General features: G+C 54.7%; 8 protein-coding genes across 13 annotated transcripts; 3 read left to right on the top strand and 5 right to left on the bottom strand.

Moving 5' to 3' along the window:
* The first annotated feature begins 2,436 nt into the window (after window positions 1–2,436).
* Window positions 2,437–12,342, top strand: LOC117650454 (tetraspanin-3-like). Of its 3 annotated transcripts, XR_004588037.1 has the most exons (9): window positions 2,437–2,530; window positions 7,877–8,028; window positions 8,107–8,319; window positions 8,396–8,605; window positions 8,706–8,840; window positions 9,952–10,005; window positions 10,968–11,060; window positions 11,155–11,530; window positions 11,634–12,342. XR_004588037.1 is itself a non-coding variant. In XM_034393903.1 (8 exons), exons 2-8 carry the CDS (start codon window positions 7,963–7,965, stop codon window positions 11,299–11,301), a joined length of 918 nt encoding a protein of 305 aa, XP_034249794.1. In that variant the 5' UTR covers window positions 2,437–2,530; window positions 7,877–7,962; the 3' UTR covers window positions 11,302–12,342. The 3 variants fall into 3 exon arrangements, 2 of the variants coding, with proteins under 2 accessions (XP_034249794.1, XP_034249795.1); XM_034393903.1 differs by having other exon boundaries at window positions 11,155–12,342; XM_034393904.1 differs by lacking the exon at window positions 9,952–10,005 and having other exon boundaries at window positions 11,155–12,342.
* A 349-nt stretch (window positions 12,343–12,691) lies between these two features.
* Window positions 12,692–18,411, bottom strand: LOC117650453 (spastin). Of its 2 annotated transcripts, XM_034393900.1 has the most exons (9): window positions 17,869–18,411; window positions 17,613–17,783; window positions 17,171–17,233; window positions 16,780–16,955; window positions 16,421–16,663; window positions 16,085–16,342; window positions 15,798–15,988; window positions 15,525–15,718; window positions 12,692–15,441 (listed from the first exon to the last, which is right to left on the bottom strand). In XM_034393900.1, the coding sequence occupies exons 1-9, from the start codon at window positions 18,314–18,316 to the stop codon at window positions 15,278–15,280; spliced, it is 1,908 nt and encodes a 635-aa protein (XP_034249791.1). In that variant the 5' UTR covers window positions 18,317–18,411; the 3' UTR covers window positions 12,692–15,277. The 2 variants fall into 2 exon arrangements, with proteins under 2 accessions (XP_034249791.1, XP_034249792.1); XM_034393901.1 differs by lacking the exon at window positions 17,171–17,233.
* A 507-nt stretch (window positions 18,412–18,918) lies between these two features.
* LOC117650629 (tyrosine-protein kinase Src64B) lies at window positions 18,919–27,246 on the bottom strand. Of its 2 annotated transcripts, none has more exons than XM_034394185.1 (11): window positions 27,060–27,246; window positions 25,909–26,086; window positions 25,621–25,797; window positions 25,425–25,542; window positions 25,227–25,325; window positions 24,896–25,149; window positions 24,637–24,801; window positions 24,284–24,543; window positions 23,820–23,973; window positions 23,603–23,734; window positions 18,919–23,516 (listed from the first exon to the last, which is right to left on the bottom strand). In XM_034394185.1, exons 2-11 carry the CDS (start codon window positions 25,955–25,957, stop codon window positions 23,305–23,307), a joined length of 1,620 nt encoding a protein of 539 aa, XP_034250076.1. In that variant the 5' UTR covers window positions 25,958–26,086; window positions 27,060–27,246; the 3' UTR covers window positions 18,919–23,304. The 2 variants fall into 2 exon arrangements, with proteins under 2 accessions (XP_034250076.1, XP_034250077.1); XM_034394186.1 differs by lacking the exon at window positions 27,060–27,246 and adding an exon at window positions 26,777–26,795.
* A 533-nt stretch (window positions 27,247–27,779) lies between these two features.
* On the bottom strand, window positions 27,780–38,329 carry LOC117650259 (diphosphoinositol polyphosphate phosphohydrolase 2). 2 transcript variants are annotated; one of them, XM_034393528.1, is made up of 4 exons: window positions 37,804–38,329; window positions 30,575–30,730; window positions 30,360–30,444; window positions 27,780–30,284 (listed from the first exon to the last, which is right to left on the bottom strand). In XM_034393528.1, the coding sequence occupies exons 1-4, from the start codon at window positions 37,897–37,899 to the stop codon at window positions 30,166–30,168; spliced, it is 456 nt and encodes a 151-aa protein (XP_034249419.1). In that variant the 5' UTR covers window positions 37,900–38,329; the 3' UTR covers window positions 27,780–30,165. The 2 variants fall into 2 exon arrangements, with proteins under 2 accessions (XP_034249419.1, XP_034249418.1); XM_034393527.1 differs by having other exon boundaries at window positions 30,569–30,730.
* A 1,117-nt stretch (window positions 38,330–39,446) lies between these two features.
* On the bottom strand, window positions 39,447–43,055 carry LOC117650257 (small RNA degrading nuclease 5). Its single transcript, XM_034393524.1, has 12 exons — window positions 42,812–43,055; window positions 42,629–42,733; window positions 42,449–42,556; window positions 42,228–42,373; window positions 41,787–42,016; window positions 41,256–41,706; window positions 41,020–41,164; window positions 40,728–40,922; window positions 40,459–40,648; window positions 40,176–40,370; window positions 39,805–40,087; window positions 39,447–39,721 (listed from the first exon to the last, which is right to left on the bottom strand). The coding sequence occupies exons 1-12, from the start codon at window positions 42,911–42,913 to the stop codon at window positions 39,562–39,564; spliced, it is 2,310 nt and encodes a 769-aa protein (XP_034249415.1). The 5' UTR covers window positions 42,914–43,055; the 3' UTR covers window positions 39,447–39,561.
* Window positions 43,056–43,099: 44 nt separating this feature from the next.
* LOC117650260 (NHP2-like protein 1 homolog) lies at window positions 43,100–44,326 on the top strand. Its single transcript, XM_034393529.1, has 4 exons — window positions 43,100–43,255; window positions 43,565–43,682; window positions 43,759–43,896; window positions 43,969–44,326. Exons 1-4 carry the CDS (start codon window positions 43,253–43,255, stop codon window positions 44,091–44,093), a joined length of 384 nt encoding a protein of 127 aa, XP_034249420.1. The 5' UTR covers window positions 43,100–43,252; the 3' UTR covers window positions 44,094–44,326.
* Window positions 44,327–44,402: 76 nt separating this feature from the next.
* On the bottom strand, window positions 44,403–47,050 carry LOC117650258 (vegetative cell wall protein gp1-like). Its single transcript, XM_034393525.1, has 3 exons — window positions 46,899–47,050; window positions 45,874–46,303; window positions 44,403–45,804 (listed from the first exon to the last, which is right to left on the bottom strand). Exons 2-3 carry the CDS (start codon window positions 46,267–46,269, stop codon window positions 44,791–44,793), a joined length of 1,410 nt encoding a protein of 469 aa, XP_034249416.1. The 5' UTR covers window positions 46,270–46,303; window positions 46,899–47,050; the 3' UTR covers window positions 44,403–44,790.
* A 1,633-nt stretch (window positions 47,051–48,683) lies between these two features.
* Window positions 48,684–51,138, top strand: LOC117650947 (facilitated trehalose transporter Tret1-like). Its single transcript, XM_034394604.1, has 6 exons — window positions 48,684–49,156; window positions 49,232–49,485; window positions 49,576–49,752; window positions 49,838–50,179; window positions 50,265–50,441; window positions 50,661–51,138. The coding sequence occupies exons 1-6, from the start codon at window positions 48,892–48,894 to the stop codon at window positions 51,003–51,005; spliced, it is 1,560 nt and encodes a 519-aa protein (XP_034250495.1). The 5' UTR covers window positions 48,684–48,891; the 3' UTR covers window positions 51,006–51,138.
* The last annotated feature ends 87,068 nt before the right edge of the window (window positions 51,139–138,206 follow it).

Raw genomic sequence — 138,206 nt, forward strand, 5'->3', positions numbered from 1 at the left:
CACCGCCGCCAAGCTTTCCAGCTCCGCGCTGCAACTACTTAGCGCCCCCCCAACCCCTTTCGCTCCGGATGCCGGACCGGATGCGGGACCGGGCCCGCCCTCCGCGTCTGCTCCCCTCACCTTTCACTGGGGGAAATAAAGTCAGGCAGGGCCCGGCAGGGCGGACGGGCGGCAAAGTCGGCTCGAGCGCCTCGATCGCCCCCCCAGCCCTCAACCCTTCGGACCCCCATCAGCCCATCATCCCTTCAGCGCTTCGCCCTCAGCGAGCGACGCGACAAACAGCGCCATAATTCTCTTCCCCGCCACAGCAGGGGAGCACGGCGGCAGCACGGCAGCACGGCAGCACGGCAGCACGGCAGCACGGCAGTACCGCTTAAGGTTCGCGCTGTGCCGGCTAAGTTGTCATCATGGGTGCCACATCAGACAGACCCGCACTGTTATCCTGCTTTGGCATGATGTTGGCTGGTGTATATTCCCCGGGGCCTCTCCCTCCCTTTCCCAGAATAAAGTCGTATCAGTGAACCGAGGAGTCCTCTGTACTTACGTAACCTTGAGCCACGCAGTAGCTACAAGGAACGCCTTGTCCTTGTCGCGTCCTCCCCCAGTTCTCCAAACATTTGCGTGCCGACGGCACTGCGGCCAGATTCCGGACAGAGCCCACATCGCTCTGTCTCTCTCGCGCCCCTGGGGGCGCCCCATGCCGAGCGCGCGAGAGACAGAGCGACGAAATCCCTGTTCGGTCTCCCTTGCGGTGTCCCGTTCCGTGAAACGCCGCGTGGCTTTGCGACTCGGAGCGGCTGAGTAAATGCACTCTGTCTGTCTGTATGGGACTAGGAGCGTGTTGTTGTGTGGAGATGACACGACGCGCCGCCAAACGACCCTCTTATGGCCTGCCGCGGTATAATTCAACCCTAAATGTGGATCGGATCCAGTGGGAGTGCGAGACGCGACGTCTCTGGGGGCGTGGCTGCATGAACAGTGCAAGATAGCTTGGTGCGACGTCCGTCCAGTGTTCAGTGGCGGATCCAGAGCCGAGGCCGAGGTCAGAGAAGAAAGGGGAGGGGGAGGTACACTTTTTGCCTATTTATCAGGTGGCTGTCTAGAAGCCGGGGAGGGGGAGGGTCGTACTTCCGCTAAAACCGCACTTGCGTTCACTGGAAACCCATGTACTCACTAAGCACTTGAGTTTTCAGTGTGCGCTCAGGTGCACTAAAGGCGGGTCCCCTGGGATGCTCCCTGCGATGCCCCCTGCGATGCCCCCTGGGATTCGCCCCCTGGTTTGCCCCCGGGCCGCCCCCGAGGCCACAAAGCGCCTCTCTGCCGCCAGTGCGCTCCCCAGGGCAGGCGTCCTGGCCGTTCGGGCCGTGCAGGCCGGGAGCGAGCCGAGGGGCGCGGTCGGCGCGGCCTAGCGCGGCCATGGCGCAGTCGCGGCCGGGAATTGTCTCTCGGGGGCGGTTACGTGAGCCGCCCGGGGACGGCCTCTTGGCGGGATGACTTTCCGAGGGTCGCCTTTCTCCTGTTGACGCAATCATGCGACGACTCGGCTCCGCAGTGATTACACAATAAGGCGCCTCGTCCCGTCCACGGCCAGTCCACGCCAGTCCGCGCCAGTCCACGGCGCGGACCGCCCTCGCCGTTCACTCCGGCAGCGTTTGGTTCCTCCGTCGGCGACCCGTGAGTCCAGCTGCCACGCTGCTTGCCCTCTCGCGCACCTCCGCGAATCCGATCCGCGGCATTGGCGGCATGCCTGCCCGGCCACGCAGGCAGGCGGAGCGAGGTTGTGGGTTCGGAGAACTGGACATCGCGAGCGAGGGTGGAGGTGGGACCAGCAAGGACCAGCGAGGACCAGCAGGGACCAGCGAGGACCAGGAAGGACCAGCGAGGACCAGCAAGGACCAGCGAGGACCAGCAAGGACCAGCGAGGACCAGCAAGGACCAGCGAGGACCAGCGAGGACCAGCAAGGACCAGCGAGGACCAAGGACCAGCGAGGACCAGGGAGGAACAGAGAGGAACAGGGAGGTGGGAGAGGTGGGAGGAGGTGCGGCCTCCGGACCACAGCGCCGCGGCCGCGTGCTAGGGGCGGTGGGGCTCGACACGGCGCCCCTTCGCACCCCGACCCACTGGGGCAGCGGGGGGCATGGAAGTGGGGGCGCGGGGGGCGGCGCGCGGGCCACGGGACGGGGGGGCGACCCGGGCTGCTATCCCTGGGAGCGGGCGGTCGAGGGCACGGCGCGGCGCGGTGGAGAGGGGGTGTGGGGGGTGGCGGCGCGGGGTGGGTCCGGGGTGGGGTTTGTCTGCGCGGGGCCTCCGGAGGGGGCGGCGACGGGGTTGCTCCGATCCGCTGCGAGCCGCTCCAGCCAGTTGCACCCCAGCCTGCCACAGACACGCGCCTCAGCCAGGCCGTCGCCACGCAGCGCCACGCAGCGCCACTCCATGGCGGCGCGAGCGTCAGGGCGCCGCGCGCGTGACAGCGTCACGGCGTGACGGCGTGACGGCGTGAACCTTGCGGGACCCGTGCCACTGCACCAGGTAAGTGGGCGCGTCTCGCATTCCTTTGGGCAACCACGTGACGGTGAGAGGTGTGACTGGCTGAAAGTGAGACAGGTGTTGGACCGTGACAGCGTGAAAGCGTGACAAAGTGACGGGGCGTGACGTCACCAAAAGGATGTTGAGACAAAAGCGTGACCGTGTGACAGGGCAAGCGTGAGAGCGCCAAGCAGGGGTCGCCGCGTGACAGTTTGATGGTGTGAGTGTGACAGTGCAAGTGTGACAGAGAAAGTGTGACAGTGTGACAGCAACCAAGGAAGGCGGCACGGCGGTGTGACAGGTCACACGTGCCATTGTGCGAGGGCGTCAGTGTGCCAGCGAGACCGAGAGCGAGACAGGGTGACAGGGCCGGCAGGGCAGTGCAGGGCACAAGCGAGAAAGCGCCTTAGAACAAAAGCACCGTAATTTCAACTACATGCATGGGTACTTCAACTGCAGTGAGGTGTATTTTCCTCTCTCGAAGTTTGTTAGAACGTCATCTCCTGAAACCTCTCTCCGTGAAGGCCACTCCTGTGGCCTGGCCCTGGGCCCCTAATTCAATCAAAGTGATGAGGCTGCCCCTGCCCAACGCTCCAGCCCGAAATGCAGCATGGATGACGATGCGGGTCCTCCTTACAACCTGGTCAGTGTTCCCCGGAGGCTAACTGCTCGCGCAAAATGCCACACTTTTTTGAAAGTTTATTCGCTGATATTTGATTATATTTGTACTCTGCTGCAGCGATGTAGCTGTAAAGATGGGGCCACTTATAAATTTGTCAAAAATTTGTCGCATAGATTAAGTCAAATCAGCCAGCATGTAGAGAAAATTGTAAACCGGACATTTTTTTTCCCTAATTCAATCCTTCTGCTTGATCGATTCGGCAGTTTTCCTCGTGGGACGCATGCGACGCGTGGGAAGGGGAATGGGGTCACAGCTTGCCGCGATGCGTTTGGAGCGGCGACGCGCTGGGCGACGCGCGGCGGCGAGGAAGCAATGTGTGATTAGCCTGCGGGAGGTTGGGCAGCTCATCAGGCGGCAGCGCGGCAGCGCGGCAACGACACAGCGCGCCGCGGGGCGTGGCGTGGCGTGGCGTGGCGTGGCGTGGCGTGGCGTGGCGTGGCGTGGCGTGGCGTGGCGTGGCGTGGCGTGGCGTGGCGTGGCGTGGCGTGGCGTGGCCGCGTGACGTGGCCGCCCGGGGCCGCGGATCCAGTTGTGCTGTAGCTCGAATTCGACACGTGACACGATTGTGGTCCAAAGCAGGCCTCCGAGGATACAACGGCGCGACAGGCCTCGCCCTCCCCCAGCGCCGCGGTGACGGTGGCGGCCCCTCTTCAACTAGTTAAACACGACTCTCCGCTCGCAACATTCAATTACATAAACTGGCGGACCGCCGTGCTGGCGTGCTCCCCACCGGAGCCTGTGCCGCCACGGCACGCCCATTACGGCCTCGGTTTTCACACTGGGGTGCATTGGGGTTGAACAGGCGGGGCCACAATACGCACAGTCAAATCAGCCAATGTTGGAGAAATGGTCAACACGCTGGGAGTGTGTGTGTGTGTGTGTGTGTGTGTGTGCGTGCGCGTGAGTGTGTGCGTGTGTGTGTGTGTGTGCGTGTGTGTGGTGTTTGCGACGGCAAGTCGAGCGGAAGCGCCGGGTGGTCGTCATTGGCATCGTGATATGCTCGTCGCCGACGGGGTCCTCGAGGCCCTCGAGCCACGCTGGCAACTGCATCCGGCTTGATATTGCCCATGGTTGGCTTGCCCCCCCCCCCCCCCGTCAATTCGTTCCGCTCCGGCGCGATATCGACGGTGGGGCGTCGTGAGCGCGTTGGATTGCCACGCAGTGCTGCTTGTATTTTTTGGATTGTCTCGGACCGGGGGGGGGGGGGAGGCGCACGACGCGTCGCACTGCTGAGGTACGCCGACTGGCCACTGAGTCGGTGGAGAGGCAGAGCAGGCAGAGCCCCGCAGGTGAATCGGTCTGATTTCGAGGATGATTCCGATGACTGATCGCAGTGCCCCAGTCGGCGCGGATGGCGGATCAAGTGGCGCCGGCCACCGTTCCGCCGTTGCGGGCACTGGGGGCACCGGGGCCAGGGGCCGGGGGCCGCCTGGCGTCCTCGTGGCCGCTTGTTTCCAATTAGTGTCTGATTCAGTGCTGCCGGCCAGGCACTGCCACAGGGCAGGCAGGGCAGAGCGAGCCCCCCAGGCACAACCAGGCAGAGCTGCGGGCAACGGACAGTCGCGTCGCGGCCAGCCAGCGCACCAACCAACCAACCAACCAACGACTTGGTCGGGCTTGGTGACGAGACAGGGCCAGACAGCAATCAGTCGCAATCAGTCAGTGTTCCGTTCCGCTTTTCTTTGGCTTTTCGTTGTTTCGTTGTTGCCCCACCAGCCCGGCCCCACCCCGACGCACATAAAGTCTATTTGGTGGCCCTCCCGGGAACGACCTGAAAATGAGCCGCACCGCTGGAGCGGAGAATGGGGGCCGACGGGGAGGCGGCGGCGAGGACGCGAGGACGCGGCCAGCCCAGGATGATGAATAGCGAGACCGCGGGGCGGGGCGGGGCGGGGCGGGGCGGGGCGGGGGCAGGGTGAAGACAGCCGCAGCGGCCCCCGGACCCAGACGGGGCGGGCGAGCCGGATGAGGAAGTCGAGCGGCGAAGCAAGTCAAGTCGCAAAATGCGCTGCGCTGCGCCGCGCCGGCCGCACTGCTCGCAGGCCGCTCCCTTTCCACAAAGGGGTCACGTAGTTTGAACAGCGGTCCCTCGGGAGAAAAGCCTCACCGAGTCGGGGCGGGGCGGGGCCTCGTTGTTTGAGCAAAGCAGAAAAGCAGATATTGCCCCCGTCCCAGCATCTCTTCAATCCGATCCCGCCCACCTGGTCCCTGGTCGTGTTGCGAGGAAGACTGTCTTCCGCAAAGACACATTCAAAGGAAAGGAGAGCCCCAGCCCATTACTATCGAACTCGGGTCGAATGGAAATGGTACAAGCACACACCAACATTCACGGCTGACTATCGCTTTGTTTATACCAAGGTGAACAGGCGATAGACGAAAGGCCTGCATCGCCGTCGATACAATTTACAGTAACTCAAAAGTCATGCATTCGAAACGCTAAGGACAAATTTAAATTTAAACAAGGCACGACGGTGTACGCCGGAAAACATCCTAGTGAGCTTAGCTTCATGCATATTTCGCTAATTCTAGGCAAATTCTATGGTTGGTGCCTTCATTTTTTTTCGTAATTATGGAGTCGGTCCTGAAGTTGATAGAGGAGTGTGTAGGAAGTTTTTGCGAGGGGTCGGGCTCAGAATGTCCATGTGATGAACACTCAAAAAGGTTATGTGGCCCAGGGGTTTGGCGGACTTTGAGCCGACAAACGAACGTGCAAGCACTGCAAGAAAACGTTTTCAACAGATGATACCTTGCAGTGGTACTTGCCAGCTTCCCGTTAATCAATTAAAGCTCGAGTCTGGCAACCCAGCAAGCGCAACCCAGCAAGCACCAACAAACTTTCGTGTGTGTGTGTGTGTGTGTGTGTGTGTGTGTGTGTGTTTTTCGCCGAAAGGTCCCGTTTCAAACCAGCAAAGGCAAATACAATCAGAAAAAAAAAGAACCTCATAAAAAACTCACAAGGTGGGTGCACCGAGTGCGCAGCATTCGAGGAAGGGGTCGGTGGTGTCTTTTTCGTCCAGCAAACATTCTCTTCCGAGAAGCCTCGCTGACTTTATATTCCACGCGTTCCGAAGCGCGCTACTCCGTCTGCTTCCAGAGCTGGGTCCTCTGCGAGGCGGGCGCCCAGCAAGCAAGCTGAAAGGGGGAATAAGCGCCACTGAGAATTGAAGAGGTGCTTATCATGGCTGGAATGATGGGCGATGCCTGATGAATTGGCCATGATCATCACCTCCATCTTTTATTCTGAGAGCAGCGGCAAAAACGGCTTCTTGTTTTCCCAGGTAGCCAATTGTAAAGACACAGGCGATTCCCAGGGAGTTCCTTGGCGTTCCTTGGTAGACCAGGAACCGTTTTAACCGTGTGGTGTTGAATCCACTCTCATCCTAGTATTTTCTTTTCTGCTTTCTTTTCGGCGCGCCTCTGCGGTCCGCAGCGGGGAGCCCCTGCCGTCGGGGAGATAGCCTGTCCCGCGAGGCGGCGCGGCGCGGCGTGCTGCCTAGTCTCCCTGCTCTCAGGCGATTGCGATTGCCATTAATGGCTGGACCACAAATGACCGTCTGCCTTTCGGGCCCACCCCGCCATGTCGGCGATTCACCAGCACGTGACGGTTCGTCCCCACTGAGAGGAGTGGTTTTCTCGGACGCCCACAGAATCGCTCTGCGGCCAGCAGTGCGCAGCGCGAGGCGCGCGGCCGCCTCAAGGCAGCACCGCTCCGCACCGCCCCTGCCCGGCCCTCGGCCCGGCCTCAAAGCGACCCCGGCTCGTCGTGGCCGCCCCGACAGCTGTTGCTCCGCAATCTCGTGATGCCGCCAACGCGACGCTGCGCGACGCTGCACCCCGCTGGCACACTGGCAAACCCAGAGCCCAGCTGACGGCCCGACGGCCCGCACGCAGGGGGCGGCCGACTGCTCTGAAGAAAGTTCTCGCGAAAAATAAAATATCGCGTGAAACAATCGTTTGCGCAGGAAATGAAATTGAACAAAAGTGCGGAGCAGGCTGAGGCTTTGGCCCAGGCCCGTGGGACTCGGTGTGCGCGCGAGAGTGTGTTGTTGGGGGGGGGAGGGGGGGGAGGGGGGGACTCTCCACCGTGCCGTAAAGCCAAGTCTGGAGGAGGAGGGGTTGGGTCGGGCCTTGGCCTGCCTGCCTCTGGACCGCGACTCGCCAACTAGGTCGCCAACTGTCAAGCAGGACGGCGTGCATTTGAATTCCTGACACTGTGTGCCGATGCCGGGCAATGTTTGAAGTGGCGTGCCGGGCGGCGCTGACCGGAAGGGCGTTGCGCTCATCGCCTTGCTCATCGCCCGGCCTGTGAGGTGAGGCGAGCCAGGAGGAGGCGCCCAGACGGCGGCATTTGCGAAGCGAGCTTCCGCTCGAATTTCCGCTTGCTAGCTTGCGCGTGTTTGACGTAATCTCCAACCGTAGGCCACAGCGTCGGCTGCGGTGGCCGCGCCCCGGCCGCAAGGCTTGCTTTCTGTGTTCACCCCGAAAGGCTTCCTCATTGCACGGCAGGGCAGAATGGTTCCTGATTTTCTCAGGTAGCGTAGTAAAGACAAAGTCCCTGGGAAAGCCAGGGGCCATTTTCGCCGTGTTACTTGCCGGGAATCGGAGCGGAATCCCTGCAAGATCCGAGGCTTGCGTAACCCCTTCCTTAACGAACTTCTCTGTTGCAGCCCCGGGCAGCAAGGCGGCTGGGCGGCCCGGTTGCAGACCCGGTTGCAGACCCGGTTGCAGAACCGGTTGCAGAACCGGCCCGGCCATGGCGGTGGGCTGCGGGACCAAGTGTGCCAAGAGCATCCTCATCTCCTTCAACATGCTGTTCTGGGTAAGTGCCGACACGACAATGTGACGTCCTGCGCGCGGCCTGCGCCTCTCTCTACGATCCCATCCCTATCCTGCTCAGCTCTCGGGGGGCACCCTGCTGGTGCTCGGCGCGTGGGTCTTCCTGGACCCGGCCAAGGCGCACCTGTTCCACCTGGTGTCCGCGTCGCAGGCCAAGCGTGACGTCATCTACTACCTGGCCTACGCGCTGCTGGCCATCGGGGGCTCCATCTTGGTGATCGGCTTCTGCGGCTGCTGCGGCGCGCTGCACGAGCGACGCTGCATGATCGGCACGGTCAGTGAGGCGACTGGCGACGAACCGCGACGAACGCGGATGCATTTGCGACCCTTGACGTTGACGCTGTTCGCAGTACGTCGTGTTCCTGCTGTTCCTGGTGGCGGTCGAGATGGGCGTCGCCGTGATCACGTTCGTCTTCCGGGAGGAGTTCATGGAGGGGCTGGAGGCGCGCCTCAGCGACCAGCTCGTCAACAAGTACGGCCTGGACATCGCCAACCACTACGAGAGCAACAACGTCGCCAACAAGGACTTCACCACGTCGGTGGACTTCGCTCAGTACCGGGTGAGGGTCCGAAAGCGATGCCAAGGCAGTGCCAAGGCAGTGCCGAGGCAGTGCCGCCCCCGTGACTCGTCCAAAGCCTTGATTGCCTGGTTGGTTGCAGTTCAACTGCTGCGGCATGCGCAACGACTCGGACTACCAGCAGACCAAGTGGTGGGCGCGCGGCCGCGAGAAGGCGGGGCAAGCCGAGCGGCCGAGGAACGTGCCGCTCACCTGCTGCGTGCTCTCCAACTCGGAAGTGAGTCCAAGAGCTTACAAACTTTGCTCATTTTCGGAGAAAGCCCCCACGGCCGGGCTCTTTAGACGAAGGGAAAAAACCGCAGGCAGACTTTTCGTAAGCTTTCCCTGATACACTGATGACGGGGTGACAATTTCACAAATTCCTATAAATTCCGCACTGGCGGAAAATGTTGCAGAGTACTCAAACCACCTCAAATTCGCAGTAGTCTTATTTTAGTCAGTCGGTTTCGCATGTCTGCATGCTGTTAGAATAGGCCTCAAGTAACCTTCTCTGTTAACACTTAGATATTTTTCCCACACACATTTCTACGTCTGCCTACTCACATTATTTTCATTCTAGCCCTGACCGTGCACTCTTTATAGAACGATTCTTTACATAGTGGAGGGAGACCATCAACCATATTGCCTTAGTGGCATGCGAGCGAAATGCATTGTTCTAACGCGGTAAATGCAACTCATGGCTGAAAATCAATTTGGAAGAATCTTCTGGTTTTTGGCTAACCCGGCGGTAGTGGAACTAGCCCAACTTCCTCCATTCTGCCGATTGCATGTGCCATGATAGATGACAGGATCTGCTTCTTGCACTTTACCATTACTTCCAGACAGACACCGCCGCCGCTAAACTAAGCTAAAGACTAAAACTAGCCGTGCTTAGCCGTGACACGGTGGATGTTTCGATGCTGATGAAACTTGGAGGGCAAGCAGAAGCAAGGTAAGAACCCTGCCGGCTGTCGGAAAAGAGAGCCCAGTCGGATGCGAGCCGAACCGCGCCGAACCGCGCCGAGTGGACTGGCCGAGCGGACTGGCCGAGCGGCCGCCGAGTCGAGCGGGTAGGCAAGCCGAGGCGAGCCGAGGCAAGCCGACGCAAGCCGACGCAAGCCCGCACGACGGCGTCGGCCAGACGGGCGGGCCGTCAAAGCCTCAGGGGCGGAGCGCGGAGCGGCGACGCCGACGAGAAGCTGTGTCTGTGGTTGTTCTTTCTTAAATAATTGACTAACTAACTCCTTTCTTTGTGCCATTGCATCGCCTGAAGACCATTCTTCTTAAACCGTTTCCTGTCTGTGGTTCTTGGCCGAATAAGACATGAGTTCCTCTTTGGCCCACAACAGGTGTCACAGACTGGAAGTCCCATTAGCGTAGTTTCGCGGTCTTTCCACGGAACCGTGAGTAAACTTCTTTTTATTGCGTTGTCGGCGCATGCCTGCCTCCGGGCTCGCCTTGGGCGGCCTTGGGCCTTCGGGCGTCACTGCTGTTCATGAGAGTCAAAAGATTGGCAGAAAAGTTAAAGGACGGGCCGATGCTTGAAGAGCTTTCCGCCGCATGGAAACGCATCCACGACAGACGCGTGGACCGGCGCTTTGACTTAATTCGTTCTTCACGCAGTGCTGCACCGCATCTTGACGTGTTTTCGCATGCCTTGTTGTGCACGTCGTCCCGTCTCTGCGTGGTCTAGAGAACATGTTAGTGCATGCCCCAGTATTCATCTTTTTCCCCCATGAGAGCAAGTAATTGGGTGAGGAGTGTGCTGTGTGATTGCCTTGTGTGGCTGGGCCGTGGCTGGGCCGTGGCTGGGCCGTGGCTGGGCCGTGGCTCCAAGCCCAGCGTGTCCATTAGGAGCGCGCCCGATTGCTTTGTCCAATTAGGTGTTTCCTGTTTTCCCATTTCTGTTTCTTTTGTTTTAGTTTTATTTCCTCGTAAAGACCTTTGAGACGGTGCCATGAAACCAAGCGAAACCGCTTCTCTTCTTATTGTGTGCGGCTTGCTCTTCCACCCTCGGAGCATCGGGAGCCACTAGTGCCGCGACTGCCCCGCATAACGCTTTGCAAGTTCTCTGTGTTGGGCAACGCCGAACTGAGCCGGGAACGACGAGAGAGGAAAACAAAGCGTGTGTGCGGGAGCACCTTGACCACCTTGGCTCGGGTTGGGGGCAGGGAAAGGGGGAAGGGGCTTCGTTCACGTGTTCTGAGAGCACGGAAAAAGCGTCAGCAGCGACGCGCGGGCTGTCAGTCGAGACCCCGTCCTACCCACCCCATCCCCCGCATCCCGGACGTCCGGGAAGGGAGTCAAGTAAGTCCGACGACGACGCGGCAGGTCCAGGCGTCTCACCGCACGCGCCTTGTTGCAGACTGAAGAGCCGTGGCAGAGCCCGCAGCCCAAGCAGGAGCAGGCGTGCCAGGACGACAACCCCCGGGTCCACGAGCGCCTCCGCTACAAGCAGGTGAAACTTGGCTGCACACTGCACGGTCCCGCGCCCTGAGAGGCCGCCGCGCCGCCACGCGCTGGGACTGACTGTGCTGCTTGGCTGCTTGCAGGGCTGCCTGCTGGAGCTGGTGCTGTGGTTCCGCCGCGAGAGCACCGTGCTCGTGGCCTGCTGCACGTCCATCGCGGGGCTGCAGCTGCTGGGCGTGGTGCTCTCCCTCTGCCTGTGCCGCAACATCGCCGAGGACGCGTCGGCCTAGCGGATCGCCGCGGACGCCGATGTGGAGCAGTCCCGCCACCAGTACCCGATGCGGCACTTGGGCCCCGACTGAACCATCAACCATCGTGCGTCCGCGCCTTTGTCCGCGCCCTTGTCCGCGCCTCGGCTGGAGCCTGGAGCCTCGAGGGCCGGGGCCGGCCTCCCCGACAGAGACTAGAGACTCCACCATCAAGTGCCAGAATGAGGAAGGGCGCCGTGCGCGCTCCCCTGTAGGCAAGGCGCGTCGGCGCTTTAACCGAACTTATTTTGAGTGTTTAGGGTTTTCAAACTGTTATGTATGGAGACATGACGATCTGCTGTCTTTGTTTTCAGAAATCTTTCTCTGGATTTGGCCCTTTTCTTTTAACGTTTGAGCATCAACAACCGTTTCCTCTCGCCGCCGAGGATAGGCTCAGGTGCGCATCCAGCATCCAGGACTCTTGGTGGCGCTTATTGCCCATTGGCAGGGGCAAACTAGTGCACAGATTTGTGCCTACCTTCAGGCGGTCTGTCCAGTACCCAAGGAGGGGGTAATCACCCCAATGAAAGCTGCCTGGATCCGCGCCTGGACAGGCTTGTCCTCTCATTCTCTTTGGCCCCACAATGATCGCCGTGTCCGCAGCCAACCAGTCCGTCGTCCCGTCGTCTTTGGGAAGTCCTGGGACTGAGAGAAGCTCGCCGTCGTCGAGCCACCTACTCTTTCATCGAGTGTCAACATCATTTTCCTGTGATCTATCATTTAAAAAAAAAACTTTTTTTCGTCCATGTCTCGGTACGTCCTTTGTAGGAGATTCGTGTTAGTGAGTGAAAGAATGAGTGAGTGATTATTGTTAGCATTAAGATTATGAATTTGAATTGAACAATGTGATAGGCAAATAATCAATGATCCAATCTTCTCAGGCTTCACGCCTCTGATGATTATGATCGGACTGCTGCACAAACACCACCCACCAAAACAGTTGGCCCACTAGCACTCTTTGTGGGGTATAGTGGTGCACTCAATGCTAGATTTGTAGACGGAACTTTGTGAGTCGGCGTTGGGCAAGGGTAATTTATTTTGCTACTAGAAAACCAGTTTCCTGATATAAAACCGAAAGTCACAATTAAATCAGGCAGGCAGTGTTGGAAACAAAAAAGAAGTCACAAATAGTGACTTTTGATTTCGTATGGTGGATTAGAGTTTCATTTCATCACAATGACTGTGGGAGAATACTGCAGTTGAGAAGTAGAGCTGTAATAGATTTTAAGTAATTTTGCAATTTACTGGTGAATGAAATTGTAGCTTTAACAATAGTTTCTGGGGACATGTAATGGAGGATTTTGGACTACTTTGTGTCTTAATGTCAACAAATCCATTTCTTTCAAATATGGGTAGTAAATATGACAGCAAATAAGTGCTGATATTGTTTATTTCTCATAAATTTCGATTCCATACTGTGAACCATGACACATTTGTGCAGTAAACCTCACTTAAAGCAGCAGCATGCCAGAGATTGGGACTAGATTCAACAGGGTAGTATCCACACACACTTGAATAGGATTCACAGTAGTGAAAGATTACCCATTTCTTCACTTAGAAAAATAGTGTTCTCAATTAATAGTGAAAGTAAGGAAACCATCTACATTCAAATTTGATTCACTTCTACATCTTCCTGCTACCTGTACAGTAACATCACATAAAAATAAACCATGTTGTAAAATTGTACAATTATGTGCATTGCACTCTGTTAAATAAAATCAAACATGGAAAACAGGTAACAAACGGTTTGTAATGTTACGTGAGTGAACTTCCACATCTTTTCATATGTTCTTCCCCGGCAAAATCAAGCAAAATTGTTGCTAATGAAAAGCTGCACGAAACAAACCTATGATGTGAAATCAATTTTATGTCATCAAGTCACAAAGTAACAACAACCTTCCTGACAAAATAAAGATAAGCCTGGGCAATTCAATGTTTGACAAAATTTCAGCTGGGACATTTCAATGAAATAAACTAACATGGTTGAAACTGATGTAGCCAAGGATCCCACACCAGAAATCTCTGCACATTTTTGTCTGTGTCGCCCACAAAACAACTATTACAACTTCCATGAATAAAGACTAGAATGATGATCTCTGACACCAGAAAGCAAACTTAGGACCTAAGTCACCAATTTCAGTCAGTTAACATTGAAAAAAGAAAAAGAAAAAAACATTCGATTTTTTAGTACCCTTCAATAAAATGGGGGAAATTCATTTCAAAATTATGAAGTATGGTAATATTAATTATTTCTTGTTAGTGTCAGAGAGAAATGCATAGTTGGTCACAACTTAAAGTTACAGCACACTAGCTCCTATTAACATATTTTGAGCATTTCAAAGCTGAAAAACACAAGTATGGTTTGAATGGAATCTTGCCTCTACCATGAACAAAATGTTTGAGTCAGTTTTTACAAGGTACAGTTAAATAAAATTATTCACCATAGAGCAAAATTCCTGGTACAAAAAACTTAAAGGAGCTTTCAGTAGTACAACAAATACCATAAGTAAATTAATACTAGTCAAGTTCTTACATGATAAAATTAGGGGAACACAGCAACCAGTTTGTCAGGTTTAAACACAAGATAATACCTGAAATGTAAGAAATTGTAAAATATTCAGACTGTACAAATGTTTCCAGGATCTGGGGAACTACAGTATTCACTTTGATTCAAAAATCCTAAAATAATAATAGTACAGCAATGTTGCTATCTGAAAACTAACACCTTATAAAGAAAAGAGAAAAATATTGGTGACTGCCAGAACTTTTTCATAAATCTCATTAAAAATTTCTTTAATCAATGAAAAACAATTTACCCCAAACCATTCAAAAAGATGACAGTCTTTGCTTTCATTCAGTTCAAAACAAATGTCAGGACGTGCAGCATTAAAAATTATGTTAACTCTACGCTGTTACTATGTGATAATCATTCCTCCATTGACTGATTAGAAAATTAACACAATGAATAGAACCAGGATGGAAATAAGGAAGCAAACTCATGCCTCTTTCAATGAGGAAAACATTTTTCGATTGAGGCAAAGATTATAACAAAATTCTCAACCTGAAGACCAACTGATGTATACTCAATAATGAACTTAAACAGCACGAGACCTTATAAAGAAAAACCCACAAAGTTAAGAAGAACATGTTAAAATCCGCTTTAGTGATAAAAACTAAAACTGAGTTCAGAAATGCTAAGCAAGCTTACTCTAGAACGAATTTCAAGCTAATATTGACGACATTTATAAACAGAGGAATGTTTTCAATACTCAAAGGGTTAGCAACAAAACATCTTAGAACAGCATTACTTGACAAGAAGAGCAGTTTTATATCCGGTTTCTAGAAGGAATGTTTTCCCTGCTCACATAAATACTCGATAACTTGATAACAATAAATGAGCACGAGCACATACCAGTACCGTGCACTCATTTCAAGGAAGCAACTCTGAAGATTGTGAAACAGAAAACTTCAAAGTATTATTGCAACAAGAAAACAAAATTCCATATTTCTTCCATCCCAAAAATGCGTTTGACTTTAAAGTTTGAAGTATGTAATCAACATGAGCAAATATAAAAAGAATCAACATAAGGCACAGTTAAAATAAAGCACTATGTGCGACTGACTTTACATCCAGATCTCTGACATAAAGTGTAAATTGTTCACAAAAAAATTTAAAGTAATATTTAGGAGACTAACATACCTAATATCACTGAAACTTAAAGACCTATACTACCTTCACTCAAACAAAAAACTACAATAGCACCTAAACAAACAATAACAATTCTGAAATGCAACAAAAAATGACTACCTTGGCACAAAACAAGATGCAGCACAACAATGCAGGGGGCCCAGAACAAAATCAGAAGCAATGCTACTAAAACCACAATTCAACATCAATACAAAACATAGATGTCCTTGGATGAAGGCCTATCGCCAGCATTACAAATTGTGCTTCAGTTTAGATGGTCATGTCCCCATGTTCCTCATTCCACTTTTGATATAAAAGTAAACTGCCAGGAGAAACACTGTGACGTATTCGACGCAGGGATTCTTGAAAGTCTTCATATGAAATACTGCGCACTTTCTTCGGATCCAAATTGCGCACTTGATCTGGATTCAGTTCTGCAAAATAAAGCATTATTTAAAACTGGATAAGTAAAAAAAGAGAGAAAGTGAGGGGAAATATGAAAAATATGGTATCTAACCTCTGATGGGTCCCAATGCAGCATCTTTAGCTAGAGCAGTAAGATCTGATCCTGAATAGCCCTCGGTAAGATCTGCTAACTTTTTAAGCTCTGACCCTGACAAAGGATTATTATGTTTACTCAGCAAGTGCCTTAAAAGTGTTTCTCTGGTTAATGTATCAGGAAGTGATACATAAATTCTCTTTGGAAAACGTCTGCAAAAGACAAGAAATGAGTGAAAGGCAAACAACAAAGCAAACATTTGTTTGTATTCCTACAATACTTCCAGCATACCTCAATGCTGCTTCATCAAGTTCCTGGGGACGATTGGTGGCTGCAATGATTAGAAGCCTTTCTTCACTATTTGTACCAAGACCATCAAACTCCAGTAAAAACTCAGTTTTGAGTCGACGGCTTGCTTCATTTTCTCCTTCTCTTCTTTCAGAAAGAAGTGAATCTACTTCATCCATAAATATAATTGACGGCTACAAACAGCAAATAAGAAAATTAAAAAAAGGCTTAAATTGTTAAAACAATGAAAAATAATTCAATTTTTAAAAAATCTTATTGAGAAATTATACCTGAAGTTCTCTTGCAACAGCAAATAGTGCTCTGACTAGTTTTTCACCTTCGCCAACATATTTAGAAGTGAGGCTAGCAGCACTAATGCAGAAAAAGGTGGCCTTGCACTCTGTGGCAACAGCTCGTGCCAGAAGTGTTTTCCCATTACCTGGAGGGCCAAATAAGAGCAAGCCTCTCGAAGGAGCTCTTAAGCCAGTGAACAGTTCAGGTCTTAAAGATGGAAGTATTACCATTTCTTGTAGAGCTTGTTTAGCAACCTAGGGAACACCAAAATCTAGATTAATACTTTTGTTTTAGAATTTACACGGAAGACACAATATAAGAGAAGCTCTTGCCTTTTGACCAGCAATATCATCCCACTGCACTGGACAGCTACCCTCAACAATTTCATCAAGGATAAGGTTGGCAAGCTTAGAATCAACCCCTTTCAAGACAGGTTGCCGTTTGCCTGGGGCACCAGGTCCCACAGAATTGTTGCCAGCGCCATGCCCACTACCATGCCTGCTGTGGCCTGCATGGCTACTATGGCTTCCCCCACTGCTGCTGCTTGACCTATGGACTGGAGAACTACTAGGGCCCTACAATAAAATAAAAAAAGAACAAAGAAAAAATTTTAAAAAGTTAAAAACTAAAATGAAGTTTTTTTCCCAGTCTTCAATAAAATATTACAGATTTTTAAGAACAGTTGACTGACCGACATCTGGCGTTTCACAGCAGGTGGTGTTGATGAGGGTTTAACAACACGAGCGCTGCTTATATTGCTCCATGATCTTGATCCCATGTTCCGAGGGAGGGTATTGCTTCTATTATGGCCGCTGCCAACTCCTTCTGTAGCTTTCTTCATAGGAAGTTGAAGTTTCCGACCAGATGCTGAAAATATTTGAACATATTTACCAAAAACTTGACAAACAATCAGTTCTTTATTATTAAATTTTGAAAGTTGAGCCACAAAAATATTATTTATTTAAGTATTACCACCCATTTCTAACTTTTCTTTGTTAAAAAAAGCAAAGCAAAACAACAGAAAGCCAGGCTAAAATGCATCTACTTTAAACTCAAGACTAGACAGCATGCCAATACACTACCTATATTTGGGAGGATGCCAAGTTTTTCCATTTCAGTGCATTCCACTGGTGACGTCTGATTTTCTGCGTTAAAAACAAAGGCATTCTAAATTTAAACAAAATATAGTTTATATTTTAAAAAATGCATATTTTTCTACAGGGGGCTGGTAATAAAAGCTTGCCATTTTCACACTAGTTCACACACAACACAAGAACTTTCTGAAAACACTTGCAAACTACTCCTATGATCTACATAATTATTTTTGTGGAGCCAAAAAGTTCATACGATAAGCTGTACAGCTGAATCTTTGCTTTATGTATTTTAAGATCCTAGGAGAGTTTGCCGGTGAACATGGACAGAAAGCAAGTTTCTCAAACGTAATTTTACAAGATTGCTCATTAATACAATTGTATCTACAACGTCAGCACACAGTCGCTAGACTATGAAGATAAAAAAGCATACCTAGGAATGACAGTCTATCCTTAGCCATGCTCAGGTTTGTCTTCATCTTGACGTGAAGTCTCTGTGCACGTTCCCACACTTCTCCCTTGCCGCCAGTGCAGTCAATTGCAATCCCCTTCTCTAATTCAAGTATTCCTTTGCGATAGAGCTCAATTGCCAGATCCTTTTGACCTGAAAGTAGAAACATCACAAAGCATGATTGGCATTCCATACTAGCAAGGAACATCAACACATATAATAAATCATAAATTTTTACCTTCGTTTTCTTCATCAATCTTGAGTGCTTTAGAAATATACTCAAAGGCTTTCCGATGGTGAGCTTTCTGCTTGGCCAGCAGGGGGTCTGCTGGCCCTGGGCCAGATGAGTGTTTTGGACCCAACTTTGTTGACATTTCAGAGATGTGTGGCGGGGCTTCGCACAGAGTGTTTTCATCAGACAGCTCCTGAACATGGGTTGCTGCTCGCCTCCGAAGACGCTGAAGCAAGCCGAACCTCGCAAAGTGGCAGTAGAAATACTTGAAAATGAGGTAGAGGTGATACACCAGGGAGCTGAGTATGTTGAAAACAAATACAACAGGGAAAGACACGAAGTATAGATTTCGCTTGTGAACGGATATGGGTTCGTCTGCTCCCGTCGTAGAATCTTCATCTGATTTTCTTGATTTCTTAGTTGTTTTGGATTTTGAATTTTCCTTAACAACCATTTAGCTACTTTTCTGCCATCCCAGAGGACAGCCTTCAGAATCCACCATCAAGAGGTTACTGCCACTGCTGACTGACAGCTGACAGACGACAGACGACTCACGGCCGATGTGATTCACGAGTTCAGAAGGCACTGACTATGAGAAATTAACAAGGCAGCAATCAACTGACAGACAACTGACTAGAGTCCTAAAGGCCCTAACTCTACAACTGTCTAGAGTCCTTCAACTGTCTAGAGTGGTCTGTACAACTGCCCTACAACTGTCAAGATTCTAGAGGGTCTAGAGTCCTAAACAGAGATATATGCTAATATTTATCGCTGGTCCTAAAGCATGCCTGAAGGCCCTTTAGGACTCTAAGCCAGTCAGGTCAGGACTGGTGCAAAACATATCAAGGGAAGGATTTCCTTTTGAAAATATCTGCTTCGACCTTCAACAAAATTCTCCGACCCCCCCCCCCCCGCCCCGTTTTTTTGTTTTAGTCTGTGTGAGGGGTTGCAGAGAAGGTGGCAGGGGGAAGTCCAGAGTCTTGAAAAACTGAACTAAGTAATTAGGAAGAGTTTTGAGTGTAAGGAAAGGGGAGTCATCACAGGGAAACAAATTGATAATTTGGTAGTGAAATTATATTATGAAATACAGAAGTGACACTACAGTACAAGGCAATAAAATGTAAATTGTACAGAAAGGGCCACATTACCATGAAGGGTTACTGTACTGATAACCTGTTTTCCAGATCCAGGTAAGATTAATGGCAGTATTGGACTGGACACCAGGTACCAACAAACAACACCAGGGATTCATCTCAGGGTGTCCTTTTACATGAGTACAAAGTCTATGACAGTAATAATCATAATAATAATAGTAATTATAATAATATAAATCATTACAGACAAAATTATGATTACATGTTGAGGATCACACAATGGTTTTATTAACATCCTTTCATAATAAAACTGGAGGCGTTAATTGAAAACGCATTAGTTTGTGTAACTCATGGACAGCATGACTAAATGGACTTATTCCAGAAAAACTTTTCTTCACTCAAAAGACTGAATATGTTGACATTTATCAATAACTAAAAGCTGAGGGATTATGATAGTCTTTTGGAGCCCACAGGCAACTGGACATGGGCACAAACAGAGAGTAGGAGAGAAAAAACACAACAAAAACCTCATAGCAACTGATATCAACCAACACAGTTTGAAATGCAATATACAAGGGATTAATACAACAGTATGAAACATATGGATACAAAATGCAATGAGAAGTAAGAAAATTGAGGTATTGTTAATGGACTCAATGTAAGTTTGCAACATCCTTGACACAATTTCAATAAGTCTAAATTACACATCTTAATCCACATTAGCTACAAGCCTACAGCCTACAATTACAGTAGCACATTATAAGCGAGCTTCATTGAGTGTCAAAAGCTTAACATAACGCAAAAATACATTGGTCCCGAGAGAACAACAAGTTTACATGTTCCAGTGTGAACAAGAATAGACCCCAATTAAACATTTTTTGAACCATCACAGTAAAAATCATTATCTTTCCATTTCCTTACAGGCTAGTTATTGGAATGGTATCATGAACCTGCCACACAAAGCATGCACAAATTTTAAAAAAATTGAAACAGAATCATGAGTTGAACATAATAATTCATCGTTTCTTTCGTGTCTGTAATGGAAGATGATACATTAAGGCACAAAATTATTTGAAGTCTTCAAAGTTAAATGCTGAAATCAAAAAAAAAAAAAAAAAAAAAACCTTAATGGGGAAATCCATGCAAAATGTTCACAATGCAAACTGCTGTTCATATTACATGTTAAAAATATGGTATGTAAATTTAAATATTAATGAAGACTTTTAAAACAACTTCTTTGGAGAACAAACACTAGGACTAAAAGCCTTAAGATTTCTAACCAGTGACATGAATTTCAACATGATTTTGATGATGATACTTATGATGCAAACAGTGATTCTACCAATAAAACAAAATAAGCAATGTGATGATGGTATTCGATTGAAAAATATTTTGACAGGTTTACATGCCTTGATGCATACTCAAATGCAGGTCAAGACATTGCAAAAAATTGTGTTATATTTTATGCATGACTAGGGAGTAAAAACACAGCAGTACAACACTCAGTAGATGTTAAAAGAGACTAGTACTGTGCAGGTGTTTTTCTTTTTGAAAAAAAGTCTCTTTTAAAACGCCATTACATGCTTTGTGCTTTACAATACAAATGTACGTTAAGAAATATTTTGAAACCTAGACAAAGGTAGTTAAGTTTCATCATTAAGTGTATCACATCTCCAGTTGTAATCTTGCATAAAACTTTGAGATTACAGTGTGGACATGCAACAATCAGTAAATGGGAAAAATTACAATAAATGAGATCTATTTAAGGGAGTGCCAAACTATTCTTAAGATAGGATTTATATGATATCTATCAAAGAATCCAAACTAGTTATTTCAATAATTACAAACAAACAAAGAAAAGTCAAACATTATGTGTCTAAAAATTCATTGACTAATTACTCACTGCTATATGAAACCTTAACTGTATATGTACAGAACAGCACCAAATAAAAATAACAGTGATACAGTAGAAAAGTTAAGTCAGCATATTATGGAAAAATTGAAAAAGTTGAATAAAGATTCACATAGAGAAATCTTGATTGCACACATACTTAAACTAATTGATTGCTTTTTGGCCTTGAATCTTACTATCGTACATGTACAACAAAATTAATGTTCCTATTCTACCTTAATTTTTATGTTTTGCGTGTCCACTGGCTTTCTCCATCGCATCCCAACAATGAGGGAAAACCATGTCCAAATAACCACCAAGTTTTAAAGAATGAGTTAATTCAAAAAAGGGGAATGGTTTCAATGTATGCCTGAGCATTGAAACCAAGACAAGAAATATGACTCAATAATAAAGATACTTGCTACTGTGGAAACATTCGAGTAATATGTAAATGAGTAGGGGAGGACATAAAAAGGGGGCTAAGAAAATAAGCTGCCAACAGAACAGGACCAGTTCACATCACTACAGAAGCATGAGTAAGGGTACCCTGAACACACACACTGAAGCTTCACATTGGCCAGTAAGGTGGTAGAAATGAAAGCAGCCAAAGAAACAATTGGGAGAATAAAGAAAACAAATCACATTAACTAAATGTTAAATTCATATCACAAAGGATGACTTAATAGGTGTTGGCAGGAACACGCTTTGAAGGCACACCAGGAGCAGACTGGGTGAAGTTACAGCAAATCATACTCGAAGTGAACAACATAAAGACATTAAAAAAGTCAATTAGAAAAAAGGACTGCAACCAAACTACAAAATAAATATAAATTCGATGCTACGACACATGAGATCACTCTGCGTTAAACTTATGAGTTTACCACCTGTAAGGTGCAAAAATATGTCACTCATTGTTGAAATTAAAAACAAAAATGTGTAAAATCAAATATTGACAGTTGCATCCGTTAATAGGACTTAGAGTGTTAGGAAACCAAAAGCTATGCCCACTACTACCAATTGTTAATGCAAAAGAAACATTGCAAGAAAATAGGAAACAAAGACTTAAAAAAAAGGGCAGTCAAACTAAAGGAAATCTACTAGAAAGGAAGATATGATCAAACACACAGTCATATGGCTTCATATGGCAAGAGGCTGTGTAGTCTGACAAAAGTAATTGAACAAAGACACAGAACTTAAACACCATCAGGGTTGAAATGTTGGTATAACTGCGATTTGGCACAATGGATGAAAAAATAATGTAGCGTGAAACATGATCGAAGAGCACGAGTCAAGAACAAATCTCTCACTGTTCATGCACCGTTTGAATTGACATGAATGACGGCAAGGCCACATTTCTACATAGAACACCAGCACAGTGTAAATGTCAAAGCAGTCCACATATTCTACAGCACCATAATTTCCATGCTAGAGAAAACATGCTTTCCACTATTTAACAGCAAAACAGAAAGTTGATGTTGTCACCTAATACTGTCAAAGTTTGCACATGGCTCCACTTGCCACATAAAATGGCAAAAAATCCAAAGGGATAAAAAATGGTTAGTAGTTCTATGTTATCATGACTCAATCTTTGGCATAAAAGAAGAAAGAACAACTCTTCCTAAAAGAAAGAAGTTTATGGCAGTACTAGTAACGTAACTTGTACTGCCCATTTATTTAGAGTCCTATACCCACCCTATAGGACTCAAGTCGTTGTGACTAGTGACACATAAGAAAAACAGACAATAAACATCTAAATCATCTGCAACAATATCTTGTAAAAGGAGGGTGGTGGGACAATGGTGAGTCTAAGCAATAAATTAACAAAAGAAAAGGGGGGGGGGGCGTCAGAGTAAAAAAAATTAAAAGCAATACTGAAAACTTGACTTTGCATTAAGCTTTGGTCAGACCTAAAGAAAACACATTGCTCACTTAGAACGATATGTCAATAGTTTAGGTTGAAGAATATCAGGAAAAACAAATTAAACGTTATTGAAAAAGTGTACTGAAGCTTCAGCATTTCCACACAAAGTGATTCATGACTCAGTCTAACTTCCTAATTTTTAAAATAATCAGGATACTTTCATTCAGCAATCAGTTCATATACCAAAATTACAAATGACAGTCTATCTTTTCAGAAAAAAAGCACAAGTTTTAGAAAAACAAAACAGTGCAAACTCAGTTCATGGTAATGATTCTCTTTTTCTACTAAGCAGTTCAAATAACTCAAAAATTCATACAAAATAATAAATGGTAAACATCACACTTAGCTGTAGTTGACAAATTTCCAACAGCCTATCAATAACTCACGGAAGAGTATCAGTGAAAGTACCCGATACTTCTTCAATAGTATGATTGAATTAACAAACAGTAAGACTCAAAATTACTTAAAAAAAAACAAAAAAAAAACAGTAAAGGCAATTGAGAATTACACAAACAACTATTCAATAAGAAAGGAATTCAGTCAATTACTTCACGGTACGGGAGTTCAGAGGTGACAGTGAAGTCTTCCAAGTAGTGGTTTAGGAATTCAAATGTGGGTCTTTTATCTGGATCAGCATCCCAACACTGCAGCATTAAACGGTAAATAGCATCAGGAATGAAGTGACACGTTGGCTTTGGCATACGGTATCCTCTTTCAACTTGTTCTATCACCTCACGTCCATGCATGCCTTTAACACAAAGACACAAAAAGTTAAACTCGTCAAATGACTGAACAAAATTTTTACATCAAACAGAGTATTATTAAGATACTAACCAGGATATGGTACTTGTCCATATGTGAAAAGCTCCATCAGGAGAATTCCATAAGACCAAACATCAGATTTGATAGAAAATCGGCCATAAACAATAGCTTCAGGAGCAGTCCACTTAACAGGAAAACGAGAGCCTGGAATCAAAACCAAAAGTTCATAAACATACTATGCTGTTACAAACTTCATTGAGCAATTATGCTTGAGGAAAAAGGCAGGTACCTTGACGAGGACAGTATTCATCATCTTCAATAACTCTAGCTAAACCAAAGTCACAAATTTTGGCCATATTATTGTCACCAATAAGAACATTACGAGCAGCAAGATCTCTATGAATCAACTGTTTCACTTCTAAGTACCCCATTCCACTTGCAACCTGCATGACAAAGATTACCAAATTAGTCACTTGAAAGGGACATTTACTGGAAATTGCATTCAAGTGCACAAAATTAAACATCTCAGCATTCAGAATTTTCAGAGCACGACCTGATAATAAACAACAATAGTTGATTTTAACACATACTCTGAATTTTGTCATCAAAGATGTAAAATTTTAAATGTTGGCAATAAGTTTAGAAAAATGTCATCAAAATTGCTTTGAAAATTCAAAACTCATCTAACTGTGTTCTTAACAACCTTTTTGATGCATGAAGGCTAACAGAGTAACAACAAATCTTTTCGCTCACCTGCGCCCCTATATAAAGTAGATCACCAAACTGCAAATCTTTCCCTTCTCCATTTCGAAGGAATTCGAGCAAACTACCACGATTCATATATTCTTGGACAATGTAGATTGGTTCTTCCTTTGAACAAACTGCATAGAGAGCAACTAGACGATCATGGCGGAACTTCTTCATGATTGCTGCTTCTTGCAGAAAAGCTGCAGTTGACATAGTACCAGGTCTTAAGGTCTTCACAGCTACTTCAATGTTGTTATGCCATTTCCCTGATGGAGACAAATGAGAGTTTAAATCCAGCAATATAATGACATCTGCCAAATAGTAAGAGACTGAAAAATGAATTGACAGTTGCTACTCACCATACCATACCTCTCCAAAGTTGCCTTGACCAAGTTTCCGAATAAGCTGAATTTCATTGTGATCTATTTCCCATTGATCTCTCAGCAGAGGTGACAAATCCCATATTTGAGGTTTGGGCTTGGGGCAGGGTCGAGAAAGGACATGGCACAAACCCAAAGCATTTTCTATTTTAATAATAGATAAAAAAAGACAAATAGAAAATTGACATGAGTTACAGGCAAACAAAGGACACAAAGAAATAAAGCTATTATTACTTACTTGTATATGCTAGAACAAGAGCAGGAAGGGTGGCAAATGTTTGATTTGTTGCGATGTAGTATCCTCCATTGTCCAAAGGTTTTATCTTGTAATGTTTTACATGATATCCTCGACTCTCATCCCAATCTTTGACTGAGAGTGAAAATCCATTTGGATTGTGTTCGGAATTACGGATCAAAAATGTTCCTCTCGTATTCTCATCAGCTAAAAGTAGCTTTTCAGCTTCCTTCCGAGATACTTTCCCGAAGTACCAGCTAAATTTTCAGAAAACAATGGGCATGATAAAACAAGCAAAACCTTCCAACTGCTAGGAACAAATTTTGACACTTACTCTTCACTCTCCACTGATTTTTCTTCAGCAACAAAATTCCAGGGAATGAGACCTTCTTCACCAGAGCGAATATGCCTTACTCTCCACCAATCAGACTCACTACAAATATCAAAAGTAGACAAAAGTATGAATCAACAGGATAAAAATGTTAACAGAAAAAGAAAGTACTGTAGAAGAAAAAAATAAGTGCAAGTTTACCTGTCATCTATTACTTCCATTCGATCACCCTTTGCAAATGAAAGATCAGCTGCTTCTCGTGATGTGTAATTATAAACAGCAACAACAATTCGGCCTTTACCAGATGAATTAGGGTGGACTGAGAAATTGAAAAATTAAATTAGACTTTTAAAATATACAAGAGCAAGAAAGTGAATCAAATTTTGAAGGAACTTACAAGGTGTTGTGGGAGTTCTTATTATATCAACACCTTGCTGACGCTTTCCACTTCCCATATTCATCATGATGCGATTTGGTTCTTGAATGTACCTGGGCTCACTTCCCAATGTGCCAACACTGCCCATGTGCACACCAAGATCAGCTGCTTCATTGAGTTTGTACCCATGTTGCAAGACTTCAAATAGGAAAAATTACAAATCACAGATCAGATCCATTACAAACCAAACACACATACTCACACCTCTACAAGAAAACGTTAACAGAAAAACCTTCACAATGATCTTACCTGATTGGCGGCTGGAATCAGAATTGTTTTTGCTACAGCACGCACCCATTTTGAAATCGTAATATCAGAAGGGTGCACACACGGGCAATCTAAATAAAATGAAGGCAGCTACTTTGGGCTGAAATTCATTTCAGGATGAGGAAAGAAAGGAGGCCCTCATGGTCACACAAAATGCACCCTGAGGAAGATCAGAAAAACAGACATTAATTAAAATAGACCTCAACAGAAACTTCCTGTGTGAACCAAGCAAAACAACAAGTGTTGAAATTGACAATAAAAAAAGATTATAAGGGCATTGATAGAACAAATGACTATGGGAACATAGGCACAAACTTAGAAAGGGACTGACCATCCTCCACTCAAGGAAACCCCAATGTTACCTCAACATTTAAAAGTAGAGTCAGTCGAGCCTATGAGACTGACGTACCAACTCAGGTGGGAGCCCTGGCCTCTTGCCAAGGAGCTATTTTCACTAGAGGGACTGAATACATGGAAAACTAAAGTTGAAGAACATCATAACAGTCATTTTCATGACAAATTAAATACAGATGAAGATGATGATTAAGAACGCAGCGGATTCATGAAATCTCCAGAAATTAATAAATTATTGAAAGGAGACAGAACGGTACAAGCAAAGCTCTACAAACCGTACAAAAGTACGGATATTGAAAAACGGTAGACTAGTAAGTCAGTACCTACGAGAGAATTTTGAAAACTTCCTTAACCCCAACTTTCCATTCATCCCCTTATCAATAGTGTCGCGTGCATGAGCTCATACATGAGATACAGAGACACTGTAAAGGAGAGCTATATAAAAATACAACACTTTCACGAAATGTTAGTGCTAAAAATTGTTGAGGCAACACACATGGAGAATAACAATCACGTCCAATAATATCCTGATTGATTACGGCTCCTTTGTGGCCGAATGGGTTATTGGGGTTAATTGGCCCCTGGATTCAAGGAATAGATTTCGCCGGGCACTACATAAACTAACTGGACACCAGACTCGAAACAACTCACGCAAACCATTACAAAGGTCAAAGCAAGGTAATGACCGTATCAAAACACACAATAATGGCAAAAGCAGCACAGCAGACTCGTGAACTAATGCCCCCTTTTCCGTCCGCACAAGAGATAAATGAACCCACCAAGGTAGGAAGAGTATCTCCATGATCAAGGCAGATCTAGGACAGTTCGCCGAATCCGTTAATGTTCCGAAATGAAAATCCTCGCGAACAATACACGCAAGTTTTACAGACGACAAATTGACGGACTGCCTGCCCCTCTACCCGCGGCGGCGCCAGTGCCAGTTTATCAGCGCCGACTCCCACTCCCACTCAATGGATGCGTTCGCGACAACAGCGAACAGCGGGGAGGTGGAGGGAACAACAAAGACACGGGGGGAGAGGAGGGAGCGGGGAAGGATAAACGCACACTTGCACATATTACTCAGAAAGAGTGATAAACTGCCAAATCTGAGAGACGGAAACCCTCGCTTTTTTTTTTTAAGAAGAAAGACCGTTCTTTTAAGATGCGACCGGCCGCGGCTGCCGGCAGTCGGTGGAACGAAGAATAAAGGGCAGTTTTCGGACGTCATCCCTGGCATACACGCCTCAAAAAGATTTAAAAAAAAAAAATAACAAAATCAACATGCATCTAAAATGTTTAAAGTGTCTCGGGCATCGAATCACATTGAGGTGACGTGAGACTTTGATGTTGTTGAGATGAAACATGCTCATTTGATGGTTTGCCTTGCAAATGAATTAGGTGTGTGTTGATTTCTTGTGGAAAACAATCAATCCCAAACCTCTTCAGATATAACAATTATTATACCACTGTGTGGGAAAGGAAAAATTAAATACAGAAAATTTACTCCACCTCTCTCAAATATTTATTGACTTCAACCATGTATCTCCATATGATTAGGTTTGAGAATACAATGAATGTTCTTTAGGGGCATTCCCAAAGTTCACGTTAAACATGCAAACTGGATGAAGCAGTACAATAATTTATGGCACCATCCAATTTCCACGTATTATACAGCACGACACTGGTCAGCAGGCAATCATACTCATCCAAAAACAAAACAAAACTACATTCACATTTTAGAAAACACTACATGTAGTCAAAAAATAGGCATAAAATTGTCAAAGCAAATCAGCAAGTGGAAAAACAGAAGATAAAACAGATTTAGAATAATGAAATGTCACTCCAATGTAAATACGTATATGTGATACATATAGAATATCCAGCAAAAAAATAAATATTGAATACATTGTATCACTTTTTGGTGCATCACTAAAGAAATCAGCTCTCAGGAAAAAGCATAGCTCCTCTGATTATCACAGCTCGGACTACTTTGCAGTATCACAACATAAGAAATTTTTATGACCAAGCACAGAAAGACTTCATTCAAAATTACCGGTAATTATTATTTGCTACAAATCTTACTTGTGATACTACATTAGAACTCCAAACTAAAAAAAAGAATAAAATTTACTCTCTTGAAAATCAAACCTATGGGCTGGATTGTCTGTTCCCCATCTTCTACAATTAGAAAACTCTAATCAATAGCTGGATGGAGAGTACAACTGAACAAACCAGCCGAATGCTTTGCTCTAATTTCATGAAAATTTTTTGCTTGATCTTAACAAGAAAAAAAGCAACAAAAACAAAAAAAATGAAAACAGAATGAACAATTTATGTCGAGACAAGTAAGCATTAGTACATAAATAGTGAAACACAAATAGACACTAAATTACAGGGGATTTGAAAACAGTTGCAATGTGTATTAGCTATGTTAAACCAAAGCTACTTTGTCAAAAGGTATGGTAGTAATTGACTAGCAAGCAACAGTAAGAGTGGCATTGCGACCTACAAATATTGATGAGCGGAAATGAAAAACGATAGGTTTATTAGATGGCAAACTGCTATCGCACAACTGACACCGATGTGTGCTCTTAATCATCCAGTTATGTATCGGATTTCATTAATACATGGAAACCAAACAAGTTACACTCATAAAAGGACATACGAGAGTAAGTACAATTTCTCCATAGAAATTATTAAATGATTACAGCAAGACCTGACTAAGAAAAATTCCTCTGTGCATTCCTTACATAACTATTTTAATTTAAACCAAATAATTATACATATGTATGGTTTATAAGAGTATCCTTCACATGTAAAGTAAATAAAGTTATCTATCCTATCTACATACAAAACCAATCAATGGTTGCACATATGATCAGAACAATGCACCAGAACAGGAAAGGAAATAAACAAACACAGTTGATCACAGTCTTATACAATTCGTGCAGCATTCGAATTACTTCAGATAAAAACAATGCTGTAGAATGTCAAATGGTATCATATGGTATGAAGAGCATACAAGATGTCCAGTTATCAATTTGCTTCACTTGCATTATGTATGCCTTATTTATTATTGATTTTTGGGCTGCTTTGGTCTGTCCAGATGATCCACTTTTGACAACAGCTCAGTCACATTAACATAGGAGAAGATTTATTTTGTAACATTTCTTCCCTCTTGCACAAACTACCCGACAGCTCTCACAGTTACAATGCATGCACACAGAAGAATATGGGTGGTTCTACACAAGACAAAACATCTGAATGGGGACACTGCTAACATAATTGTCAATTCCAATGAATAGGCAACTCAAGGTATAAAGTTATAAAAACATCAACACGTATGTAGAGTATATTGATACATGTGTTCCTAGAACAGTGGTACAAGCAGTCAAAGCCAATTGGCAGATGACAAATATAACAAAAAAAGAAAAAAAAAACCCTATGGGTACATACAAATTACTTTTGAAGCTGGTAGCAAACGCCGAATTTGACACCAAAGAATGACATAGCAAACACTTCCAAAAATCATTTTCACAAAAAAAGAAATTGATCTTAAAACTACTCTCATGAAAATACAGAAAGTTTGCAACTAAAATTGAAATTTACTACAAGGAAAGTAAAAAATACCAGCTTAATATAATTACACTGATAACAAAAGATATCTGCTGAAAAATGATAATGGCTATTGGCAAGTTAAATAATGACAAGATGAATTTTGGATACCGAAAATTTCACAAGATATCTAATCAACACTAATGGATGAAGTTTGCTGTCACTGAGTAGTTGATGTCAGCAAAGCAATTGTCTTCTCTCTCCTAAAACTATGAGTCATTCTTGTGCAGCCTGGGAGCTGGGAGCCATAGTGCAAGTAAGGAAAATGCTTCACGTAACTTTTTCATTACGACATGTTAGAAGAGATTGCAAGTACGTAAGCTGACCAGGTTTGTGAAGGGACAACTGCTGAAGTGCATCCTCCATTGTAAACCATTTTCGCTTGCGACCTGAAAACACAGACAACAGTTAATAGAAGAATGACAATCAAAATGATGAATTTGAACACTGTGTACAGTACTCACCAATGTTACGGGAATCCTCCCACTCAGGCAGCTCTTCTGTCACTGTCATAACGAAAACTTCAGTGCGGTGCTTCTGCTCACAATTCTATAAAACAAAAGGAAAACCATTCGATAAGATACATTCATTTTACCATTCCATACTATTCCCAGCCCTCTGCCCCTCGCTAGTTAATGGAATGAAATCAGTACAGCTACGATGGGATACCTACTATTACCTCGAAGACTCCGAGGCAGCGCCCGAGCTTGCCGACGACCCCGGCCTCCTCCATCACCTCCCTGATGGCGGTGACGCTCGCCTCCTCCTCGGGCTCCACGCCACCGCCGGGGACGATCCAGTGGTCGGGGCGCCGCGACGACGACACCAGCAGCACCTGCAGGCAAAGGCAAAACCCAGTCAGTCATGCACGGCTCAAAATGCCCTCGTCCACGGTTCCAACACCCTCTGCCATCACGTCGACGCGAGCGTGACCACGCCAGGCGTGGCGCCAGGGAAAGGCCAAAAAGTCTTCGGCACGCTGCCCCACAACGCTGCCCCACGCTGTCGGGCCGCCGGCCGGAGCGCCTGCAGGACGCCGGGTAGGCTTCTCCTGCAGACTCGCGTGTCGCGCGAAAACGCGGCTGCCTACCCGCCAGGCGCTCCAGTCGAACGTGAGGGCGCGCGAACCTCAAGTGATTCTGTTCTTTGGCACCCCAGCCCCGCCTCCGATCCCACTGCCCCCTCGGGTCGGTGTCGGCGAAAACAAACTAGCAGGCTGACGAGCTGACGCGTCACTGCGGTCGCGGCGTCGCGGCCCCACCCACCGCAGCGCACCCACACGCACGCACGCACCCACGTGCATTCGTGTGTGTTTGGCAAACGCGAGCAGAGAACCGGATCTTAGAAAAGAAACCGGTTGCGGTGACGGCCGCTCCCGCCAACCAGATAAAACCGGTCTCGCTAAGGGACGGGCACCGTAGACGAACCGAGACGAACTAGGGCGACCCGCAGGCGCCCCCGCGGACCAGAGGCACGCGCGCTGGTTGTTGAGACACCAACGCTTCCTTAGCGCGCATCCTGCATTCCTGTCGTTTTTCTGTATTTTTCGGGGGCAGCGCAGGGAGGGCACTTTGGGTTAAACGAGGCGCGGGGCCGCGGGGTGGCCATACCCCTACCCGGCCCAGCCCTCGACTCCCGGAGCTTCCTGTGCTCCCTCCCCTCCCCGCACGTACGACGTGTCCAGGAGACGCGCGGCGGACACAAACAGGAGCTCCAAGTGACCAGGGAAGGTCAACGCGATACTCAGGCGGCTAAATATAAGTGGAGATAGGGGAGGGGAGCGGGAGACTGTGTTAGTCTATACGCCCAGTGCGACCCAATGCCTCACTGCGACGCGAGCCGGCCGGCCGCATGGCCAGTCGCGCAAACGCATGCCGCCAGTCAATTCGAGCAGCGGGGAACAAAACAAGTCCGTCAAATTTGATACGCGGTGAAAACAGCCAGGAGTGTCATTTGATTAAGCTGCTTCATTTCCAGACGGACTTTTTTTTTTTCAGTTTTTTTCGGACCTTTTCGTGTGCTTTCCAGTGTGGCATTCGCACTTCTCTCGTTGGTTGGTGCCGGTTGGTGCATGCATGCATGCATGCATTGGGTGGAGCCTGCGTCACGCTTTTGACGTCTGTTTCTTTGAACGCCGAGCCATCAAGCCGGCAAAAGGTAAAGGAGAGCAGCAACCGAATTCCTCGCAGGAAGGCTCAATCAGATCGGTTTAAGCGGTCACATCTCAAAAACGCGCGCCAGCTGATAGGGGACCCGCCGTCGCCACACGAACGCAGGCCGGGCCGAAGCGCCGCCGAAGCGCTCAAACTGCAGCTCTTGGCACTGTCACGGGGCGGACTGCTAACCGGTCCTCTAGTGTAGCCCGGCCTCGAAGCCGCTAACCTCTCGACCGCCTCGACCGCAGCGGGCATTATCTCGCGGCAAGGACACTGGCGGGGCCGGCGGCGGCCAGGGCGCAGCAGCATGCCGCACCGGTCCTGCCGCAAACATGCACCGACAACGCCCCGGGGGAAATGTTTATCAGGCACGGCGGCGTGCATTCCACTCGCCAAACACGGCGACGCCCGGCGACGCCGCGACGCCCGGCGCGCAGCCCGCCTATTTCGGTGTCATGCCAGTGCACTGATGAAAGGCTTTGAACTTTGAAGCGCCCAAAATAGAACACAGTAAAGTGCCTGTTGGGAGAGGCGCGCGCCGCCGCCGCGCCCATCAGCACAAGGCAGCGAGGCAGCGACTCGGCCACAATGACGGCGAGGCGGGCGGAGCGGCAGTCCGGGACCAGCCGGGACGCGAACACTGACCTCGACGCCTGCACTGCACGTCCGGCCGTCCGGCGCCGTGCGGCCAGAGCCAGCCAGCCAGCCTCAAGACGCTTCTTATCTGCCGTGCAGATTCAGCCTCCTCTGCGACCCCCATTTTTCAATGACGCTAACCTGACTGCCCCGCCCCGCCCCGCCCCTCCCCACTCCGTTCGCCGCCTTCGCCGGCCGACGAAAAAGAACGCGGCCGAGTCTCGCCAAGGGTGTCCGAGGCTCGGCCCGAGGGTGTCCAAGGGCTGGCCAGCCTCGGCGTCGACGCCGCCAGCGCCGGCGCGGCGCGCAGCCAAATCAAAGGGAGGGTACGTCGCCACGGATGGCCAAGACGGCCGGGACCGCGACCACGGCCCAGCCAGACCGATTCCGAGCGTCCTTTGCAGCGTGCTGTCTCTCTCGCACTCGCGCGCCTTGGGGCGCCTCCCCATGGGTGCGAGAGAGACAGTGTGCTGGACGTGGCGGCGGCAGAGGGGCGCCCCACGGCCCGACGCGCACGTGCCGGTGGCTCAATTACTGACCCAGCGCACGCGCAGACACGCCCCGCGTCACGGAGTCACGTACGCCGTGCACAGCGACCCGGCGACACCGACGGCCCGGCACGCCACTGGCGGACACGTCTCCGAACCCCTCGCGCCGCTCGCGCCTCGCCGGCACGCAACCACCAGCCACCCGCCCTCACGAAGTCACGAGCGGGCCGCTCCCCAAGCCCTCGCGGTGCGAGGACGCGGCCCGGTGAACGCGCGAACACTTGACGAGGCAAACGCCACCGACGTCGGGGATGGCCAGGGCGTGGCACGGCCATGAGCAAGTCGACCACCACGAAGTGACCAGCACCTTTGCAACATGTCGTCGGGCGGCACGTGTTCACAGTGCTGACAAAGCTGACAGGGCAGTCGCAGATTAGCGGCCTTCTATCACACATGGCGAAACCGTCGCGGCGACGTACTGACGTCTACTGTACGCGAGACCGCCCACGGACCACCGCGGACCACCGCGGACTCGGACCCGCTTCCCCTGCAGTTTGGCGCCATGGCCGTGCCGCCATGGCCGTGCCGCCATGCCACACCGCGCGCGAAAACACAGTCCGCCTGCCGAGGGTCATCAAGTGTCGCCAGTTTCATTTTTCATCGTCGCCATGGCGACGCGGTGGCGACGCGGTATTAGCCACTATACGTCGGTCGACGTCACCGAGGCGTTTTCATTCATCCGCCAACGCGATGGAGGCGAAGTGGGGGCGGGGGAAGGAAGTCGGGCGGAGCCAGGGGCGTTGGCCGACGCGGACAGGCGGACTTGCTCCGGCCTGTACACAAGGCGTGGGCAGGGCCAGGGGCCCGAGGGGGGACCCACTGCCCCAAAAAGTGTACAACTGAGTGTAGAATGTGTAGAATGTGTTGAATGTGTGAGAATGTAAAGATTGTAATGGAATGTACTGATTGTAAAGATTGTCTAGAATGTGTGTGAATGTTACAGATTGTAGTGAGAATGTGACAGAATGTGTCAGGAATGTTAGAGATTGTATGAGAATGTGTGAGAATGTAAGAAAAAGTGCGAGAATGTGTGAGAATGTGTGAAGATTGTGTGCTGAATGGGCGTGCGGCCGACGTCTCTACATAGCGCCGTGAAGGTAGGCAACCAATTTCACGCCTGAGGTAGTCAACCGTTCATCATAGTGGTGTTTCTTTGCTTCTATAAATCTTGCTTTGTCGCATGAGGTTGCCAGATTTTGGACAACTCCTTTCATTCCTTAGTCGTGCTCATCCAGGGTGGCTGGCCCCCCTGAGAAACTAGCGGAGGACGGTCAGATTTAGTCACAAACACGCAGAGCGGCTAATGTTCAAGTGACGCACAGTTTAATAAGCATTATCTCAAACTGCCAGTTCCGAACGGTTTTTTTTTGGGGGGGAGGTAGTTTTAAACGACTCTAGTCGTGCTCTGGCTTACGTTATGAAAGGATTCAAATTTAAATGAAAAGAAAACTGAACTTAAGCAAAGGGCAATGTAAATTAACACTTTCAAGTGACAAACCTTATCTATAACCAGTAAACTATATCCTGTCCTCGACCCGGGGCTGGGACTAGGCTGGGGCTTGGCTGACTCGACTTCGACAGAGTTTCGCGCGCTTCCAGGGACGATCCTGACGCGAGCACGGGCCAGCGGCTCCGTTCGGATTCGGGACGGACACGAACTACCGCACTACCGCACTGGAGGGAGGGAAGTACTGCTAGAGCTGAAAGGAACGTAAACCTAAATCGAAGTTATTAGACTAAAATAAATATTTTTAGGGGACTGTCATTGAGAATGTGTAAGGAATGTGCAGAGAATGTGTTAAGAATGTGTCCAGAATGTGACTGAATGTATGAGAATGTATGAGAATGTCAGAGAATGTACAGCGATTGTGTGAGAGTGTTAGGGAATGTTAGCGAATGTGTAAGAGTGTGGTGGATTGTGGCTGATTGTTTTGATTCTATGAGAATGTGTGGAATGTGTCTTGAATGTGAGTGAGTTTTTCGGGAGTTGGGTCTCAGGATGTACAACGAATGTGCCTAGTGGGTCCCCCCTCGCAGGGGCCCAGCCCGGCCCCTCCAAGGGAAAGGGGGCCCGCCCCAACGGGCCCAACAACGGTGTCCTGCTCTACAAGCTCAGGCTCTGCTAATTGGAGTCCACCCGCAGCAGACTGATTCCTCAGAGTCGCTGTCTCTCTCTCCCTGAGAGGGCGACGAAAGCGCCGAGGCGGAATCGCTTAGCGGGCCGCAGCGCGCCCGCGGCTGTGTCGCCAGACAATGCCGAGGACGTGGACACCGGGGTTCGGCGGGGTTGCCTACCCGAGGGGGCGTCAACCTGGTGGGGAACTGGGCAAAGAGACGCGCCGACGCGCCCCGCAGGCCGCAGCAGACTGATTCCGAGAGTCGTTTTCGTCGCTCTGTCTCTCTCGCACCTATAAGGGACGCTCGATGAGTGCGAGAGAGACAGAGCGACGAAAACGACTCTCGGAATCAGTTTGCAGGCCTAGTCAGTCTGTCGGCCCACTGGCACCACCGGTCCCGGCACGCCGCGCGACGCCGCGGCACCACACCAACACCGCGAGTAAGCCAGCAACTTTGGCAGCGGTTCATCCTTCCATCTTACATCAGCATTACGCGGTCCGGCAGCTCGCCGTGCTCGCCGCCTTCAAGTGTGCCGGCAGGGTACTCGCCGGCGCCGTGCGTGCGAGGGCTGCGAGCTCGTTGCAATTTTGGAGGGGCAGCGGGCGCCGGGCGCCCGCCCCGGTGGACAGCCAGTGCCTGTAGAGCGCAAATTTGGTGCCCGCTCCAAAACCGCTTCAAAAATACGCAAAAAAAAGCGCGAAAACGGTACAAAAAAGCACTCTTTTCGCGCTTTCTTTTGCGTATTTTTGAAGCGGTTTTGGAGCGGGCACCAAATTTGCGCTCTACAGGCACTGGCTGTCCACCGGGGCGGGGAAGGCATCATTGCGGTCACGGCGGTCACGGCAGCGACGCCCAGTGGGGTTGGGGTGGGAAGGAGGGGTGGGAAGGAGGGGGCCAACAGAAAAGGGAGCGGGGCTGCTAAGGGTCAAGCAACCCGTCAATACCGGCCTCCACCGTTGATTGAGCTCAATGCGCGCGACCGCCGGGGCCCACGGGCGGCATAGCCGGCAGCTTCGTTCCGCACGGCGCTGTCCTCTCTCTCTCTCGCACTCGTGAGGCGTCCCGAAAGGATGCGAGAGAGACAGAGCGAAGAAGCACTGTTCGGAATCAGACGGCAGGGCAGGCCCAGAGCGCCCAGGGCACGCCGGAGAGGCTCGCAAAAAAGGCCAGCGCTCGCGCCCTCGTCTGCAGCATGACGGAGTGCCTGCCAACCAGTGAGAGTGACGAGGAGAGGAAACGAACGCTGTCAAGGGCCGAAGACTGCCAAGTGGGCTGGCGGGCCTTGGCGGGCCTAGGCGGGCCGGGGGAGAGGGGAAGGGTTTCTACTCTCCTGGCTACAACAGGTGAGGATACTCAGCACGATGGGACAGGGTATGCGGTGGCCCGGGACCAACAATAATTCCACAATCACATTAAAACCATCATCTCCTATTTCGTTTTTAAAGGAAGGAAATGCCACAAAATAAGGTGTGCGTCAAGGACACCCTGATAATTCATTTAAATTAGATTGTTGGCAGAAGAGTCAGAAAAAAGGGTGGTTCTATTCAGCGCAAGGGTTTGAAAAAACCTTGTTATACCATAGGAAGCACCATATGGGAATGCAAGGAAATGTCAACCTACATTTCAAACATTGATAAAAGAACTTCCAGAACAGCATCATGTGATTTTCTCTAAAGCATACGAGAGTGTATGTAGTGTGAAAAAGCATTAGAAGTACCTGTTAACATTTTACTGATTTGATTTTAATGTACCCAATTATTCCATTTTCACACACTAAACGACTCAACAATAAAAATTTACACATACAAAAATTTAATGTAAAATCTTCAGACACTTTTTTGAAAATGTAGAAAAAGTTCATTTGCCCATAAAAATTACCAGATAAACAGGAATTGATTGTGAGGCTGTGTTGGGTTGTAGTTCAAAGAACACTTTTCATGGCACACATCACAACCCTTAACACAGAGGCTCACCTCATACCTTTCGTGCGAGACACCTTTGCAGATCATTGCAATGAAGGCACCGAAACCACAATCAGCCCAGAGCCGCGAGTACAGCGAGTGCTAGACAGGGTAGGCTAGGCCCTTGTGCACCGCGTTCACCGCGCAACGCAACGCAACGCTGCAACGTACGGCGCTGTGCCAAGTCGGACGTGTCAAGTCACTGTCCAAACAACAAGCTGACACGCCAGGGCCGCCAGGGACTTGCTGTCCGTTCCAGGCAGTGTGTTTATCGGCAAGTTCCTGAAGGACGAGGATGAAACGGAAGGAAGCCAAACAGCAGGGGCAGCCAGCAGGGGCCGTGGGAGAGACAGGCGAGACGACGCAGCAGCAGCAATTGGGGGTTGGTTCCCGTTCAAAGCGAACGCTCGGGACCCAGGCTGAGGCCACAAGTGGGAGTCCCACAGTTACTGTCCCAACATCAGCACGTAGCACTTTCCTCGAGCTTACCTCAGACTCATCACCTCGCACGCAGATGCAAGCGGCCCGTCGCCTGAAGCCGTCCTCGTCGTATATCCTCGTCGAATTCGGCTTCTCCTTCACCATTTTCAGTGGATAAATGTAGCACTCACACGACACACGTAAAAAATAGATTGTACAACCAAAAGCCACACTACTACAAGCAAGTATTTTGGCGCACAGGCCGACTAAAACCAATATAAGTAAAAAAATATATAAAATAATATGGGATCCTGGGCTCGGCAAGTCCCACCAAGTCTATCGTTATTTAATAACAGTCGTAGTCAACCGGAGACTGACGTTTAGTGACGAAATTTCTGAACACGAAAACATTTTCGGCGAAATCCCGAGCTCGGATCACTTCACTTCACTTCAAGACTAACGCTTTCAGCACTCGAAACTCCGGCCACGGCACGGCCACAGACTTGAGGCTGTCCACACTCCGACAGCACGCAAGCACACAGCACAGCGGCTGGCGCTGGCTGCGACGTAACATTAGCTGGCGCCATACTGGATTTAGATTGGCTGGTCGCTAGACGCTAGATTGCCCCTTGCAGTTCGCATTGCCGTTCCTTTCGGTTAAGTTCGGGTTCGTTCGGCTTTTTGATCTGACATCTATAATTCTCATATTGTGTGAGGTCAACTGGTCGAATTGCAATATGGATATGCAAGTCTACTTCTGAGTTCCCGACTCCCGTCTGCAGCCTGTCTGCTCGCTCTGTTGCCCTGAAAAGAATCCAAATTGACACTCAAAGAAGTCACTTCAGCATCGAAGCGAAGATGGGTAACCCGTTCAAGGTTGTTTGGGACTACTATGAAAAGTCTGGAGTTCGGAGAGGTTAGTTAAACCACATGACTCCTCTGTACTGTCAAAACTACATGCATTCGAAGGAGTCCTAGCCTATCACTTTCTTTGATTGGTGTCTTTCGAATGTTTCAAAAGCTTTCCCCTCGTGCTCCTTGATCCCCTCGTAACTTTTGTTTCGTTCATATTCTTTCACTGTCAACTGTTTACAATGCTCACTTTATGTTTTCTCATTCCAGATTTGCCTTGGCTTAAAAGAATGATGGTCGAAATTCCCCATGTACCTATTGGAACTGCTGTGATGGTTACCTGCCTTACCCTCACTTATACTTATGTGTTTGGCTTCTATAATGCTGGGATTGGATTTCAGGAGAGGTATACAGGTATGTATGAAAATACTAACTGGCCAGATACTTGTGATCTGCCTGGTTGTGGCTACAACATCAGAGATTCCTTGTTGTTTCACTGTTCCTTCTCTCGTATTGATCAATTTTCTTCAAATTGTTCATACTGCACTCATTTTGTCGCTCTAGTAATCGAACCAAAGCCCCTATCATACGTATTTCATTTGATCAACGCGTAATTTTGGATAATTTATTTCCATTGCAGTCATGAGGCCTGGTGATCCCCGGCTTGCCAAGTATAGAGAAGATGTAATCAACGCTGAAAAAATTTATGGTAAATAAGTTTTTCAGCTTGTTAGAGTATTTACCTTTTTATTAAAATTCTTAAACTCATCTTCATCATGGTACTAATATGAAGACGTGAATTTTTGTTGTTTGTGGCCCACATGTCTGAAAACAATGTTATTAAATAAATTGCAATAAACTGGTTTAACAGTAAGATGTTTCCTTTTTTTATTGTGTCAGTACATAGACGTAAGTAAATATCTTTAGATAACAATGGGATACCAGCTTCTGAGGGTATTTAACAACTAGATGCTGTCATGATGCTGTTGAATCCTTGGGATGAAATTTGATTTTTGGCTTTGGTAACTTGATAAAACACATTCCATTAGATGATTTTTCTCTACCACACAGGACAACTATGGAAAGAGTATTAACTGAAGCAGATTCCTCCATCTGGCTTATGTAGTGATTAATCCTAAACAAAAAGATAACAATATTTCAGGTACCAAAGAAATGAGCTATCAGTAATGGAAGTTGCAATTGGTTTATATTACTTACTCATTGACAATTTTATCCTCTTGACGTAACAACGAATCACTCTCATTTGCTGAGAGTTGGATGTGACCCACTGTTAAAAAGCTGCTACTCGCAGCAGCTTTGTCAACCACTGACAGATTTGAGTCGCCAATAATGCAATTTACCCCACCAGTCTTTGGATTTTCTTCACTAGATCCCTCATCTAAATCACCTTCACTTGAATTGCATTGATCATAGGTGGTGGTTGTTGGATCAAGAAAATCAATATATTTTTCCAATATATCAGGAGTTGATACAATAGTTGCTGGAATGTTGGATTTAAATTTTAATCAATGCACAGAATGAAGGATGTAATGTAAGTGAAAAAAAGAGTGAAAAGAAAAGAAACAAACCATGCAAGCCTGAACGTGAAGTCAAACTAAATAAACTAGTAGCATAATGACATAAATCCTCTTTTATCTTCTTTTTAACCAGTGAAGAGTGCTTCTTTTTACCATGAGTGATATTAGTTGTTGCACTAGTTTCAAAGCCTGTTCGAACCATTGGCTGTGCTTGGTTTTGAAGGACTGCATCTCCAAACTCAATATCTATCAAATACACAGAAAAATACTCAAAAAAATTTACATACACACTCATGCACATAAGGTGGACATACTGTATATACATGCAACATACGATGATTGAGTTTTAGTTGAACCAACTTGAGAGAAGCCAAAGAATCTTCAACAGGACTGTGACCTGCATGGCCCAATTGAATTTGTTCACCCAAAAATCGTTCTGATAGCAATGACAGTTTTGACTTCCTGTAACGATCTCCTGATATGTTAAAAATGACACTGGTGTCAATGCAATATGGGTGTATAATCTATAGAAACAAGAAAAATTATTGAAATGAGGTTATAAAAATTTTGAAGAAAATTGGTGATTCTAATAAGGTTGCTAACCTTTAAAGCTTTTAAGTCGAACTGCAGGGATTGACCAACTAAAATGGCATCAGGCTCCAAATATTCTCTGATGAAATCTTGTACGTCCTCCAATCTTGTGGTAACATTTTTCATCATTTGAGCTGTTATTCCAGAATATTTTGTCAAGAAATTGGTGATTTCATTGTATGGTAAAACTAATGTATCTAGAACAGTCTACAATAAGGTAGAAGCAAGAGTAGAAGTAAATATCATTAATCATTGGATAAAAATAACAGAAAGTTTCATGGAACAATAACTGTTTGGTACACACCTCATGTTTTTCATTCACAATGCCAACTCTTGTGACTTCACTAGCACCAATAGAAGTCATGCACATTTCACAATCCAAACCGTACATGGGTGAATGGTTGTTGACCTCCTTGTATTGCGATTTTGTAAGCACAAAGGTGCTATACCTAAAACGTGTCAAATAATTTAAATTTAACAAACCCATTTACAAAATATTTACTTTTATAAAAAATGAAAATTTTGGCGGATTGAGCATACTTTTCTCTCATCTCATTGTTTAATAGAAGAGGGTAGCCTTCTTCAATCATTTGCCACGCTGAAAGCAATAAAGCTGTCCTTGGAAATTTGTCTGATGGATGCAATTCAAGTGGTTCCTCTGGAATCGCAGGTTGTGTTTCATTACTATCAGAAGGTGCAGATCCATTCACTGAATTGTCTTTTTCATTTTTTGATTGGTCCCTTTCAGAAACAGTATTCTCTGAAGACTTTAAGTGGTCCACTGAATCCTCTTTGGGTTCACTTGATAGAGACAGTTTAGAGCCACTTTTGTCAGATTGATGAATTTCTGATGAAGAAGGTACCTCTTCTCTCAAGTCAATACTAAGATTAGCAGGGGTTTCAGATTTGTCCTCTACAGGAAAAAATGCCCTTAATATTTTGAAAACACCACTATCAGGTTTCTTTAATGCATTATCAATAGAACCATGAGCTGAAACAATTAGAAATTGATTATTTATAAATGTGGTCAACACAATGAAAGCCCCTAAGAGTACATAAACTACAACTTACTTTTAACCTGTCTTTGATACTCCAAGAAAGGCATCGGTACAGCACAGAATTCTTCGACTAGGTCACCACAATATGCAGTGGGCATAATAACTTCGAGGCAAATTGGATAAGATGAGTTGACAAGAGCAGGGAGCTTTTCTTTCGCCAGAAGATAGTCACTTATTCCTGCTCCCTCAATAAAAAGTATACGCACAGACTTCAGTCGACTAACTCTATCTAACTTACACCACCTATTGAAAAAGAAAAGAAAGTAAAGGTTTACAAAAGATTAATTTATTATTACTCCTAGAAGATGTGTTGAATGGTCTGTTGCTGAACACCCAAAATTGCCAAAATGCGCTCACAAGCAACACCCAGCTGGTGATAAGCCATCAAACTGGTGGCAGTCAAAAACTGGGGAAATAAGGCAAGACACATCCATCAGTAAGTGAAAAAAATTACCTTGGTACCAAAGGTGACGCGTTTTTCAGCATGCTTTTCAAGACAAGACTCTGTAAATCTGATAAAAATATTGGAACTCTATCAGAAGTCGGAATGTCAAGCTTGGCTTCTAATCCAGATTCTTTAAGAATCAAAGATGCTGATCTCTGTAAAACAGAATAATCAATAATGTTGACAAACGATGTATTAGAAAACCTGTCAAAAAAGGGTAAAAATCTTACAGTTTTCCAAGTTTCTCTTAGAACAGCGCGAAGTTGAGCATATTCAGCCTCAGAATATTTTCTTTTACTTTCATCAACCAGTTCAGATCCGGCCTCTTGAATGTCATCCTGTTAACAAAACAATTGATGTGAAAAAGAAATGATACTGGAAGTCATAAGCCATACAAATATTGAACTCACACTGTGAGCAGTGCCATTGCTTAATTTTAACTTTTTGCTGTTTGGTTCATCAGAGGTGTCAGGGGGCGGATTAGAATGTTCTTTAACGTTCGAAGTAGAGGCCTCCTGTGGAGAAAAAATATTACTAAACATGGCAAGAAGAGGGCAGATATTTTCCATGGAAGGCAATACTTGCACACTAACCATGCGATCTCGAGCATTAAGTTGGGCTATTTCTACGAGAGCTGCCATTTTGCGCATTTTGTTCTCTCTTCGTGATTGCTTAGTTTTCTTCTCGTGTTCCATTTCCAAAGCCAAATTGTGTTACCAAATTCAGTTCGAAACCGATTAACTTAAAATTTCAATGTATGGACAACAAACACGACAAGACGGAGGTTATGTTGTTCTCGCCATTCTGCTTTTGACCACTGCGACCAACTGCGACCACTGATCGGCATGGAGGTAGGGAACACACCCAGACACGCCGCCGTGGGTTGTGCGTGCAACCGTTCTGTTTGTGGTCACGTTCTGGAGACGTTGAGATTATTTTGTGGATTTCACCCTCAGTGAAGCGATTTTAAGTCGCGGAGAGGTTCTGAATATACTTGTGTGTTCTCTCGAGTTTCTTATTTTCTACTCTTTACCATGGTAAGTTTGTATGTTTCCAGACCGTTTCCCGAGTTTCGGAAAAACTTCCATTTACCCTCGCACACGTGCGAACAGGTTACCGGCGTACCTGTAACGCAATATTATGGCCTGCTTTAGATATTGCTTTTATTTTTATTGTACACAATCTTCTCAAATTGTTCTCACTTTCTTTAAATTTGGTTATTTTTGCTGATGAATAATTATTTGCCAGTGGCCTAAAGCCTTGGCTTACGTTGTAGTATGTTGAATTTTTCACATTGTCACTTAATTTGCTTGTGCCTTTCTTTAATGATGATTTCTTCTTTTCAGACTGAAGAAGTGAACCCCAAGGCCTACCCTTTGGCTGATGCCACCTTGACTGCTAAGATTCTCAACCTTGTGCAGCAAGCCGTTAACTACAAACAGCTTCGTAAAGGAGCTAATGAAGGTACGGCTCCTGCGTTTCAATGTTTTATTGTAATTGCTTTCAGTTGTCTTATTTACTCTAGTCTTTTATTTCACAGCAACTAAGACCCTCAATAGAGGCCTCTCCGAATTCATCATTATGGCAGCTGACGCAGAGCCTTTGGAAATTCTCCTCCATCTCCCTCTGCTGTGTGAAGACAAGAATGTGCCATATGTATTCGTCCGTTCAAAGCAAGGTAAATCCCAAATCTGAGGGTGCTCCAGTTCATGTCATTGTGTCTTGTGTGTTAAACTTGTGTCTTTTTCAGCTTTGGGCCGTGCTTGTGGAGTGTCCAGGCCAACTGTTGCAGTGTCTGTCACTGTAAATGAAGGATCTCAGCTCAAACCTCAGATCACATCCATTCAGCAGGAAATTGAACGGCTTCTTGTGTGATATTATTGTATACTAAGTGCATTTAGTTTAGATAAGGTGACTGAGGTCATCATTATATACTGTGGCTAAATTCAAAACTTGACTTAACAAATTATGTTCAAAAAGAGATTTTGATTTTTTTTGTTTTTATATGAATTGACATATTTTGTTACCAGGAGGGTTTTCTTTGAACACTTTCATTCCAATCTTGTATCTCTAAATGATTGATTCAATATAACAAATTTAGTCCAGTTTTTCAAGTGTTGTTTTTGCTCTACTGCCTTGCTCGGGATCAACTTGGGCATTCTGGTTGACAGAATTACAGAATACTTCAGTGACAAAGTTGCAAGTTTATTAAATCATTTGACAGAATGAACTCCCAAAATGGAAAATGAAGTTGGCATTGGAGAGGACTGTACATACAGGCTAAGCTTAGCATGATGTAAGTTCTTGAAGCGAAGTACAGGACCAACCAATTTATAATTGTAAATGTATCTTGCACTGTGTGTGCAGAGGCTAAATGCTCCTTAGGTTGAGTGCTAAGCAACTCTCACAATTAATGAACAGTAAATGTGGTGCTTCATCGTCATCTCAATACTGCCGGATCAAGCTAAAACAAAATGAATCAATGAAAGAGGCATAAATGAATATCTTCTTATAAAATGCGTGCCTCAGTTTCATCTCAAATAAAACAATATAAATTTAATAATCTTGGGGACTACACCTTGGGGGTGTGTGGTGTGGTTGTGGCTTGCTGCAGTCGGTGGCTCTTGAGGGCGTCTTTGTTTGAGAAGTACTCGCCACAATCCAGACATGTCCTGTTGTAGCACTTGGAGAAGTGCCGCAGGATGTGCCAGTGAGTGTAACTCCCCGTTATTGTCTTGAACACGGTTGTGCAGAAGTAGCACTTGCGGCCGTTCGGGTAGGACGTGGTGTACTTTTTGGCCATTGCGTCAATCCAGCGCGTTGCGGACGGGCTGGCGCCGCTGGCGGACGGGCAGGTCGACGCCGAGGCAGCAAGGGTGGGCGGACAGCGCTTCCGACCCCCGCTGGAGAACTTGGGCTTGGTGGCGGCGGTGCGGGTGCGGCGTGTCCTCGGGGTCTGGGGCACGGCCGGCACAGGGGGCACGGCCGGCACAGGGGGCAGGGCCGGCACAGGGGGCAGGGCCGGCACAGGGGGCAGGGCCGGCACAGGGGGCACGGCCGGCACAGGGGGCAGGGCCGGCACGGGCGGCTCGGGACTCGGTTCAGCCTTCGGCCTCAGACGAGGACCCAGGGCCGACCTAGGGCCAGGTCCTGGGGGTGTTGGCACAGCGCGCACAGCGGCACCGACACTGGGGACACGAGGGTCATCCGCTGGAGCAAGGACCGCGGTGGGGACGCGGATGTCCTCCTTGGCCGTGGTCGTGGGCGCGGCTGTGGCTAGGGCTTTCCTGGACGGCGCCGTCCTTGAAGACGGCGTTCTCGTCGGCCTGAGCCGTGGCGCGGGTCGCCGTCGCGGCCGCTCCGTCTTGATGACGGTCTTGGTGGCCGTCTTGGTGCAGCTGCAGGCCTTCTTGACGGAAGCAGGCCCGGGGCGCGAGCAGCGAGCGCACCGGCCGGCAGGGGCGGCAGGGGCCAGGGGGGCGTCGGCGGCTTTGAGCGGCTCCGGGTCCAGACTGTCACCAAGTAACAACATCAGGGGCAGCGGCTCAGCGGCCACGGCACATTCCATGAGGAGTGGCGGCTGTTTCTGAAAACACGCTAAGTTGAAACCAAACCGTCAGCGCCATGCACACCAAGTGGGCGGTGCGCGACATACCTGGGTCCGGGAGTCGCTTTGGCCAGAGCGTCCCCGTTGCGGTGGCCCTGGCCCTGGCCCTGGCCCTGGCGGGGGAGGGAGGGCGACGTCCTCGTCTTCATCGTCGGTGGCCGTCAAGTCTATAGCCACTACTTTGACGGTGGGGTCGGGGTCTACGTTCTCCAAGTCTTCCTCGGAATCATCGGCCAGGTTTATCTCGATGACGCGGGTCCGCCGGGCGTTCTCGGGCGAGTCGTGCTTGTCGGCGTGCTGCAGGAGGTCCTCGGCTCGCTGGAACACCTCGCCGCACACCATGCAGAGGTAGGAGCGAAGGTGCCCCATCATGTGGCGCACGTTGGCCGTGTGGTTCTCCGCGACCGCGCCGCACATGCGGCACGCGTGGCTGTACCACTCCATGGCACGGCGAAGCACGCCAAGCAAAGCGAGACACCTGCAACACATCCACATGAACCACGTCAACGCTTTCCAAAGTTTCGTAGTGCTGCGCCCGGAACGGCTGACACTCTGGGCACGAGTCGCGACGCGTAGCGACGCGAGGCGGTGGCGCCGTGTCCGCAAGCAACCCATCGAACACAGCCGCACGGCAGCAGGCAGGAGCCCTCGCTCGAAGAGGCAAGGGGAAGGGGGCGAGGCGAATTAAAGCCCCCGCCCCCTCCACCAATGTTAATCTTTGCGGCCGGGTGCTCCTCCGTGCGGAGTAGGAAGCAAATCAGTTCAGCAACAAAGGGAGAGATTTTCTGTACATTCTCGATTGAAAGAAATTACAGGCAAGAGCGAGACGAGTTCCGATACAGAAAGAGCAAATCTTTACAAGAAACTGCGAGCTCAACCGAGCTGACCTGAATCCCACAAAACCTGCGAAATAGCAAAAGCAAAAGCCGGTGGCGAATCGTGGGTCCAGAATTAGGCTCAGTGCCGGCGACACTTTGAGGTTAGGGTGTCCGCACTACACTTTGAAAATCCTTCTATTCGAGCTCTAAATGGCGATGACACCAACCAAACAACGACCGAGGCGTCGCGCTCACCTTTCTTCAACAGGATGGCCTCAGCAGCACAGCGCTCTGCAGCGATACGGCGATGCAAGACGAAATCACAACACGGGGGTACGGCAGTACGGCGGCGGCGCAGTGTTGTGCTTCCGAGGCGGGAGGCGGGGCGGGGGCTGCTGGGGCGGGCAGGGTGGAGGCGGAGGGGGTGGGGGGTGGGGGTGTAGTGGAAGGGAAGGGGTTGGAGTAGGAGGACTGTAGAGCAACTCGTGTCGACGGACGGTGCGGTGATAGCGGGCTGCTTTGCTTGCTCCTCGCTCCGGCAGGAAGGGATCGGTCCGGTTTCCGTATGACTCATCTGCGTCCCGACTCGACAGACTCGACTCGACTGCCCGCGGCCCGGGCGGACCGGGCGGGCGGGGCGGTCGCGGCGGTCGCGGAACGGGGAATACGCAAACCTCGCACTTCCTCGCACGGCCCGTGCGGCCGCCGGTCTACTTACTATCTCTATCTCTCTCGCACGGAAACGAGACCTGCCGTGAGGGCGGGAGGGAGGGACGGTAGGGGTGAGCCTCTCTTTTCCTGACGCAGTTGCGTTGAAACTGAGCCACCCCCAAGGGAAAGGGCAGGGGGGGGGCAGGGTTCGGAAAGTTACTCAAATTTTTGTAACTAGTACCGTTACAGTTACTTGTCCCAAAAGTTTTACTAGTTACTGTTACCGTTACTTTCGTCCGGAAAAGTAACTAGTATCGTTACTGTTACCGAAAAATTTGTAACTAGTTACTTTTACTGTTACTTTTTGGCAGAGTAGAGAAGTTCAATGCATAAAAAAGCCCCCCCTCCCCCGGTCACTTTTCCAAGCTGATCGGGTTCAACAAACGTCGTCTCTTCATTGCTTCTGCGACCAAGGTCAAGTGCACAGCCTCGCCCATTGCGACCGTACTTTCACGCCATCTTTTCATAATTGACCTGCCGCGCCGATTCCCAAACATGTGAGCCCCCGACCTGCCCGTCTCCTGCCTTTGTCTATTCAGGCCAGGCAGTTGCAGTGGGAGAGAGACAGGATGCCGCGCTCCGTCCTTTATGCCATTCTCGGGACCAATAAACCAGGAAGGTTGACCGGCAAGGACTATGGCGTCCGGAACGAATTGTCGCACCCTCTCTCCCTGACAACACACGTGGGGACAAAACAAAGTCAATCCGAGAAAAATATCTCATCAGCGCCGAGTTTTGCCTCACGTGTGCGCGAGAAGAAAAGGGAAAATGGTGGAGCCGGCGAGCGAAATGTAACTGTAACGAACAACTAGTACTTTACCGGCAAATTTGTAACTAGTACCGATACAGTTACCGAGCCTGAGAAAAGTAACTAGTTACTAGTATCGTTACTCAAAAAAGTAACTAGTACCGGTATTGTAACTAGTTACTACCTGTAACTTTCCGAACCCTGGGGGGGGGCGTTGTTTTGAAACATATGTAGACTAGACCCACCGCGTCACTTACTCTGCGGGGGCGGGGGAGTCGGGTTAGTCGTGCGTCCGACTAAGTCTGACAACAGCTGCGCGGCCGCAACGCCCCAAGGTCACCAGAAATGGAGGAGCACCCGACAAAGTGGGCGCGGTGCGGGCCCTGCCCTTTGCCGCGTCGCGCGCCTTCCGCGCTCTATCTCCGCCCGCCTCGGCGCCCGAGATAGTACCCCGCTGATCTACTCAATCCCGCGCGCCTTTGTTTGGCCGCCGACCCCGACTGCCTTGCCTGCGAGCACCTTTTATCGTCTCCGAAAATACAGTACACATGCGGCGTCGCGCACACAGTACACGTGCTTGAGGTGTTGTTGGGGCGGGGGGACGCCCACTGTCTCACTGCAGCGAGTAGAGGCACGAAGTAGAGGCTTCTAAACCAGGAATCTGCTGCAGACGGGGTGAGGGGTGGCCCCGGCCAGGAAAAGCAGGCCCACGGCCCACCAAAAAGGTAAACAGAAAGTCACACTTAGGCTGGCGGCCATTAAAGGCAGGCTGCCAAAGACTTGCCATACATGTGCCATGCATGTGCCATGGCTGCGCTAGCCGCGCTATCAGTGCTCCTCGGCCCGCGCCGTCCGTGCCGTCCCCGCGCGGCTCACGGGACTCTTTCACACTTGCCCGGCCTCCGACGCCTGCTGCAGACGGAGGACGAGGGCCAGCGAGCCATGGCGGAGGAGGCTCCCAGTCCGTACACAGGCTGCGGCAGCGCGGTCGGGTCTGAGGTCGGGCCGGCCGCTCGGGGCCGCGTCCTGGTGCAGCATGCCGGCGCCATGGCAGGTGAGGTCCTCGGTTCGACCCCCAGGTTTGGGACCGCTCAAGTGTTTTGCTGAGTCCGACCTTTGCGGCACGCAGCCGCCAACGCGGGCACCATCGTGGGGCTCGCGCTGGGCTGGAGCTCGGCGGCGGCGGAGGTCCTGGACGGCGCGCAGGGCATGCCCGTGACCCTGGACGAGTGGTCCTGGGTCGTCTCGCTGTTCTGCGTCGGCGCGTCCGTCGGCGCGGCCTCGGTGGGCAGGCTCGTGCACTCGCTGGGCCGCAAGACGGTCATCCTGGCCGTGGGGCCCGTCACCATCGTCGCGTGGGCGCTGCACCTGTGGGCGTCGTCGGTAAGGGCCGCGCCGGGCCGCGGCAACTGGCACTGCAACTGGCACTGACGCCCACTAATGCCCACTGACGCCCACTGCGCGGTGCTGCAGGTGTGGATGCTGTACGCGGGGCGGCTGCTCGTGGGCGCGGCGTGCGGGGCGGCGTGCGTCGCCACGCCCATCTTCGTGTGCGAGATGTCGGAGCCCCGCATCCGCGGCGCCCTGTCCTCCTACTTCGAGATCCTCCTGTGCGTGGGCATCCTCGTGGTCTACGTCTTCGGCAAGCTAGTAAGCATGGCGTTGGCTGCGACTGCGAGCGCGACTGCGACCGCGACCCCCGGCCCCCGGTTCACTGTCTGGCACTCCGTTGCAGCTGCCGGTGTTGTGGCTGAACGTGGCGTGCCTCGCGGTGTCCGTGCTGCACATCCTGGGCTTCATGTGGTTCCCGGACACGCCGCGCTGGTTCCTGCTCCGCGGCCGCGAGGAGGACGCCAAGAAGGCGCTGCTCTTCTACCGCGGCCCGCACTACGACGTGGACGCCGAGCTGGCCCTGCTCAAGGTCGGCGTCAAGGAGAGCGCGGCCACGCCGGCCGGCTGGAAGGCGTTCGGCACGCGCGCCGCCAAGAAGGCCCTGGCCATCACCATGGTGCTCATGATCCTGCAGCAAATCACGGGTGTCAACGCCATCACCTTCTACGCCAGCCAGCTCTTCAAGGTCAGGGGCTGCCTCCCAACCCCTCACTTTTGAAATTTTGATCAGTGTACTTCGGTTTTCCGTACTTTCTGAATCCGTGCCGCAGGAGACTGGCTCGTTCGACGCGTACACTGCCAGCATCGTCGTGGCGGCCGTGGAGGTGGTGTCCGGGGGCGTGTCCATGTTCTTCGTGGACACCCTCGGCCGGCGGGCGCTGCTGACGTTCTCCTCCGTCTGCATGGCGGCCTGCACCGGTCTGATGGGCGGCTACTTCTACTTCAAGGTGGGAGGGGCTGCCTGGGACGTAGGCCACCCAACGCGCTTCAGCGCACGGTGGGCGGTGGAGCCGCGACGCCGCGACGGCGAGGCGCACACGCATTTCCGTATCGTTGCCTTGACTTCTTTTATCAGCCACCACAACCCCATTCTTTGTCTCGGTCTGCCCGAGATGAGTAACCCGGATGCTTGCATTACCCCCACCAATAAGCTTGAATCTCGGCAGGAGTTTCTGGGGCGAGACGTGTCGAGCGTGTCGTGGCTGCCCATCATCCTGGTCTGCGTCTACATGTTCACCTTCACCACCGGCTGGGGCGCTGTGGTCTGGGTGTTCCTCGGCGAGATCTTCCCGGACAACATCAAGGGGGTGGCGACGGCCGCGTGCGCCGCCACGGGCTGGTGCGCGTCCTTCCTCGTCACCAAGTTCTACCCCGGCGTGGCCGCGGAGCTCGGCAACTACGTGTGCTACTGGGGCTTCTTCGCGCTCGGCGTGCTGTCGTGCGTCTTCGTCGTCCTGGCCCTGCCCGAGACCAAGGGCAAGACCCTGGACGAGGTCCAGGCCGAGCTGTAGTTTGGAGGGTGGGAGAGGGGACGAAGCGGGTTCATGGCATTTTGAACTTTCTTGGTTTAAGTCTTGCATGCTGTACATGTTTTGTAATACCAATTTTATAGTAAAAACGTAAAAACTTTTTTTAAAAAGATAAGTAATGGGTGAAACTGTTCAACAACAATGAACGAAGTTCTCGACGGGCCTGCTCTACATTGGTTCCAAAGCCCTTCTTGGTCGGGGGAAGGGGACGAGGGAGAGGGAAAGAGGGGGGGGGGAGGTCGTAGGATCAAGCCACCCGACGAGGGTTCGAAGGGCACGCCAAATTGACCAAGGCATCCGGAAGGGAACCTTGAAGGGGATGGCTGAGGCTGAGGGCGCAGCCCGGCGCAGCCCGGCGCAGCCGCGCCTTGCCGTCCTCGTCCTCCGCGACCGCGACCACCACCGCGACCCTGAACGGCCAGAAGACGCGCCGCGGAGACAAAGGGAGTGAATGAGCCAAAGGGAGCCGAAGGGAGCCAAGGAGAACCAGACCCCACTCGCTTGTCGCCGGGGAAAGAACAAAGTAACCAAATTTATGGAACCAGCAGCGCACCATCTAGCGGTGTACGAACTACGTCAGCATCTGCACTTGTCACGAAATGAGAGATTTGTTTTTTGACAGCAGCGGCCGCAAAGTGGGCGCCCTACCAGTTCCTGCATTTTGATTTCTTCTATTCTCCATCTCACGGCAAGTGAAAGGGTCTATTACCCGACCACGTGGTACCAGCCAAATTAAAAATTAAAAATTAAAATTGAAACGAGAGAGAGAGAGAGAGAGAGAGAGAGAGAGAGAGAGAGAGAGAGAGAGAGAGAGAGAGAGAGAGAGAGAGAAGAGAGAAAGAGAGAGAGAGAGAGAGAGAGAGAGAAGCGGTTGGCGATGTAAATTCATTGCTTCCCCTCGCGTCCCACACACTCTGCGGTGCCGGGTATGCGGGGAGAAGGGAAGGGACGTGGCGGGCGGCAGCTGCTCTGCTCACTGGGGCCCCGCGTCGCCCCGCGTTGTGTTGGCCCAGAAAAAAGTTGAAAGTGGGGAATGCCTAACGCGAATTTGTTATCCGGGATGGAGTGACAGCTAAGCTGGCAGCCCAATGGCGGAGAGGCTCAGCGGGGCGGAGGTCTGGCCCAGGACAGCGGCCACAGCGGCCTGGGGCTGCCTGGGGCTGCCTGGGGCCCATCGTGGTGTGCCAAGACCCGCTTCAGCTGCTCGTTGTTCGCTGCGTCCTCAGCTGCGTCCGCGCCGCCACACGCACGGCGAACGTGCACCTTTTTTTCCCATTTAAATGCGGAGAAGATAAGAAATAATCCGCACTGCCGTCCGGGCGTGGGCCTTGGTCTGGGTCGCGCGAGGAAAATGACGTGTGTGATCGCGATTACAAAACACGGATGGCATGGAAATTGAACGCAAGCAATACGGGTTCCACGCATTCTGCCCGTTCCCCCTTTCATGGCGGCGAAGCGGAGGCGAGGCAGACTACGTTTACCTGGAAAACAACCATCAACATCCTGACTGCCAATACTCATCTCGCACCGAGAGAGTGGCCGAAAAAAAAAACCCGCGCAGTTGGAAACAGTGTTTCGGTCCGCTTTTCTGTTGGCATGGCCACTGGACACAGCCCGCGGGCATACTGAGGGTTGCCCATTCGATGGACACGCCATTCCAGATAACTACGGTTTTTTTCCGATCCCCAGGTTAAAAGTGAGGATTTTCGACCAAAACATCATGAAGTAACTTTGTGATACAAACTATATTGTTATGCGAAGAAATAGTTCCCCCGTACCAACCACGCCAAGAGTTATGGAAATTTCCAACTGTTCACTTTAATATTTGTTTTCCTGCTGGCGGAGATTTTATTCAACGGTTCCTGAGGGTCTCCGTCTGGCAGGAGCTTGGTTTAGCAATCACTGGGGACCGTTGCGCCGCGCGGGCGAGCCCTTTGACGTTTCTTATTCCGCTTCTTCTCGTCCCGAAGGACCTCGGCACCGTCACAGTCCGGCCGCGAGTCCAATGCGGCGTCCCCGGCGGCCCCGGCGGCCCGCCACCAGAGGCAGTGACTGCCCGTCTCGGCCCGTCCCACGCGGAGCGGCATGAGTGAGTGTCCGCGTGCAAAATGCCAAAATGCCCCCGACGTGATTTTTCATATCGCCCGAACCGCGGCAGCCATGGCAGCCAAAGCGGGCCGGAGTGGGTTTTGGAGGGGCGGAGGAGGGGGAAGTTCCGGGTGCTTCCCTGGGTAGGGGAGGGGACAAGGGCCGATGAGGAGGCGACCCAGCGAGGTCCACGACAAGACCATTGTTATTACCGCAGACACCGAGACGCGCAGGGCCGGCGTGAGGGCGGCGCGGGGGCGGCGCGGGGGCGGCGCTGTGGCCGGGGGACCACACGGCGTTATTGCTCTTTTGGCATTCGTCCCCAGCAGGGATACCAGCAGGGCCCAGCACGGCCGGCGCCGCCCTGGGGACCGCCGGGGACCGCACTGCCGAACATTCGAGACGCCCTCCTGCGCGAACGCGCGTTGAGAAATCCAAACTGAAGAAGGAGAGTGCCGCGCGTTTGGAGGGGAATAAATGTCTAGTCGCGCGGTCGCGCGGTCGTCCGTCGCGCAAGCCGTGGGTGGGCGCCTTGCCCCTTGCCGCGCGACCAACGCCACTCCTCCCTCGGGGATTTCTCACTGTTTGTGTTTTGCCCCGATAAGCATCGCACCCGGGCAGGACAGGCAGAGAGGCCGAGCCAGGCCCTGTGTCCGAGAGAGAACGAACACGTCGTATGGACCCCTCCCCTCCGGCCCTCCCCTCCGGCCCTCCCCTCCGGCCCTCCCCTCCGGCCCTCCCCTCCGGCCCTCCCCTCCGGCCCTCCCCCGTCCCACGTAGCACCGCTAAGCCATGCCACGTTGTCTTTTTTGCCTTGGCTATCCCTAGCCACGAACCGACACCCCGCCCCGCCCCGCCCCGCCCCGCCCGGCCCAGCCACGGCCCGGAAGACGACGGCGCTGGAAATTGAATCGCTACTCCGCGACATCTGTTTTTATTTTCCCTGCGCTTTCCGCTCTCTTTATTTTTCCTCTTTCTGTTTGTTGGGCGTCGCTGCCGCAGCCGCCGCCGCCGCAAGGCCCCTTTGCGTTAGGCCGACCCGGAGCGGGGTTTGTCACGTAATTCATAGGCTGCGGAGCTAGTGGATGTCTAGCAGGTACATAACCACTTGGTCGCGTCGCGGATGCTGATAAAGGGAGAGGGGGCGCGGGGCCTGGGCAAGGGGCCAACTTGACTTGGTCAGAACTTGGAATTAAAACTGGGAGAAGAGGAACACCGTCAGTCCGCCAGATAGTTGATCCGAGTAAAAATGCCCCATTCACAACGCCACATATTCGCCGTGAGGTCTCGTCTCGTTTCGTCTCGTCTGACCAGTGAAACCGGGCCTCCAGCCACAACGGGAAGCAGCTTATACGTTCCGAGTGTGGTGGAGGGACGTCGCCACGACGTAGTTTTCCTTCTCTCTCACTCTTACTCACTCTATCCCTCTGCCTGCCCGCCCTCCGTCGCCATGTGAGGCCGCGACTGGCGCCGCGCATGTTGTCTGAGAAGGATCGCAAACTTCGTGGAGCAGGCCGAGCAGAGCAGCCCGCTACCGAGGGCGGCCGGCCGGAGCGCCCGCGGACAGCCGCATAGGCCGCCCGCACCACAGGCGTGTCGACGGGATGCCTCGCTGCATTACCATTACCACTACGGGCTAGACCACAACTGATCGTAGGCTATTGGGCCTAGCAGCGTTGATGATGGCGGTGATGATGATGATGATGATGATGATGATGCTGCTGATGATGATGATGAGGTGGGGGGGGGAGTATCACTTTTTGCCTATTTACAGGGCGGTTAAGTGCTGCTTTTTGTCTACATTTTAGGCGGCTTTCTAGGGCATTTGGAGGGGGGGGGGAAATTGCCCTTTTGCGCCCCCCCCCCTCTTTTTCTGGATTCGCGCTTGACAAGATGTCACGTTCCTTAGAGCATTGTGTCACATTTGTTTGAACGTGATTAAGCTAATTTATGGCTGATTCACGTCCAAACGAATGTGACGCAATGCTCTAAGGAACGTGACATCTTGCCGCGTTCGTCTCAACGTGACGTCACGTTTCTGGAATGAGGGTGGCCTCATTTGAAGAAGTGGGGCGCAAAGCACGCGAAACAAAAATAAAAATCAACCTCTCAAAACAATTGTATGAAACCTGTTATGATATCTCGATTGGTTTCGATCACGGCTCCAGGAAGCCACTTCCATCTTCTCCTGCGGGAGCGGGGCGTCGTGGCTTGATTGCAGCATGATTGTGTCACGGGAAACTGGGTCGCCCTTCCATTCGACTGAAACAGGTGAGAGAGAGTTCTTTTTGAGTTTTTTTTAAGGCGATGTTCTACAGTTATTAGGCGAGGGGATAAGTTAAATTTTTTCACAAAATGTAAATGCAGTGCTTTTTTTTTAAATAGAAAAGAAAATGAAAAATAAAAATTGAAATTGAGAGACAGAGAGAGAGAAAAAAAGGTGGGGGCTGAAGGAAGAAGATGGGGAGAGAGGCAGCGCCCCAACATGGGCCCCGTGCCGCCGTCTTCAGGCCGGTCTGGTCTAGTCCCTTTATGACCGATGTCGTTCGCCACTGCGGGACCGGCACTGTATGGTGTGTCCACAAGGGCGGGCGCTGTTTGCGTGTGCGCGCATAAGAGCCTGTTTGACGTGCGTGTGCGTGTGCGTGCGTGTCTGTGTACATGCGTGGGTGTGTTTTCCGGTAAAGGATTCATGCACGACCATAAAAGCAAATGACAGTGGCGGCAGAGGGACTGCCGGTCGGCACGACACGGTCCGGGGCGTCGCGGGGGAAATGATTTAGAAGTTGTCGCGAATTATTGATCGGAAAGGCGCGGCCAGTCGGGCACGTTTATTACCGGCTCGCTACATGGCACCGGCCGAGGTGGCCGAGGTGGTCGCGGAGGGTCTGGGAGGCCCTCGCGCCGTCCGCTCCGCCAGCCAGGACATGCCAGGCCCACCGGAAACGCTCGCTCCCCGTGGGGCCCGCGTCGGCTCTTCGGACACGTGACGGAACACTTCAGTACACAAAAAATTCGTTTCGGGAACCGAGGAAATTAACTTGCAATGAGTGAATTTATTTGAAAACATTCAAGTGATTTCGCTGCGGCGTTTGTTTACCTGTGGCCGCTTGTGGCTCGGCAGTGCTGTCCGCGGCTGTTGGGCGGCCGGAGGGACGGCGGCGTCCTCGCGCTGTTCGCCTCGCGATGCGATGCGTTCGTCAGCTGCGAGTTTGGGTTGCCCGCCCCGCCGCTCCGGTGAAGAGGCTGCGTTTTTTGGGTGGCCGCCTCGCCTGATGGGTCTTGTCCGGGCACCACGCACCGCGTCCGCCTCTCTCCTGGAACTCGCGAGCGGGGAGCTACCCGCTCTCCAGTGGCTTTCCAGTGGCTTTCCAGTGGCTTTCCAGTGGCTTTCCAGTGGCTTTCCAGTGGCTTTCCAGTGGCTTTCCAGTGGCTTGCCAGTGGCTTGCCAGTGGCTTGCCAGGGCCAGGGGCTCGGGCCAGCCGGGGTGACTTTGGGCCGGCTGCTCCGAGCCGCCGAGCCACAGGTCGTCATTAGATCCCCCTGAAGCTGAAGGCCCCTTATCGTCTTGAAGGGCCTCGAGCCCAGCGCGCCGGCAGAGAGGGCAATGCTCAAACTTGAGGGGGAACTTTAGGCGAAAGACTACTTCCGAAGCAGGTTCACGGCTACGCCGTACGCCACAGCAGAAGACGTCCATGGCGATAAGACCGCCACACCGGCCCCCAGACTGATGCATGAAAGATGCCGGTCCGGGCCCCTCGTCGGCACACCGTCGGCGTCGGCACACCGTCGGCACACCGTCGGCACACCGTCGGCACACCGTCGGCACACCGTCGGCACGTCCATCATTCTGCCAACTTGCCGGCCGCCCGTTGCCACCTTTTTCGCTTTGAGGGCTCTGAGCGAAGCGAGACGGGCAGTGCCATTCCATTCGGCGCTGGTCCGTGGCTGCGCGGCGTGGCTTGGCCTGGACTGGCCTGGCCTCCGCCCCCTCACCGGAGAAACGCGATTTTCCGCGGAACGTGACCCTCTGGAAGGGCCGCGAAGCTGCGAGGGGCGAGCACGGTGGCCGGCGGGGCGGGCCCGCTGGCCCCAAGGCTGGCCCACCCGGGGGCCATCTCGCCCAGTCCGGCAGTCAGGCAGTCAGGTGCCGTAGCAATTTATTTTGGTCGCACTTATCGGGCGCTTCCAGCAAGCTTCCAGGGCCTTCAGAGCTCCCTGCGAGGACGGTCCCGGGGCCGCCTCATCGAAAATCACTACGCCACTGCCAGGACGGCAGTCCTGACTCGGCACAAAGGGACGAGGGTGTCCCGGAAAAGGACGCGGACGCGCTGGCCATCCTTCCGGGCAGCAGAGAGGGCCGCTCGACAATGGGCCGCACGGTCCAGCCGCCCCGCCGTCCCGCCGCCCCGCGCTGCCGGAGCGCCGGAGCTGCCCGGGGCATAGCAGCGCCAGCAGCGCAGCAGCGCGCCCGGCGAGGCCCCCGGAGGGTGGCAACAATGCCGGGGACGCATGCGCGCGGGGTATCGCCGAGGAGGCGGCAGCGGCGGCGAGACCCCGCGCCTCGCTGCGCCGCTAGGCCCACCGGGCGACGGCTTCGGGGGGCACAGTCGTGCCTCGGCCGCCGCGACGCCCCGACCTCTCCCTCCGAGCGACCAGCACGCTAGCAGGCCAGCAGGCCAGCACCGCGAACCAGCAAACCAGCCGCGTGCCGCAGGCGTGCCGCCGCCAAGCCCCCGCGCTGTGCGCCCGGTCGTGTCGCTGCATCTCAGCAGCCGGCCCGCGTGGCCCGCAGCGTTCGCAGCGTTCGCAGCTCAAGGTAAAGGGACTCATCGTCGGGCACGTCACCGCCAGCCCCCTTTCCCCCCCGCCAAGCCACTGCAAGTCTGATTCCGAACAGTGCCTCACCGCTCTGTAAATCTCATTCGCACCCCTACGGTACGCTACCCGAAGAAAGTCGCCTGACAGTTGGGCAAAGAGTTGCACTCATCCGTGAATAGGCCAAAGCAACACTTTGCCCCTGTGCGAAGAGAGGCACTTCCCCCTCCCCTCAAGCTGATTCTGGATCCGCCCTCGGCCTGCTCCCTGCCTTGCCTGTCTGCCTGCCTGGCCTTGCTTTGGCGGGCACCGCGACGCACGTCTGGAATGCGATTTCTCTGCAATTTCCCGCGCCCGCGTGTCAATTTCCCCGGAATTTCCTCACTCCTCCCACTTTTCAGCGCCGCCGCCTGATTATTTTCCCTTGCCACAACACCGATTTCCCCCTCCTAGAATCTCTCCCAGAAAAGTCTCCGCTATCTCCGCGGCGCCAGCGGTCCCCACAGAGTGGGACTCTCGCGGGAGTCTTTGAGATGAGGTCGGGTCGCCGCTGTCTCCGCGGTGAGGGGAATCGAACCTGCGAATGGCTCGTACAGAACCCAGGAGGATCCCCCAAATCCTCCCTCCAGGAATTTGATCTGAAAACAATCATTTTCCGGAGGGGATCATTAAGCTCCGTGTCGGCGACGCACTACGGTGCGCGGCAGCCGCGGCGGAGCGAAGGGCGTTCGATGGGAGACGAGACGCCCGGCTGGCTTCCGGCCAAATCTCCATTATAATTCCCCGCGGCTAGTTTTCGGCCAGGCGAGCCAGGCCCCGCGCCCCGACCCGCCCCACCCCGCCCCGCACTCTCTGGACCGCCTTTCGTAGATTTCAAGCGATGGAAAGTCAACCGAGTCCTCAGGCTATGCCGGAAACGATTCAGCTGATTTCCTCGTCGCGACGCCGCGCCGCCCGGCCCCACCCCGCCCCGCCCCACCCCGCGCTTCCCCGCACCGCACCGCCTCGTAACCATAGCCGGGGGCCCTGCGCCCCGCGGACTCCTCTTGTAGTACTTGGCACCCTACTTCGAGTTGCACGTGTCGGGTGCCCTTGCCCTTTCGTGGAGGTGGACCCAGTCACGCCACGGCGCCGTCGTGCTCCCCCGCCCGGCGGCAGGGAGGCGGTTTATGGCGGGAGTTATTGTTTGTAATTGCGGAGCTGATCTCAATCTGGATTAAAGAAGTAGTATGTCAGGACGAAAGGGATTCCACCGGCGGGTGGGGTGGGTCTCCCGGCCGGGCTGCGGCGACAACTCGCTTTGCCTTGGCCTAGCGCGGTGTAGCAGTGTGGCGCCCAGTGCCGCCGACAGGGCGGGACTGCCCTCCCCGGCCTTCTCCGCCCACAAGCTCCGAGTCGGAAACTTAAAGAAAATTAAGCGTGTCCCTCGGCTGTTTTGCAGATCGCGCTCCCTCCCTCTCGTTGTTGCTCGTTCCGAAGGCAGGGCTCGGCTCGCGGCCCGCCGCCCTCCGCGCCCTCGGCGCCCTGTGGTGACCCTACGTCCCGGCGGACTCCCCTTTCGGTTCATTTGTGTCTTCTCACGTAGAAGGGGTTTGGGGCAGGAAGGGATGCCAGTAGTCCTTCCAAAGGACACCCTGCCAGAAGAGCCCCCTCCGCCGCCGCGGCGCGCCGTCCAAGTCGGTCCTAGTGCTTCCGCGCCGCCCCGCGCCGCTTCCAGGAACGAGAATGGCAACGAAGACTACGCGGCGCGGCCCGCTGTACGACCCCAAGAAGTCCTTTAAGTTGAGTCGCTCCAGCGGTAACTTCTTATTGAGGTGGTCGGGTTTGAGCAGCAGGAGTGAGTCCCGAGAAAAAGACGCTGCCGAGAATGTGGACTTAGGCGACAAGGACGGAGCAAAGGAACTAGCAAGCAGAGCCACAGAGCAGGCACGGCGTCCGCGGTGGTCTGCGCCCCGGTGAGTAGTAGCCAAGCAGCGCAACAGCACTGGAGGCGCCACGCCGCCCCGCCACCACGTGGTCGGTCGATTTTAATAAAGAAAGGTGCTTTCTCGCCGATTATCGCGTCGCTTTTTCACTGCGTCCGCCTTTTCGATTGCGCCAATGCAATGCCGCACTATGATGGCACCACACAAAACCCCAACCTAACCTTAACGAGGGCCCCCCTTTGTGGCACGCCTTCGGCCGTCGCCTATTACATCATGAGGCGGCGGGGGTGGTGCGGTGCGCCAGGGTGCGCGCGCACAACAACGGGGCTCCCTTCGCGCGGCTGGGCGCGCCGCTCGCTGGCGGTGCGGCGCCGTTAATTTGCATTCTACTTGTTGAGCGGCCTGGCCCTGCCTGGCCCTGCCTTGCCCTGCCTCACACGCCGCCCCCGTCAAAGCTCGGCGGCGAACCGTTAAAAAAAAAGCAGCCCGTTCGGCGCACCGCAAAAGCCGTGTGGCGCCGTGTCGCCTGGACCGCGAGCAGAGCGCGCCGTTCTTGGCCGCTTTTGGACTTTCGTCGACGATCGAGTCAAAAAAGTCCATATTCAATGTAAAATTTGAGTTTACTACGCATAACTTTTTTTTTATTTCTGGCCGTTTACTCGATACGGGCTCTCTGAAACTCAACAAATATTAAGTTAGCACGCCCTCGCCGCGAGGTTGCCGCCAGTCCCCACCACTCACCGTCAGGGTGCCGTGCGAGGCCTGCGTAACGGCGTCAAAGAGCGGCGGCCCATAGCACCCACCTCGTGTCGTGTCACTTACCGGGCAACTAGTACCGCTCGACCCGCTCCATAAAGTGTGAGCGCACTGTTTACCCTCGTCCATGGGGGGCGCAGGGGGTCGTGCGTGGAGGCTGTGTGTGTACACTCCAAATCCAGGGTGTCTAGAAACTATACGCCTTTGGCGCATGCCACAGAAATGGAACTGCCTTAAGGCGCCTTGAAACTAGACGCCCAAGGCGTATACCCCATTGAGCACCTTTTGCAGATAGAAGTTAGCATGTGAACACCATTGGTCGAAGGAAAGGTGCGTGCATTGTACACACCCTGGATCATAGGCACTGAGCTCAACAGGACTCAAGGTGCGTTGAATGCAAACACCGCCCTTGGCCGAGGCCATGCCTACCGAGGCCTTAAAGGGTGTTTACATTCTACGCACCTTGAGTCCTGTTGAGCTCAGTGCCTATGATCCAGGGTGTGTACAATGCACGCACCTTTCCTTCGACCAATGGTGCTCACATGCTAACTTCTATCTGCAAAAGGTGCTCAATGGGGTATACGCCTTTGGCGTGTAGAATCAAGGCGCCTTAAGGCAGTTCCATTTCTGTGGCATACGCCTAAGGCGTATAGTTTCTAGACACCCTGGATTTGGAGTGTACGCGCGCGCGCGCGCGCGCGCGTGTGTGTGTGTGTAAAGGCCCTCAGAAAACGGGTAGAACAAGTATGGACTTACTGCCAGAAACAGAAGGGCGCGCGCGGCGCGATGGCGGTGCGATGGCGAACACGCGTGTAAACGCAGTTGCCGTGTCTGAGCGTCTTGCGCAGAGAAAAGCGATTCTCCTTGATCATCGCATCTTTGGTCCCGAGCGCTCAACAAAGGTCTTTTCGTTACGCGCGTGGCGACTGAAAGACTGGAAGTTTGGTTATGCGGTGGAAGTTTTTCGTCAGAATTTCAGCGTGGTACCAGGTACGACGCGGCGGACGCAGCGAGCTGCTCGGCCAGGGCGCCAGCGCCTGCCGGGGTAATTGAGTCAAAGGCAGGGCCAGGGCCCGGGAGACCACCGAGACTAATTTCCAGACCCTCAGCCACCACTGCGAAGGGAGCAGAGCGATTGGCTGTAATCGAATCTTTGTTACCGCGCACTAAGCAACAAAAGTCACGGCGAATGGCTGATCGCTCCTTCCTGTGCGGCTGCGGAGTCTGCAAATCGGTCTCGGCGCTGTCTCCCTGGCCCTGCCCTGCCTTTGACTCGATTACCCCAGCAGTGGTCGGGCCCAAGTGGCGCGTCCGTCCTCCGCGTCGTCCCAGACAAGCGCCCCCCGCCGGCCTTTGAATTGGTGCAGATAAAGGGGGCACGTCGTTCTGGCGGGGCCGGCCGGGCCTTGGCCGGGCCTTGGCCGGGCCTCGGGGGGGCATCTTTTGCCTCGCGAGACGCACCTTGAGGCCCTGACCTTGGGGACGAGGCCGAGGCCGAGCCAAACATCGGCCTGTCGCCGCCCCACTTGGCCCCCCGTCGTCTCAGGAATCTCTCCATTCCGTCGAAGGGCAAGTCACGCGTCACTAGCACACCAATTTTATTTTGTCGTTACAACCTAGACCTCTTTTTTGCCCGCAAGCTGTGAAGTTCTTGAACAGGAATCAGGCCAGACATCATGAAACTTTCCGCAAAATCATAATGCCAAAAAAATCGGAAACAAGGGTAAACTTGGACGGAAAACAATAAAATCATCGGTTGGCGGCAAGCCAACCTCATTTTTTTGTGCAGCGGAGCCGGCGAGATCACGTTCCAGCTCATTTGATGACGCCACCTCCAGCGCGTTCTGTGCCCCTTGCCCCCCCCCCCCCCCCCCGACTTACGTCACATTTTTCCAAAAAAATACAAGAAAACGCGCAAAACAATCAAAACAAACAAACAAACAAACAAACAAACAAACAGCAAAAGACGACGCGGTGCAAAACAGGTAAAATGGTTCAAAATGTAGGACCTCGTTGAGGACTGAGTGGACGTGGACACCAACGAAACAGGCAGTGACGTAACTGGCCGCCGGCCGGGCGTGCGGTCATGCTGGGAGGCGAGCAGAGACGAAAAACTTTTCTTTCGAGCTCAGACTTTCTCAAAAACATTTCCGGGGCTCGCATTTCAATCATGCCCAAAATTATGGGCGATAGTTTTTGCGTTCTGAGTGTAGGCGAGCCCAAATGACGTCTGACTTTCGTCTTTCTGCAACGTTTTCAATTGCTTCATCGTCCACCACAAAAAGGGTGCCGCCCTTTCTCGCGGCCCTTTCTAGCTGTGCGCTGCCAGCCAGCCTCGGTGCGGCGCATCCGGCTCCGGGGCGTCTTCGGTGGGGCCCAGGCCCAGGCCCAGGCCTGTGGCGGCTGGCCCGGCATCTAGCCTGGGGCCTACATGCCCTGGGACGAGATAGGTCCGGGACTAGTCGGACGGGGACGAGTTTGCCCTGCTCCCCGCCAGCCTGGCCGCGTGCAGGGCGGCGCGCCGCGTGGCACTAACGATTCCTCCCCTTAATAGCAGCCCTTGAAGGTGTCGTCCTTTTCCTGCAGCAAGCGGCAGCGGCGCCCCCAGGGCCTGGAGGGAGGGCGTGCCGTGGCGGCAAGCCAATGAGCCGCGGGGCCGTGGGGGCTGTAGGACTAGACGTAGGGCGGGGCCGCGGGGCGTTGGAGGGTGGAGGGGGAGGTATCTGTACCGCCGCCGCTTCCGCTTGCTCTGCCCTAGACAACGGCACAGACACCGACGGCAATCTCGAACCTGCTCTGGCTGGCGCTGCTGGTGCCGCCGTGCCGCCGTGTCACCCGCCCTGCTCTACAGCTTAGCTTATCGCCGGCGGCGGCCTCGCCGGCGGCACAGCATTGTTGCCAGCCCGGTCGGCCGGGCCGGGTCTTTGCCGACGCCGGGGCGACGTCGTCCTGGCCTACGACCTGGCCGACGGCGTTCCGGGCTAGGGTAGGCGTGGTCACGTTCCGGCCGACGTTTGCTGCAGCACCGCACAGCAGGCCGCATCCTAGTCACACAGTCACCGCAAGACAATGGGTGCCAGTCCCAACCCGCCCACCTCGCCACACACCTCAGCGCGGTGTCTCACCAAAGCCCAGGGCCCTGAGGCGTGCTCCGTCCCCGTCGTCCACGGCGTCCTCGTCGACGTCGCCTGCACGCTGGCTGTCTGGCTGGCTGTCTGTTTGGCTGGGCTGTCTGTCTGTCTGTCTGTCTGTCTGTCTGTCTGTCTGTCTGTCTGTCTGTCTGTCTGTCTGTCTGTCTGTCTGTCTGTCTGTCGTCTGTCTGTCTGTCTGTCTGGCTCCAGGCGGCACGGCGCATTAGCCGCGGGGCGCGCAGGGTGCGTCTGACGGGACAGGGCTCTGCGAGGCCCGCCGGGGAATGAGGCCCCGAAGGGCCATAACTACCATGCCGACGTGAAAGACAGTCATGGATCGTCCCCAAAACGACAGTGACTACTCTCTGCCGAAATCAGACAAAACGGGCCGTGGACAGCACCTTTTGACGCCAGCCGAGGGTGAAATGCATTTTCCATTGCCATTCCATTTGCCAGCATGCGTGCTGCCGGTGGCGGCGAGGGACGGCTCCTTTCGGATCCTCACTTGAATGGAGGGCGTCGGGAAAGTGGCGCCTGGCAGTGCAGCTCTTTGGCAAGCTTTGAGCTCAGAGCCCCGTGTGTGCCACACTGTGTGCCACACTGTGTGCAAGCCAGCACTCTGTGACCAGCGAAACACGGCGCCGAGTGTGCAGCTTCCAGAGAGGGCCGAGGCCGAGTGCGCTAGTTTTTTGAGCCGGGAGCCAAGCCTTCCCAAGAAAAATGCCCGCCTGCAAACAAACAGGAAAAAACCTCAGTCGGGCAAACGTTCCAGGCTAATTATTCTCTTTTTGCCTGCTCGCCTCGTTTCGCCGGGCTTGGCAGCTTCTGGCTTTATCTAGAGGGGACGGTCTCAGGCGCGGATCCAGGCGGAAGGGGATGATGGGGGTGTAGGGGGTGTTATCACCCTCTCCTCATGTAGTTGGTCGCCTAAGGAAGGCAATTATTCCTCTTCGTACGCAGGCCAAAAGCGCTATGTCACCCTTTCCTTTCAAAAGTCCGCGATCCGCGCAGGGAGCGTTCACAAATTACGTAAGGGCGATTTGGGGGCTTTTTGACCCCCATGTACCCCCATGCAAGGCGAAGTAAGGTTTTCGAGACCCCCCCATTTACGTAAGGTTTTCGCCAAAAATTCCCCGAAAAAAACTCAAAACGTTTTTTACGTGTTATGCGCATAAGGCGAGATAAGACAGCGGTTTTTGAGGCAGAAATCAATCAGATTTCTGATTTAAGATGGCACTGCTTTTAATGCAAAAGCGTTCATAATTAAAAATCAATAAAAGGGCATTTGGCCACAATAAAGTCAACGCAAACAAAGGCATAACAAAAGAAATTCCCACTTTTAACCCATTTTAGCGCGTTTCAGAAACCTTACATAAGGCCTGCTTTAGACCCCCCACCCCAAGGGGTACCCAAATCAAGATAATCGTTGCACGTCTAGTTGGTAATCAGTGAAATAATCAACATCATCCAATGAAATGACAATCATACTTTCGGGGATTCAATCACTTTTGACCATTTTTGCGAGACCACTGCTCCCAAACTATCAGCGGTCAAAGCCTTCCCGAGGCGGGGCATGAAAGTGTAGGGTCTTCAGAATAGTAAGGCGTCGAGGGAGGCCATTGACCGCAACTTTATTGGATGCAGTGACCGCTCAAAGTCAGCAAAAACGGTGATTTTCTGAAATTCATTAGCTTTTTGACCATTTTTGCGAGACCACTGCTCCCAAACTATTAGCGGTCAAAGCCTTCCCGAGGCAGGGCATGAAAGAGCAGGGTCTTCAGAATAGTAAGGCGTCGAGGGAGGCCTTTGACCGCAACTGTATTGGATGCAGTGACCGCTCAAAGTCAGCAAAAACGGTGATTTTCTGAAATTCATTCACTTTTTGACCATTTTTGCGAGACCACTGCTCCCAAACTATCAGCGGTCAAAGCCTTCCCGAGGCGGGGCATGAAAGAGTGGGGTCTTCAGAATAGTAACGCGTCGAGGAAGGCCTTTGACCGCAACTAAATTTGACGCAGTGGCTGCCCAAAGTCACCAATATTGAATTTCCGACACTTTAACAGCTTTCCGAGGTCGGCGCTCAAGTAATCCCCAATATTTCCCAATAATCAACATAATAATCAGTGATTAATAATAAAATAATCAAAAGAAATCACATGTAATCATACTCTAAATATAATCAGTGTACATGAAAATCTTGAGTTGGTTACGAGGGGGTAACGACTTCGGGAATCCGGCTGACAGCAAAGTGGTAATCCGTAATCCGGATAACCCGAAATTTTGAGGTAATCCGGGGTAATCCGGGAAAATTTTGAGGTAATCCGGGGTAATCCAGGAATTTTTTTGTTGTAATCCGGAGGTAATTTGGGGGTAATCCGGGGTAATCCGGGGTAATCCGTAATCCAGCTGACACGAAATTTACCAGTCGTTACCCCCTCGGTTGGTTACCCCTTGCCCCACCCCCCACATAAGACCCTAGTAACTATTGGCCGACCCCCCTACCCCCTCGAGGCCCTTACGTAATTTGTGAACGCTGAAGAGGGCCGCACTGGAAAGGAGGGAGTGACGTCGTACGGCGGGACAGGAAAAGTGGCGACTGTTGTCTCTCAGCAAACTCTCGAATAAGAATCTCGAGTCGGGCGGCCAAGCGGGGGAACATGCCCGCACTCGAGTACACTCGCTCGCACTCGGTGTGGGGTGGGGTCCATTGGGGGCAATTTTGGGACGCAGGCCAAAATGGGAGAGCTGTCAAGATTTGACGTTTTAGGACTCATGCCGAACCAAACGTTGTTGACTCAGTATATCTGCCGTCCCTGCGCCAGGCCGCGCAGGTGCACCATTCCTCCAAGGCATGCATCTGCCGCGCCACCGCCGCCCACCGCGGCCGCTGGGGACGGCGGACCGCGCTCCCTCGGGTCACAACTTTTCTTTCGAGAGTCGCCTCGCCTCCGGCCAGAGTGGAGTGTGCCCGGGGGCGCCGCGCGTCCGAATACGTGGCCAACTTGGCGCGCGGGCGTTCGGGGAGGGAGGCTTGAAACTCGAAGCAGGAGGCGCAGGCGGCGCGAGCGGCGACTAATGCCCTAATCCAATCGCCGCCAGCTTTGTGTGGGCCGCGGCGTCCCGAGTCGCGCCCCGGGTCGCGTCGCGCCGCCCATGCTTGGCCCCGCCTGGCCCCGCCGCCACGTACGCACTCCTTTCGACGCGCCCCGGCCGACCCCCGCCGACCCCGGCAGCCGGCCCCGGCCCCGAATAGCAGGACCATGTTCTGTCTCGCTCGCACTCACGGGCTGCCACACGAGAGACCGAGACGGCGGAGACTCTGCGGAAGCAGCCTCAGCCAGCGCCCTGAAGGAAAGCGCGCAGCCGCCCCTCGAGGCCCCACCCCACCCCACCCCACCCGGATTTCCGGGAACAGCCTTTCGGGGATGCTGTGCTTGTGCCAATCCCCCTGCAATTGTGACAGGTCTCACTCAATGTGATAATGTTCGAATGGAGGGGAAGCGGAGCCGCGAGCGAAGCGCCTTTGCGGCGCTCAGTGCCTATCCCGGAATCCAGGACGCCAGGCGCGCCTGGCAGGCAGTGCGATTATGCGCTAGCCCCGCCCTGCCGTCTCCCTCACTCTCCCTAGCGTGTAGCGACCGTGTTATGTCAGCCCGCTGCACTCGGTTTGATTGCACCAGACGGCAACCATGTCTCTGTGCTCAATGGCAGGCTCTGGGTCTGTTATCAGGCGGGGCGTGGCGAGGCGGGGCGGGGCGGGGCGCGGCAGTGGAGGCGCGGCGACGAAGGTCTGTCCTTACGCCAGCCTCCTTCAGCCGTCGCGTCGCCGTCGCCGCCCTGCCCTGGTCATGCTGGTCATCTTGATCCAGTCTGACGTGGGGCGGGGGGAGGGGGGGGGGCTGCGCCGAGCACGCCAAAGCGTCTGCTAACTACGTTAGATACGAGCCGCGAGACCCGCGCAGCCCACTGCAGAGGCGACCCAACTTGGTTTTTTCAGATGAGAGAAGGAGAAATGAGAGTTCCCTCCGGGAAAGAGAAAAGGGGGAGGGGGGAGGGGGAAGAGATTATGACGGAGGAGGGGACAACAGAGTTGAAGTGTGTGCGGCTGTCGGCTTTGTCGGCCAGTCGGCCTGTCCGTGCGGAGGACGGAGAGACGGCAGGGAGTGCTCGGTTTCGGAAGGCGGCACGGCTCATTTTCTGGGTGCAAATTAATGGAAAGCTTCTTGATGCAGGACGCAGGAGACTGATTCTGATAGTCATCTTAGTCGTTCATGGATGCGAGAGAGACAGAGCGACGAAAACGCTTCTCGAAAATCAGGCTGCAGACGATGCTTATCGTGAGTGGGAGGGAGAGGCGAGCGGTGCCGCCAGCGGTGCATAGTCACTACACAGTAGGGCCGCACTCGGTGGCAAAACCGACATAACGGCGGGACCCGAGAGCCGCTTGGCGTCCGAGCGGCCGCAGTGCTGCTGCGCGGCACCGACGTCGACGACGGCGGCCACGGGCCAGGTGACCCACTTCCCACTTCGCTATTTGCCTCACATCATTTCCTCATCGGTTTCCATATTGCGTAGCGGGGCCGAGGACGGCCGAGGCAATGCGGGTTTTGGGCGGGCGCTCACCACCCTCGCCACCTCACCGCCGAGACCCCATCCCTCGCAGCGCCAACTGCTGCATCTTCATTTCCTGGCCTTTCCCCACATCCCGCCCCGGCCCGCCCACCGCGACCCTCCGACCCGACCCGCCGGCCGCACCGGCGGAAGGGCCCAGGACCTCGCCCAGGACCAAGCCCAGGACCGGCATCCTCACCTTGCCTTCGCAGGGACGGGGCTCTCCCCCCTCCAATTTGTCAGTTTGTTTATCGGATTCGGCATTCGGCGTCCCTTTCCTCTCGCTGTGATTGAGGCGCCAGCAGCCGAGGCAGCCGAGGCCTTGACCGGCGGATGGAGCGAGACAGGCTGCCAGAGTTATGGACTGTGTGGACCGTCCGGCGGCACCGCCCGGCACCGCCTGCAGGCTGATCCGAGAGCCGTTTTCGCCGCCCTCTCTCCCACCTAAAGGAACGCGCCACGAGTGCGACAGAGGCACAGCGGAATCAGTCTGCTGGCCGCCCACTCGGCCCTTCGATTCGATCTCTTCCGCGCCATACAAGTCCAAGTCCGCCAACTTGGCGGAGGTATTGCCGCGCCACGTGCGGTCTAGTCCCCGCAGTCCCTCCAGCCGTCCGGCCCGGCCCCCCCCGCCCCCGGCAAAGAAAACTCTGCCGGCCGCGAGCCGCGAGCAATGTAGCGTCGCCGAGCGTCGCGTCGCCGGGACGGCCAGCCAGCCCGCATTGTTCGCCCTGAATGGCGGCGAGTGGCGGCCAGTGGCGGCACGGCGCGGCGGGGACGCTGAAGTTGCTCGACAAGCTCGCCGTCTCAAAGGCAGCGCTCGGGTGGCAGCGCGCCGCCCGTCGGCCTGTCGGCCCGCGAGTATTACGACGTTGATGTGGACATGCCGGGCCCCGTCCTTGGCGGGGCCTAAGTAATAGGGCGAAGGGCCGAGGGACTGGCGGCCTCGACGGCGCTCGTCGAGGCGATGACCGTTCTGATCAAGTCTGACGCACAGCGCGGCGGCGCGCGGCGCGCACTCTGGCGTGTCACGGCCCGGCCCTCGGCCCGGCCAGGTGGCGCCCCCCGATAGGCTTCAGGACAACGTGTTACAGCGTCCTTACCGCCAGATTTACGAGGCCCCCGTCGCACGTGGGGCGTGGAGGCAGCCCCCGCCTCGGCCCCAGCGTCGGCCCTGCCGGCCGGGTCGGCCTGCCCGGTGGCGGCCTCGGCGACGTCCGCCAACGCGACGGCGCGACGAGGCTTGTCAATGCCTCAAAATAAAACCGGAGTCGCGCTGCCAACGCCAGCACTGTTGGAGAAGCAAGGGCGCGCGCCACGCGTGCCGCGCACAGGCGTCGCGTGCCCTCGCGGCGCCCGAAACAAGTAAAGAACGGGCCCGGTCTTCTCCAAGGACAAACGCACAGACACTGCAAAGCGGCAGTAAGGCCCTCGATTTACGCAACACCAACCGCCACGCCCTCCTTCTAGGCCTAACCGCTGTTTGCGCAGCCTCCCCGCCCCGCGGCCACGCACCGCGCACCGCACCGCGCGCCGATGCCGCCTGCAAAACAACAAATTCAACCTAAATCCTGACGGCACTAATTGGCACAAAGCAGCTGTGGCCCTCCTTTGCCAGCTTTGTGGGGGAAAGGGAAGGGGGAGGGGAATCACTGCTTCGAGCTTCCGCGATTTACCCACGACCCCACGACCAATGCAGACTGATTTCATAATACATCTGTCTCTCTTGCACTCAGGGGAGCCCTGTAGCGCTGGGAGACACGCGCTGTCCGGAAAGTCTGCAGGCTGCTCTGGTCGAGGCAGTGTGCCGCGGTGCCGCGGGGTGGCGGCTCTGCCTGGTGCTGCCCGTGGGAGCTGATTCCGCACGGCCGTTTCAACGCGCCGTCTCTCTCGCAGCCCCGCAGGACTCCCTAGGGGTGCGAGAGAGACAGGGAGACGGCAGCGCTAGGGCCGAGCCGAGGGCCGAGCCGAGGGCCGAGCCGAGGGCCGAGCCTGCCCTGCCCTGCCCTGCCCTGCCGACGCGTCGATCCCGAATCAGGCAGCAGCCCCTGCGGTCCGCGCCGCCTAACTCGATGACGCGAGCGGCGCGTCCGTGATTGCTTTCATTATTGCTGAAGCCAAAAGCCCTGCCCGACGCCTCTGGCTCGCTTCGCGCTCCGCCTCGTGGGGCCTTTAGAGTCGGCAGTCCGAGTGGTCCCCGGCGACGCCAAGCGACTCGGCGGAGGAGGGGGCACAGCTGCTTTTCAGACGCATCGCCCCACATCATTTCGCAACCGCAAAACAAGTCGGAGAAAGGCGAAGCGCCAATTGGTGCGATACAGTGCGATGCTCAAAGCGTTTCGATTGCCGGAGTAGTTACCGCTTTGGCGCCCCGACTGCCTGCAGAGGCCCAGACAGACAGCCTCTCAGGAGGCGTGGGGAAGCGTTTCTCTTTGAAACGCTTCCTCCACTTCCGCGCCAAATCGGCAGAGGCGGGCACCGCGCGTCTCGCGCTCCAGGCCTCCAGCGCACAGTACACAGACTGCGTAGTCGTGTGTGTGTGTGTGTGTATTTTAATCAACGGACGCAAGGGTGAGGATGTGCGTGCCCACGCGATTTGTGCTGTGTGCGGACCTGTAGGCAGATTCTCGGAACATCATTGCGAAGGAGAGAGAGAGAGAGAGAGAGAGAGAGAGAGAGAGAGAGAGAGAGAGAGAGAGAGAGAGAGAGAGAGAGGAGAGAGAGAGAGAGAGAGAGAGAGAAGGAGAGAGAGAGAAAGTCTGCTGCGTAGGTCGGGGCCCTGTGGGCTTCGGGGCGGGGTCAGCGCGGAGCCGTCGGTGCGATCTGGACGTCTGAGGTAAACAAGAATGGGCGGGGCAAGGGGCGACTGCTGCAAAGGGAGGCTAGCCGGGTTCGGCCGGGCTAGGGGGATCGGCTAGGCCCCTACAAGGGTCTTACCGCCCGGCGCGAGGCCATCGTGGCGGTGTGTGTACCGGCGCTCGGGCGGAGGCGCCCAGCCAACCAGGCCGCCCCGCAGAGCCATCAGGCCCGCACGGGAACATGACCAAAAGGAACCATCAATCGCCACGGCCCTGCAAAGCGGCAACGCGCTTGCCCTTGCGGACCACCTCCCTCGCCGAGGATGAAAGTGTTTGCCGGACTGTCGCCTTCTCCACGTCCGCGCCACCGACACTCCGCACGCCTCGCGCGCACCCCTTTCATTGATGGCGGCTCTTGGTGCTCTTGGCGCTCTTGGTGCCCTTGGTGCTCCTGGTGCCCTTGGTGCCCTTGGTGCCTTTGAATGCTCTTGGTGCTCTTGGCGCTCTTGGTGCCCTTGGTGCTCCTGGTGCCCTTGGTGCCCTTGGTGCCTTTGAATGCTCTTGGTGCTCTTGGCGCTCTTGGTGCCCTTGGTGCCCTTGGTGCCCTTGGTGCCTTTGAATGCTCTTGGTGCTCTTGGCGCTCTTGGTGCCCTTGGTGCCCTTGGTGCCCTTGGTGCCTTTGAATGCTCTTGGTGCTCTTGGCGCTCTTGGTGCCCTTGGTGCCCTTGGTGCCCTTGGTGCCTTTGAATGCTCTTGGTGCTCTTGCTACTCGTGGTGCTCTTGACCTCGGCTAAGGGTGCCAGAGCGGCACGGCGCCGGGCAACGCAGTGAATAGTGCCTGGCCGTGTGGCTGGGTCGAGTGCGAGCCGAGTGCCACCGGCTTCATTTCATCGCTCTTGTTTTTCGAGCTGCTATTGCCATTCATGTTGTTGTTGTTGTTGTTGTCCGTCCGGACGCACACCGGTGATGGGTCGTCCTTCATTTGTCATCCGCGCGACAGTCCGCAAGCGGCTTCCGCCAGCTTCTTTCGTGTGACGACCATGTGGCCCGCGTCGAGGCGCGTGCACCCCGGCTTCCCGTCCTTTGGCTCGTCTTTGGCGCACTCTGGCGCTGTCGCCGCCACTGCTGCCGCTGCACCGCCACTCCGGAAATTCAAAAGCGAGCATCTGTCTGAAAGAAAGCGGGGGAGGACGGCGGGGGCGCACAGGGCTACTCAGCTGGCCCGCGCTCCGAGCCTGGTACTGAGTTAGACCGGATGCGAGATAGATGAGCAAAGCAAAAAAAAAAAGGAAAAAACGCAGGAAGTGTTGTTTTCTCTTTTTTTGTACCCCTGCTCTGACCTCACTCACTCACTCTTTGACCCCAGGCACCAAACTCGGCACTCTCCTTCTTGCTGGCGAACCGGTTGCAGCGTGAAGCCCCCGGGGCAAGAGGGGCAAGCGGCAGCGCTGGAGACTAGTGGGGCTCTCCACAGCCAGGAGCAGGAGCGCCCGGGTTGCCCGGGTAGGAAATTGGCGGGCGGACGGTTCCTGTTGCCTCGGTACCCGGGTCAAAAGGAGAGCCCCAACCAGCAGTCTTTCATTGATTTTATGTCAACACCTGCGGGCAGCCATCCACGCCCGATCGCCCCCTCTCACCGTAAATTATTCAAACCTCGCGGCCGAGCACTTAGTCCGCCCACCGAATGACGTGGCCGAGGCTGGCCGCCTGGCAGAGGCCCCTTTATTGTCCTTGGCCAGGATGCCGATCTCGGCCTCGGCCTGGACCAAGGTATTGTTTCGTCAAGATTCTGAGAAATTGAGCGCTACTTGAAACCCCGGCGAAGGGATGGCAGAGCATTGCGGAGGGAACATCAGTTGTCGCCCGCTGGGCACCAGTGGGTTGGAACGGCCAAGAACCGCTGCTGCGCGGAGTCCGCGGAATCCCCCTCCCCTTTTGCAGGCTGCGGCCCACCTGTGCTGCCCGGCAACAGGTACGGCCTGAGCGCGTTTTCAGCGCCTGTTTGCCGAAGGCAAGGTCGAAGGCATTACCACTACTGGGAATGGCTCGGTTCATGTCTGGAGACGCAATCTTTTCTGCATTGCTCAAATTTTTGTCCAGGGCAGGGATGACGCTGCACTTACAGTGCTCGCGGCACTGCGACTTTTTTCCTTCGTCACTGAAAATGAAAAAGCGAGACTACTCTGACCCCTTAAGAGGTGCACATACTAAATCGCCTGACCTCTTTTGAGTGAGACATTAAAGTCCTGGCAAGGGTGGACACGAATGCCTTACAAAATTTCATCACCGAAAAACGTTGATCAATTACATCATGACGTGGCAACACTGGTGAAACAAAGGCATTAAAATTGTGCCCTTAAAGGGCGTAAACGATTTACGTTCTTAAAAGGCATAAATCGTTAGTGCCTTTGGGAAGGGCATTAAAATTTTGCTTGAAATTCCTATACCATTTACGCCCTTCCCAAGGGCATAAACGATTTATGTACACTTCCCCTCAAACATCTTTTTTCCCCTTTTCTCGGTCAGTCATTTGGAGTATCGCCCTCTTCCGGGCGTCCCTCGTTAAAGCGAATTCAAAGACGCGGGCGCAAAGGCTCTGCACCGGGTGCACTAGAGCAGCTAGAGCGCACGGAACGCGCAGGCAGGCCGTGCGGACATTCAATGCCGATACGCCTTGCGCTGCCTTGCACGGCGTTCCGTTCCCCTCCGCCGCGGGCGCGGAATTTAACGAAGGACCGCACTTCTTCAAGTATTGAGCATGACGTGACTCGCCTGCCGAGGAGTCGAGGAGCCGCGAGGGGCCACCCTGCACTGCAAAACGAGGCACTGCCTCCGTGCGCCAACAGGGGAGTTAGCCAACCGTGTTGGCATCAGCGGACAGCTCTAGGAGTCCCGCATCACGGGGCATACAACCTAAATGTCTAGCGGAGAAAGGCTGCACGAAAACATTTTAGTAGAGATTGTTTCCGCGACACAAAATGAATTCGACATATCCAATCTCGAAATCCGCCGCACCACCAATACTATGGAGTATTTTCACCGTAAATCGGACAGTCTTGACCATAAGCCTTTTAGAGTGTACGCGGGCTGATGCGATGAGCCCCGCCACTGGCCGAGGATCCTGGAAAGGAACCTGGAAGGAACCTTGAGGGAAACCTGGAAGGCAAGGCAAGTTGCGCAAGAAGCGCGTGCCCTTCGCTCTAAATTAGCCCCTTTATTGCCCTTTTCAGCAGCGGAATGAGAGACGGCTGGAGCCAACGGTCGTGCCTTCAAACGGGTTGTTTAAGGCCCAGCAGTGCCGTAAAATAGTGCTGAGGGTGGGACACTGCGCGACAGCCAAAGAAGTAGACTTCTCCTTCCAAAAAAGGGCTGTATCCGTGACTGCCTACCTGCGGGCTCTCACTGGGAAGTTGGTGTGGTGTGGCATATGACCCCGGCCGCCGAGGTAAAGTTACCTGCTCTTTGTACGGACGGTATGTCATATACGCCACTCTCTTTAAAATAGGGTGTAAAACAAATTAAAAATTTGAACCCTACGACCCTCTCTCCCCGCAATGGGGTTCGAGCCGCCTGCTTAACTTCGGTGTTCGGATGGGAACCGGTGTATCCAGGCTTTAAACTTGGCGTCAACTTCCGGTGGCGTCCTTGGCGTCAAGACGGTCAAGACACCGGTGGTGCGTGGTGCCTGCGGTGCACGCGACCGGCAAGGGCGGCCAACGGCGCCAATGGCTTCGAGCACACCCATTTCACGCCCACTGCCCCCGCGCGGCCCGCCCCAGCCCGCCCCGGCCTCACCACGCCCCTACCGCAAAGAGGTAGCGCAAGCCAGCGCGCATTTTCCTCGTTGCATACACTGTAAATGTCTGACGGCTGCACCAACATGTTATGTGCAGATTTTTTTCCATAATATCAACGAAATTCGTCAAAATATCTATAAGGTACAGTGAATTCTCCATGGTATGTTACGAAGTCAGCTGCACCACCATAATATGGAACATTTTCACCATAATATGGAGAATCTTCACTGTACAACATTTAGAGTGTGTTCGCCGAAACACCAACGCTCTGCCTCAGTCCGTTCCGTTACGAGCGAACAGGGCTGATAATCTGGGCGGCCTCGCTTCGAGCGCCCCCGGCCCCGGCCGGCCGCCGGAATGACTACAACCCCGATGTTAGTACGTCCGGCTGGGCCGGCTGATGAGTCATATCACTGCCAGCTGAGGTGTACTCAACGCAAATAGGGTGACGGGATGGCGGGGAAGGGCGGCACCGGCTCCCTTATTGCCCCCACCCCCCTCCCGGACGGTACACGTCGAGGGGGAGACCACTTCCCACATTCTCTGTGGTAAAAAGTGGTGGTTGCGAGGCTGCTTTGGATTAAAAATGTACGAAAGGAACCTCGGAAGACTTCTTCACGTTTACGTAGTTCTGAGGAATGACGTCGCATTCGCAAAGGGATCCACGGGCTGTCGAGCTCCGTGAGTGATTACACTGCGTTGCCGCGCTCATAGAGACTCGAGTGGAATCGCTTGGCGTCGCTTGGCGCGGACCTCGCCCCGCCAAAAGGCGTGCGTTGCGCGTAATTATTCAGCCCCGGGCATCATTCCGGACCGTACTTTCGTCGCTCTGTCTCTCTCGCACTCCTGCGGGGCGACCCGGGCGACCCACGAGCGCGAGAGAGACTCGGCTACAACAGCACTTGTTCGGGTAAGGGTGAGATCGCCGTCGACGGAGCCTCGTCGGGCGCCTCGCGCGCCTCGTGCTCGCAGCCAAACGGAACAGAGGGAGGGGGCAGACAAAACACTGCGGGCTTTCGGCATTCCGAGTGATTAAAGCCATTGCTGCCTGAGTCGATACAACTTGCCTGCCTCCTCGCCCCTCGTCAGCTCGTCAGTAGCGCCCCCTCCCCCCTCCGGGCCGAGACGTTGACCGAGGCCTGCCGCTCACGCCGTGCCCACTGCCCCAAACAGGCCATGCCCGCGGGGGTGGGCGGCCGAGGGGCGGCCCGCCGCCTCGCCCCCATGGCGGCCAGGGTGCCGCGGCGTCTCCGTGGGTGCAGTGTGTTGGGGCGCCCATTGGGCGCAAGTCCGGTCAGCAGGCTGGTTACGAAAGCTGCGTCGCTCTGTCTCTCTCGCACTCACGGGGCAAGCCGCTATGGCTCCGAGAAAGACAGACAGCGGCGAAGCTAGGCGAAGCACGCGGTACGGAATCAGCCTGTGGCTGGCCGGGCCGGGCCGCCTTGAGCCACGATGGCGGCCTCCGTTATGACAAGCACGTCACGCACGCCCCGCCCCGCCGCGCCCCGCCCCGCCGCGCCCCACCGCGCCCGCCCCCCCGCGCCCCGCCCCCCCCCGCCCCGCCCCGCCCCGCCCCGCCGCGCCCGCCCCGCCGCGCCCGCCCCGCCCCGCCCCGCCCCTCCCCGCCCCGCCCCGCCGCGCCCCGCTCCGCCTGCAGCAGCGACCAGCGCGACGGACTGTCATTGGAAACACGTCCGAACGACGCGCGCGTTATGCTGGCTCGACTGCGAGGCCGGAAGCTGGGGGTCGTCTCGGCTCTGATTGGCAGCCATAAACTCGGAGGTCAGTCCCGTTAAGCCACGCTCACGCCGGCCGCGGGCGGGATGGAAAAAAAAGAAGGAAAGCAAAACAACAAGCCTGCTGTTTTTCGTAAAAAAAAAAAGAGGTTGCGTCACAATGACGCATAGCGTCCTCTCTCGGCGTCCCTCTGTATAAATAATGCATGTCCGCGCGTCCGGTCCACCGTACATTGTTTTCTTCTCGTTGGAAAGGCGCTCCTCGGGCCCACATGCGTGCCGTGCTCGCGGACCGCGCTCGCTTGAAAGCCGCGATCACCGCCTCGCTCCGCTCCGGCCGCGCCAACCCATCGCTCTTCCTCCTCTACTACTCGTCACGCCGCGCTGAGCAGCCTCAAGTAATTCAGCCGAATAATGTATGCGTATTCATCGGCCCGGCGACACTCGCCCGCTTAATTAACTGCCGCGGTGCGCCCCGGGCCGGCGACCGCAGGTGCGCGGGGTGCGGCCAGGTGCGGCGGCAGTGGGGCGGCAGTGGGGCGTCAGCCACCGGCCGCAGCAGCCTCGGGCACTTATTGACTTTGGCTGGAGTCGCATTGTTCGTGTTGACGGGGCAACGATAAAAGTGGTGCCGCGGTCGAAAGAGGAAACAGAGATGGCACGGCCCGGCACGGCCGATACTGACGGCGTATTGTCTGGCGAGCTTCCGCCCCGCGTCAAGCGGCTATTGGTTTTCGCTTGTCGCGCACTGCGCGGGGAACTATCGGCATGAGCATGACAGCGGCTGCGCTCTCGCTGCTCCTCCATTGTTGGTGTGCACACCGCTTTGAAGCGGCCTTTACCCTCCGCTTTCTGCCTTTCCATCTTTCCATTCATCCCCAGCCGAAACAATTTCATCCACATCCGCCTGCCCTCCAACAACCCCAATTCAATAAGAACCAAACCAAATGTTTGCAGTAAAATTAAAAAAAACATCGAAGTTTTTTTTAACCCGAAAGAGTCAATAATGTCGCTCGTTTTGAGCATATGTCATATTCGATTTGTGTTCCAATGCCGCTTCGCACTCCACACGAGTGCAGACGACATGACGCCGAACCGTCTTGGTTGTTTATCCTCCCGCGGCGAGGAGCGTTGGCTCGGCAGTGTGCGTGCAAGCCCGCAGGAGCCTGCACACCTATCGCATGCCGGCCGTCGGCTCGCCGGCATGGTACAGTGTGGCACAGCGTGGCACAGCGGTCGTGACGTGGCCCCAGGGTAGGGCTGGGCGGTTTTTATATTTCAATATCAATACCCAATATTCAAAATATTGAAATTTCTCTCAATATCAATATTTGGTATTGATATTGAATATATTGACTGTCAATATAAATATTGAGATATTGAAATATTGAAAAATTGAAATATTGAAATGTTGAAAAATTGAACTATTCAAAAACGCAAATATTGGAAATAGTAGGCGAGTAAAATGAAAGGAATAAGAAAAGAAAAGGTAGGAAACGATGATATATCCATATATATCATACATTGAGAGCAGCACGCGACAAAGGTGGAGGCAGGGGCAGGAAAGGGAAAGGGGGTCGTTTCCAACGCTCGCTGAACTTCCTCGCAACCACCCCAATATTAACTCTGAAATATTGACTTCAATATCAGATATTGAAATATTGAGATCAATATCATGTATTGAGATATTGAGACCAATATCAATATCGAATATTGATATTGGTCATTTCAATATGCCGATATTGAAATTTCAATATAAAAAATATTGAAATTGAAGTCAATATATTGAAAAACCGCCCAGCCCTACCCCAGGGCGCCAGGGGGCAGGGCCAGGCAGGGCCAGGCAGGGCCAGGCAGGGCCCCAGGGATAGCCGTACTAATCGGCGAGTGGGGCTTGCTGCCCGGGGCCCGGCCCGGGAGTTCGGGGTGTAATCCGTTGGCATTGTCTGCCCCGGCCAGCGTTGGGAAGGGCCGGGGAGGGGGCGGGGAGGGGGCTTCTGCGTCAACACCTCGGCCTGTTAGTGCGTGCGCGCCCTGCCCGGCCCTGCTTCGCATGCTTCGCATGCTTCACAGCTTTCATCGGCCGGCCGACTGACCTGACGGCCTGACGGTGCCTGGCGGTGCCTGGCGGCCTGGCGCTGTCCGTTGGCTCGCTTGGCTGCAGACATCAACAAGGCCCTGCATCGGCCTGGCGAGGAGTGAGGCCCGGTGACCCCGCACCGCACCGACGCGGCCCAAACGAAAACAAGCAGAGTCGCAGACAAGCGGCTGCGCAGCGAGCTCTCCCACCACACCGCCACCTCCGGGACGTCGGCGGCCACGGCCTGGCGGGCCTGCACCTGGTCGAACATTTGAGAGTGCAGGGCCCCCGGCGTGCCCCTGCCCCTGGCGGCGTGGCTTGCCGGGTCGGCCGTTTCCGCCTCGTTTACAAGGTCGGGCGTCGCGGCGGGTGTGCGAGAGTGGGGGAGAGAGAAGGAGGAGGAGGGGGGGGGGGGCGAATTAGATTACAGTCGGCACAGCGGCCCGAAGAAAAAGGAGCAAAATGAAGACTTGGCAGGTCGCACATGGGCCGGGCCACCCGGGTTGCAGCAGGGCGGTGCGGGGCTGCGCTGGACGGAGTCCCTCGGGACTAGTCGATGGAGGGCCCAGGCGCTCAGGTCTGGTCCGGGAGCCGCAATCCTCACGCAACGTTGAATGGGCCGGGGAGGGTGCCGTGCGGGTTTGCCAAGTCACCTACCCGTCAACCCGCACCTACCCACCTATCCGCCTATCAACCCGCCTACCCGCCTACCCGCCTACCCGCCTACCCGCCTACCCTCCTAACCGCCTACCCTCCTACCCGCCTACCCTCCTACCCGCCTACCCGCCTACCCGCCTACCCGTCTACTCGGTGAGAGGAAGGGTGACTCTCCCGGGGGGCAAGGCAGGCCCCATCGGTCCGCAACTCAAGTGGAGTGGAGGACTGCCCTGATGGGCGCGCTTCGTGCTTGCCGTGCGCACCACTGCGTGGCAAACACCTCTACACCGGAACCGAAACTCGCGTCCTCTCCTCCACCACCTGCTCCTGGATCTCCGGATCTGCTTCCGCACACTCTTAACGTCTGAAGAAGAGTTATCCCACGGAGGAAATGGTGCAAGCACAGTACGAACGTACTTTTTCTTCATATCACAGGGTCGTCTAGCTAGAAATTTGAATGTGTAACGATGGTCCTGACCGGCTCCGGCCCGTCCACTCATCCACCGAAAAAATTTCTCACCGAACTGTGCTATCTCCGCATGCCGTTGGTGTTCTTATCCCCTCCCCCCACCGACGGCCAGCGTGTGTCCTGACCGGCCCTGACCGTGCCGCTTCAAACCGTGCGCGTGCGTGGACGGTCCTGCTTCGGCGCGCCGCAAATCGTTTTACCGCGGCCGCGCGGTTACTGTCGGGCCGCGGGGCGGGCCGCGGGGCGGGCCGTGCTCCCTGACGACCTGCTTGTGCTCGCCGGCCGCAGTTTGTGCCGTCTTGCGGCCGGACCGCTGCTGCAGGAGCCCCCGTGAGACCGGTGTGCGGTGGGGGCGGGGGCGGGGGAGGAGGAGGAGGAGGAGTGGTGCTGCCGGGGCCCTTCGGCGAGTGTGGCACACGCTGGCAAGCCCACTTGTGCGAGTTAGCGATGGAGTCGGGGCGGGGCCGGGTGGGGCCGACCCCTCCCCATCCCCGCGCTCGTAACGCAAACAGTGACGACGGTGGTTCACCGCCGTTCTGCATGGCGATTCCGAACATTTTTCCGTCGCTCTAGAGTCCGCCCCACCTCGGCCGGACGCCTAATGAGTGGGACGGGTGTGACAGAGACAGAGTCGTACAGATTCTCTTGAGATTGAGTCTGCACTGCACTGCCGCTGGCTCCAGTGCGCGCGATACACCCTGCGGCGTTCTGCCGCCCTCCGGCCGGCCCCTTGGCGCCCCTTGGCGCCCCTTGCGCTCCTTGGGGCGGGCATCGCCAGGGCAGCGCCCCTTGACTTGCCACGCAGCAATTACTCTAGGCGATCAGGAGGCTGCCTGCCTCGGCCTGCCTTGGCCTGCCCGCCCGACGGTGGAACGTGGAGGAGGTGCGGAAAGGAAAACTTTCCCCATCTCCAGCGCTCGCCGCTCGCGTCCTCGTTATGGCCGGCCACGCCAGAGCACGTCCTGCACGCCGCGTCAAGGTTCCCCAATTTAACACGCGCCTTTTTTCTTTGCTCTTGCGCTTGCCCGCGCGCCTTTTGCTTCGTGTTTAAATTTTTCATCCTCGTGCGCTGCGCTCCGGGTCACGCCTACAGCGGGGTCTGCGCCTGCCTCCCTACACCACAGCTCGCACGCACTCGGCGGCCAGGCAGGCAGGCAGCCAGCCAGCCAGGCAGCCAGGCAGGCGGCAGCTAGGCAGGCAGGCAGCCAGCCAGGCAGACACAGAGCCAAAGTCGCGGGCTTTGTCATTATTAAATTGTCTCGCTCGCCGGCGACCTGTGTTCCGAATTAATCTCTTAAACTTTGTCAAGGGCGACGAGAACAGTAATACCGTGAAAAGGGTCGGGGCTAATTCTTTCGGAATGTTCATTCCAAACTCTTTTAAAGGCCTTCTTGACAAAGCGACAACAGTTGCCCAACTGGCCCTGGGGTTAGCGGGTATTGCTTTTTGGTCGTTTCGTCGTCGGAGGCCTATCTCCAGTGTGGCGCCCGATCAAGGAGCCAGGCCTTGTCCGGGCCAAGGCACGGCGGGTGGGTGCGCGGCACCAACACAACGACTGCATTGGTAAAGTAATTGCATAAAAACTGCGTCCTTCAGGAGATAAACAGTCTCCTTTAAGGGCGTACTAAGGTTATGCAACGTGGAAGGGCGTTAAAATTTTGCCCACCAATTCACGTCCCACCCAGAGGCACAAAAGGATTCACATCGTTCCTATATTATTTCGCAAGTTTTACGCACCACATAGCGCGTAGTTAGCGGTAAAACTGTGTAGTATCGCATATTTTAAATTGCTTGCATGGTGCGTCTTTGGTGTACTCCAGATTTTACGTGCAATCAGGCGACACTGCCACTGCAACACACCGAGCACCGCCTGCGACCGCGTGTCACTTTTCGGAGTGTACTACTCTACTTCTCTCCGCCAGTGTCGGCAAGCGTCCACGCTGATGAAGGCTCGTCTCCGTATCCAACCCCGCGTAAAGAGGGCCGCCCGAAGCAGCCCGCGAGGCCCCCTCTTTGTTCTCCAGAAACTTTACGCGGCCGACCTATCGTAGTAGAACAACAATCAAAATCGCTCACTGTCCTCCGCGCACCCGACCGGAACGGTCTCGCCGTCCGAACACAAGCAGAAAGTGATCGACTTCTTGGAGCGTGGTACGGCACGGTGCGGCACGGCACGGTACGACGGCAGGGTACGGCGCCGCACGGCACGGCGCGGCACAGCAAGGCACGGCACGGCAAGGCGAGGCTCCTTGGTCTTGGTGTCCGTAATTAGAACGGCGCGGCCCGCGGCCCTAGCGGGATGGAACAAGGCGAGGTGCGGGGCGGGGTGGGGCCAAGGGGAAACTACTCCGAAAAAATGTGTACACCTAATGCAAAATTCAAAAAAATTCAACAAAATTCAAAAAATTCAGTAAAATTCATAAAATTAAAAAATTCACCAAAATTTATTGAAATTCATCGAAATTCTTCAAAATTCACTGAAATTCATAAAATTCATTGCAGCGCAAAAATTCAAAAAGTGTACAAAATTCATCAAAATGTGTCAAAGTTCACTGAAATTCATTAAAACTCACTAAAATTCAATGAATTTCAATGAATTTTCGTTAATTTACGATGGGATGCATGATTTAAACCTGCGTACGAAAACGTGAGGGGAGCCCTCGCGGAGACCGTGTGGTTGTGAGGAGAAAGGGGGGGGGGGAAGGGGAGGAGGTCTCTCTTGATTGCTAACGCTGCAGCCCGCGAGTGCCACATAGCAGATGAAAACTGAGCATGGCTACCGGTGTGTTGGCGCTACCACTCTGACTCTTACCAAAGCACAGGTGTTCTAGTATTTCCCTAAATTTTACAATTTTTAAAACTTCGCTAGCGTCTTTCACGCCTCTACACGGTCCAAAATTTTGTTTGAGTTGGAACTTGTGGGTCAATTTGAAGGCGGGGGGCGCCGAAGGAGGCTCGGTGTCAATGAATGGCGTCCCGTGGTGCAGGCAGACCACCGCCTCCCTCGCCGCCGGCCCCTCCCCCCTCCCCGGCCGGGCTCCTCGACCTTGCCTAATTGCGGGGACATCTGTTAACAGTGTCATTTCTTTGGGGGATGGTCCTCTGTCCTCGCCGTTCTTCACAGAAAACCTTCTCGATCCTTGTGGAATGTGCACTGTAAAAAAAAAGTTGCAAATTTTTGCTATTTGGGGTGGTGAAACGCCCCTGCACCCACCCTTCGATCACGAATTTCACAGCCCAAAGGGTTTGCGAAATTCAGTAACCCACTGGCGCCAAAATTTTTTTGCCCAATGGGTGTATAAGGGAACCGTTCTTACCCAAATAGTGAATTTCTCACGTGGGCAACAGTAGGCGCTCCCGCTGCCCAAGGTGCATAAATTTTTCATCTTGGCCGCAAGACGCTCCCCCAAATTGCCCACGTGTATAGATCCCGGTTAGAGGTGTCTTAAAATGCGGGCTGACCTCAGAAAAATCACGAGGTGCATGGGCATCGAACCTGCAATCTCCACTCAGGACCCGACCCCTCTGACCACTGCGCCACCACGCTAGCTAGTCGAAGACGCTCGGCGGAGGCTACTTGACCCAGCCGGCTCGAGACCGTCTGCCGTTAGCGGCGCCCTCGATGGATGATTTGCATTTGTGGGCAAGTTGAGGAACTCAGCTTAACCACAATGTTAACTTTTCTACAGGTGGGCATGGTGGGCCATCCGAGAATCTCCACATGTGTAAATTCTCTCACGTGGACGGCAACTTTTTCAACCCACAAGATACTAAATTTGAACATGTGGGTGAGCTCAGAGCCCAAATCACCCAAATCATGAATTTCGTCTCAGATGTACGGATTTTCGACGACACAATAGCAAATTTCGCTGTCCAACGGGTCGATGTATTTCATCAAGTGGGCTGGTACAGTGGCCTTCTGCAACCCACTGGGTGCAACTGGAGTCTTTATACATTGGGTGGCAAAATTTCGCACGCCAATGGGTTTCAAAAATTTGCAACATTTTTTACAGTGTGTTTCGGACGGCCCCCGGCCGCTCAGAGAGCGCACGTGAGTGCGTGTTAGCAACGCGACGGAAACACGCCGATACATTCACACCAAAGGATGAACAAACGAATGTTTTTCTTGATCGCATTTGACACCCTCTCCAAGTCTCACGCAGGAAAGACGGACAGACGTATGGGCGGTGGGGCGCCGAGTATGGCAGAGCATCCAAGCGCCTGCATTCACGCGTCCGAACGGGTCGGTTGAAACAGAGGGATCTGACACATTCGTTGGACCAACCCGCTACTGCGCGATGAAGGCACAGACTCCCGCGGACGTTGCAGCACACTTCTTGGATGCTTCCGAGATGCCCTCGGCGATCAAAGGCTCAAAAATTCATTGAAATTCACCAAAATTCATTAAAAAACAGAGAAATTCATAGAAATTCATTGAAATTCATTGAAATTCATGAAATTCAAAAACTGCAGCCAAGTTCAAAAAATTCATCAAAATTCAAAAAAATCTTGAAAATTCGCAAAAATTCATTGAAATTTGTCAAAATTCAAAAAATTCAACAAAAATTCAAATATTTCAAAAAAATTCATGAAATTCACGGCCATGTACACCAAAATTCAAAGTAGTTTCCCCTTGGGTGGGGCGGGGTGGGGTGGCCTCTGTCTCAAAGTCAGCTAAAGCATCCTCTGCTTCCAATAGCCTCCAGCCCCGCCGTGCCCCGCCGGCCGGCCAGTGTATGTATACAGAGGGCCGCCTTTGTGGCTGCTCTGCGAGCCGCGCTATGCCGCGCACTACTCAGCGTCCGCTCTTAGTCCCGCCAGAAAAAGGCGGCGGTGGACCGCGCCGTGGCCAGGCCAGACCGCGGCCAGGCAGGCGAGTTGCTGTCGTCGCGGAGTCGCGGCGGGCTGTTCGCAGCGCGGGGCCGCGACGCGACGGGACAAACCGCCCGGCAGGCGGGCCGTGCCGTCACGCGGCCGTGTCGTGGTGTTGCCTACCCGGCGCTTGGCGGGCGCTCCGGCACTCCGGCTCGGCCCGGCCCGTCCTCGCTCCCGGTGTAGGAGGCGAACTGTACCCGTCGGCCCCCGGGTGCACAACGCCTAGGGCCATAGTACCCTGGGGTACATGACGACTAGGTTCAATGTACCCAGGGGTACAAAGCGCCTAGGTGCCAGGCGAATTGTACCCCGGGTACCATGCGGCTAGGCGAAATGTACCCCGGGGTACATTTTGCCTAGGCTTATTGTATCCCCCGCCGGCCGGAGGAGGATGCACGTCGCCTAGGCGCAATGCATCCCCCCCGGATACAAAGAGCCTAGGCGAGGAGTATCCCCTCGGCCGGCCGGAGGGGGATACAAAAAGCCTAGGCGCAATGCATCCCTCCCCCCCGGATACAAAAATCGAAAAAAAAGAAGAAAAAAGGGGGGCCCTTCTCCCACCTCCGCACACAGGTCGGAGGGCCGCCTGCAACTTCGGTGGATCGGGGGAACCGGTGCTTTACAGGCGGCGACCCCAGGGGTTTCTCATCTGTATATGGGCCGGGCTTGAAGGGCGGGTTTGACAGTCTCTCTCTGCCTTGAGAGCCTTTGCTTTTCGCGGGGTGGTCTGTACCAAATGTACACCCGCTGTCCGGCGCTCTCTACCAAACATACAGCTTGTTTAAGGGCCAGCTTCAAAGGACTTATCATCTCCTCCCGACGAATCAAGGAGGACCCACCCGCGACCAATTACGGGTGGCTGGATTGACGGATCGAATACTCCGTCGCTCCAGTGCCGAGGCCAACCCGCCGAAGCGCAGTTGCTTTTTAGACACCCCAGCGGAGTGGCCAGGTGAATGTGACTCTGACCACTACGCTATCAAGCTTGTACGTCTGGCGTCGTGTTGGACGACGGGTTTGAGTTGCAGTGGAAGGAAGCCAGTCGAAAAATGTAATGAAATGATGGGAGTCGATCCCAGGATCCCACTGCCGGGACCGCACGACTATTGCCGCTCGCCCACCACGGCCCATGATGAATGGAGCGGCGTGAGGCGGGCTCTTGACGCGACAGGAATGGACCGACCCGGTCAAAATTTCACAAGAAGTTTGGGGAGTCGAACCGCCGACCTCAGCACGGAGAAGCGACGCCTCTACTCCCTAGACCACCACAGCACGTGCAATTTGATGGCTGAAGTCACGGTTTTCAACCACACTGGGCAAGGCAGTAAAATTAAATGTTAATGTTTGTTAGGATTCGAACCCCCGACGTCTGGGACTGTTCTACACGGCTCCGCTCTGATGGCCTCAAACCGTTCCACAAAAGAAAGGAAATCGATAAAAAAAATTTGAGATGCCGGTATTCGAACACCGCACTGTGCAAATGCGATCGAACGTCTGTAACATTTGCACAGTGCGGTGTTCAAATACCGGCATCTCAAATTTTTTTTATCGATTTCCTTTCTTTTGTGGAACGGTTTGAGGCCATCAGAGCGGAGCCGTGTAGAACAGTCCCAGACGTCGGGGGTTCGAATCCTAACAAACATTAACATTTAATTTTACTGCCTTGCCCAGTGTGGTTGAAAACCGTGACTTCAGCCCACAAACTGCAGGTGCTGTGGTGGTCTAGGGAGTAGAGGCGTCGCTTCTCCGTGCTGAGGTCGGCGGTTCGACTCCCCAAACTTCTTGTGAAATTTTGACCGGGTCGGTCCATTCCTGTCGCGTCAAGAGCCCGCCTCACGCCGCTCCATTCATCATGGGCCGTGGTGGGCGAGCGGCAATAGTCGTGCGGTCCCGGCAGTGGGATCCTGGGATCGACTCCCATCATTTCATTACATTTTTCGACTGGCTTCCCTCCACTGCAACTCAAACCCGTCGTCCAACACGACCCCAGACGTACAAGCTTGATAGCGTAGTGGTCAGAGTCACATTCACCTGGCCACTCCGCTGGGGTGTCTAAAAAGCAACTGCGCTTCGGCGGGTTGGCCTCGGCACTGGAGCGACGGAGTATTCGATCCGTCAATCCAGCCACCCGTAATTGGTCGCGGGTGGGTCCTCCTTGATTCGTCGGGAGGAGATGATAAGTCCTTTGAAGCTGGCCCTTAAACAAGCTGTATGTTTGGTAGAGAGCGCCGGACAGCGGGTGTACATTTGGTACAGACCACCCCGCGAAAAGCAAAGGCTCTCAAGGCAGAGAGAGACTGTCAAACCCGCCCTTCAAGCCCGGCCCATATACAGACGAGAACCCCTGGGGTCGCCGCCTGTAAAGCACCGGTTCCCCCGATCCACCGAAGTTGCAGGCGGCCCTCCGATCTCGGAGGTGGGAGAAGGGCCCCCCTTTTTTCTTCTTTTTTTTCGATTTTTGTATCCGGGGGGGAGGGATGCATTGCGCCTAGGTTTTTTGTATCCCCCTCCGGCCGGCCGAGGGGATACTCCTCGCCTAGGCTCTTTGTATCCGGGGGGGATGCATTGCGCCTAGGCGACGTGCATCCTCCTCCGGCCGGCGGGGGATACAATAAGCCTAGGCAAAATGTACCCCGGGGTACATTTCGCCTAGCCGCATGGTACCCGGGGTACAATTCGCCTGGCACCTAGGCGCTTTGTACCCCTGGGTACATTGAACCTAGTCGTCATGTACCCCAGGGTACTTTGGCCCGAGGCGTTGTGTACCCGGGGGTACTCTGGGTCGGGGGGTTACACTTACACGCCGACACCGGCGCGCGCCGCACAGTGGGCCAGAAGACCGGTGGAGGCGGCCAAAACTCTAGACGCGGTTTGAGCTCCAGAGTCGCTAACCAGGACTCGAAACGAACGTGTGACCCCACCAATGGATCGCTCTCCGGATGAGGAATCCATTGGTGGGGTCACACGTTCGGTTCGAGTCCTGTTTAGCGACTTTGGAGCCCAAAACGCGTCTAGAGTTTTGGCCGCCTCCACCGGTCTTCTGGTCCACTGTGCGCCGTCCTCGCTCCCGGCGCGCGCCGTCCACGCTGCCAGTGCGGCTGGTCCGACACGTGTAGAGCCTTCCATAGACGTTGTGACCAGGGTGCAACGAGAGCTATAATCCGTCCTCGGTTCCCGCCGCGAATGGTGAAATGCGGCGGGGGGAGGATGATTTTTCTTTCTCATCTGGGGGAAATTTATTCTGCGATTCCTCTCCAGGGCTCCCCTGGCAGCTCGCCTGCCCCCTGTTCGTCGCGGTCATTCCCCACCACTCTCTTGCTGCTCTCCGAGGATCACGAATAATTTGAATACAGAGAGAAAAACGAACGTCGACCGCTGAATAATCTGCTTAATGCCAACGCCTCGTTCGATTTGAAAGATTGATTGAATCTGGGGGAAACAAAAGTGGTCGGCACTGTTTTCCCGATCTCCCTTCCCCAGCTGCGTCCTATTCTGTCCTTTGCGCGCGCCGGGCGCGTTGCGCTTGTGGCCGGAAAATAAACAAATCCGCCTGAAAATAGAAATAGGCGGCGCGCCGAAGTGCGGGGTCTTGTTCCTCTCCGCGGCCGCGGCGCAGCCTGGCTTGCAGCCTGGCCGCGCCGTGCCGTCATTGTCCGTCCCACCCGGTCCGCTTCGCCCGGTTTCGCCGCCGCGGCCCATTCTCGACAGCGCTGTTCCCTCTGTCTCTCTCGCACTTGCGGGGCATCCCGCAGAGACAAAGCGACCACGCTTTGTTCGGAATCAGACTACGGAGTGCCGGACGGCGCCCGCCCTAACTCTTTCAGCTCGAAACTCTGCGTCTCACCGCGCGGCCTGCCTCGCCGGCGCTTCGCGGCTTCGCGGCTTCGCGGTCCCGAGGCCCCGTGGCTTTGCGCCAGGCTTCGCGCGCCCGGTCCGGCCGGAACTTCCGGCAGCCCTTCGCCCTGTGTGCAGTGCAGTAGGGCCACGCCGGACGAGGGCAGGGCCGCACCGGGACGGACGCCCGAGCAGCGCTGCCGTCACAACTTTTGCAACAGGAATTAACTCCGCCGCCGGCAGATTAGTTATACGAGACGGCGGGCGCTCTGCGCGCTCTCACTGCCGCCGCAATGAAGGCCTGGCCCGAGGCCTCGCCCAAGGCCTGGCCTGCCTGCTGACTGTCTCTGTCGCACCCCTACGCGGCACCGCCCATGCGTGCGAGAGAGACTGTCGGGCGTGCTGCTGCGGCCCGGCCACGCTGCGCCGCGCGGGCACGCGTCAATACAATCGGCCCACTACAGCGCCACGCCGCGTGGCATGACGGTCCAAGCCAAACACCGAGGCGTTCGTTCACTGTTAGTGCACATCAGCTAATGAAGCTTTTCCGTGCGCGGCGTGGCGTGGCTTGCGGTGACACGGGCGTGGCCGCGTCCACTTCTTTTGGCTCTATTACACCTACTGGGCGCCATTAAGGATATTAGCCGTCCGCTCGCTGCTTATTTGTGTGCACACGCCAGCCCCCTCCCCCCTCCCCCTCCCCCTTTTCGCCTGCCAGTCACGGGGGGCCGCGTTGGAGCGGCCGGAAGCAGCGCAGACTGATTCCGAGGGTCGTTTTCGTCGCTCGGTCCTCTCTCGCACCTACACGGAACGCTATGAGTGCGAAAGAGACAGAGCGACGAAAGCGACTGTCGGAACCAGTTTAGAAGGTTTGAGGCTCACCATAAGGCTAACCAAGAGAAAATGTCGAGGCCACGGGGCCTCGAATCACGCGCTGAACCTACGCGAATGGATGCTCTAAAAGTGAGCTAAGCTGTGTCTGTCTGCCCGCCCCGTTTTCCGTTTCACAGTGGGCCACTGCGCTGTCCGCCGCGGGCGCTGAGTTTGTTTTCCGTCGTATTGTTCGCGCGCCAGTCCGCCTGTCCGCCGAGTCGGGGAGTCTCGTTACGGAACGCGAGAGCGCAGGCCGGCAGGCGCGACGAAAGCACCGCCGGGTGAAAAAAAGGGGGGGAGCAGCCGAGCCGGTAACGCCGCTGCCATCCCATTGGCGATTCCAGTTGGCCAACTCTGCGGTCATGTGGCCTGCTGCAGGCCCTCTCTCCCTCTCGCACCAGACAGCGAACTCCCGCTCGGAACTCGGAATATCACTCTGCCGGCTAGGAGGGCTCTGTCCCGCCCTCGGCCGTGCCCTCCCGACTGCACGGCTGCTGCGCCGAAATCGATAGCACATGTGAGATAGCAAAAAGGGAATAAGATGGAATTGGGACGCGGCGGGGGACCGTCGCTGAGCTGTTGGTCAATATTCACGCGGCCGCTGCCGGGAGCAGAGCACGTGGAAGCAGGGTCCTTGGCTTAGAGTCCGCCAGTCCGTCACGACCAGGCACGCCGACTGTAACCATCATTGGTCCTGAACGGATTCCGAAGTGCCGTTTCGCCGCTCTGTCTCTGTCGCACTCATGGACGCGACACAGCGGTGCGAGAGAGACGGAGCGACCGACGGTCCCCGGCAGCGCTCGGCAGCAGCCACTCCACGCCCCGTTCACGGCCGGGGCATCATGGAGTGGCACTTGCAGTCCGAACGGCCGGACGGCCCGGAGCAGCCAGTGTTTCGTCGCCCTGTCTCTCTTCAACTCCTGCGGGACGCCCCACGGTAGCGAGAGAGACAGAGTGACGGCACGCCGCTGTGCGGGATCGCTCCCCGGCCCCCTTGTCGTTGTCAGGCGCCAGGCGCCCGGCCCGCCGCGCGAATCCAGTTAGCCTTCTGCCCCCTGCGGCCTGCCCCGTGCTCCCGGTGCTCACGCGGGCCGGCTGCCGTGCTGGGAGTCTGCGGGGTGTGGGGCTGTGGGGCTGCGGGGCTGTGGGGCTGCGGGGCTGCGGGGCTGTGGGGCTGCGGGGCTGTGGGGCTGCGGGGCTGTGGGGCTGCGGGGCTGTGAGGCTGTGGGGCTGTGGGGCTGTGGGGCTGTGGGGCTGCGGGGCTGTGGGGCTGCCGGGCTGTGGGGCTGTGGGGCTGTGGGGCTGCGGGGCTGTGGGGCTGCGGGGCTGTGGGGCTGCGGGGCTGTGGGGCTGCGGGGCTGTGGGGCTGTGGGGCTGCGGGGCTGTGGGGCTGCGGGGCTGTGGGGCTGCGGGGCTGCGGGGTGTGGGGCTGCCGGGCTGTGGGGCTGCGGGGCTGTGGGGCTGCCGGGCTGGGAGGCTGCGGGGCTGTGGGGCTGCCGGGCTGTGGGGCTGCGGGGCTGTGGGGCTGCCGGGCTGTGGGGCTGCGGGGCTGTGGGGCTGCCGGGCTGGGAGGCTGCGGGGTGTGGGGCTGTGGGGCTGGGGCTGTGGGGCTGGGGCTGTGGGGCTGCCGCCGGGCTGTGAGGCTAGCGCCACCTGCGCCTGTGTTGGCGACGCACGCCCAGGCCCCGAAGCCGCACGGCGCAGCCAAGCGCAGTGGCCAACTTTTATTGGCGACAAATAATATTGTGCTCTTGTGCAGTCGGTGGAGTGGGGGAAAACCGCGCGCCCCGGTGGCCTGCCGGTGGCCGCGGGGCGCGCTTTGCCAACACGGCCACCGTACTGCCCCGTGCAGCGCGGACAACGCGCACACTAGCACACCACGGTCGATCATGTCAGAGCAGTGCTGCACTTCTCCTGTTACAGCGCGGCGCGCAGGGCCCCGGGGCGGCAAAGCTCGCCTCCATCCCCGATTTTGAAGTCCGCACTGAAAATCAAATAGTGATACATCTCACTCTCGCTGAGGGGTGAGACATAAGTGTCTCACCGAAAAAAAGGGTGATACTAAAATGTATCACCGAAAAAAAAGGTCGTGCATGCATGTATCACCGAAAAAAGGTCGTACACGAATGTATCACCGGAAAATAGGTCGCTCACAAATGTATCACTGAAAAAAGGGTGATACTTCTCCAGGAAAACAAGGGCCAGTCTCGCTGATGTCTCACCTTTTTTTTCGGTGATACATTTGTGTACGACCTTTTTTTCGGTGATACATTTTGTATCGCCGAAAATGGGTGAGATGTATCACCCTTTGAATTACAGTAAAACTCCCCTCCAAGCTGACAAGTCGGGGGACAGATTAAGCTTCGAGAGAACAGCCCGATTCGTTGACCACATGGTGCAAGGGACGGCGAGGGTCGACTCGGTGCGCCGGGAGGGCAATAAAAGCAGGTGGCCCGATGTTGATGTGGCCCGAACACGGAGCTCTATCGAGTGTTTCAGAGGATTCGGGCCTCGACAAGTCGGGTTCGTGTGCCCCACCCGGCCCGACCTGGCCCGTTTATGGCATCCCTCATCACCCGCTGTCACTCGGCGAGCTCGCACTACACAGCGAGGAAAATAAAAAAAGCTTGCAGGGGACCAGCTTAGAGGGGAGTTTTACTGTACAGTGCGTATTGCGGTTCCGATAGCGTTCCCAAACAGCCTGTCTCTCTCGCACGCCAGCGGGACGCCCATTGTGCGACGGAGACGGGGCGTCGAAGCGACCTGCGATTGCCTCGGACGCGACTGCAGGACTGCGGCCTCATCCTCGAGACGGCCGTGGCGCCATTGGCGACGCGTAGCGACGCGTAGCGAACCAACTCGCTGCCTTCGAGGCACGTCCGAGGGCACGTCGGCATGGGAGTGTGAGAAAAGAAAAAAAGTGAGGTTGGTTTCCATTTTGGATTGTTTGTCGGGATTTGGCAGCACGATCGGTACAGGTTGCTGTGGCCTCTGGAGCACCGAGTTCAAGGAGCACCAAAAGCAACGAACACGGATAAATGTTCTATCATTGGACGCACAGGGCGGTAAGAACAGCGTCGCCGAGACCCCTTCGCAACGCTCCAGGGGAGAAGTCCTTGGGATTCTCTCGGATTCTTACGAGGTGAGACGGTAGAGGGAGCAAAGGACCATTATTTTTGCTCTCCCGACCGGTACACGCTTACAGTCGAGTGGGCTACCACTAACGATGTTTGGGGACACAAGATTTCTTAAGACATGAGATATTTCGTTGGATTTCGCAAGATTTCGTTCAATTTAACGCCTAAGATCTGCTTTTTTTGCCTTTTTGGGGAAAGATTTCGGATTTCCGGAGATTTCTAGAGCTCCAGGGGACACAGGATTTCTCGAGTGGTTGCCCCCTCGCTTACGGAGGAACATTCGCTGAAGAGGAAAAGGGCAAATCACAAGAAATATTTCATGATCGTCCCCCGACGACGCTTCAATCCACGGCCTCGCCATCGTGGCTCACTGACCCAGTGGACTGCGTGCCTCAGTTCTCAGCAGTGCTGCCGGCCACGGAATCTATTGCACTGCAAGAAAAATTGTGAAAAGTACAACAAATGTACAACAAAAACTGTACAACATAAGTACAACAGTGATTGTAGAAAGTACAGCAAAAATTGTACGGACCACAACAAGGCCTGATCTGCACAGCACTTCTTATGCCGGTGCCATTGTACTCTGTACAACAATTGTTGTACTTTGAAAGTACAATAAATTCATGACAAAAAATTTGCCGGAAATTTGTGTACTTTTGTGTGCCTCCAGCAGCGCCAAGCCCAAGCCCAAGCCCAAGCCCAAACCCAAGCCCAAGCCCAAGCCCAAGCCCAAGCCCAAGCCCAAGCCCAAGCCCAAGCCCAAGCCCAAGCCCAAGCCCAAGCCCAAGCCCAAGCCCAAGCCCAAGCCCAAGCCCAAGCCCAAGCCCAAGCACAAGCCCAAGCCCAAGCCCAAGCCCAAGCCCAAGCCCCTTGGCCCAGCCGGCCTGGAGGTCCCAAAGGAATGAATGCGTGTGTGTGGAAAGGAAAGGGGTGGGGCCCCACGGCCCCACGGCGAGTCCCACGGGGTGACCTCGGCCGAGTCCGTGGAGTGGCGGTGCCAGGGCGGTCTGCTCTACTTGTTGCCTGTCGCCGTCCCTTGCAGAGAGCCACCTTCGAGAGTGGATCCACGGAAAGGATTGCCCCGATACCCTCGAAAAAGGCAAATCAAATCGATTGAAGTTCATTTTTAAAGTTTTTAACGGGTGGATACATGTTTTCAGAGTGAGCTCGTAGCTGAACCGAAACCGTTTGGTCTACAGGAATAAGAGCAGAAAGAATGTGGACAACGCGTCGACTTAAACAGGGAAAAACGTTAAAGGGACAACCACCACATTTGGCATTTTTGGGTTTCTCAAAACAAACTTTTACCGCCAGCGTAATCGCTTTTCGTGATGAGAACGGATAGGAATGGCGTTCAAAATGCGTATCATCTGCTTTTGCGATACTGGCGTCAACGTTTTTCCCGTCCCTGAATCCCTTTACCCCGCCCGAACAGCAGCACGAGCGCGCACTAGCGCGCCGCCAGCAACAACATCTGTAACGCCGGCCCTGCCCGGCCCTGCCCGCCGCACACTTCCCCGGCCCCGCGAGGCCCGCCCGAAATGAACCATAAACAAATCGACTTGCGGAGGCGAAGAGGAGTTGACGGCGCGAGGGGAGTGGAGGAAAGAGGGGATGGGTTGCCTTGCTCTTCGCGCCTCGCGCCTCACGGTTCGCCTCAATGCGCTGAGCCACTTGGCGCCAGGCTGCAGCCCAGTCGGGGCGCAGCGTGCGTGCGTGTGCGTGTCCCGTGCGTGCCCCGTGCGTGTCCCGTGCCGGCCCGAGCCACGCGCGTCGAGCGAGGATTTCACCGGGAGCGGAAAAGTGCGATACCGGCTCCTTTGATCTCGGGTCTCGGGCAGTCTCAGGTCTCAGCGGGGCGTCCAGGTGAGCTGCCGAGCGGATTCGGAGGAGCCATTTCGTCGCTCTGTCTCTCTCGCACCCTTATGGAGGCCCCATGAGTGCGACAGAGACAGAGCGACGAAACGAACCCCCCGAATCGCTCGGCTGACGGCGTCCGCCTCGCCGGAAGCCGAAACCGGAAAAGTGGCGGCGGGGAGGGGGAGGGAAGACCCGGCTCGCGGCTCGCCGCGCTAGCACAGTGTGCCGTGCCCCGACGGATTCTCCGCCTCCGCTTCCGCCCCCGCCCCGCCCACGGCCTACACCTGCAAGCATTGCGCGGCCGCGCGGCCGGATTCGCAGTGGTGGTGCTAAACTGTCCCCCCCCCCAAACCACGTCACTCACTCCCCCTCGCAGTGTGGCCACACCGCGACACATTCCGCGCAGTCTTGCCGGCCTTGCCGCCCGCAGACAGACTGCCTCCACGTCCTCGCGTTTTTTGGCGGCGGACGTCGACTATTTTCTTTGCCATCGTCGTGCTCCCTCCGTCCGCCGCGTCCGCCGCGTCCGCCGCCAGAGCGCGACAGCGTTCCCGACCCAATCGAAGGGCAGGAGGCACTCCCAGGGGCGCTCGGCCACCTGGCCAGGCCGGCCCGAACCAATCTTTGGGTATTATCGGTGGCGGCGAAACGACTCACGTCTCTCTCGCTCTTCGTGGGCCCCCGTCTGGGGACTCAAAGAGAGAGAGAGAGAGAGAGGGCATCCGGCCGATACCGGCGCCCCACGTCCGGAGTTGGCTTTGCCGTAGCGGCACCTGTGCCAGTCTGTGCACTCTCGGCCCCGGGGCGGGCAGAGACTCGACCCCTCATTTCTGGTCAGGCTGATCCCCAACTTCCGAACGGTGGTTCCTTCGGGTTTCTTCGCTCCGTCCATGGTGTCTCTGACCCTCCCCCTCGCACGAGTACAAGGGAGACAGAGCCTGGCGGGCGGTGCGGCCACCACGCCGTGACTCCACGCCGTGACACCACGCCGTGACTCCACGCCGTGACACCACGCCGTGACACCACGTCGTGACACCACGCCGTGACTCCACGCCGTGACACCACGCCGTGACTCCACGCCGTGACACCGCGCCGTGACAGACACCACGCCGTGACACCACGCCGTGACACCACGCCGTGACACCATGCCGTGACACCACGCCGTGACACCACGTCGTGACACCACGCCGTGACACCACGCCGTGACACCACGCTGTGACACCACGCCGTGACACCACGCCGTGACACCATGCCGTGACACCACGCCGTGACACCACGTCGTGACACCATGCCGTGACACCACGCCGTGACACCACGCCGTGACTCCACGCCGTGACACCACGCCGTGACACCACGCCGTGATAGAAACCACGACGTGACACCACGCCGTGACACCACGCCGTGACTCCACGCCGTGACACCACGCCGTGACACCACGCCGTGATAGAAACCACGACGTGACACCACGCCGTGACACCACGCCGTGACACCACGCCGTGACACCACGACGTGACACCACGCGCGTCCCTCGGGAGGGAAGTCCGTGTCGTGGCGTCGTCTCGCCCCGCCCCGCTGACCGCAGCGTGCAGCGTGATGCTCTGCACTTGACCCAGTGCCGCGGTCGGGCCCCGCCCCGCGCGCCTCCGTCGCCGCGCCGCCGTCGCCGCGCCTCCCCTCCGCCACACGCAGCCAACGCAGCCACGGCCGCCACGCGACGCGCTTGAGCGAGAAACTTTTTGCAAGGCGCGCAACGCCTCTCGGCGCGCGGCCCTCCCCCCTCCCCTCCTCGCCCCGCTTCCACCCCGTTGCTTAAATTATGGGAAACCGAGGCAAACTTAGCGCTCCGCCGCCTTTCGGCATGCTTTAGGCGCGCGTCGCGGGGCCCAGTGCCTTGCCCAGTGCCCTGGCCACCCGGCGCGGGCTGGCGACGCGCCAACGCCTTGTGCCACGCCTCGCGCCACGCCTCGCGCCACGCCTCGCGCCACGCCTCGCGCCACGCCTCGCGCCACGCCCCCCGAGGGCCGAGTCCGCCTTGCAGCTTGCTTGCCGAGGATGCAGCAGGGTAATTCTTTCCCAAGTCACCCGAGGTCCCGAAATCGATGTCTCCGATTTCGACGAAACTTTGTGGGTGTGTTCCCTATGTAGCAAAGAGCTCCAGAAAAAATTTTCAACTTTTTTGGTCGGCCCAAAAAATTTTAATCACGTATTTTGTAAAAAACACTGAAACCTGCACTAAAAATTTGTTTGTTGCCTGAGGGTGACCTGCCCGGTGGATTTTTTTTCTTTTCATGGTACTGAAAAAAAAAGTCCCCGAGAGCCACTTTAAAAGTCACTTGTTCCAGGAGATATGGACCAAAAAATTCGTTTTTCGCGAATACCCAAAAAATGCATCCGAATTTTTTGATGATAATTTTTTTTTAGGAAGGTCCTGTGGTGGTCTATCACCCTTATTGGTTTTGGGTTTGGCCAATGGAAAACCGAAAAAAAATTGCGTTTTTTCCGTTTTTTCCGCAGTTTTTGGCCCATAGTATCGCCATTTCAAGTCTGACTTAATGAGCGCCATTAGACTTTTTTTTCGCCTTTTCAAGACGAATCGATTGATATAAGTTGAAGTCAAATCGGAGTATTTTGAAAAATCGCCTTTTTTACGCATCTAGATTAGTTGGTTCCCGATCGTTCAAAATGCGTATCATCTGCTTTTGCGATACTGGCGTCAACGTTTTTCCCGTCCCTGAATCCCTTTACCCCGCCCGAACAGCAGCACGAGCGCGCACTAGCGCGCCGCCAGCAACAACATCTGTAACGCCGGCCCTGCCCGGCCCTGCCCGCCGCACACTTCCCCGGCCCCGCGAGGCCCGCCCGAAATGAACCATAAACAAATCGACTTGCGGAGGCGAAGAGGAGTTGACGGCGCGAGGGGAGTGGAGGAAAGAGGGGATGGGTTGCCTTGCTCTTCGCGCCTCGCGCCTCACGGTTCGCCTCAATGCGCTGAGCCACTTGGCGCCAGGCTGCAGCCCAGTCGGGGCGCAGCGTGCGTGCGTGTGCGTGTCCCGTGCGTGCCCCGTGCGTGTCCCGTGCCGGCCCGAGCCACGCGCGTCGAGCGAGGATTTCACCGGGAGCGGAAAAGTGCGATACCGGCTCCTTTGATCTCGGGTCTCGGGCAGTCTCAGGTCTCAGCGGGGCGTCCAGGTGAGCTGCCGAGCGGATTCGGAGGAGCCATTTCGTCGCTCTGTCTCTCTCGCACCCTTATGGAGGCCCCATGAGTGCGACAGAGACAGAGCGACGAAACGAACCCCCCGAATCGCTCGGCTGACGGCGTCCGCCTCGCCGGAAGCCGAAACCGGAAAAGTGGCGGCGGGGAGGGGGAGGGAAGACCCGGCTCGCGGCTCGCCGCGCTAGCACAGTGTGCCGTGCCCCGACGGATTCTCCGCCTCCGCTTCCGCCCCCGCCCCGCCCACGGCCTACACCTGCAAGCATTGCGCGGCCGCGCGGCCGGATTCGCAGTGGTGGTGCTAAACTGTCCCCCCCCCCAAACCACGTCACTCACTCCCCCTCGCAGTGTGGCCACACCGCGACACATTCCGCGCAGTCTTGCCGGCCTTGCCGCCCGCAGACAGACTGCCTCCACGTCCTCGCGTATTTTGGCGGCGGACGTCGACTATTTTCTTTGCCATCGTCGTGCTCCCTCCGTCCGCCGCGTCCGCCGCGTCCGCCGCCAGAGCGCGACAGCGTTCCCGACCCAATCGAAGGGCAGGAGGCACTCCCAGGGGCGCTCGGCCACCTGGCCAGGCCGGCCCGAACCAATCTTTCGGTATTATCGGTGGCGGCGAAACGACTCACGTCTCTCTCGCTCTTCGTGCCTCCGTCTGGGCACTCAGAGAGAGAGAGAGAGAGAGAGAGGGCATCCGGCCGATACCGGCGCCCCACGTCCGGAGTTGGCTTTGCCGTAGCGGCACCTGTGCCAGTCTGTGCACTCTCGGCCCCGGGGCGGGCAGAGACTCGAGCCCTCATTTCTGGTCAGGCTGATCCCCAACTTCCGAACGGTGGTTCCTTCGGGTTTCTTCGCTCCGTCCATGGTGTCTCTGACCCTCCCCCTCGCACGAGTACAAGGGAGACAGAGCCTGGCGGGCGGTGCGGCCACCACGCCGTGACTCCACGCCGTGACACCACGCCGTGACTCCACGCCGTGACACCACGCCGTGACACCACGTCGTGACACCACGCCGTGACTCCACGCCGTGACACCACGCCGTGACTCCACGCCGTGACACCGCGCCGTGACAGACACCACGCCGTGACACCACGCCGTGACACCACGCCGTGACACCATGCCGTGACACCACGCCGTGACACCACGTCGTGACACCACGCCGTGACACCACGCCGTGACACCACGCTGTGACACCACGCCGTGACACCACGCCGTGACACCAAGCCGTGACACCACGCCGTGACACCACGTCGTGACACCATGCCGTGACACCACGCCGTGACACCACGCCGTGACTCCACGCCGTGACACCACGCCGTGACACCACGCCGTGATAGAAACCACGACGTGACACCACGCCGTGACACCACGCCGTGACTCCACGCCGTGACACCACGCCGTGACACCACGCCGTGATAGAAACCACGACGTGACACCACGCCGTGACACCACGCCGTGACACCACGCCGTGACACCACGACGTGACACCACGCGCGTCCCTCGGGAGGGAAGTCCGTGTCGTGGCGTCGTCTCGCCCCGCCCCGCTGACCGCAGCGTGCAGCGTGATGCTCTGCACTTGACCCAGTGCCGCGGTCGGGCCCCGCCCCGCGCGCCTCCGTCGCCGCGCCGCCGTCGCCGCGCCTCCCCTCCGCCACACGCAGCCAACGCAGCCACGGCCGCCACGCGACGCGCTTGAGCGAGAAACTTTTTGCAAGGCGCGCAACGCCTCTCGGCGCGCGGCCCTCCCCCCTCCCCTCCTCGCCCCGCTTCCACCCCGTTGCTTAAATTATGGGAAACCGAGGCAAACTTAGCGCTCCGCCGCCTTTCGGCATGCTTTAGGCGCGCGTCGCGGGGCCCAGTGCCTTGCCCAGTGCCCTGGCCACCCGGCGCGGGCTGGCGACGCGCCAACGCCTTGTGCCACGCCTCGCGCCACGCCTCGCGCCACGCCTCGCCCCGCCCACGCCTCGCGCCACGCCTCGCGCCACGCCCCCCGAGGGCCGAGTCCGCCTTGCAGCTTGCTTGCCGAGGATGCAGCAGGGTAATTCTTTCCCAAGTCACCCGAGGTCCCGAAATCGATGTCTCCGATTTCGACGAAACTTTGTGGGTGTGTTCCCTATGTAGCAAAGAGCTCCAGAAAAAATTTTCAACTTTTTTGGTCGGCCCAAAAATTTTAATCACGTATTTTGTAAAAAACACTGAAACCTGCACTAAAAATTTGTTTGTTGCCTGAGGGTGACCTGCCCGGTGGATTTTTTTTCTTTTCATGGTACTGAAAAAAAAAGTCCCCGAGAGCCACTTTAAAAGTCACTTGTTCCAGGAGATATGGACCAAAAATTCGTTTTTCGCGAATACCCAAAAAATGCATCCGAATTTTTTGATGATAATTTTTTTTTAGGAAGGTCCTGTGGTGGTCTATCACCCTTATTGGTTTTGGGTTTGGCCAATGGAAAACCGAAAAAAAATTGCGTTTTTTCCGTTTTTTCCGCAGTTTTTGGCCCATAGTATCGCCATTTCAAGTCTGACTTAATGAGCGCCATTAGACTTTTTTTTCGCCTTTTCAAGACGAATCGATTGATAAAAGTTGAAGTCAAATCGGAGTATTTTGAAAAATCGCCTTTTTTACGCATCTAGATTAGTTGGTTCCCGATCGTTCAAAATGCGTATCATCTGCTTTTGCGATACTGGCGTCAACGTTTTTCCCGTCCCTGAATCCCTTTACCCCGCCCGAACAGCAGACGAGCGCGCACTAGCGCGCCGCCAGCAACAACATCTGTAACGCCGGCCCTGCCCGGCCCTGCCCGCCGCACACTTCCCCGGCCCGCGAGGCCCGCCCGAAATGAACCATAAACAATCGACTTGCGGAGGCGAAGAGGAGTTGACGGCGCGAGGGGAGTGGAGGAAAGAGGGGATGGGTTGCCTTGCTCTTCGCGCCTCGCGCCTCACGGTTCGCCTCAATGCGCTGAGCCACTTGGCGCCAGGCTGCAGCCCAGTCGGGGCGCAGCGTGCGTGCGTGTGCGTGTCCCGTGCGTGCCCCGTGCGTGTCCCGTGCCGGCCCGAGCCACGCGCGTCGAGCGAGGATTTCACCGGGAGCGGAAAAGTGCGATACCGGCTCCTTTGATCTCGGGTCTCGGGCAGTCTCAGGTCTCAGCGGGGCGTCCAGGTGAGCTGCCGAGCGGATTCGGAGGAGCCATTTCGTCGCTCTGTCTCTCTCGCACCCTTATGGAGGCCCCATGAGTGCGACAGAGACAGAGCGACGAAACGAACCCCCCGAATCGCTCGGCTGACGGCGTCCGCCTCGCCGGAAGCCGAAACCGGAAAAGTGGCGGCGGGGAGGGGGAGGGAAGACCCGGCTCGCGGCTCGCCGCGCTAGCACAGTGTGCCTGCCCCGACGGATTCTCCGCCTCCGCTTCCGCCCCCGCCCCGCCCACGGCCTACACCTGCAAGCATTGCGCGGCCGCGCGGCCGGATTCGCAGTGGTGGTGCTAAACTGTCCCCCCCCCCCAAACCACGTCACTCACTCCCCCTCGCAGTGTGGCCACACCGCGACACATTCCGCGCAGTCTTGCCGGCCTTGCCGCCCGCAGACAGACTGCCTCCACGTCCTCGCGTATTTTGGCGGCGGACGTCGACTATTTTCTTTGCCATCGTCGTGCTCCCTCCGTCCGCCGCGTCCGCCGCGTCCGCCGCCAGAGCGCGACAGCGTTCCCGACCCAATCGAAGGGCAGGAGGCACTCCCAGGGGCGCTCGGCCACCTGGCCAGGCCGGCCCGAACCAATCTTTCGGTATTATCGGTGGCGGCGAAACGACTCACGTCTCTCTCGCTCTTCGTGCCTCCGTCTGGGCACTCAGAGAGAGAGAGAGAGAGAGAGGGCATCCGGCCGATACCGGCGCCCCACGTCCGGAGTTGGCTTTGCCGTAGCGGCACCTGTGCCAGTCTGTGCACTCTCGGCCCCGGGGCGGGCAGAGACTCGAGCCCTCATTTCTGGTCAGGCTGATCCCCAACTTCCGAACGGTGGTTCCTTCGGGTTTCTTCGCTCCGTCCATGGTGTCTCTGACCCTCCCCCTCGCACGAGTACAAGGGAGACAGAGCCTGGCGGGCGGTGCGGCCACCACGCCGTGACTCCACGCCGTGACACCACGCCGTGACTCCACGCCGTGACACCACGCCGTGACACCACGTCGTGACACCACGCCGTGACTCCACGCCGTGACACCACGCCGTGACTCCACGCCGTGACACCGCGCCGTGACAGACACCACGCCGTGACACCACGCCGTGACACCACGCCGTGACACCATGCCGTGACACCACGCCGTGACACCACGTCGTGACACCACGCCGTGACACCACGCCGTGACACCACGCTGTGACACCACGCCGTGACACCACGCCGTGACACCATGCCGTGACACCACGCCGTGACACCACGTCGTGACACCATGCCGTGACACCACGCCGTGACACCACGCCGTGACTCCACGCCGTGACACCACGCCGTGACACCACGCCGTGATAGAAACCACGACGTGACACCACGCCGTGACACCACGCCGTGACTCCACGCCGTGACACCACGCCGTGACACCACGCCGTGATAGAAACCACGACGTGACACCACGCCGTGACACCACGCCGTGACACCACGCCGTGACACCACGACGTGACACCACGCGCGTCCCTCGGGAGGGAAGTCCGTGTCGTGGCGTCGTCTCGCCCCGCCCCGCTGACCGCAGCGTGCAGCGTGATGCTCTGCACTTGACCCAGTGCCGCGGTCGGGCCCCGCCCCGCGCGCCTCCGTCGCCGCGCCGCCGTCGCCGCGCCTCCCCTCCGCCACACGCAGCCAACGCAGCCACGGCCGCCACGCGACGCGCTTGAGCGAGAAACTTTTTGCAAGGCGCGCAACGCCTCTCGGCGCGCGGCCCTCCCCCCTCCCCTCCTCGCCCCGCTTCCACCCCGTTGCTTAAATTATGGGAAACCGAGGCAAACTTAGCGCTCCGCCGCCTTTCGGCATGCTTTAGGCGCGCGTCGCGGGGCCCAGTGCCTTGCCCAGTGCCCTGGCCACCCGGCGCGGGCTGGCGACGCGCCAACGCCTTGTGCCACGCCTCGCGCCACGCCTCGCGCCACGCCTCGCGCCACGCCTCGCGCCACGCCTCGCGCCACGCCCCCCGAGGGCCGAGTCCGCCTTGCAGCTTGCTTGCCGAGGATGCAGCAGGGTAATTCTTTCCCAAGTCACCCGAGGTCCCGAAATCGATGTCTCCGATTTCGACGAAACTTTGTGGGTGTGTTCCCTATGTAGCAAAGAGCTCCAGAAAAAATTTTCAACTTTTTTGGTCGGCCCAAAAAATTTTAATCACGTATTTTGTAAAAAACACTGAAACCTGCACTAAAAATTTGTTTGTTGCCTGAGGGTGACCTGCCCGGTGGATTTTTTTTCTTTTCATGGTACTGAAAAAAAAAGTCCCCGAGAGCCACTTTAAAAGTCACTTGTTCCAGGAGATATGGACCAAAAAATTCGTTTTTCGCGAATACCCAAAAAATGCATCCGAATTTTTTGATGATAATTTTTTTTAGGAAGGTCCTGTGGTGGTCTATCACCCTTATTGGTTTTGGGTTTGGCCAATGGAAAACCGAAAAAAAATTGCGTTTTTTCCGTTTTTTCCGCAGTTTTTGGCCCATAGTATCGCCATTTCAAGTCTGACTTAATGAGCGCCATTAGACTTTTTTTTCGCCTTTTCAAGACGAATCGATTGATATAAGTTGAAGTCAAATCGGAGTATTTTGAAAAATCGCCTTTTTTACGCATCTAGATTAGTTGGTTCCCGATCGTTCAAAATGCGTATCATCTGCTTTTGCGATACTGGCGTCAACGTTTTTCCCGTCCCTGAATCCCTTTACCCCGCCCGAACAGCAGCACGAGCGCGCACTAGCGCGCCGCCAGCAACAACATCTGTAACGCCGGCCCTGCCCGGCCCTGCCCGCCGCACACTTCCCCGGCCCCGCGAGGCCCGCCCGAAATGAACCATAAACAAATCGACTTGCGGAGGCGAAGAGGAGTTGACGGCGCGAGGGGAGTGGAGGAAAGAGGGGATGGGTTGCCTTGCTCTTCGCGCCTCGCGCCTCACGGTTCGCCTCAATGCGCTGAGCCACTTGGCGCCAGGCTGCAGCCCAGTCGGGGCGCAGCGTGCGTGCGTGTGCGTGTCCCGTGCGTGCCCCGTGCGTGTCCCGTGCCGGCCCGAGCCACGCGCGTCGAGCGAGGATTTCACCGGGAGCGGAAAAGTGCGATACCGGCTCCTTTGATCTCGGGTCTCGGGCAGTCTCAGGTCTCAGCGGGGCGTCCAGGTGAGCTGCCGAGCGGATTCGGAGGAGCCATTTCGTCGCTCTGTCTCTCTCGCACCCTTATGGAGGCCCCATGAGTGCGACAGAGACAGAGCGACGAAACGAACCCCCCGAATCGCTCGGCTGACGGCGTCCGCCTCGCCGGAAGCCGAAACCGGAAAAGTGGCGGCGGGGAGGGGGAGGGAAGACCCGGCTCGCGGCTCGCCGCGCTAGCACAGTGTGCCGTGCCCCGACGGATTCTCCGCCTCCGCTTCCGCCCCCGCCCCGCCCACGGCCTACACCTGCAAGCATTGCGCGGCCGCGCGGCCGGATTCGCAGTGGTGGTGCTAAACTGTCCCCCCCCCCAAACCACGTCACTCACTCCCCCTCGCAGTGTGGCCACACCGCGACACATTCCGCGCAGTCTTGCCGGCCTTGCCGCCCGCAGACAGACTGCCTCCACGTCCTCGCGTATTTTGGCGGCGGACGTCGACTATTTTCTTTGCCATCGTCGTGCTCCCTCCGTCCGCCGCGTCCGCCGCGTCCGCCGCCAGAGCGCGACAGCGTTCCCGACCCAATCGAAGGGCAGGAGGCACTCCCAGGGGCGCTCGGCCACCTGGCCAGGCCGGCCCGAACCAATCTTTCGGTATTATCGGTGGCGGCGAAACGACTCACGTCTCTCTCGCTCTTCGTGCCTCCGTCTGGGCACTCAGAGAGAGAGAGAGAGAGAGAGGGCATCCGGCCGATACCGGCGCCCCACGTCCGGAGTTGGCTTTGCCGTAGCGGCACCTGTGCCAGTCTGTGCACTCTCGGCCCCGGGGCGGGCAGAGACTCGAGCCCTCATTTCTGGTCAGGCTGATCCCCAACTTCCGAACGGTGGTTCCTTCGGGTTTCTTCGCTCCGTCCATGGTGTCTCTGACCCTCCCCCTCGCACGAGTACAAGGGAGACAGAGCCTGGCGGGCGGTGCGGCCACCACGCCGTGACTCCACGCCGTGACACCACGCCGTGACTCCACGCCGTGACACCACGCCGTGACACCACGTCGTGACACCACGCCGTGACTCCACGCCGTGACACCACGCCGTGACTCCACGCCGTGACACCGCGCCGTGACAGACACCACGCCGTGACACCACGCCGTGACACCACGCCGTGACACCATGCCGTGACACCACGCCGTGACACCACGTCGTGACACCACGCCGTGACACCACGCCGTGACACCACGCTGTGACACCACGCCGTGACACCACGCCGTGACACCATGCCGTGACACCACGCCGTGACACCACGTCGTGACACCATGCCGTGACACCACGCCGTGACACCACGCCGTGACTCCACGCCGTGACACCACGCCGTGACACCACGCCGTGATAGAAACCACGACGTGACACCACGCCGTGACACCACGCCGTGACTCCACGCCGTGACACCACGCCGTGACACCACGCCGTGATAGAAACCACGACGTGACACCACGCCGTGACACCACGCCGTGACACCACGCCGTGACACCACGACGTGACACCACGCGCGTCCCTCGGGAGGGAAGTCCGTGTCGTGGCGTCGTCTCGCCCCGCCCCGCTGACCGCAGCGTGCAGCGTGATGCTCTGCACTTGACCCAGTGCCGCGGTCGGGCCCCGCCCCGCGCGCCTCCGTCGCCGCGCCGCCGTCGCCGCGCCTCCCCTCCGCCACACGCAGCCAACGCAGCCACGGCCGCCACGCGACGCGCTTGAGCGAGAAACTTTTTGCAAGGCGCGCAACGCCTCTCGGCGCGCGGCCCTCCCCCCTCCCCTCCTCGCCCCGCTTCCACCCCGTTGCTTAAATTATGGGAAACCGAGGCAAACTTAGCGCTCCGCCGCCTTTCGGCATGCTTTAGGCGCGCGTCGCGGGGCCCAGTGCCTTGCCCAGTGCCCTGGCCACCCGGCGCGGGCTGGCGACGCGCCAACGCCTTGTGCCACGCCTCGCGCCACGCCTCGCGCCACGCCTCGCGCCACGCCTCGCGCCACGCCTCGCGCCACGCCCCCCGAGGGCCGAGTCCGCCTTGCAGCTTGCTTGCCGAGGATGCAGCAGGGTAATTCTTTCCCAAGTCACCCGAGGTCCCGAAATCGATGTCTCCGATTTCGACGAAACTTTGTGGGTGTGTTCCCTATGTAGCAAAGAGCTCCAGAAAAAATTTTCAACTTTTTTGGTCGGCCCAAAAAATTTTAATCACGTATTTTGTAAAAAACACTGAAACCTGCACTAAAAATTTGTTTGTTGCCTGAGGGTGACCTGCCCGGTGGATTTTTTTTCTTTTCATGGTACTGAAAAAAAAAGTCCCCGAGAGCCACTTTAAAAGTCACTTGTTCCAGGAGATATGGACCAAAAAATTCGTTTTTCGCGAATACCCAAAAAATGCATCCGAATTTTTTGATGATAATTTTTTTTAGGAAGGTCCTGTGGTGGTCTATCACCCTTATTGGTTTTGGGTTTGGCCAATGGAAAACCGAAAAAAAATTGCGTTTTTTCCGTTTTTTCCGCAGTTTTTGGCCTATAGTATCGCCATTTTAAGTCTGACTTAATGAGCGCCATTAGACTTTTTTTTCGCCTTTTCAAGACGAATCGATTGATATAAGTTGAAGTCAAATCGGAGTATTTTGAAAAATTGCCCTTTTTACGATCGGGAACCAACTAATCTAGATGCGTAAAAAAGGCGATTTTTCAAAATACTCCGATTTGACTTCAACTTATATCAATCGATTCGTCTTGAAAAGGCGAAAAAAAAGTCTAATGGCGCTCATTAAGTCAGACTTAAAATGGCGATACTATAGGCCAAAAACTGCGGAAAAAACGGAAAAAACGCAATTTTTTTTCGGTTTTCCATTGGCCAAACCCAAAACCAATAAGGGTGATAGACCACCACAGGACCTTCCTAAAAAAAAATTATCATCAAAAAATTCGGATGCATTTTTTGGGTATTCGCGAAAAACGAATTTTTTGGTCCATATCTCCTGGAACAAGTGACTTTTAAAGTGGCTCTCGGGGACTTTTTTTTTCAGTACCATGAAAAGAAAAAAAATCCACCGGGCAGGTCGCCCTCAGGCAACAAACAAATTTTTAGTGCAGGTTTCAGTGTTTTTTACAAAATACGTGATTAAAATTTTTTGGGCCGACCAAAAAAGTTGAAAATTTTTTCTGGAGCTCTTTGCTACATAGGGAACACACCCACAAAGTTTCGTCGAAATCGGAGACATCGATTTCGGGACCTCGGGTGACTTGGGAAAGAATTACCCGGCAGCAATACCGTGGTATTTGCGGGGGGCTCATGCGGCACAGTGTGTATTTGTTGAGTACAGACCCCCCCCCTCCCCCTCCCCTGGGAAATGTTCCTTGTAAAGAAAGAAAGACCGCCACCGCCGGCACGGGGCTGCTGCCTGTCGCTGGGCCCGCTCAAGCAGCGGGCCGCAGGACGCGGTGGCCACGCCTGGGGATTGCCGGGGACGCTCGGCCACCGTAGAAAGAAAATTATTTCGTGGGAGCGGCTTTTTAGGCGAGCCTGTCGTTCAGGTGTTCGCTTCGACTGGGCGGGAAGACTGACGGCGAATGGACGCCATCATCGCGATCGCGGTCCCGGAGAGCCGGGTGTGGCCGTGGCCAGCCGGGCGGCCAGCACCTGCATGAGCACGCACCACGCGCTTAACAGATTGGCGCCGGATTACCGCGGGGCTCAGCCGCGGCGCGCCGCGTCGGTGGGGCGAGGGGCGGTGGAAGGGGCGGTGGAAGGGGCGGTGGAAGGGGGAGGGGAGGGCGAGCGGAACATCAAGTGGGCACCTCAAAGCCGCAAACGCCGCGCACAATTGTTTGAAGCTCCGCCGCGTGTCGGTCAGTAGGGCAGGTGACCAGCGGCGGCAGCGCCACGCCACTGGTGGAGCCGCCCGGCCCGGCCCCACCCACGCAGCTTGTGCGCCCGGCTGTGCGCCCGGCTGTGCGGTAATGCCTGCCTCGATGTGGGTGTTGGGATTTCCTTTGAAGCACTTTCCTCGGCGTCGGCATTTTCGCCCCGCGCTCGCTGCTGCTGCCTGCTGCTGCCTGCCGCGGGACGCGAGGCGGGACGTCGTCGGGGTCTGGATCCAACCGGACCACGTGCATCGCCCGTTTTTTGCGCAGTGTTCGCGGTGTGGTGGTGGCGTTGCTGCGTTGCCGTTCCTGCGAATGCCGATCCCCGCCACTTGCGCGCGTTTGCGCTGGATAGCCGGAATGCGGCGCGCCCAGAAAAATTGCATTCTCCAGCCCACCCTCTCTATCTTTTTTCTTTCAGCTAGAAAACCGACGCATTCCGCGGATTAAACTTTAGAAGGGTGCTCACGGCCCCTCTACACCGCGGCGTGATCCACGCCGGTGCCTTATTAAATGCTCCGCCCCGCGGCGTGCGCCCTAGGTCCCCGTCGTCACCGCTATCTCCGTCATCTCCGTCGCCGCCGACGTCCCCGTGACCCCCATCGTCGTCGCCGTCATCCTCGTCGTCCATCCTCATGACGCGCTCCGCCGCCACGTGGCCGCGCGGCGTGGCTCAACGCGTCCAGGACGCCGCCGTGAGCGGAATCCCACGGCAGCCCGGCCTCGGCCCGGCCCGATCCGACCGCACAGCGCCAGCACAGCGCACCCTCCCGAGGCCCTGATCCAATCAGCAGTTAAGGCGGGGCAAACAACGCCGGGCGCACCTTCACGCCGATCCCGGTCGCCCCGCCCAAACTTATTTAATCCCATTGTCCCTGCGCCGCTACAAGGTGGGGTGGATTCGGCGGCCAGGCAGGCAAAGGCACACGTGCGGGCGGGGAAGGCGCTGCTCCGCACGGCGCCGGCGGTCGGCACTGCGCTCTCGGCCGGGTCGGCGCGCTGCAGGCGCTGCCGCTCGGCCCAATCTGGGACGTGTCCCCGGGCCGGCCACCGCGCCGCCCGAGGGGGTCGTCGCCGTGGCCGTGAAGGCGCAAGTGGCCTCCCGCGCGAGTCAACCGGCGACCGCCGCGGCGGTGGAGGTGGCGGCGGCAGAGGCAGAGGCGGTCCAGAGGGAAGTCCGCCCCGCCTCGTTCTTTGCGCGTGACCCGGCGTGCCCTCTTCCTTCGGATGGCCGTTCTTTGGCGGTGCGCTCGCCGCGTCGGGGGATCGATTTCGCGTTATTAGTGCTCCCAAATCCGGGCGGGGCGCTCATTGGAATGGGAGCGCCCTGCCTTGGTGCCTCGCCTTGCCTCGCCTTGCCCGGATTCCTGCTTCTCGGCGTTCGATATGCAAAGCGGGCGGCTGGGCTGGCCGGCTAGAGCTCCCCGCCGAACTCGGCCAGCTGCGGTGGGGAGTGGGAAGCGAGCAGCAAGGCGTGCAGACACTGCTGCAGCCGTGGCGCCGCCACACTGCGCGCTGCGCGCCCGCGTGCTCGCCCCAGTCGTCCCTCAGCGGGGCGGCCGAGTTTATCGAAAAGGCATTTCTCGCAATGAGCGGCCCACCCCAGCCAGGGCAGCGACGAGCAGCGCAAAAGCCGACAATCGGAGGAAGCGCCATATGAATGTAAATCAGTCTCCAACTGCGGCGCGCAGTGAGCGAAAGGAAAGCAAAACGGACAGTCGTGATGAATTCGCTGGAAAAATAATTTAAAGAAAGAAAAAGAGATCGCGCACTCACTGTGTGACGTGGTTGACGTCGAGGCCGCGGCCGCCATGCGCTGCTGCCTTTTCAGGCAAATCCTTTTTTGTGGATTCCTGTGTAAGCGTGGGCGTGTGTGTGTGTGTGTGTGTGTGTGTGTGTGTGTGTGTGTGAGAGAGAGAGAGAGAGAGAGAGAGAGAGAGAGAGAGAGAGAGAGAGAGAGAGAGAGAGAGAGAGGACACATTGCCCGACAAGAAGCAGGTGCATCCTTCCCATACTCTTTTTCCTCGTCACCCCCTGCTTCTTTATTCCGTGAATATCCGCGGGCCATTGCAGAGCGTCGCAGGGCGACTCCGCGTAGCGTTCCGACGCACTGTCTCTCATGCACCGTTCACGAAACGCCTCACGAGTTCGAGAGAGACAGAGCGACGACAACTGTTCGGAATCCGGGAATCTCCCAGTCGGCGGGTCGTGGCGGGTCGTGGCGGGTCGTGGCGGGTCGTGGCGGGTCGTGGCGGGTCGTGGCGGGTCGTGGCGGGTCGTGGCGGGTCGTGGCGGGTCGTGGCGGGTCGTGGCGGGTCGTGGCGGGTCGTGGCGGGTCGTGGCGGGTCGTGGCGGGCCACAGGCCCAAGTCACCGCCAAGGTCACCGCTGATAAGTGCACGCCGATGCGGCCCTCGCTGGCACGGGGCGGCGGTGGTTGGTGGCGCAGGGGTGCAGTGCAGGGTAGCCGTCGGTAGCCGTGCAGCCGCCCCGCGACATGCCAGCCTGGCGTGGCCTGGCGGGGCGGTGGTGCCGTCAGCCTCAAATCTGAATAATATTCCGCGTGGTGGCAGGGCAGGCGGGCACCGCGAGCACACACCGCCGCCGCCGTCGCGGCCCGGCGAACGGCCCAAAGTAAACCGAGTCGGGCCTCGCCGTCAAGTTGGCAGTCTTGCAGTCGCGGGAGGCTCCCCGAGTTTGGGTAGACACACAGTCCGCGTCCGATGATTGCGACACGATCCGCGACGATCCTTCGTTGAGACCCGCGACGCTCCCTACTCGTCCTCGTGCCGAGTCGCGTTCTGCGCATCGCGAGGCAACGCGAAGCCCCGTGCGGCAGCGCCCTAATCATCTCGACGGAATGTCGCAACGGGTGGGGGCGGGCGGGGGCGGGCGGGGGCGTCCCTCCAACCACAGCACTGGGAGGGACTGAGTCGCGGACATGCAAACTACCCCGCATGCCTGCTAAGGCTGGGCGCGGAGGTTCGTAGTTAGTTTCATTTCATTATCAATGTCTGATATGTTGATGCAGACGGTCTGCAAGGCAACCTGTACCCTAACCTATAACCTAGCCTACACTCCCACTATCTTACTGAGCTTTTTCCTTCGTAATACAAACAAAAAGCTTAGTATTATGACGGCGCAGCGTGGGTGGGTAGTTACCTATGGTGAAAGAGTTGTCAATAAGTTACGACCAGTTTCTTCATATTACGAACAAATTTCTCTGTATTGTGACAGATTTGTGTCGTAAAGTACTGAGAATTAGCTCAGTGTGATGAATGCACGGCATTTCTCAGTAAGAAATTGGGAGTGTAGCCTAACCTAACCCACCGGCCGTGACTTCGCCAATGACTCTGGGTTTGAGTGTACAGCCCTCTTTTCAACGGGGGTTTTGACACATCATTAAAGCCTCACTTCGTGCCTAACAGGACGCGCAGGAGACGACACGGCGTGTTCTACGAAGAGTGTGCAAGCAAGCGCAACCTGGTTGCCGCGTCGCCGCCGCGAGTCCCTGCAGTCAGTGAGATTAAATTTCTTTCCCCGCAGCAACTTTCCGCGCGCACAAAATAATAACAGTTCCTTTCCATTTGCGTGGAACGACGAGATGCAAAGCCGCGCGGCTCGTCGCGGCCCGGCCAGCCCGGCCCCACTTGACGCCTCCGCGCCGAGCAGCGCCAAGCAGTGCAGCGGCGTCGTGCAGAACCGCCATGCAGAACCGCCGCGTAATGAAAACAGCGACAGTTCGTGGCGCGTTTGCCTTTCCGCCGCGCTGCCGCGGCCCGCGTGCAGCGGACTGATCTGATTGCGCCTCGTCTCCCTCTCCCTCGCTCTCACGGATCGTGCCGCATGGGTGTGAGAGAGACAGCTCTGCGAATAATGAGCCCGTCCCATGGGTGCATTTAGCAGCGAGCGGTAGGGGTGGCACCGCTCTGGGGTGGCGTTTGTCGACACGTGTGTGTGTGCGCGCGCTTTGTTTGTTCACGTGGTTGTGTTCATTCGTGTGTGCGCGTGTGCGGCTGAGGCGGGTTACTTACAACTTTAGAGTGTTTGTCGTCGCGTCCCCGGGGCGGCGTGACATCTTGTTTTGCCAAAGCAGGGCGAGAATAAACGAGAATGTGGCCGAGGAGGGGCGGCGAGGGTGGGAGGGGCGAGAGTCTTTCCAGTGCCGGCGCGCGAAGGGTTATTGTTGCAGGGCGGCGTCAGAGGACCGGTCTGGGGGAAGGGACGTGCATTTTCTTCGTCGTGAGAGAAATGCAGCTGATTGTCAAACTCCTCTGCTCGCGCGCGTCTGGTCCGATTGCGCAAACAACCACCGCGCCGTTGCGTTTTTAATCGCAGTTCTGTGGGTTTGAGCTTTACACTGCCCTCGCTACTGGTGGGCTGGGGATCGGGCTGGGGATCGGGTTCGCGGCGGCCCTTCCTTGTCCGGCGCTGGACGTGGCGAGGAGAGAGATCCGTTTCCAGCCACGAGGCGCCACGGAGGCGCCACGAGGCAAGCGCCAAAGTTCAACCCATTCAGGTTTAGGCGCCGCCGCCTTAACATATGTTAAGTACGTCCCAGCGCGGCTAATATACCTGCTGGGTGAGCTCAACTTTCCCCCGGTGCTTTTTTTTTCAGCAACAGGAACCTCATCCCCTTTTTTACAGCCCGGTGTCAAGCCGCGCAGAATAACTTTGCGCGAGCAAACTTTGACTGCTTTTGCCTGCGTCGCCTACTGTACCCGCCTGGCCCTTCTCGTGCCCACCTTTTGATTCGCCGTTCCTCATTCCCATTCCCGCCGTCACCCCGGCAGCCCCGGCAGCCCCGGAGGCCACGACACTGGAGACTGAGGGCCTGGGGGGCGACGGTATTCATGGCTCACTTTTGCCGTCCACGAGGAAAGGCAATATGATGCAGGAGGAAAAGCCACGAGAGGTTCCGGCTCCGAGGACGGACTTTTCTCAGCAGCAGGGCGCGCTGCGCGCTTCGTCAGCTTGAAAGGGTGTAGCGGTCACACTGTTGCAAGTCCGCTGCCGAGGGCGCAAAGTGCGCACAGGTACCTGCCTGCCTGCCTGGCGGTCTGCCTGCCTGCCTGCCTGCCTGCCTGCCTCGGCGTGACGCAAGTATCCGGGCACACCGCACTCTGCCCTGCGGCCTTCGCAGAGCCCGCGCAGCGCCCTGTGCCTCACGTTTCCTGCACTCTTTCCGTCCCTTTGTCCGTTCGGATCGTCTTCCTCCGAGCCCTGAGCCACGGCAGTATCCACAGCTTTCCGACATCTCTCTCGCACCCACTCAGGACGCCCCGTGAGTGCGAGAGAGGCAGCGCGATGCTGCTGCTGCACACGTCCGCGCTGCGGTTCGAGGAAGTTGTTGCGCCCCGCCAGGGCCGCTGTGGGCTGTGGGCCGCCAGGGGCCGCTCCCGCTCGGGCCCGGAGCGTGAAGCTCGAACATTAATTGAGGGTGCTTGTTGCGCAGCAGCCCGCCGTGTTGCCGGGCCGGCCCTTGGGCCGGGATGTCCTCGAGCCACCGCCCTGCACCGCCCCGGGGCCGCGGGGCGCCACGAGACGCGCGTGCCATGTTGTGCGCCGACGAGGTCCTCGAGGTGGGCACGGCCTCCTTTTCCTCTTCCGCGAAAACTCGCTCGTTCGCGGAAGGTGGCCAAGGCCTTGGCCCAGGCCCGCGTCGATGTGGCTTAGACACGCCCCGCCGAACACGACGGCCTAGCGGCAAGGGCCTAGCGGCTAGGCCGGGCTAGGCCCTAGCCGATCCCAGACCACGGTGGCGCGCTGCCCGTGTTTCTCCCCGAGTGACTGGCGGTGGTGGCGGCACGGCCTCGCTTTGTAAATCACAATTTGCTTTGAAATCCCTTTGTGCGCGTCGGGGGACGTCTTGCCGCCGGCCGCCTCGCCGCGCCGCGCCGCGCCCTCGGGCGGATCCGGCTCGGAGTGAGAGAGATGGCTGCGGAGAGGGCCGGCACGGCACGCGCCAGGGGACGCACCAGGGGACGCGCAAAGGCGCCTCAAGACGTTGCGAAGCTGGTTTCTGTTTACCAACGTCGGCGCCCGGTTCCGCCCAATCGTTCGCAAAGCCGCGTTTCGAGCACTTTTAATATCCAGCTTGTTTCTGCGGGACAGTGATTCAACTCGCAGGCCTTCCGGCTTTTCCTTCGGCCGGGGCGTCTGCGCGGCGGGCTGGCTCCGGGCGGGCCGGACCTGCCGGCTGTATGTCACGCGAAGCCGAGACAAGGACAAGAGGGATGGCCGCCCGGCCCGGCCCGGCCGCCGGGTCTTCTTCCCGGCGCTGGGCGGCTACACCCGACCCGCCGGGCCTGGCCGAGCCCCCCGCCCCCGTCCGGTGGCGACAGTGACAACCGCCCGGGCATATTGAATCCGCAGTGCCGGCCTCTCGCTCCAGGGCAGACGGAGGGGCTCTTGGAGGAGTCACTTGGTTTGTTGTTCGTTTCCGCCTGGTGCAGGCTGCGCAGCGCAGCGCAAAGGGAAGGTGGGGGGCCGGAGGCGTGTAGTGCACCATAGTGCATACAGCCGGTCGGCCAGCCAGCCAGCCCAGCAAGCCCCAAAGGGGAAGGAATTCTCATGATCCGTGCCGCGGCAGTCCAGCGTGCCTCCACTCATTGACGGGGCCGCGGGGGAGGAGACTGCACGTCCCGCGGTGGGGCCCTTGGCCCTTCCCCTTCCGGCCGCAGCAAAGCATTCCGTTCTGCGACAGCGCCTATCGGCGGCAGTGCGACCCACGTCTGCGCAGCGGGCTGCCTGCCCCGCGCTTCGCTCCGGGGTTTGCTCTCGCGTTCGGCTTCCCGCTTCCCCACAGTTTGGGAGGGCGATTTCGAATTTTCCTATGTTTTATTCTGAGCAGCGGTGCCAGCCCATCGCTCCATCACCCCGTTGCGGTGGCGTGGCCGAGGCGTGGCCGAGGCGTGGCCGAGGCGTGGCCGAGGCGTGGGTGGACAGCAGCAGGCTCGCTGAGGCGGCGGAACTTCAAGGAGCCCCCGGCGCATAGGCAACCGGCGAGCTCCAGGCACGCGCGAGGTCGCCGGGTTGCCTGCCCAGCGGTCTGCAGGCGCTCCTTGCGGTCGGAGGAAACGGATTTGGCGGAGCAAGGCCCGGCAAGGCAAGGCCCGGCAAGGCAAGGCCCGGCAAGGCCCGGCCCCCGGCCCCCGTCCCGCCGCGCCCCGCAGATTAACACTCTCTCTTTCACCGCCCCCCTGCGACCCGTGCGACCCGCGGCCCACGCACCGCGCACTACCTGACGGAGGCCTTCTCGAAACGCGTTTGCCTCACAACGGTATTCCGCCGCGATCCATTACCGCTATTGCCGCGTCACAGCGTGTTGTCAATAGCGGTTAGGCTGTGCGGCACCCAGCGCGTGGCGGGGCGGGACGGGGCCGTGGTTGGAGGTGGAGCTTATTGAGCACGGACTATTGACGAGTTGACACGGAGGAGAGGTGACAGTGAAGCCCCGGCGGAACACGGTCGCGTGCAAGCGGTGAGGGGGAAAATTTCCTTTTGGTGTGAATCAGACGCGCAAAGGTACAACAGAATATGTTTAAATGAAAAAACCTTCAAATCTTGACCAAATTTGGATCCTTTAAAAATGTGGCTAACTTTATCTGCCTGATCGAGATGGCATCATAATGTCTACCAGCGTCCCCCCACCGCAGGCCGAAAACGACTTCGAGTCTTCTAGTGAATTTTAGATCGCGAAGCAGCGGGTATTATTTCTCGTCTTATTTTCGCGCGTGCGGACGTCCTTGCTTATTTCGGGGACAATATTTACTCCCCTCCCGTTCCCCCGGACCTTTGTTTACTGACCGACCGCGTCCGCGATCACGCTGCATTATGAATGCCGCCCTGATCCCTCGCGTCGCTGGTCTGCCCGCCCCCGCGCAGCCTGCGCAGCCACAGGCCAGCCGGAGGCAGAGCCAGAAGCAGCCCACCCCGCGGGGCCCCGCCGCGGCGCGCCGCCTCTGCCGGCTGTGTGATTGCTTCCATCTCGAGAAATCCATCATCAGTGGCGTCGTCGCAGCAAACCTCGGCGTTGAAGAGGTCGCGAGGGGCTGCCGGGCCGTCGCCGCCGTCCCCCCTCCCCCTTCTTGCGCCGTCTCACTGGCCTCGCCGCCCGCGCGCCCGCCGCGTGTGTCTGTGCGTGTGTGTGTGTATGTGTGTGTTCGTTTGTTTGTGTCAGTGTGTGAGTGGGCGGCTTTCCGGGATGACTCGTCGCGTTCTGATTGGAGCGAGGCGGCCGAGCCGCTCTCGGGAAGACAAAGCGCGGTGGCGAGAAAAACGGCGGTGATTTAACTTCTTGGAGCAGGAAGAGCGGCAGAGGGGCGTTAGCTCCCCGCGCTATCGCGGAAAAGGAGGGGGCGGTTTGCGTTATTAAAAGGGCCGCCGGCCTGCAGGGTGCCGAGGGCGGCCGAGGGCGGCCGAGGGTAGAAGGCGGATAAGTGGAGACGGCCTGACTGATTCCGAACCGTGGCGGTGCTTGCATCTGGACTGGGGAATCCAGGAACGCCGTCACGTTCGTTTCAACCGGTTTCAACATGTAACATTTCGTTTCGCAGTGGCGCGGCCAGGCCCCGGCCTCGCGATGCCTCGAGACTTGTTTATGTGACAAGACATTCAAACGAACGTGCCGTGTTTTTACGTTTTATGCGACGTCACATTCCTCGAGAAATTCCTGGAATCCCGGAGTACCGCGACGTGTCCTACATGAACTTACGTATCTCCACCAGACTGATAGAACTATCGTATCTCCCGGACGTCGGTAGAACTACCGTACTCCGGCGGCGCCGATAGAAAAGACGTAATTCGGGAGATCTGGGAAGACTATTGTATCGCTTTTTCGGCCTGTTTGAATTGAGATTGAATTGAAAGGTTAAGTGTCACTAAAATTCGGTAAATGTAATGAGTTTGACGTCACTGTCAACCTATAATATTTCCTTTCATTTTCCAAAATTGTAAGACACACTTAACCTCTCAATTCAATCTCCTTGAAACATACCTAAAAAGCGATACAATAGTCTTGCCAGATCTCCCGAATTACGTCTTTTCTATCGGCGCCGGCCGAGTACGGTAGTTCTACTGGCGTCCGGGAGATACGATAGTTCTATCAATCTGGTGGAGATACGTGAGTTCATGTAGGACACGTCGAATCGTTTGTAAGGCTTCTTTTTGTCCGACCTGCCGAAAACTCGCCCAACTTCCTTCCCTCCCGCTCTTAAATTTTTGTGCGACCTCTTTATGCTTGACCAAGACTCTCTTGCATCGCCATTTTTCCTCCGTCCTACGTATTGTCTGACCTGTTTCCCGGAAAGAGGAGAGGGAGGAGGGGGAGAAGGGAGGGGAGGGACGGCGTGTCACGCCAGACAGGAAAGCAACGGACAACTGAACCAACAACGAACCTAACCTAACCCTTAGTAAAACTGCACCCTTAAGGTCGAGACCTGTGGGGCGCCTGGAGTGAAGGCAATGTGCCCAATGTATCCGCTGTACGGATACCTGTATCCGCAAGAAGTTTAGTGTGCAGGTCGATGGCTGTCGTCTGGCCGAGGGCGCGCGAGCCGTGGCCTGGCGGGGCCTGGCGGGGCCTTGGCCCTTGGCGGGGCCACGTGGTCCGTACGTGCCGCCGACGAGATGTGCCCGCTTAGGGCGTTGTCTGCCCGTCCGTGGGGGGGCAGCCGGGCCGTCCATAATGGAGGGGCCTGTCAGGGCGCACCAGGGCACACATGTCGCGTGGCTCGAGTTACTGGCGGGGCCTAGGCCAGGCTAGGCCAGGCCTTGGCAGCCGAAGCCGGAAGGGTAGAGAGTGGAAAAACGTGTCGGCATCATTACAGTGTGGGGCCGGCGGGGGGCTTTAATTCCCGCCAAGTGGAATTCATAGTGGAGGCGCCACGCAAATTCTCGCCCGCTGTCGGCCTGTCCGTGAGGGCCTCCACACTGCAGCCCCCTTGCCCCTCCCGCTGTCTGCCGGCGCGCTGGCCGTGCTGGAGGCCCGCCAGTGGTGCGTGCGGGTATGCGGGGCGCGGGGCCATGCAGGGTCGGCAGGCGCAGGGAGGGGCCAGGAGGAGAAAGGCGTGCACGTCTGGATTTTGTGCGGGCACCGTCGGAGTGCGACCTCACCTCACCAGCCAGCACGCTGATGCATCGCACTGTGCTGCCCCTCTCGCCCCACCTATTCGGAACGAACACCCCAAGAGTGGTGCAGGCCGCGGCGCCGTGGCACGGCCGTGCCGCCCCGGGCGTCCAGGCAGTGCGTGACGCCCCGACGGCCCCGACGGCCGCGGCGACGGCGGTGCAGTGCTTGGCGGTGTCGCTTGCTTTGTCTTTGCCTACCCCTGTAAAAAAATTTTAGTGCGTTCTCGTGCTTTTCTGGTGCGACCGTAGTGCACTATCGTGCAATCGAAGGGCATTCACAGTGCGATTTAGTGCGAACATGGAGCCGCCGTAGTGCAATTTCGTGCAATCATAGAGCATTCGTTGAGCATTTTAGTGCGAATGAAGTGCAGTGGTAGCGCAAGCGCAGTGCATTCGTAGAGCGAATTAGCGCTAGCGTGGTGCATTCGCAGCGCGCGTAGCGCAAACGTAGTGCAGGCCGCCCGAGGCCGCCCCACCCGCGTCCATCAGCCGCAGGGCAGCGCCGGGAAGCCAAATTTCAAACTTGACCGAAGACACATCACCCTACAGAATTAGATTCGTCTCAAGAAGACAAACAAAAAATGTCAACAAAATTCATGGGTTAAAATGGAAAATGAAAGAATTATTGAACTTCTAATGTCTTTTTGACCATTTTTGCACTCAAAAAATCCAATAACTCTTTCATTTTCTATTTTAACCCATGACATGTGTTGACATTTTTGTTTGTCTTCTCGAGACGAATTTTAAATCTGTAAGATAATGTCTATTTGGGGAAGTTTAAAAATCACTCATCTCAGCGAAGTTCAAATTCTGCAACAAAGCCGCTCTTGTCAAAATATCTCCAGCCCAAGGGGGTCCGAGGTGAGAGATTGGGTCACGGAATCGGTTTAAACTTTGGGGCTGAACAGTTACCATTAGGACCTATCAACACTAAGAGGGAGGTTGGCCAGCACAAAAAACACCTGAGATATTTACATTTTACTACATTTGACAAATTTTGCGGGAAAATGTCGCTTTTTGATCTTATGATAGTTTAAGTTGTTTGCTCAGTACTGGATTGTATTTCTTCTTTTCTGTCATAAATAGAGGAGAAAAATGGTGCCGACCAAGTTTTGAACGTTGTTTGGGTTTTGGCCTACTCAAGGAATTTTGTCGTAATCATCGAAACTGTCACCCCCAAAATAATCCACCTATGATTTGACCCTGGTGGGTGTAGGCCAACACAAGGAATTTTGTCAAAATCATCAAAACTGTCATCCTTAAAATAATCCACCTAAGATTTGATCCTGGTAGGTCTCATTTCACTTCCTCTTTTCTAATAAACATTACTATGTAGTCCCTAGGTGCAACAGTTTTCCCCTAAGCTACAAAAGGGAAAAACAAAATTTTTTAGAGAAGAGGAAGTGAAATGAGACCTACCAGGATCAAATCTTAAGTGGATTATTTTGAGGATGACAGTTTTTTTATGATTTTGACAAAATTCCCTTTTGTTGGCCTACACCCACCAGGGTCAAATCATAGGTGGATTATTTTGGGGCTGACAGTTTCGATGATTTCGACAAAATTCCTTGAGTAGGCCAAACCCAAACAACGTTCAAAACTTGGTCGGCACCATTTTTCTCCTCTATTTATGACAAAAAAGAAGAAATACAATCCAGTACTGAGCAAACAACTTAAACTATCATAAGATCAAAAAGCGACATTTTTCCCCCTAAATTTTTCAAATGTAGTAAAATGTAAAAATCTCAGGTGTTTTTTGTGCTGGCCAACCTCCCTCTTAGTGTTGATAGGTCCTAATGGTAACTGTTAAGCCCACAAAGTTTAAAACCCATTCCGTGACCCAATCTCTCACCTCGGACCACCTTGGGCTGGAGATATTTTGACAAGAGCGGCTTTGTTTTCAGAATTTGAACTTCGCTGAGATGAGTGATTTTTCAAACTTCACCAAATAGACATTATCTTACAGATTAAGATTCGTCTCGAGAAGACAAACAAAAATGTCAACACATGTCATGGGTTAAAAAAGAAAATGATAGAGTTATTGGATTTTTAGAGTGCAAAAAAGGTCAAAAAGACATTAGAAGTTCAATAATTCTTTCATTTTCCATTTTTAAACCCCTGAATGTGTTGACATTTTTTGTTTGTCTTCTTGAGACGAATCTAATTCTGTAGGGCGATGTGTCTTCGGGCAAGTTTGAAATTTGGCTCCAGGCGCTGCCCTGCGGCTGATGGCGCGGGGGGGGGGGGCCTCGGGCGGCCTGCACTACGTTTGCGCTACGCGCGCTGGAATGCACCACGCTAGCGCTAATTCGCTCTACGAATGCACTGCGCTTGCGCTACCACTGCACTTCATTCGCACTAAAATGCTCTACGAATGCTCTATGATTGCACGAAATTGCACTACGGCGGCTCCATGTTCGCACTAAATCGCACTGTGAATGCCCTTCGATTGCACGATAGTGCACTACGTTCGCACCAGAAAAGCACGAGAACGCACTAAAATTTTTTTACAGGGGTACAAGTTGATCCCCCAGCCGCGGAGGAAACTAACTTGGTGCGCCGTTCCGCGAATCGCTGGTCTCGGAGAGCGCCTGGTTTGGGGAAGCGGTGAAGCGGTGGCCCCCGGTGCAGAACCCATTGTATTACAATGACTCCCGTGAATCAACCGCTAAGTCGGGGTATGATCCGTCGACTCGAGACGCGACTCAGAGTCGGGAAGGGTTGGCCCTTTGCCGGACGTTTTTGTGGAATATTAATACACACGTCTCCTGGCTCGCCTCCCTCGTGAGGGCCTTTGCCTGGTCGGTGGCCGAGGGGGCTGCGTCCCCGTGCGTCCACGTGCGTCCCGCACGCAGCGCGCTTAATCCCAAACCATGCAGATTTGATCGCCATGTAAATTTATTCCCACAGCGTGGGCCACCTCCTGAATGCAAAGGTTCTCCTTCCCCGTCCACGGCCTCGCCCACGGCATCGTTCACGGCATCGTCCACGTTCGCGGCCGCGCTCTGTGCCGGCCACGCCCGCCGCGCCGGTGAAGTAAATGACGCGCGTGTATAGCGGGCGGCGGCGCTGTGGCGGTGTGGCTGTCAAACTGGGAATAATAACCGTCGCGTCGGAAAGTTGGCTAGACTGCCACTGGCGGGAAGGGGGGGGGGATGCTCTTCAATCACGCCGGAGGGCGAACGGAGTTATGAAGGGGCTTCAGACTTCCAGACCGCCGCCATTTCCATATTTCCAGCAGAATTTCCAGCTGGAAAACGCGGCGCCATTCGATCCCACGCGTCACCGCCGACTGGCCCGGCTCGTATCCCGGTGCGGTGTGATGCCAATCGCACTTTGGGGAGGGGTTGCGTCGACGCCGCCCCATCATGGGTAGTGCCACCGTCTCGTTGGGGCACGCCGCGCCCACGCAGGGCCTTCATTCCGCGCCGACGCCGCAGCACCGCGCGGCACCGCGCAGCACCCCCTAGCCGCCCATCGCACGGCACGACGCGGCACGGCACGGCACGGCCGCGGTGTGGCTGCTGCCTCGGCAATAGTGGCGGCGCTGCAGACAGCCATTGTTTTCACTCAGGCGGCAAGCCAAAGGCAGCCAAAGGCAGGCAAAGGCGCGGTCCGCGGCTTAAAAAGGCCGCCCCGCCCCGCCGGCCCCACCTAGGTGCACCTGCCCGCAACTGCGGAATCGATTCGTCATTGTTACCGAGGCGCCGTGCCTGGCCGTGCCTGGCCGTGCCGCTGTTGGCCGCGGTGCTCGCTCACGGTCATTTCGGCCGCGCCATGTGTTTCACTGGCCGACGCAGCGACCAACGAGCCGTGGCAACGCCGATGCATGGCACAGTGCACCGACCGCTTCAACCCTCATGGGAATTTTGGGAAGAGCAGGGAAGTCGCCAGCTGGGAGTTCCAGTCTGGAACTCAGCGGACGAAGCCACTTCGCTCCCACTTCCAGGAAATTCCAGAATGTAACATGTTTTGAAGTCGCCGGAAGTCAAGATCTCTCTTCCATTGACGTCCGAAGACTTCCCCAGACTTCCCAGTTGCTTCCACCGACGTCCGTGCCACTTCCCGAGACATCCCACCCACGTCCAGGGACATCCTACGACTTCCGTTTACATCCTGCGACGTCCGACCCACGTCCAGGGACGTCCAACGACTTCCCTTTCACTTCCAGCGACGTCCGATGACTTCCCTGCCACTTCCCAAGACGTCCGACGACTTCCCTGCCACTTCCAGTGACGTCCGACGACTTCCCTGCCACTTCCCAAGTCGCCCGACCCACTTCCAGCGACGTCCGATGGCTTCCCTGCCACTTCCCAAGACGTCCGACGACTTCCCTGCCACTTCCAGTGACGTCCGACGACTTCCCTGCCACTTCCTAAGACGTCCGATGACTTCCCTGCCACTTCCAGGGACGTCCGACGACTTCCCTGCCACTTCCCAAGACGTCCGATGACTTCCCTGCCACTTCCAGTGACGTCCGACGACTTCCCTGCCACTTCCCAAGACGTCCGATGACTTCCCTGCCACTTCCAGGGACGTCCGACGACTTCCCTGCCACTTCCCAAGTCGCCCGACCCACTTCCAGCGACGTCCGATGGCTTCCCTGCCACTTCCCAAGACGTCCGACGACTTCCCTGCCACTTCCAGTGACGTCCGACGACTTCCCTGCCACTTCCTAAGACGTCCGATGACTTCCCTGCCACTTCCAGGGACGTCCGACGACTTCCCTGCCACTTCCCAAGACGTCCGATGACTTCCCTGCCACTTCCAGTGACGTCCGACGACTTCCCTGCCACTTCCCAAGACGTCCGATGACTTCCCTGCCACTTCCAGGGACGTCCGACGACTTCCCTGCCACTTCCCAAGACGTCCGGCGACTTCCATGACAATTCCAACAACGTCCCCTGACTTCCATGAACATCCCCGCCACTTCCGCTGTCTTCCCACGACTTCCACCGACATCCCCGCCACTTCCATTGACTTCCCACGACTTCCACCGACATCCGTGCCACTTCCATAGGCTTCCCACGACTTAGAGGGACGTCGAGGGACGTCGAGGGACGTCGTGGGAAGTCGAGGGACGTCGTGGGAAGTCCAGGGAAGTCCAGGGAAGTCGTGGGAAGTCGACGGAAGTCGATGGAAGTCGATGGAAGTCGATGGAAGTCGATGGAAGTCGATGGAAGTCGATGGAAGTCGATTGAAGTCGACGGAAGTCGAGGCCGAGGGAAGTCGTGGGAAGTCGAGGGACGTCGTGGGACATCGTCGGACATCGTGGGAAGTCGTTTGACGTCGAGGGAAGTCAAGGGCAGTCGCGGGAAGTCGAGGGAAGTTGATGGAAGTTGAAGGAAGTCGATGTGGAAGTCGAAGTCGAGAAAGGTCGTGGGAAGTCGAGGGAAGTCGATAGTGGAAGTCGAAGTCGAGGGAAGTCGTGGGAAGTCGCGGGACGTTGCGAGAAGTCGGGAGAAGTCGAGGGAAGTCGATGGAAGTCGATGTGGAAGTCGAAGTCGAGGGAAGTCGTGGGAAGTCGCGGGACGTGGAAGTCGTTGGAAGCCGAGGGAAGTCGGCGGAAATCGTTGCACTTTCTTGGATGTGGCTGCGTAATCGGGCTGAAGTTCCGCCAGCTTTCGTACTTAGTCGTCCCCAGGAGGACGTCATCGGCCACCTCATGGGGTGCCCGATGACGTCCCTACCGTGTCACCGAGACCAAGCAATGGGTAGGTCCTCACTCAAAGCAGGTCCGAGCCAGACTGACACATCCGGCGTCCAGGGACCACCTCGGACCCATTCCCCCACCCACGACTTGTCTCGATTTATCTCGGATGTCGGTGGAAGTCGTGGGAAGACTGTGGAAGTGGCGCGTATATCGGTGGAAGTCGTGGGAAGACAGTGGAAGTGGCGCGGATGTCGGTGGAAGACAGTGGAAGTGGCGCGGATGTCGGTGGAAGTCGTCGGTAGACAATGGAAGTGGCCGGGACGTCGGTGGAAGTCGTGGGAAGACAATGGAAGTGGCGTGGATGTCCGTGGAAGTCGTGGGAAGACAATGGATGTGGCGGGAAGTCGGTGGAAGTCGTGGGAAGACAATGGATGTGGCGGGAAGTCGGTGGAAGTCGTGGGAAGACATTGGAAGTGGCGCGGATGTCAGTGGAAGTCGTGGGAAGACAATGGAAGTGGCGGGGACGTCGGTGGAAGTCGTGGGAAAACAATGGAAGTGGCGCGGATGTTGGTGGAAGTCGTGGGAAGACAATGGAAGTGGCGGGGACGTCGGCGGAAGTCGTGGGAAGACATTGGAAGTGGCGCGGATGTCGGTGGAAGTCGTGGGAAGACAATGGAAGTGGCGTGGATGTCCGTGGAAGTCGTGGGAAGACAATGGAAATGGCGGGAAGTCGGTGGAAGTCGTGGGAAGACAATGGAAGTGGCAGGGATGTCGGTGGAAGTCGTGGGAAGACAAGGGAAGTGGTGGGGACGTCAAGGGAAGTCGGGGGACGTCGTTGGAAGTCATTTGGACGACTGGGGAAGTCAATGGACGTATTTGGACGAAAACGGATGGAATTGGAAGAGTTGGGACGAATTTGGATGTGCAAAATGACTTCCGAGTGACGTCCCAGTTCTATCAGGGAACTCGGCAACGCCTATACTAGGGGTACGCGCCGTTTAGTTTGGGCGCGTAGTAGGCGAGCGATGCGTCTGAACACATTCTTATAGGAGATGGCGAAGAATATGTGGAGAATAAGGCCAATACAGTGTCTTCCGTCACGAAAAGGCCGGAATTCATGTCATTTTCGTGATTATCTTACTGAAAACTGCAGGAAACAATGGGAAACTCAACTTTGTAATTTTGGTCACAAATTGGTAAATTTTAGGAAAAGGAAAGGTCTGGGATGAAATTGGAAGTCATTTTCGTGATCAGCACACCAAAAACTGCAGGAAACTATGTAAAACTCGACTCAAAAATTTTGGTCCAAAATTGGTAAATATTTGGAAAAGTAAAGGTCTGAGATGAAATTGGAAGTCATTTTCGTGATCAGCACACCAAAAACTGCAGGAAACTATGTAAAACTCGACTCAAAAATTTTGGTCCAAAATTGGTAAATATTTGGAAAAGTAAAGGTCTGAGATGAAATTGGAAGTCATTTTCGTGATCAGCACACCAAAAACTGCAGGAAACTATGTAAAACTCGACTCAAAAATTTTGGTCCAAAATTGGCAAATATTTGGAAAAGTAAAGGTCTGAGATGAAATTGGAAGTCATTTTCGTGATCAGCACAGCAAAAACTGCAGGAAACTATGTATAACTCGACTCAAAAATGTTGGTCCAAAATTGGCAAATATTTGGAAAAGTAAAGGTCTGAGATGAAATTGGAAGTCATTTTCGTGATCAGCACACCAAAAACTGCAGGAAACTATGTATAACTCGACTCAAAAATTTTGGTCCGAAATTGGTAAATATTTGGAAAAGTAAAGGTCTGGGATGAAATTGGAAGTCATTTTCGTGATCAGCACACCCAAAACCGCAGGAAACTATGTAGAACTCGACTTCAAAATTTTGTTCAGAAATTGGTAAATTTTGGGAAAAGTAATGGTCTGGGATGAAATTGGAAGTTATTTTCGCAATTTCTAAGTGTGTTTCCTGTTCATTGTGTCGTAACATGAACCCTAACACTGTTACTCAGTCGAGTAACATTCAACAGCCAGCATTGAATTACTTAATACGATTCACAAATGCTTCAATTACCATTCGATATCTCCTTGTTATTGAACTTATGAATACACAATGTTATAAGTAATACCTAAAAAGCCTTTTATCTCCCTTTTATTTTAAACTAGTGGATGAAACTTCATTGATTTATCTCAATTCATTAAAAAGAGACACATTTACAGGCAGGCTGATTGCAACTACTTTACGGAGAAGACCTTCTGTCAGATCCAATGAATCGTTCCATTGAATTCAATGTCGAGCCCACTTATTGCTAAACGCAAGTTAATCTTATTCATAATGATAGTCATGATGTGATATTTAATCTTTAAAACAGTATAGCATAAGTATTTACCTAACATTCTGAATAAATTAAAAAGGGCCTCCAACTCAAACCATGACTGACACAAATTACCAGTTGTCGCAGACAATGTATGATGAAGTTAAAAGAATCGTCTCATGAAATCATATGACCAAGTCACTGAATCGTCTCATTGAATCAGATGTCAATGTCAAACCATGTATGCGCTACTCTCACTCACCATATAGTTATCTTTAAGGTTAGTACTATAGTAAACTTACAGCATTGCAATGAAGCCTTTCCCCAGAGTCAGTGCCAAGAGTCAGCAAAGACTATTTATTTTGGCAAGATTAGTGTCTGGTTTGTACTTTTAGATTGCATTGATCTATTTTCTAACTGTTATTGAGCAAAGCAAACAACTAAAAAGTATAATGTCTGAGAATAAAAATGGAAATACACTCTCAAAACTTAAAAAGACCAAATCATTCTTGCAATTATCAAACGATCAAACACACTCCACTGACTAAAACATTTCCCCTGTGGCGGGGGAGGGGAGGGGGCGGACGGACGAAACGCGTAATAATTGTCACTTTCATTTTCCGTATTTCACTGTGTTGACACTCCGGAGGGGTTTCAATCATTCTAGAATATCGAAAAACTAAGACCGAACTCACTTCTAAGCCCTTCTCCTCTCTATTTTGTTTTATTTGCCAATGTTTTGCCAGTCCCGTATTTGAGAGCCGCGGCCGCAAGTATGAAAAATTGCTATATATGCTGCCAACCTAACCACGCTAAGAACCTAATTCAAAAAGATGTTTTGAATATTTCAAACGGTAGTAATCGTGAATATAAAATAAACTCCCCCTGTGGGACCTTTAGGGGATGTTCGGTGCAAAATTTGGTAACTATTAGTGTTGTAGTTGCTGAGAAACGTGAGCGTGTACGCTACAGACAGACAGACAGACAGACGCACGACCAGTCACTTTTCGGAGCGCCCAAACACGGCAAGGGCTCGCTATCGCTCGCCAACTATGGCCCTTTGGTACTGGCCCTGTGGTATTGGTCTATTATTGGCCATCATGAAGTTAGTTGCGAGTAGTTTGCGCGGTTTACTCTGGGTACAGGCCGGTGCGGCTAGGGGCTCCACTCCCACTCCGTGCGCGGGGGCACAAGCTGCTTCTCTCTCACTCTCATGACACGCGATCCAAGGTGGGTGGGTCCGCCGACGCACCATGGTCTTTGAAGTTTCAACACGGATACCAAGGTGGCTAACTATATCGAGGTGGATCAAAGTAAGCAGCCCTGCTAGCCACCCCCGTCACCGAGAATATTCCGAGCGCAATTCGCCGAGGGGAAGGTAACCGTTTTGATAACATCAGTGCCAGTGCTGGGGCCCCTCCGCGTCGTCCTCGTCGTCCTCGTCGTCCTCGTTAATGGCGCCGAAGTGACACTTCTTCGCGAGGTCTGCGGGCGGGAACCGAGCCGAACCAGGTCGAAAAAGAAACCAGACCATTGCTGACCAAGCAAGAAAGAGACGGCAAGTTTTTTCTGTTGTCTTTTTTTTACTCGGGAGTTTAGCGGAGGGTCTTGTCCTGAAAGGTCCCCGGCCGACCAACGCCCGACAGAAGGTTCTGGGCCCCTTCGCCTCGCCCCGCCTTGCCCCGCCCCGCCGCACCCCGCCCCGCCCCGCCCCGCCCCGCCGCTTCTCTGGCGAGTTCGCACGCGACGCGCTTCGCCTTGGCAGGGCCTTGGCAGGAACTTGGCAGGTGACTCATTAACGTGGAGGGCGGGCGAAGCCATCCGATCGCTTCGTCTGCAGCAGCTGGGACGTCTCACGAGGCGTCCCGGCCCACTCCTTGAGGAAGGGTTCCAGGAAACGTAGTCATTCTCACGATCGCGCTGCTTGGCGCCGATTTCGGACAACACCGTGATGGGTTATGAGAATTGAGCCCGTTTCTGGGAGACACCGGGCAGCGAACGTTGTTCTTCACGAAGTAGTTTGGGTTTGCGTCACGGCCGCGCGCGGCCCCGACCCTATCAAGGATCAGCCACAAAGGACCATTAATTTTGCAGAGAGGAAGCGGTAATCAGCGTGTGCAGTGGCGGCGGTGGCGGCGCACGCCGAGGCGGACGGATTGATGAGGGAGCGCGCGGCGCTCATCGCCTCGGCGCGCACCGCCGGGGGCTGCGGCAGCACAAATTTTTCAACAACAAAAAAGCAAACAGACGAAATTTACTAACAAATTAAACTATACATTCTTTTAACGGGAAATGACACTTTAAAATTTTTTCTGTCGTCTTTTTTGGCACGTTTCGGAACTTTTCTTCGGAGATGTTGTCCTCCTTCGCTCGCAGCGCATCAACATCAACACGCCGTGCAGCGCCGCATCAGCCAGCCGACGACAAATTTATTTCCGAGATGGGAAACGGGAAATGGGTTTCCAGGGGAATGATCTATAAGTGGGCCGATGCTGCAGGCTGACGCTCGGCTAACGCCTGGCTGACGCTTGGCTAACGCTTGGCTGACGCTCGGCTGACGCTCGGCGCTGGCTGACGCTTGGCTGACGCTTGGCTGACGCTTGGCTAACGCTTGGCTGACGCTCGGCGCTGGCTGACGCTTGGCTGACGCTTGGCTAGCGCTTGGCTAACGCTTGGCTGACGCTCGGCGCTGGCTGACACTTGGCTGACGCTCGGTGCTGGCTAACGCCTGGCTGACGCTTGGCTAACGCCTGGCTGACGCTTGGCTGACGCTTGGCTGACGCTTGGCTGACGCTCGGCGCTGGCTGACACTTGGCTATGGCTGCCCCGAGGCGAGGGACGTCCAGGGCCGTGGCCGCGCCATCAATCTGCCGCTGAGGTTCTTTCAACCACGCCCGGAGCGGCCCGGCGCAGGCGGCCAGCCCGCCTCCGCCTCCGCCGCCGTCACCGCCCGCCACCGCGCTGCATGTGTAATGTGACCGTCTCCATCATGTCGGCGCAGCCTGCGCGCCGCGTGCGACGTGGTGGAGGCCCCGGAGGTCTCGGCGGCACGTCGAGGCGCGCGCCGAACGTCCGCCAAACGTCCGCCGCACGCGTGTCTCGGCGTCCCGGGGCTCACGTCACGTTGCGCCGCGTCTCCCCGGCCAAACACGACGGGGCGCCTCTCATGCCTGTCGTCACCGGGGTCGTGGTCTTGGTCGTCGCGGTCGTGGTCGTGGCCGTCATCGTCGTCGAGACACGCGTCGTCGTCGTTGACCCGGACGCTGAAAATGAGCTGGAATTAGTGGGAACGTCCGCCACCGGCGTGGTGCAAACAAAAACACAGGTGTGGCCGATTTGCACGTCGACACCCCGTCGGCACGTCGAGCAAGGCGAAGCCAGCCCAATTACGCATGCAGCCTTGTGTACCCAGTGTGCCCGGCCGGCGCGGCCAGGGCTCTGGGCCTGGCTGGGCTCCGGGCCCGGCGGGCTTGTCACGGATTTGTCCCCAGGGACGCGGCGGGGCGCTGTGCCCGGCTCGAGGCGGCGGCGCGCCAGTCGGCAGTGGCGTGGCCTGGCGAGGCCGAGTGCGGCCCAGGACCGAGACGAGGAGCACACAGACCTTCCCTCCCCTCCCCTCCCTCGGCCTGGCTGTAATAACAGGCGGTTAAGCCGCCCCGACGCGCAGCTCATCGCTTGCACCATCTCGCCGACGCTTTGCCACGCTTTGCCACGCTTAGCGCCGCAGCTACACTAAGAGGAAAAGCGGAACCCGAGCGGTGGAGCCGTGAATGGAATGGAGGTCCGGGCGTTCCCCACCCAGACCCATTCAAACGCAACGCTGTCACTAATTCGATTAAAAGTAGGGAACGCACGGGTTCACCAAAACTTTGCCGCTTCTTTTCGTTCCTTCCTGACTCTGGTGCGACGGCACCGCCAGCTCTGCCGGCATCGCCTACTTCACCGCCATCTCCAGGGTTGCGGCGCGATGCATTATTGAAGCCGATGTATTTCCCGAGCAACAGGCGGATCGGATCGAGGTGGGGCCGGCTAGCTTGGCCCGGCCGTTATTAAGCCCCCCGCGGGCGGGGTGGGGCGGGCGGGGCGGGCGGGAAGTCGTGGTGCGCGGGGGCGGGGCGGGCGGGAAGTCGTGGTGCGCGGGGGTGGGGCGGGCGGGGCGGGCGGGAAGTCGTGGTGCGCGGGGGCGGGGCGGGCGGGGCGGGCGGGAAGTCGTGGTGCGCGGGGGTGGGGCGGGCGGGGCGGGCGGGAAGTCGTGGTGTGCGGGGGCGGGGCGGGCGGGGCGGGCGGGAAGTCGTGGTGCGCGGGGGCGGGGCGGGCGAGGCGGGCGAGGCGGGCGAGGCGGCGGGGCCGCAGAGCGAGTGGAAAGACTCCCCCGAGTGGCTCGCGGCTCGGCCAGGCTCAGGGCCTTGGACTACGGCCCAGGCCAGGCCCTCGCGGCCCAGGGGCTCCCTACCTCCAGCGACCTTTGAAAACGGGCCTCCGTCTCGGCGCAAGCGCGCAGCCGATTGGTGCTGCTCCATCTCCCTGCCCGGCACACTGCTCCACCGGACGGCGGACGCGGTTAGCCTCCGAAGGGTCGGCCTGGGTCGGCCTGGGTTGGCCTGGCCCATCCGGCGCCAATTAAGGGCACGGACCGCGGACCGGCCACGAACCGGCCAGGGCGGGGCGCGCGGGCCGGGACAGCCAGGGACCGGCTGGGTCACCGCGCATCGCGCCGCACCGCGCGGCACGCATCGCCACGCACGCATCGCCACGCACCGCCACGCACCGCCACGCGCCCAGCAAGGCCGCCCCGCCTCGCTCCACCCCGCCCCGCCACGCCGCCGCCGTCGCAAATGGAAAATCCGTAAGCTGCCAGAGTGGCGCCGTGGGACCAACTTTCCCATCCCCTCATTTGGCGGGGGCTAACATTGGCCGACGCGGCGAAGCATAGCAGCGCCAGCAGCCTGTACAGCCTGTGCGGTTGAAAAACGATGGCGATATGAAAGTTTGCAGCGACACGGCAACGCCTAGCGGGATGCTGTGCGCGCCTCTCTCGCTCGCACTCTGTCGCCCCCTCCCTTCGTCTCCGGCAGCGATTCTCACGTCGTTCTTTATGGCCGGGACAGTGCCGCGAGCCCTCCGGGATGGCTTGGCCTGCCCTGGCCTGGCCTGCCTGGCCTCCTCGCCCGCCACCGCCGGGCCGGCCGAAATCATTGCCGATGTCGAATCGGCCTCCTGGCGGCGGAGCGGGGCAGGGCGTGGCATGGCGGGGCGTGGCAGGGCGTGGCATGGCGGGGCGTGGCAGGGCTGGGCGTGGCAGGGCGTGGCATGGCGGGGCGTGGCAGGGCGTGGCAGGGCGTGGCAGGGCGTGGCAGGGCGGGGCAGGGCGTGGCATGGCGGGGCGTGGCAGGGCGGTGGAAGGAAGGTGGAGTCACACGCCGCATCTCGCCCCTCCGACTCCAACTGGGCCCGTGGGACGCGGGGACGCGCGGGGAAAGGCAATTCAAAAGGCCGTGACTGGGGCCCCGCGGGGGGACTGGGGGGCTCGCGCTGTGCCTGGCCCGGTGCCTGGCCCGGTGCGGCCGTGGCCGCGCGGCGGATGATTAGCTGCCAGCCGCGGCCAGCGATGACACGGGGCGAAAGGGGGAGGAGGAAGTAGAGGGGGGGAGGCGGTGACCCTCCACGGCCCTCCACGAGGCGTGCGTGCGTTATCGCCAAGGCCGAGGGCGGCCGAGGGCACGGCTTGCGAGGAAGGCAGGCACTGGACCCCTTCTGTGCAGCGGCCGCGCGGGCCGCACCCTCCACGCCTCTCTCTCGCTCTTCTCCGAGCCCTCGGGCGGTGGCGGTGGCGGTGGCGGCGCGGTGCGGTCGGGCCGTATGAATCCACGCTGCTCCCACACCCGCACAGCAGCAGCAGCGGGAAGTTGGGGCACTTAGTTCCATTTCCGGGTGCTCGTCATGTTTCCGGCCGATTGACGCAAGGCGAGCGGAGCGGACCAGCGGACCGGGGGACGGCGGAGTAGGGGTATAATGGAAACCGAATAGAAACACACGGCTGCTGCGGAAACCGGCAGCGGCAGGGCAGCAGCCGTCAGGGCGCCTTTCTCTCTCTCTCTCTCTCTCTCTCTCTCTCTCTCTCTCTCTCTCTCTCTCTCTCTCTCTCTCTCTCTCTCTCTCGAGACCGATTGCTAACGTGCGACGCCAGTGTGCTCCCCGTGTTTACCTAGTTTTAACTAGTTTCTAGGCTTTAGAACGCCTACCATCACTGTTCCACCAAAATGTAAGGAAGATACCGACAAGATGTGACATCAATCGCAGCTTGCTGGTGCCTCCCGGAAGAATAAATCAACTTTAACAAATCCATCAACCAACCCGGTAACTGTCATGGCTGCCTTCCGTGAACAGCTTGGCAACAACAACATCTCACTAAACTACGCCCAAGCCGCCTCTCAAGACTCAAGAAATTTCTCCAGACCAAGAACAGCATCCAATTCTTCAACAACAACCCCAGGATTTGTCAACAACCAGATTTTCACCAACTCTTCAGTAAGTCAATTTGAACTTGACCAGCGCGGTGCTTCAACATCCTCTGGAGACGCTCACTTTTCCGGTGGATTTGGCGCCAAAGCCCCTTCCGACCAACATCGACCAGCAACGATCGACAACATGCGCTCCTCGAACGCACCCAACCCAAACAACAACACCAGCAGTAGCAGAAGACCACTTGTGGACCGAAACAACGCAAGTACATCAACAAACTACAATCCTTCAAGAAAACTAGCCATTGTCATCGAAAATGCCAAGACAATATCGCAAGACAAATGCTTGCGAGCAGTCGCAGACATCATCTTGGGATCCAATATTCAATATTGCACCCGATTAAGTGGCGGGCGGGTATGCATGTACCTAACCAATGAAGAACACGTCAACACAATCTGCCAAGGAGGTGGAATCATCATCGACGAAGAATATTTACCAGTTAGAAGATACGTCACCGAAGCCACCAAATTCACCATCTCCAACTGCCCCCCAGAGTACCCTGATGAAGAATTAAAGAAGTTATTGGAGCCTTATGGAAAAATTGTTTCCGAACCTTCCAGACTAAAGGTAAACACAGGCCATGACGATCTCAAACATGTAAAATCCTGGCGTCGCTCTATCTACATCATGATCCCAAGTGAACACAATGACCCGCCAAAGAAAATACCAATGGTGAACAGTGATGGCAGTAAATTCCTTCTCTATGTGGAAAGAGATGAATTGGTGTGTGCACACTGTCATGCCCCAGGACACACCATAGACAAATGCAAGAAGCGTGAAATAGACGACATAAATTTCCCACTCATCCGACCAGCAGCAGCTACAAGACTTTTCAACACAAGAAAGCCATCTCAATCTAACTCCGTCCCACCTCAAGATCCCCAACCAAGAGAAGCAGCAGACTTCATGCCTACTTTTTCTGCGCAGCCCAGCAATCAACAACCAATCACTCAAGATAAACCTCAACAACAAGTAAGCATTTGGGGAGAAATTTTATACCCCCAAAACTTATCAAAACCAAACCCCACAGAAGAGAGAAGACAAGAAGAAAATGAAATTTCATCGGAAAATATTGTACCTTCACCAGCAGTCACAACTCAACCAAAAATATCACCCTTTGATGTGTCAATAGGGAGCTCAAATGATGAACAAGACTTCAGAGGTTTTGAGATAAGTGAACAAATTTCTGTAACTCAAGACTCTCTGCGGGTTGAAGTTATGGATATAGATCCAAGCATCAGTAAGTTACCAGCCAAGAGAATGCACTCCCCAACAAATGAAGAAGAATATGATGACTCTAGCAGTGGAGCAGACCAAGCAGGAAAGCCAGATAGGAAAAAAGTCAAAAAAGCAAAGGAGCAATTAGCAGTCAACCAATTATTGAGCCACATGAAGGAACAGCCATCTTATCTCAGCCAAGAAGATTTCCGATCCTTCTTGTCAGAGTGCAGAGGAAAAGTAAATACACTGAAAGTTGCGGCAAAATATACTACTAATATTAGTGCATTAATAGTCCAACTAAATGATGCAGCTAATATTTGTCAAGATTTCAATCTACAAAGAAGAATCAAACGTGCAAGTGATGCACTAGTCACCAAGTAATCAAGATAAACAAAAATGTTACTTTATTTAAATTAATTCAAAGAAAATGCTATCCCTTCTGTCACTCAATGTCAAAGGATTAGTGAGTGCTCACAAACAAGTCAGCCTTCAAGATTTTTGTCAACATACTTCAAGCAATATTTTACTACTTCAAGAAACAAATTTGAAAGAAGACACAAGTTTGGCAAACTTACAAAAGTTCAAATTTTTAATTAATCCTCCAGTGCAGTCAAATTCTGGAGTAGCTATTGCCATAGCACAAGAATATTTTCAACAAGTAGACTTAATTTCTCATACCATACTTTTAGAGGGCTACTTGCAAGCAGCCCACATAAAGAAAAATCAAGAAGATTACCACCTCATAAATGTCTACATGCCACACAACAAGGAGAAAACAGACCAGCTGATCACCCAACTTGAAAACCACTTATCAAAAATCAATGATGCATCTTGCATTATTATTGGAGGTGACTGGAATGTAACACTCCATGAACAAGATAGAAGAAATTGTTCGGAAATAAGAAGAGCATTGGCCAATCAACTACAAATTCTCCTAATACATCATGACCTCACTGATGTATGGAGAAACTTCAGCGGAAACAAAACCCAATTCACCTACAGAGGATTGCAGCACAACCATCCAATGGCAAGATTGGACAGGATTTATATCAAGAAGAAAGACTTACATCTTGTAAACAACACCCAAATAATCCCGTCGTTTTCAGATCATGCTGGAGTAACCTTAAAATTATTCACCACTGGAGAACAGTATCAACCACCTTACTGGAAATTTGACATAACCCTTCTAAAATGTAAACAGTTCCAAAAAATTGTTGAAAACATAATAGTTTTTTATGAAGAAAAATCTCAACTAGAAAACAGTGACATTACAGTCATCTGGGACCAACTGAAAGAAGAATTGTGTGCCGCTTCCAAAAGACATATCAAAGTTCTAAGAAGCCAAGTTCAAGAAAAAATTGATCTTCTACAAACACAGATAGATTACATTGATACCAAACATTTTCTGTCTCCCACTGATGCACAGATTGCAATCCAGTTTCAATCTGACATCTACAAAATGTACAAAGACAGATCCAAAGAAAAACTTCATTTTCTTGAAGCTCAATTATGCAAAGAAGCAAATACTCAATCAAAATTCTTCCTAAGGATGGCAAAACAAGCCAAACCTTCAACTACAATCTCCCAGCTGGAAATAAACGGCCAAGTTGTGACAGACAAGAAGACAATTTTCTCAAAGGTTCGAGAAAGTTTCTCAAACTCTTTTGATGATCAAGATCTGAACCCAATAAATTCCGAGAGCCCACTCTACCAGAAATTACCAAAACTCTCTGAAAATGAAAAACAATTTTGTGAAGAACCAATCTCTACAGAAGAAATCTACAACTCTATCAAGGATGCTCAACCCAATCGAGCACCTGGATTAGATGGGATCCCAGTAGAATTCTACAAATTTTTCTGGACACAACTGAAAACTTTATTTCATAAAGTGGTGCAAAACTTCCAGCAAAATGGAGCTCTACCAAAGTCCATGAAAAAAGTTGTAATCACTCCTGTACCAAAAAAGGGAAGCAGGCTCTACCTCAAAAACTGGAGACCAATATCCCTCATGAATACTGATTATAAAATAATCTCAAGAATTTTCAGCAAAAGAATCTCTCAAGTTATTTCAACACTACTTCAATCCGATCAAAGCTACTGCGTACCAAGAAGAACTATTTACCAAAATCTTCATACAATTAGAAACATCATCCATCACTCCAACACTGAGCAAACAGAACTAGCTGTTCTCTCTCTTGACCAGAAAGCAGCTTTCAATCAAGTTTCCCATAATTACCTTTATCATCTCCTCGAGAAGCAAGGTTTTGGAACGAAGTTCTGCAGCAACATCAAAGCACTTCTAACTGATTCCATAGGATACATCAAGATGGGCTCCTCACTTCTTGCTCCCTTCGATTTCAAGAAAGGATTCAAACAAGGTGACCCCATTGCAGGGCCACTGTATGCCATTTCAATCGAGCCATTTCTTATAATGACAAACTGCCTCATCAACCTGCAAGGATACAAAATACCAAGAACCAACATCTCCATCAAAAGTACTTCCTTTGCTGATGATATCACCTTCTTCATCACACGCAATCAAGATTTCAATGAAATCACAGAAGCCTTCAACATCTATAGTCAACAATCTGGAGCAGTACTAAACCAAGAAAAATCACAAGGTCTTTTCTGTGGAAAATGGAAAAACCGCACTGAAACTCCCCTAAATTGTCAGTGGAACTCCCAAGGAATGAAATTTTTGGGTGTGTACATTGGAAATGAAAAACAATGGGAAGATAAAAACTGGGAATGTCTGCTATCAAAATACAAAGCTTGCCTCAACAAGTGGTCCCAGTTCGTCAAAATGACATCCTACAATGGAAGAAAAATAGTTTGTAACCAATTAGCGGGAGCCCAACTCATACATACTCTCAACGTTTTGGAACCACCAAAAGAATTTATTGATGAAGTCCATAAAATATCAATCAATTTTGTGTGGCAAGGAAAACATTGGTTGCATCACAACTTTGTCTTCGCCCCAATGGATTTGGGTGGAGTGGGACTCACCAACTTTCAAGCCAGGATCCACTCTCTACGCCTCAAGCTAGCTTATGACATCCAACAAAATCTGTTGAGCCAGGAGCCAACTTATCTGTTTCACCAATACAACCTGTCCCGCTATGGTGAAATTCCTCCACAGCATTTCTTCAACCAGAAATTCGACCCAATTGCAAGAGCCAATCTCTCACCATTCTATCATAGTTTATTAACAGCATGGCTCAACTTAAAGCCAAAAATAGTCCATTCTTCACTTTCCCCTCAAATCTTGGCCACCACCCCACTCCAGGGAAGTGCCATAATTTCAGAAGAACAATTGAAAATACTTCCAGACTGGAAATATTTTAACTTCAACAATCTGCAACAACTCATGCCAAATGGGAATTGGACAATGCCTCCTGTAGACCAATTACCAAGCCCAGCCCAAAGAAGACTCAACAGAAATTTTCAAGAAATTAAAAACTTCTTCAACAAAAAAATTCAAGAGCAACAAGAGTCCCAAGATTCAATCACCCAGTACAAGATCAGCGAAGAAGACAAAATCTTTTCATCATCCAAGAAACAAAACTACATCCAATCCCTCAAAATTCTGCTTACCAAGCCTGAAGTCAGTGGCTCAACACCTTGGACAGAGAAACAGATTCCATGGATCTCCATCTACTCTCAACCCACCGATAAAAGGGATGGGGACATCTCTTGGAGATTACTCCACAATGCCCTACCAACGCCAAAGAAGTTTTATGATTGGAAAATAATACCTTCTCCAAAGTGTCCTTGGTGCCCCAATCAGGAAGGCAATTGTGCCCACATGTTCTTTAACTGCCCAATCACAATCCCCATCTGGACTTTTGTATCCTCAAAAACCAAGAGCATAAATCAAGGAAAAAAATTAGACTACCAACAAGCCCTTGCTGGATTTCCCTCTACAACTGCAGCTTCAAGATACGCAAATTTCCTCGTAAACTTGGCAAAGAGCACAATTTATAGGACCTACATGACCCTCATCAAGAAATCAAATCCTCCTCAACCAAACTATCTTATGCTCTTCAAAAGAAGATTGCAGCACAGATTGGCAATTGAAGAAAGCTACGCCAATCTAACCAACACCACTTTGAATTTCCACCAAACCTTTCAAATCAACTGAAACCCCAAGATGAACAAAAACAGAAACAAAAAGAAGATCCTACAAGCAACCAAGAATACTTGCAAAAAAAAGAAGAAAAGAAAGAAGAAAAAAAATGAACTTTTAAAACTTTTTTTAATTGAATTATTCTTCAAAAATAAATTATATTTCCATATTTTTATCTAGATATGTAACTTAAATTTAAAAAAATATATCACAAAATTGTACAAACCGCACCACAAACATCTGATATAAAAAATAACATGAACACCGCATGCACAATTTATTGACAAAAAATTTAACTCATTCCTGGCCCTAATTGTAAATTAAATCCCCCCAATAAATACTTGTAAAAACTAAAA

The sequence above is a fragment of the Thrips palmi genome, unplaced genomic scaffold (genome assembly GCF_012932325.1).
Source record: "Thrips palmi isolate BJ-2018 unplaced genomic scaffold, TpBJ-2018v1 HiC_scaffold_5, whole genome shotgun sequence".
Taxonomy (NCBI): domain Eukaryota; kingdom Metazoa; phylum Arthropoda; class Insecta; order Thysanoptera; family Thripidae; genus Thrips; species Thrips palmi.

Coding starts and splice junctions, on each gene's coding strand:
- LOC117650454 (XM_034393903.1), top strand. CDS start 7,963: ATGGCGGTGGGCTGCGGGACCAAGTGTGCCAAGAGCATCCTCATCTCC. Junction 10,006..10,967: donor CGCGGTCTTTCCACGGAACC/GTGAGTAAACTT, acceptor GCCTTGTTGCAG/ACTGAAGAGCCGTGGCAGAG. Junction 11,061..11,154: donor AGCGCCTCCGCTACAAGCAG/GTGAAACTTGGC, acceptor GGCTGCTTGCAG/GGCTGCCTGCTGGAGCTGGT.
- LOC117650453 (XM_034393900.1), bottom strand. CDS start 18,316: ATGGTTGTTAAGGAAAATTCAAAATCCAAAACAACTAAGAAATCAAGA. Junction 16,956..17,170: donor TGGCATCCTCCCAAATATAG/GTAGTGTATTGG, acceptor AAATATTTTCAG/CATCTGGTCGGAAACTTCAA. Junction 16,664..16,779: donor CTGTGAAACGCCAGATGTCG/GTCAGTCAACTG, acceptor ATTTTATTGTAG/GGCCCTAGTAGTTCTCCAGT.
- LOC117650629 (XM_034394185.1), bottom strand. CDS start 25,957: ATGGGTGCGTGCTGTAGCAAAAACAATTCTGATTCCAGCCGCCAATCA. Junction 25,798..25,908: donor TGATTCCAGCCGCCAATCAG/GTAAGATCATTG, acceptor TCCTATTTGAAG/TCTTGCAACATGGGTACAAA. Junction 24,544..24,636: donor CTTTGGAGAGGTATGGTATG/GTGAGTAGCAAC, acceptor TGTCTCCATCAG/GGAAATGGCATAACAACATT.
- LOC117650259 (XM_034393527.1), bottom strand. CDS start 37,899: ATGGTGAAGGAGAAGCCGAATTCGACGAGGATATACGACGAGGACGGC. Junction 30,731..37,803: donor TGCGAGGTGATGAGTCTGAG/GTAAGCTCGAGG, acceptor CTTTGCCTGCAG/GTGCTGCTGGTGTCGTCGTC. Junction 30,285..30,359: donor GGAGGATTCCCGTAACATTG/GTGAGTACTGTA, acceptor CTGTGTTTTCAG/GTCGCAAGCGAAAATGGTTT.
- LOC117650257 (XM_034393524.1), bottom strand. CDS start 42,913: ATGGAACACGAGAAGAAAACTAAGCAATCACGAAGAGAGAACAAAATG. Junction 42,017..42,227: donor GCGTCACCTTTGGTACCAAG/GTAATTTTTTTC, acceptor CTTTTTCAATAG/GTGGTGTAAGTTAGATAGAG. Junction 40,371..40,458: donor TCAACTAAAACTCAATCATC/GTATGTTGCATG, acceptor TGTATTTGATAG/ATATTGAGTTTGGAGATGCA.
- LOC117650260 (XM_034393529.1), top strand. Junction 43,683..43,758: donor TCGTAAAGGAGCTAATGAAG/GTACGGCTCCTG, acceptor TTTATTTCACAG/CAACTAAGACCCTCAATAGA. Junction 43,897..43,968: donor ATTCGTCCGTTCAAAGCAAG/GTAAATCCCAAA, acceptor TGTCTTTTTCAG/CTTTGGGCCGTGCTTGTGGA.
- LOC117650258 (XM_034393525.1), bottom strand. CDS start 46,269: ATGGAGTGGTACAGCCACGCGTGCCGCATGTGCGGCGCGGTCGCGGAG. Junction 45,805..45,873: donor AAAGCGACTCCCGGACCCAG/GTATGTCGCGCA, acceptor GCGTGTTTTCAG/AAACAGCCGCCACTCCTCAT.
- LOC117650947 (XM_034394604.1), top strand. CDS start 48,892: ATGTGCCATGCATGTGCCATGGCTGCGCTAGCCGCGCTATCAGTGCTC. Junction 50,180..50,264: donor ACGCCAGCCAGCTCTTCAAG/GTCAGGGGCTGC, acceptor TCCGTGCCGCAG/GAGACTGGCTCGTTCGACGC. Junction 50,442..50,660: donor GCGGCTACTTCTACTTCAAG/GTGGGAGGGGCT, acceptor GAATCTCGGCAG/GAGTTTCTGGGGCGAGACGT.